Raw genomic sequence first — 144,179 nt, 5'->3', positions numbered from 1 at the left:
TTTAACAAAATCTGAAGAATATTCTGACTGAAACTATATGACCCAGTGAAATTAAATTGCATTAACTCCTGCAGTTCAGTTCAGGTGGGGATTAACAAACAAACTGAATCCACATGCAAGTACTGCTAGTCAAGCATAGATGTGATCTACGGTAAATAAGGCGATTCAACATGTTCTAGATTGGGGTTGCGCTCCCCTTTGGAAGTAGCAGGTATGTGGCTTGGGAGTACTCCTTGATTCATCACTCCCCCTGGATGTCCATGTGATTGCAGTTGTTAGGAGTGCCTTTTATCAGGATTGGCATTTCTTGATGAAGACGGACTTGGTCTCAGTCATTAATGATTTAGTTATTGCTAGACAATGGGATGCCTTAGAAGCCAGTCGGGAAGCTTCCACTAATGCAAAATACAGCAATTGCAGCTTAAGGCATATAACACCTATCTTTATGTCAGCTCCTTTGGTTTCCTTTGTGCTTCTGGTCTCTGTTCAAAATGCTGGTTCTGGCCTTTAATGCTATAGTTGCATTAGGACCAGGTGACCTTAGGGACCACTTGCTTCCCTATAGGCCTACGTAAGAATTGTGTTCAGTGCCATAGGCATTGCTATTCAATTATGGAGATTTGGTGAGCTAGCATGACAGAAAGAGCTTTCACTCGCCACATGCATATTGTTGTTTGAATAGACCTCCGGACACAGAGACATCCATTTGAAACCCCAACTCATAGCTATTATCCAAATATGATTAAAGATTACAGGGTTGTATTCAACTAAATTTTACTCAGGATATACTCATTGAAATTAATGGACCTTGGTCATGCTCATTAATTTAATGGGTCTGCTCTTATGTAAAATTTAGCCAGATAAACCCCCAGTAACCAGATAAGTGTGCATGTGCTCAAATGAAGTTGGTAACCTAGTCTGTCCAGACAACAAGGCTGCCCCTTGCTAATTTAAACTGTGTTAAGCTGTGAGTTGAAAAATGTTATCCACCAAGGAGGATTTATTCTGCACTATATAATAAGACAAGAGTGCCTGGCGTGCTCTGGTCCATGGGGTCACGAAGAGTCGGACACGACTAAACGACTAAACAACAACAACATATAATTTGAACAGTTTACTCATGAAAAGGGACTCAGTCTCTCAAACACCTGTTCAGTCTTGTCCTGCTCCCAGTCCACAGTGGTCTTTAACCCGCCACCAAACCATACACATGGGGAGCCAAGAACTAGCCCATCTGCTTCAGTAGCAATGCGGAAACCAGTATCCAGGTGATCTGGGAGGAGTGCAACACATTAAGTTTCATTGCTGTCTTCCAATCATAAATCTGCATTGGTCAGCACTGCAAACTGAAGTGAATGGACTGACGCTGGAAGGAACAGCTCTGAGTGCTGGAAGAAACATTGCACAGCAGTTTAACCTCAATTGTTGTTTTAACTCTAAAACACCCCATGTGCTAAGGATTGAATATTTCATTCCACTATAAATCAACGTCTCTCTCTGGTGGATTAAGTGACTAAAGATTGCAATTTTTTATGGGATAATCCCAGAATAAAAACAGACTATATTCCAGTTGATTGCAACTAGGTCTGAACAGCTGCAAAGGAACGTGAAATATGATCCACTCTGTTGAACTTTTGATGACCTGCAGTAGAAGCTTGATCTTTGACACTTAGCATTTCTTTTTATGTTCCATTATGTCCCAGTGAGCATATTTTTTCATTATTTAGCAGTGTATTTTTCATTATTTAGCCAAGAACTGTGTGTGTGTGTGTTTGTGCTCTCCCACACTTTTCATCAGTGCACTCACATAAACACAAGGTTTTTGTTTTTGTTTAAAGATAAAGACTTGATGCGACTAAAAATAAGCCTACAATCCCTTTCAGCTTTCTGTATGATTTTCCAAACCTGCAATGGTTGTCAAAGGATTTGTGGGGCCACTTTGGGGTGGCTTGTTATCTTATACTTGTTGTTTAGCATGGAACATTACATGGTGTGAGTAATTCACTCCCAAAGTTGTGGGGAAAACAGTGCCTTTAGATGCATGTCTGCTGTCGTCCGTTGAAACCCTCCTTCAGGTGCTCCCACTACTGGAGGCGAAGTGACCAGTGAAAGGGCTTTAGGGGCTGTAATATCCCACCTGTAGTACTTCCTCCCTAAGGATGCTCACCTCAGCAGCCAACCCACATCATTATCCTTTAGGTACCAGACGGAGACTAAATTTTAGATATTTTAAAGTATTTTACCATGCATGCCTACTCACAAGGAAATCCAGTGAGTTCACTGGCGCTTACTCGTAGGTAAATTTACATATGGTTGCAGCCTTTTGAAGCCTACCTCCTGCAGCTACAATTCTTTCATGCTATTTTTTTTGTTGTTGCACGCTGCCCTGGAAACAATGGTAAAGAGTGGTATACCGTACAGTTTAAAAATAAATGAATAATGCCAGAAGGCCTACTAGTGTGGTAATGAAATTGTCTTCTCAAGTACAGTGGTACCTCAGGTTACAGACGCTTCAGGTTACAGACTCCGCTAACCCAGAAATAGTACCTTGGGTTAAGAACTTTGCTTCAGGATGAGAACAGAAATCGCGCAGTGGCAGCGGGAGGCCCCATTAGCTAAAGTGGTACCTCAGGTTAAGAACAGTTTCAGGTTAAGAACAGACCTCCAGAACGAATTAAGTTCTTAACCCGAGGTACCACTGTAGATTTGTGCCTCAAATAATTAAGTGTTGTTTCTGCTGATGTGTGTGCTAGATTTTTATTCTATTTTTTTAAGGAAAGGGCTGCAAGATTTCTAACGGAACTGGTCACAGTTTCCAGAGTCCACAACTCTCAGAGCTTCCTTCAGAAGCACAGGCTGCATGCATTCTCTCATTTCCTTCCCATTAGACCAGAGAAGCCATGTTCATCGGGGGAAAGAGGTAGACATCACATCAACCACTGCCTGCAATGGATGGAGGAATCTGTCAGTTTTGGTTTCTTTTTTTTTCCAGTCTTAAGGTCAATTCTTAATTTTTTTTACATCAATTTAAAGGAGAAATCCACATGCAAATTCAACTGGATTTTAGTGCAAATCTGAAGCCTGGCTAAATTTCTCCCCCACCTCCAATTTATTTCTCTGTACTCTACCACCTTCCTTTTATAAGCTGTCAGGAAGAGGCTGAAAGCTTGCAGCCTCTCATCACCCCCATATCCACCTGCAGCCTATGCAGGCTGGTTGTCTGGGCTACTCACGCGCAAGCAGCTGATCTAGCAGTTTCTTCCCCACAGGAAGTTTTAAAATATCCATGCCAACAGCCCAAAGAGAAAATGATAACTAGTTTAGCTTATGGTTCTGTAAAAGAAAGCAACAACTGCCCTTTCGGCTCCAATGAGATGGGAATATGCTGTCAATATGTTTGGCCTTGATAGGAGAAAGCTCAAACGCAAATAACCAATAACAGCACAAGCATAGATTCCTCTTTGTCAGTAGCAGTAATACTTGTTTTGCCAAAGGTCAAAGGAGTGCTGTGAGTCTCAGTAACCCTAGAGGTGCCAGATGCCATGAAAGGCAGCTGCATACCCTGCTTCCATGTTCATTTCCTAAGAATCTGAAAACTCTTTTTCAATTCTTTGAAACCTTCTAGCTTTTCAGTAGCATCCCAAAGTACATACCATTCTTCAAGTATAGGTCAGGCTATGTGCCCCATGTGTCCCTTGGACTTAGTACATAGCAGGGTCTTATTTGATTACCCAGCATAACAAACAGCTCTGTAAATAGGAAAGTTTTAACTACTTGACCTATATACTCACCAAGGGAAAACTGGCAAATTGATCCTTCTTTCTTTCACTCTCGTTTCCGCCTAGGAGAGTAAATTTTAATGTGTTGTTTTTGTCATACTCCCTAGATATAAAAGATGTGATTGGCAGAGCTGAATCCAAAGCATTATCAACATCTAGCTTGAGTGGGGAACGAAATCCTCAAATCTCAGGGATCATCAGAAGTTCAAATTGCTGGGATTTCCCTGTTTTGCTGCCTGACTGGGTAGAGTAAAGGCTAAAGCTGCAAGGATTTAGCATTAAACTGCAGAAATTGCTAGCAAAGTGCTAAAATAATGACCCATGTGAATATTTCTCAAAACGAAGGAAAAAAAATATGGTTCTAATAATCAGCTTAATATTTGGTATTGATTTAAACAGAGCTAGACACACAGATCCTTCAGTTTGTAATAGTATATTGATTTCCGTAAAACCAGTGGAATATACCTATGAATGTCACAGCAACAAGGATTTCATCCTATATAGTTTTCCCTTATTTATTATTAGTTTGAAGAAAATGTGAGGTTTGACATTGTACATAGATATCTACAAAATGAATTAAAACAGAGCAATATCATCCTGACTGCAACTTGTTTAAAAATGGTTTAGTATAGATTAACATGGGCCAATAACTGTCTGGAACATAACATGCTCTCTCTTGTTACTGATCATCTGCCTTGTCTAAATTGCACTACCCATCCCCCAATTGGAACCAGAAGAAGAGACAGAATTACGATGGCCAGGGCTATGTCTGCATAACTTGTTACTGTGTTTTTATTCAGGGAAGTGTTCATGCTATATACAGTGCAAATAATATTTATTTGCTTCTTTAAAATATCTTTTTTTTCCCAAAAGTACATATTGATGCCTGTAAACATTAGTGTGAGAAAAATGGGCTGTCCATATAGACTATGTGGAGATTGTTACTGTTATTGTTCTACTCCTCAAGATCTGGCATCATTCACATTGGCTCAGCAAATGAATTTGCAGAGTTATGCAAATGTCCAAAATACGAACAAAAATAAAATGAATTGCCCCAAACATGAAGGGATCAAAGTGGACACGGGGCAGGGAGCTGTCATCATTTCATGTGCATACAACTTGCATCTGCACAAATGACTGAAACACAGTAAGGTGAAACTGAGAATTTTTGTCCATGTGATTATGACCCAATTCACACCATAAATTTACAGCACAATGATACCATTTTAAACAATCATGGCTTCCCCCAAGGCATCATGGGAAGTATAGTTTGTTAAGGGTGCTGAGAATTGTTAGGGGACACCTGTTCCCCTCTCTGAATCTCCTGGGAAGAGAGATTGGCTGTTAAACCATCCTTGGAATTGTAACTCTCTGAGGGGAATAGGGGGGGTCTCCTAACAACTCTCACCACCCTTAACAAACCACAGCTCCCACAATTCTTTAGGGGAAGCCATGGCTGTTTAAAGTGGTATCATAGTGATTTAAATGTATGGTGTGACTTAGGATCAGGTTGATCAGTGCTTCTTTTAGAGAGAGAGAAAGGTGCCAGTACTCACTATGAAGTTGTTACAGTAAGTGCCACACATTTAACATGGGGGGGGGGGGTGAGCACTTGATGTTGACACCAAATCAGATGTGGCAATGCATGCTTCATATCATCAATATATGGTAAAATTCTTCCTAGAACAAAGAGCATAAGTGCATTTGCACCAAGCATGATTCAAATTTCTGAATAATCTATATTCATTGTGGTTGCAAACTCATGAAAGTGAACATTCTGGTACTTGAGTGGAACCTGGGGGAAAGAGCCCAAACAAGCAAAGGGGCAGAACCTGATGGGGTAATGGACACAGGAGAATTAGGGACTGGAGCTCATGATAAATCACCTGTTTATTGAAGGCACATGTCTGTTGTATGTTTGCACAAGTCCTTAGCCATCAAGCAATACATCTATACATGTCATCAGGCAAACATTATTTATCAGTCAGTCAATCAATCAATCAATCAATCAATCACAACAAATCTCATTGGTAGAGATGGAAGAATCTGTCAATTTGGGTCTCTCAGTTTCTCATTTTTTGAATGCTAAATTCAGTTCTCTAAATTTTTGCAGCAATTTGAAAGTTTTCTTTTTTAAAAAAAAATCCTCATGAAAATTCATCAGCATTTTTTCCGTGTGAATTTCTCAAAATGGACATCTTTGTATGGTTTTTTTTAAAAAAAAACAACAACAACTAAAGCACACTTTTTGCAATTTTGCCTAATATATTGCATTATTTTCACAAATAAGTTCTTTTTAATGCAAACCAATATACACATTTTTGTAAACACTGATTGGTCGCAGAACTGCATTACAAATTCAGATAAGTGCAAATTTTAAAAAGGATGGCTATGTTCCAGTTCTCGTATTGTTTTGGAAAGCGTGATTCTGAGAAATTAGGCTTTAAGTGCAAACTGAATCCAATTTCTCCCTCATCTGTACTACTTGGATGTATAAGGCTAACATGTCAAGGAGAAAGCTACCCTAGAATCCACTTTGGTGTGCTGGAGGTATTCCATGAATTGGGGAGAGCTTGTTTTTATGTAAGAGAGTATATAAAAGCATCCCTCTTCTGGAGCAGGGGAAGAAAGAGGGAGCTCATTCCCTTGACTGGTATACTTTACAATGCCTCGTTCCTCCAAATCAAGGTCCTTTCAGAGGGTGCTACTAAAATTTCATGTCAAACTGACCTGTGCCTCAGCCTGATTTGGAAAGCTGTTACCACACTGAAAAGTTGATACTGATAAGCACTGTGTTGGCTTGAGTGCAATGTCATTTTTTTAAACCCTGGGTCTCAGCTTTCATATATTAAAGCTCAATGGGGATATTTTCACACGTGTCCTGGAAAAACCATAGCAGCTGGAGCTGGATCATTTTGTATGTGCAAGGGGAGCCTTTTATACATTACTTCTCAATATGACCGTTTTCTTATAGCCTAGGGTTGTGGCTGGCTCAGTCTCAGCCAGAAGAGAGGACTAGAGCTAGTGAAGATGAATGGAGGGTGATGGGGACCCCAAAAGAAGGATTAGCATAGGGCCAGGAAGACTATGATATTTTACGAACCAGCCACAAGAAGAAAAGTCTAGTGTTCTCTTGTGCAAACACTAGACTAGATCTGCATGCTTACGACGCCAGCGCAGTAATAGGACAGGGAAAATGAACAGTCTGCTGCTGACTTAGAATAGAAAACAGGCATGAAGGCTTGGGGGTGTTATGCACAAATTATAAGTAGTGCTAACAATGAAAAAAAACCAGAACACTGGGCACCCACCCAGCATTTGCTAACTAGCAAAGGTTTGGCTAATGACATGTCATGGGAAAGGAAGGACAGCATCCCAGTTCACCCCTCACATTTCTGTTGAGGAGGGTGACCACAAACAGCTCCATTGTTTTGGCAACAGAAAGCAGACAAATTTCATTATTATTCATTTGGTTTATGTGATTGTAGTTAAGTTTGGGTGTAATTTCTGGGCTTGGACTGAACGAGTGAGTTAAAAATGGCCAATACTGTACTAACCAGAGTACACTATTACAAATTTATAAGCTGTAGTCCTATAACAGTCCACAATCTATTTACATTGAAAGTAAGCTTCCATAGTTCATGTCAAAGGAAATCTTAATAGCAATACCAGTAGTAATAGCCTAAGTACAGCCATTGCCCTAACACATGTTTTAGCATTATAATTATCTTTGCTCACATCTGTCATAGATTCATTCTCAGTTCTTTACAGGCACCTCCAGTCTTGTTGTCTACAACATTCTAAAAGTGGCAAGTCACCCATCCCTGAACGTTCAGTGATTAGAGATAGCTCTGAAGTGTTGTCATAGTTAAATTCTTCCTGATATATTACTTAGCCTGGCTCTCCTTTTTTGGGAACACTCAGGCTTCTGTACTCTCACAAATGGCTTTTCAGCGACAACAGTATATCTTGATGTGGGTGTGGAAGGGACAAGGTATCTAGCCTTGGTGACTGAGAGTGATAATTTTGCAGCAAGGGAATAGCCTTGATATTACCCAACCTCTCAGTCAAAGACAACTGGCTATATGGCATGGGAGCCCACAGATAAAACAATCCCCCCCCCCATCTGAAACTAAAATCAGCAAATTCATAAAATGCTGCAGGTGGTGTAGGTTTGTAACTGCAAAGCTCCAGTTATGGCACATAGCCAGTAGCTACCAATAATACTTGTATAATCACATTCAATACAGCAATTCTATAATTGCAATGTATGTGCTATCTGTGAGGGGGTATTGCACTCCCCTACACACAGACACACACACACACACTGCAGAAATCTCCACTATAGTGCAATCTTGCAGGTGGGCGGAGAAGTTATGGATAGTAGATACAAGAAATGGAAAATAATTTTGCATTGCTCACTATTACTACTACTATTGATAGCAACAATAATAATGATGGATAATAATCATGCATGTCATGTTACAGAGTTTCCTAGGCAAAAAAGAGATGCTCTTGCAGAATCTTACCATCTAAACTTGACAATGGGAAAATCCACACAAAAAGGGGAAGAGACTAGGAAAGAAAGAATGACTGTGGCTAAACACACTTAACACATACTCAAACAGAGGGGCAAATAGGCATGTCAGGAAACTAATTGTATGGGTTGCATTTTGCATATTTGACTTCATGACTGCAGGTTGGATGGATGGAAGAAACTTTAACCTTTACTGCTTCCATGGCCCCGGTCAAGCTCTGAGGCCCCTACAACTGCAATTTGTCCAGGAGAAAATCTGCCATTGGCACAAAGACAGCTACACACAGTTAGAAGTGGACACTAATGGGTCACGGCAAAGTTGGCCAACCCCCCCCCCCCCCAAAAAAAAGCCTATTGCAAAAAGAGGTCCAGAGGACTGTGATCAAGGCTGGCATTAACAGTTGGCATGGTTGGGCACCTGCTGAGGGTCTGCTTCTCTCTTCACTGGTGCAACCTCCTTGATCACCTGTTCCTCACTCTTGACTTTGCAGGGATGAGCAAGAAAGCAAGCAAGCAACAACAGTAGTGAGAAGCAGGAGGAAGAGCTGCCACTGCCTACTTGTTCATTGGCTTTGACTGGCAAACAAGTGGGTGATACTCATGAAACAAGATAAGGCAGAGGAGGTGGAGTCACTAGCAACCATGGCAGCTAGGAGGTAGATTCACTGAGGGAGAGGAGGACCACTGAAAGTGCTTTGCCCAAAGGCCCACCAAAAGCTGGAGTGAGCACTGACTGTCACAGGCAAAACATGGCAGCTTGTTCTTTCCGTGCCAGAGAATATATTTACCAAGCTGTTTTTAAACTTAGCCTGCTCCTTTCATTCTGCTAGCTCTTAAGATTGTCACGGGAATTGTCCTGCTATTTTTGTGCTTTGATTTAATAACATTCAGCTACAAGCATGTACTCTGAAGAAACACCCCTAAGGAATAAATCTGTGAGACTAGAGAGGACAGCTCACTCAGTCCATGATAGCACAAACTCAGTCCACTGGGTAATATAACATCCTTCTTCACGGGCATCCAAATAACTGAGCACATCAAGTTCTTTTAATTATTAATTGGTCTGTCTAAAACTCCTACATGATGCAGAAGATGGATAAATCTTCAAGTGATTTTGAGGGTGGAGAAAAATCTTAAGCACAGGTCACCCAAACCCTGGAGGGGAAAGGTGAGGCAAGGGCGTGGGTGGAAGGAGCATATCCATGTTGCTCAATGAGTGCTCCAGGATGATGGTTACGCAATCTGAGAATGCTTGACCTATACTGATCTTGGCAAGGCACCCACAGGGCACCATGAGAGGAATCAGCAAGGAAAACTCCAAGCAAGCCACTTGCTCTAATGAAGTCTAATAGTGGATTGTGGAGTTTTGTGTTTTCAGGGCCGGATTACTCCTTCCAGGCTCCACCCTGTTGTTGAGAAATGGAAGGCTTTAAAGGGGCAGACCTGTGTTCTGGAACCAGCTCTACTACTGCTTTCTGACATTTCTTCCTATGTACGTTGCTAAGTTGCCATGGGCATGGGTTCATGGTACAGAGGGGAGTGGGTTAGTTTCTCAGGGAGTCAAGGCTCCAAGGACACAGACTCTGAATGTCCCAACTCAGGAGTCCATGGCCAAAGAACCCCTGAGGCTCAGGCCAGGTCAGGAGGCTGTGGTCTGAGATAGTTTCTAGTACCACTGCTTCCGATGGTTGTGGTCTGGTGGATCTTCCTCATATGCATGGGAGTCAAAGTCCAGGCTGCTGCTCTGGATAGGGCTTGTTCTAATAATCAGAGAAACAAATGAGATTGGGGGTTCTTAATACCAGAGAATGAGGAGTTAACTTTGGTACTCAAACAGGAACAAGAACTTAAAGAGAGATGGAAGGCACACACTTGTGGAGGCAAACTACTGCCAACACCTTACTTGTGGGATTTGCACTGACTGTTAATCTACTACCGGGTCAAGTTTAAGATGTTGGCACTAACCTATAAGGCCCTATATAGCTCAGGACCTGGTGAATCGAGAGACTGCCTTATATCTTATGTACCCAGTAGGTCACTGTGGTCTGCAGGAGAGCTTCTCCTGAAAGTTCCAAAGATTTCAGAAGCCCATTTCACAGCAACTTGGAGCAGGGCTTTCAGTGTGGCTGCCCTTTTCTGTGGAACAGAATTCCTGTTGAGATATGGCAGAATTCTGCACATCACCTAGCTCAAGCAGAACAAGGAAATAAAAACAAAGATACCATTTTGGATGTTAGAACAGGAGTGGGAAATCCCTTCTAACTAGCACACCAGATTCAATTGTTGAAAGCCCCTCTAGATCCCAGCTGACACCCCACCCCCCACCCCCACTGCAGAAAGCAGTGAGGCTTGCATCCAGCCAATGCTATTTTTCTAGAAAAAGAGGTCTCAGAACTCACCATGAATGCCTCCCTTGCTCTCTTACAATGGCAATGGCGCTCACCTGAGAGGTGCCGGAACTGAGTTCTGCTGAAGAAAAGCCCTGCATCCAGCACTAATTGAAACAGTTCTGAAAAGGAACAATCAGGAACCTTACATTTGGTGGTGAATACAAGCTGTACTATCTATTCCGGAGCTACTTGTGCTTTCAACAGACACTGGATCCATTTTGGAGCTCCAGAATGGATCAACCCCAGCAGTGTGGCTTGCATTGAGCACCAAATGCAAGCCACACTTTGAAAGGTGCAATCGGGAGGGCACTGAAAGATTTCTGGTGGTTCCTTTGCAGTCACAGCTTCACCTGATAAATACCTGATATCATATGACATCAGGTAAGTGACAGGAGGCATGGCAGGGGGAAAACAGCTTCTCAGGCCAAAGTAGGACCTGCTGGTTTGGTCTGTGAGGCTAGAACATCCCTTTGCCTTTGCCAGAAGGTAGAATTTCTCATCTTCCTTGATGTTCTATCCAATACATAAAATGCAGAGGCCATGGGCTTCCATTCTGACAGGGGTAATCAGAGAAGCATAAAAAGTTTATGTGTATATGAAAAAAGGATAGATTTTTTTTAAAAAAGGACATAAAGAAAAACATATAACAATAATTCACGCTGTCAGTTCACTTTGCAAATACAACAGCCACCAGTATTTTCATATAAAATTAAGCATATAAGTCAATATAAGCCCTCCAGATGTTCAAATAGGTATCTATATGAAATTGGTGTGTATTCAAAAATATGTTCAAATATAGCAAGGGTACCTTGAAGAACAAGTCCCTTGGCAACGAGAAGAGCTCACAATATCTACTTTTGTTGAGACTCATAAAAAGCAACCAAGTCTACAAGGCAGCATGCAGTAATTAGATATTTGGGGTGCAAGGTACAGGACCATATTCAGTTATGCAGAGGCATATCAGCATAGCCATCTGTGCTATTTGTTGCAACCAAAAGCTCAAATGCTGCCTGAAACTAGAACAACCAGATGTCTCAACCCAAAATAAACCTTTTTAAGTTACAGAGGCGTGGCAGTGGCTGTTGTTTTGATCTTCTCCCTTCCCCCAATCTTCTCTCAAGAAGGCTGCAGAATGACGGACAGGGAGTGTGGTCTTATTTTCCCCAAATGTTATGTAACTCATACCCCCAAGAGAATTAACCAGAAATAGTTTTTTGAGAAGATGGTAGCACTTTCTGATTTTTTTTGTTTTGTTATTATTACTATTTTTGGCTTTCTCCCTAAAGGCACAGGCAAGATGATAGCAACTCATGAAATGTCTGTCTGCAAGCAGCCTTACAAAGATTTCGAGATGTATAATTTTTTTCTGAAAATTCTAGGTTGAAAATATTTGTCTCTCCATAATGAAGCAGACCTTTTAATGGTCCAGTATGCAAATCCTCCTGTTTATCATACAATACACATTCGTCAACAATAAATATATAAGCAGGTAATATATACCATAATTAGGAGAGTTCCTAAACTTTTTAAAAAGGTGTGAAGAATCTTCCCCCCCCCCCGACTTGCCACAACTCTGCCAATGTAAATTGCCAGAACAAGTATTCCTAAATATATACGCTTAAAAAAATAATAATACCCGATTACTCTGGGGTACAAATACACACACCCAGGAACCTAGCTCCATACCAAAATGCTTCAGATTCTCCTACCCCAACATCCCAATGCCATGTACACACATTGTGTCTCAGCCCACCTGCCCCTGTCTCCAAGATCTAGCTATAACCCCAATTGACTGCCCACACAATCAACATACAAGCAAAGATAAATTCCTTCTCCCCAGTACATATGCCTATTTTAACATTAACAGGCTTATTGCAGGAAATGTTATGTTTCGTTTTGGTAGGTTGGTGTCTTCCCTCCCTTCCTATCGACAGGAAAGGCTGTTGGGAGTACCACTCAGTAGTAGAGTGGGCAGCGCTGAGGAAGGGAAAGGCTGAAACGGCTGATCAGAGGCGAATTTCTTTCAACAGCAAGGCTCTAACAATTACAACAGCCCCTCTCAGTGTGTGGTCATTGTAAGTGCAGAGAGGGTTATTTATCATTAGAACATTTGAGCCTTACCTAAAGGATAAAGCGGTACTGCCAGCAACAGCTAGATGCATAACATGGAGATGCTGGTTGTGAATATTAAACCCTTGGGCTTCAGTCCTAACTAAACACACATACTAGGGAAAATGACAAAATGGGACATCCAAGCAAACAGGAATAAGTCTGTTCTGTTAAAGACAACAGCTTCAAATTTATTCCTGGATAAAGTATCACTGAAACAAATGGAATACAGTAACTGTACTTAATTGATTCTCACTGCTTAACATCACAACTAATTTTAAGTGGATTTCAGCCTTACCTAAAGGATTCAGTTTATTCTCCAGGAAAAATAACTGGTAATTTTAGTGGACTGGTATCATATCATCAGGAATGTTCTGTGGCTTAGAACAGTTCTACTCAAAGTGGTGGTCCACGGAACTGTGCTGGTCTACAAGCCATCGCCTGCTGGTCCACGGTAGCTCCAACACAGCCCAGATCAGGTGAGACACTTCAGGGACCAGATATGGTACTGGTCCCTGGCACATTAAGGGTGGGAATGCTGGTCTACCACATAAGATAAACTGAGAAGCACTGGCTTAAAAGAGGGGAGGGCAGAAGTTTCACTGGAATCTGAAGGGAGATCTCTGGCTGATTTTAAGTATATCGGCAAGGATTTTGGATTCCCAATTGCTCACCAACAATAACAGCAGGAGTCCCCTTTTACATTATATTGCTCAAAGAAAGTGGGGTTGGGGGAAGGAAATCATGTGTTCTAGTACTCAAAACAACATTCTTGGGCTCAGGATTCTCTATTTGTAAATGTACCGGTATGTCTTTGTACCAGTTCTAGTAAAGAACAAAGTGGATCCCACAGTCCTGAAGTCTGCCCACCCTTGCCTTAGAGCCACACTTGAACATCCCACACTCATAGAATGGGCAGTAAGAACCACTGTGCATACCTGTAGACCAGGTTTCCAAAATGCATCAAAATAACCAAGTGTCTTTCATGGCATCAGAATAGTGATGCCTAGAGTCACCCCTCATGTTGAATACCTGTGAGGACTTTCACAACATGAAACCATGACCGCCTTTTGAGTTTTCTCAATAACTGAAAGTGTGGTTACTAAATATGGCAATAAACAAGCATTAATTACAGAGGGCTAGGACTAGCAGTGCTGCCAAGCTTTTGCAGTTCTTGCAGTGCTCCTTCAAATCTCACTCTCTGTCTCAATCTCTCTCTCTCTTTTTCACACAAACAAACAAACAAACAAACAAACACAGCCTGACCTGAGTCTCCTGCATAATATTGCTCCCATGGGAAAATGAGCAGAGAGGCTGCCCTTGGAACTTCTGGGTTGTAGGAGTCTCTACCTAAGCTTGAAATCTACCCTGCATGTCACAATGGCCATTCTCAAGAGCAATAAGATTCTGGCATGAAGCATAGGCTTAGAATTCAGGTCCCCCTGATCTCCACAGCAGTCCCCAGGCTAAATTAAGCCAGAAGCTGTTGCAGTTGTTGGCTTTGCTCTGCAAGTCCTGCCACCAGAAGACTCAGAGAGGCCACCCAGTCTTGAAAGCAAGTACAGTAACTTACCAGCCTGCCAGCTATTCAAACTATGTGGGGCTGAGACCACCAAATACCCAGATGGGACCAGACCCCTCTTTTCACCATAGTTTCCATGCATGCATACTTAAAAAAATATTTGGGGTCTGCAGGGGCCCAACTTTTGGTATATGGGAGCTTGCAGATTTCCAGCTTTGCAGACCATTGATGCTGGTCTTACAGAGAATAATTTCCTCACAACCCCGGATGTGCATTTTTTAAAATTCAGGCAGAGTGTATTAGATTCCTTTTCAGGTAATAATTTGTATTTTTAATTTAATACTAACTTTTCTTCATTAAACATTCACATAGATTGAGATACCCATTAATTACTCTCCATTATTCAATGCTACCCGTTAAATTTAAAGAATAAACATTTTTAAAAAGTCCATAATCAAAAGGCTAACCTATACCCAGGGCAGCATTCCTATTGGAACACTTGTAATTAATAGCTGGAGCTCTTTGCAAAGCTGTTCAGTTTCATTACTCTCTACGTAGTTGAAAATAACAAATGTTTCCATAATCTGTTCTGCCATCTTGATCTGTGTGTTGTGTCATGCATGCTCCTCAGTGAGACCTAGCGCAGCTGTTGGAGATGGTAACGATGAGGGAATACGGTTGTGGACTTTATATATCATCCTATGTAATCCAAGAAGCCACAGCTGACTTTATAGCAAGCCCTGACATGAACATCATATGCCTCTCTATAAAGCAACATGCAAAATAAGGCTAGTTCTGATAGCTGCGGCAAAGCAGGGGCACAACTGAAGAATCTTGCCTTAGAACAAGATTCCCCGAAACAGGGAAACTGAGCCCCAGGAAGCTAATATGAAGCCTGCTAGCAGCCTGACATGTTGGAAGAAACTGCACGTTCTCACAGCACTAGAAATGTGACATGTAGTGAATGCAGAAAAAAATAAAAATAAAAGTCTAGCAGAGGTCTGCAGAGATCCAGGTTGGGGAGTATGATTCCCACTTCCTTTTTTTCTTTACAGGCTCTCCACTCTCCAGCATGGGGAGAAGGGAAGCTTTCTGGAAGTTGTGGGTATCCAATGCAATCATAGACAAAGCCTTCCTACTTCTAGAAATGCCCCTGAACTGGCGTTTGACTTCACTAAGTGAAGCAACGATGCCAGGCACGAACGTCATCTCTGGGACACCCTAGGCCAATGTTGCCGAATGACTTATCTGCCCACACAGTCACATCTCAGTTCACATTGTTGAGCTTACACATGATACAAATCAACCTTGGAACATTTTATGTTAGGATGCTCCAAAGCCATTTTTGTGATATGTAACACGACCATCTATTAGACTGTGAACCTACAGCACTTAGAAAATGTTATGTGTCTTATAAGTAAGTAAGTAAGTAAGTAAGTAATAATAATAATAATAATAATAATAATAATAATAATAATAATACATAGAGTGTGAGGTTTGGAGCTTACAGCTCCCAGCCCAAAACGTCCAGATAGAGGACTAGGAGCAGGGAGAGCTACAGCCCAAGTAGGGCAGGATCAATAATAAAAGCTCGTACCAAGAACAAACTTAGTTGGTCTCTAAGGTGCTACTGGAAGGAATTTTTTTTATTTTTTATTTTGTTTTTAATAATAATATAGTTAGTAGTATTATTACTGTATTCATAAAATTATTTTCTATCTACAAACTCCAAGTGTTGTACAATAAAAACCAGACTTAAAAGTATCATTTAAAACATCATTAAATGTCACATTCCAACAGGAAAGCCACTAACCAACCTCTGAGAGCGCAGGAAAGTCGTCACAAAGACTGACGTTAATCTGCTTCCTCCCCACAGACTTTAATCTGCTTCTCTCACCAGCAGGTGTCCTCAGACAAACCACTGTTCCCCCAGCTTGCGTGGCAATGACCCGCCCTCCCCGTGGGAAATAAATGACACGTGACACGTAATATAAGGTTAAATGGGCAGAAAAGGCCACAACTTTATTGGTTATAGATGTTGAGCGGTATTGGCTTAGGAATTGGACCCTAACCGACTATATCCAACCCCAGCCTGTGTGCTGGAAGTCTGTGAAGGGTTAGCCACCAGTAAGGAGCCCCCGTGATGCGTATCGACTAGGAACTCCCCCTGGAGCCACCAATAGGGGCGTGCCTTAGGTCCTAACCTCCTTAGACTTTGGACATGGTGACGCCCCAGAGACCTTTAACGGAATACCCTTCGAATTGCGGGGCAGGTGATGGTGCAACCTCCCCTCCACCCTTCTACAGAGATATCCCAATGCCTAACCGCCTAACCGGAAGTTGTGACGAATTGCTATGAGGTAGGAGAAAAACCAAATAGCTGGTGCCAATTTGCCAAATGGAAAAAATTCCTACCAGGCCCCTCAATTGCGACCAACCGAAGTCCATAGCAAGGTCAAGAGAAAACCTAAAGGGCAGGTGGGCAGGAGATCCGATGCAGCTGGGGCGCGGGAACAAAGAGGAATGGTTCCTGGCCGCGTTCCAGCTTAAGCTGTGCTGGCCACACCCCCGGGTCGACCAGATTGGTCGTCCCGGCGGTGACGCGTCCAGGAATCCTCCCATTGCACAGGGTCTGTGAAGTGCTTTGAACACTCAAAAAGAACATTCAACAAGTTAAAACTTTAAAGTGAAGGAAGTTGTGCCACGTTTCATCCGGCTCTGTTTTTGTGGACTTATGCTCCTTTAATATTGTAATGTGCTCCTCACATCCCAAAGTGGTTAAAAGTTTCAAGGGCATCAGCATTGTCCGAGTTTTTGCTTCCTTTGGAAGATCATTGGTGACTTTTGCTGTATTCGAAATATTTGAGCAACAAGTTGAACATAACTGTGAGCATATACCCAGAGATGCAGCAAGCCCCAGCACTTCTTTCTTCTTCAAACTGAACATATTCTATTGCACTGTCCAAACACTTGCCAATATTGGTCTGTTAGCCTATATGAGATAAAAAACATTTCAATACAGTATTCTCCATAAGTAGCTATAGCTCAGTGGTAGAGCACATGCTTTGAGTTGTAGCCAATGCTAGTCCTACTCAGAGTAGACAGATTGAAGTTAATGAACATGATTAATTTAGGCCCATTAACTTAAATGGGTCTACTCTGAATAGGGCTTAGTTGGTTACACTTTTTGTCTGCAGAATATGTCAAGTGCAGCCCCTAATAATTTCTGTTAAAAGGGGGGGGGGGTCTCAGGTTATTTCCAGACAACCTGTTTATTAAGCACTCATTTTGTTCTGGTTTCTGGATAATTAATACAACATTGCATCAAGCATTTTATTCCAATGCATTTTGCTGTTAGTTTCCATAACGGCAAATATTTGGGGGAGGTGGGTTTGTTCTGCAAGAGCACCAAATCCATTTCAATTGCACAAACTGAATTTACTGGTTTGAGATTTAATCCAACTTGTGCAATAGTGACAATCTGGAAGCCCTTTTGGGATCAGGTGAAGGGGGAGACCTCGGAGGGCCACCTGCCAAGCAGAGTAGGCAATACTGAGCTAGATGGATGGATAATCTCAGCCACTTCCTCTGTTACCTAAGAAAGCCAAATGAGATGCTGAAAACCAACTATAAGGATGTTGTTGATGCAATGAGAACTACTCCGAGCTTTCAGAACCCACTGAAGGACCAAGTTGCCTTCTGCACCATTAGGCAAGAGCAATTTTACTATTTATAACAACAGCCAGCAGCAAAGTGCACAGTTGGGTCATAAAAATATGGCACTAAATTTAATACGATCAGTCCACAGCATCACGGTTGATTTAAAAAAGGGAGGTGGAGTTGAAAGGAGGGAAGAGGGAAGGGAAGCCAACCCTGCCCTTGAAACTGAAGAAAGGATTTCGTGTTTAAAATTGTGACCAGGCTTCCCTTTCCCCTCAGTGTGATTAGAACATACTGTACTAGAGAGATCATCAGTGTTGTACACGTCAGCCTGTTTTCCTGGCTCTTTCATGTTACTGTCAGCTACACTCTCTTCACATTCCAACAAGATTTTAGGCTCTTCTCTCATCTCTCCCTGCTCCTCCTCCTCCTCCTCCTGTGACTGTTGTTCCATCTGCTTTTCCCATCGATCATGGGTTCCATCCATCACCATTCTAAGTATCCTGTATTAATTGTTTGGAGATTTGTTTCTAGGTTAAATCTCTGCCAAATTCCCAAGGTAATTGCATATGTCATATGCCGGCCTGAATGTATTTCCATGCTATAATTAGCACATAGGAAGTCACTGACAAGCCTGGTTAAGTGCCCTTTAAAGAATGTGGTACATCAACACTCACTGTTTCCCTTATCTTATTTTATGGTTCTGAATGTCCCCCAGAGTACTTTACTTAACATAATTTTTCCTTGCCAATTAACATTTTCCAGCAGCTTATACAAGCAACCATTTAAATCTGGAGAAGATTCAACATTTCCTAGTCGCTAGCAGTATATGACACATGCGGATTTTACTGTCCAGCAATTTTCTATGCTGTTCCTAAGTACTGAAGCTCAGATTATACCACCCCCCCACACACAAAATCCAGTTGTGTACCAAACATGTAACCAAGAATTTAGTTTTACTCATCGCATGAACAAGGTTTTCAGTTACTCACAACAACATTGGTGAGAAGTAGTCACACGTACGATAGAGAGCAGTTTCCATCAGCGGTCACGTATGAACTACCAAATCTCAGTGTTATAAACCATAGCTCTTTAAAATGTCCATATAAAAATGTAAGTCACATACAAATGTCCTTGAAAATAACTGGCAGACAGAACAGGTGCCACAAAGACCATAACACAGTACTGCACAGTGCCACCTGGCCACATCAGCAGCCCCGGAAAAAGCATGGCAGAAGGTCCTATGTGGGAGTTATAGTTTAGCCAGGCGTTGGCATACCACGCCGCTCTTGTCTAGATAGAATAATTAGAATAATTAATATACAGTGTTGGCATACCACACTAAATTAGGTAAGCTACAGAGCTTCATTTGGCATACCATTTGGCTCTGTGGGCACCAAGTTGGGAAACACATGTTTAGGCAGAGCAGGAGAACAAAGGAATAGGTGGAAAAGTACTGGAGATCATGAGGTGTTTAGAGGAGGGGGTGAGTGATAGAGCTCTAAGCATGCATCAGGTCACGTACTCAATGAAAGGAGGAAAAGGGTGTGTTATTAGGAGGGGCTTTCCATATTTGGTATTGGAAGGCACACCTTTCCTTATTTGGTCTTTGGAGTTCTCTGTGTATGTTAATGGTTAACCTAGCTGTGAGTTTTCAATAAAAGGAGCCCCCTAGAATGCTCTGGGCGGCCTTCCCTTCACATCATCCTGTTCATCGCGTCAGTTAATTTCCCACGATCAACAATATCTAATATTGGCTTTAATATCTAATATTCCATAACAACATCTGGTGACCGGCGACGTGATAAGCTGCACACGCACTCAAAGGCAGGGTACAGCCTTTTGGATCCACAGCTCAAGAGCTCCCGGTGAGTATGCAGACATTAGGAATTCAGGTATAGAAGCATGCATAAAGTTTAGTCATTAAGATTTTTAGTCAGGCAGGAATTCAGGAAGCAGTTCTCATAGCTAAATCTTTTGTTATGGGATGTTTTCATGCAGGGATGTTATTGAGAAGATGGGTCATTCATTCAGTAGATTTCAAGGCACCCCCATCAGATTTCTCACTCCCAGAAAAAGGGGTCTCTCCCCCTTCGCTCTCAAAACTGCAGTTAGAGCCTCAGAGAGATTTTTTGCTCACAGGAGATCGGAAACCTACCCCTCCTCCTGTGCCATTAGTCTCCGAGGCAACAGTTTTGCCAGCTAATTCTCCAGGAGCAATTAGAATGGGTTTTAGGACAGAGCAATTGATAGGGACGCTTACTGCTATGGAATTTGTTTCATGGGTTGTAGATGCCCAGGGGCAAATTCAGTATCAGTGGGCTCCTGTATCTTATCAGGTTTTGAGAGAGCAGAGGACTAGCTTCCTGGAAACAGGCTTGCGTTCTTCATTTACACAGGGAGATTCTCTACTCCCAACAGAAGGGGATGTTAACCCTTCGCTCTCAGATTTGCATGTAATAGCATTTCAGAGAGCTAAGTCATCAGTTTCTTTGCCTCTAAAGGAGTCAATGAGAGCTGAGGCACTGAGATTCAGGAAAGGGTTAAAAGCAGAGCTTCAGTCTTTCCGTGCTATGCAGGTAGGAGTGTCTTGAAAAGGCAAGGAGGAAGCAGGGCAAGCAGACAGCTGGCAGGAATTGTTTAAGGGAATTCTGTTTGTTGGTTTTGATATTATTGTTTTTGTTATTGTTGCTGCTGCCAGAAGCACATGGTAGCCAAACCCCCTTTCTACCTCTGTTTTGTAATACCTGGCCTTTTAAGAAAGTTATTTTGAAAGTCTCTGCTTCAGGCAAGCTTAAAGTAGCTTGGAGTTCTTTTATGCAGAAAGTTTAAACTGGATGCAAGAGAGAGAGGCTGGGTGCCACGTGGGCTCCCCATAAAGGAATTTTATAGGATCATTGAGACAGGAGGAGAACAGGTAATTAGGAAAAAAATAGTCCATCTCAGATTTAGGAAAGGTTTTTGTTGGGCAATGCAAATGAGGGTGACTGAGAAACAAAGGCAGCTTCCCCCTCCCCTCGTGTGAGTGGGGGGGGAGGGCTAGTTTTGAAATGGCATGGTTTGGCTTTTCCCACGTGTTTGAATCTCTTTGTTTGAATTTCTCTTAAATTTCTTTTAGACTTCAAGGTTTTTTGATTGTTGCTATTAACTGAAAGGCACAATCAGAGAAATTTTCATTTTAGGGGACCCTGAGGCAAGGCAGAATAAGGTTTGGGAAACCTTCCTTTAAAGAGATTGCAGGATAGGTGAGAAGGAGCTTATAGGAATGGTAGTGTAGGAATAGAATTAATTAGGAAATAGATTTTCCATGGGGTTGTTATTCTTATGCCATCTCAATTAAAGGGACTCTTGCCAAAACATATTTATTAAATGGCAGGTCTTTTTGAGGTATGCTAATCTCTGCCAAGCAGCGGCCCCCAGATTGGACCACTAAAGACTCAACTTCAGTCTGGGGTATCTGATGGACTCAAAAAGTACATTGCAGTCCTTCCCATTCATGTTAACTTGTGGGGAAGGGACTTAATGAAGCAGTTCAATGAAAAGTTAGTAATAGATGACTAGAGTTTAGTAAAAAGTTATTTATAGATAATTAGAGAACAATCATAGGTCTTTCTAAGCTCACTGCCTACCTATAGTGTGATGTTTTACAGACCCTATTTGAGAAAAACAATTACAGCAATTTACTCAGGAGAAGTAATTAATTCTTAAAGCATTGGCAATTAATCATTTAGCATTTCACTAAATTTTTGTAAATATCAGGCAAGTAAAAAGATTGTTACAATGTGATTTTTCCTAATCCTGATTTTATTACAAGCAAACTTCCAGGTAATTTGAGTATTGTTTTTCACCATTCCATTGTGTAAAAAAGTTTTACCACTAGGCATGCTATGGCACAGGCTTTGAAACGCCACCTAGAGGTTTATCTGGTGCATTACAAGAGTTTTGCACCTGGATGGCTGGAATAAATTTTGAACAATTTGGCTTAATTTTAGATTGCAAATTACTCCTGAAAAAAGTTCAGCTGCAGAAGTCATTCTTATATTTGGCCTATAAACATATTCTCATTCACAGATACTACAAATTAAGGTGGCAGATTCTCTTTTCTTATTTTCAGTTATTCTATTCTTTTGTTTAAAGCTTTGAGATTCAAAAGGAATCCAGCAGAACTGGTTTTTAGCAGACCTTGTTGGTTAACATCAGTACCACAGGCAGTATTTCAAAGGGTTAATGCCAGGATGGCACAGCATTGTCTTTAATCCTCATCTCCATAGCTGGCCAACAACAGGAAATTCAGAAGCACAGGCAGCAAAAGAGAAAAGTTTTTTGCTAATTTAGAATAGATTTCTCTAGTACATATGCTAAGTTTTATTGTTAATATTGTAGTATATTTAAAATTAGAGAGAGTGAGATAAAGTTTTGATATTTAGATTTAGTTGATATAGTGATCCCTCTGCCACTGAGGGAATAGGAGAGAATGGTTTATACAATTGTAAACAGCTTTTAACAGATTATGTGGGGAAAAGATTTCTTATCATATTCTATCAGATCCTCATCTGTTTGCTTTTGATCTAATTAAGTTTATTCTATAATTGCACAGGAACCTTTACAAGATGCTCTTATAATTTTTTATTGATCGAGGTCCAAGGATTAACTGTAGTAACTTTAGCACTTCAAGAATTCCTAATGCAGGATATTAATATTATTTTAGATAGTATATTTGTCAGGTTATTTGCTTTTCTTTCAGGATCTATATCACACCAAGCATAGCAGAAAATCTTTTAAGTTTGTTTCTAACATGGCAACAGTTATTACAAGCATGCAGTTGCCAGTTTTATATTGCTCATGTTAGATGGCATCAGTCCTTTCCTGGACTTTTATCACAAGGCAATGCTAAGGCTCATGTGGCCACAACAGAACAGATTTGTGTTATCACACCATGGGAAGTCATGCTATGTTTCACCAACATGCAAAAAGAGTTGGGAAAAAGTTTCAGCTTCTTTAGAACATGCAACAGCTATCTTAGAGCAGTGTCTTCGGTGTTCTCAGACTGCACCATCATCTTCTACTGGTGTAAATCCCAGAGGGTTTACAAGCAAATGTAATTTGGCAACACAATATTTTTCCTTTGTTTTCGTTTTTTGGACGCATTCTCATTATATTTGGACAACTCCTCAAGAAAGGAGAAGCCACAAGGCAAGTTCTCAAAACCTGCTTACTGTAGTCATAATTTTGCAGAGTTTTGTCAACAATTGGAAATTTATTATTGATTTGGAATGATTATTAAGAGATTTCACAGCACCTTAAAGGCTGCTTTTGTTAAAATTAAAAGGAAAAAAGTGGAAATGGTTTCCCCGCAAATCAGGAATGGTAGCTAAAGTTTCAAAGTTCTAAATTTAAACATCACAAATTTATTTAAACATTACAAATTTATTAATTCAAATTTATTAGCTCCAATTGGAAATCATTTTGGCCAATCCCAAACCACAGGGGAAATGGGCGGGGCTACGTTTTTGTGCTTACTTTTTCAGATTCAGTTTGGTTCCAGTTCACTGCGTAAACAGCCCGCTGCGTGAAACCATGGAAAGATGGATTGGTGTCAGGATACAATGTTCCACCTGACGCCCAACCTAGCATCACTGCAGATCCAGGATCCAAGACTCGCACTCAAACCCGATGCTCAACCTGGCTGCACTACAAATCCATGACCCTCAGAGGGACCAGAATCGCGTGTCGCTACAGCACTCCAGATTCAAGACCCACAGAGAGCCACTACAGCATCATCATGTCACTTGGGGACAAATAAAGGCTCTCTCATCACATCATGGCAGCTTTTACTTGTCTACCACTAACTTGATGCAGACACATGAACATAACAACATTAATGTGTCAACAACACGTTTATAGAAGACACCACCCCTCCATTGAGGAACAAGTTTATTTTGTTGAACTTTTGACACAGACATTAAGATATTGAGCCCTCACTTTCTGAGAGACTAAAAAGTATTCTTATTGCTAATTGTTTCATTGTTTGATGCAAAGTGTACATAGGGTTTTATATAAAGTTTATGTTTGTATAATGTTTCATATGAAAAGGTTTACAAGGTTAATGCAATTGTTGCACAAGTTTTGCCTCATGACATACACATTATGCCCATAAAAGCGGCATTCCTTACCCTCTCACAGAAGTGACTTTCCACGCTTGACACAGATATGCTGACACCCTTGCTCATCTAACTGATTTGGCCTTTTGCATTTAATAAATTAAAAAGGGGGAGATGTGGGAGTTATAGTTTAGCCAGGCGTTGGCATACCACGCCGCTCTTGTCTAGATAGAATAATTAGAATAATTAATATACAGTGTTGGCATACCACACTAAATTAGGTAAGCTACAGAGCTTCATTTGGCATACCATTTGGCTCTGTGGGCACCAAGTTGGGAAACACATGTTTAGGCAGAGCAGGAGAACAAAGGAATAGGTGGAAAAGTACTGGAGATCATGAGGTGTTTAGAGGAGGGGGTGAGTGATAGAGCTCTAAGCATGCATCAGGTCACGTACTCAATGAAAGGAGGAAAAGGGTGTGTTATTAGGAGGGGCTTTCCATATTTGGTATTGGAAGGCACACCTTTCCTTATTTGGTCTTTGGAGTTCTCTGTGTATGTTAATGGTTAACCTAGCTGTGAGTTTTCAATAAAAGGAGCCCCCTAGAATGCTCTGGGCGGCCTTCCCTTCACATCATCCTGTTCATCGCGTCAGTTAATTTCCCACGATCAACAATATCTAATATTGGCTTTAATATCTAATATTCCATAACAACAGTCCTAGAACTTGGGAGCAACACATGGCATATTGCTAGGGCTGTGCAGTGCCCTGCAGTTGTATGTGGCACAACAAAGCTGTTGACTGGATTTATAAATGGGCAAGAAATAGTATTTGCTTACATGACTTTTCAGCTTAATTTATTCTTATTGCCAGACATGGTAGTATAGTATGATACATGTATACTAATTATAAATGAGCAACAAAAATTTCAGATGCTGCTCCCTGTTGTATCCCTGTAATCTACTCTACATTCTTCCCTGAGTTCTGAATAGGCCTGAGGCCTAACTTGCATACTTCCCTATGTTTTAAGGCCTATAAATCCTGCTAGTACTAGCTCCCTCTGTCCCTGGTACCTCAATGTCTCTTATTCTGATGGTGATGGTGATTAACCTTTCTCACATCCATTTGGTTTCTCCTGACAATGCACAGGAAATGCCAGGAACTATGGGACTCTTTTGAGAGAGCATCTCACATAGAGTATGTTGCTTGTTCTGTTTTAACACTGCCTACTCATTGGCTCCAGCGAATCTCACAAAATCAAAGAGCATCTGTACAATATGCATAGATGCAAAGGGGGGAAAGTCTGCATAAACACCCATAAGCAGGATCTGCAATTTAGCCTCAATTACTTTTCTCATGGGAATGGACAGCTTTGGGGGCCTTGGACCATAGGACACAGGTGACCCCCCCTCCCCACCATAATAATTCTGCTACCTGAACAGGGTGGGGCAGCAGTAAAACTAGGACTGTGCGATTGCACTAATAAGAGCACTGGAGTCCCACCTCATCCAGATAAGGACTCCACTGGGCAGAGGACAGCTCCAGCCATCCACATGCACTGCTATTGTTTATCACTGGCCTGGCCTTCAGACATGCAGGCTTTTGCTGGCACCAACAGGTAAGGTCTTCTCAGGTGAAACAGCCACTAATAAAGCCCAAAAGTGGGAGTCTGGATTACTTCCTTGGTAACTAGGGCCTTGTCCACACTTCTGCTTGCCCCATGCCTAGGAAGCATGGGTCTGAGTGGTTTTCCCGTGCTTTCTAGATATGGATCTGAGTGATTTTGTCCTTGCCCCACCATTTTCCCAAGGGGGAATCCGCTCTTTAGTGATAAATTGTAGCAAACATCAAACCAGAGAAAACATGATTGACCTTTGCTCCAATGCTTCCTCTGGGGTGGGATGGACTCAAGCAAGTGGGCCCAGTTCATAATAATTTATTCCAACTGCGGAACTCTGTAGCGCAGCCTGTTCCGCAATTCTTAATAGCTGCCAATTGTATGCCTTGAATATGAGGTCTGAGAGTCAACTGCTTTCGAGCAATCTGTTCCACTAGCATGCATTCAGCTGCTCAGTTCACTACTGCCACACTCACACACACCCCTTTTCCCAATCTCATTTCACTTTATAGAGATATAAAAATATTTCACCAGCTGCTTGACCACCTGGTGCAAAGAGAAGCTTAGGGCAAAAGAACAAGGAAGCTGAAAATAAACTGCAGAAGAAACTGGTGTATGTGTGTGTGGCGGGGAGATCAGAAAGATAGTCCCACCCCAAGCAAAACGCTAGCAAAGAGATGTTATTATGCTGCACTAATACACAGCACAGATGTACCATCTTGAACATCTAAGCCCATGCAGCAGGCATTATGCCTAGCGACAGAAAACTCACATGGTTCTAATGACTGCTGCAGACAGAATGCCCAGCAGTCCTGGCATTCCAGGGCTCAAAATAGAACAGCCATAGCTTGACCCCAAATATACTGATGTCAAGCATAGGTAGTGGCTCCAGACAGAATTCCAGAGCCAGCATTTCCTCCTCCCCACCTTCCTGCCCCCTCCCATTTGCGATTCATCATGATGTTTTAACCCCTTTGATACTGAGAGCAGAAGAGCAAGACACTCTTATCAGGGGGCTTTTGTCTTGCAGAGGAAAGGCAACAGATAGTTAAATAGGCCTGTTAGAACAGGTGAGTCCCACCCACCACACAATGAGCCACCGTGTGGAGGTGGTGGGGTGTAGAGAGGACCACTGCCACCCGCTTTCTGTTGTTCACTAGCAACAACAGGGGACAAAGCTGGCAGGGATAGAGGACATAATATTGTATTTTTCCGTGTATAGGAAACCCCCATGATTAAGACGACTCCTATTTTTTTAACGCAAAATTAAGAAATCAATATTTTAAAATAGGGTTGCCAGTGTGTTAGGGTTGCCATATTTCAAGAGCCCAAGCCCAAACCTGAGCCTGGCCGCCCATGCCAGAGCCAGAGCCCAAACCCCTGTGCATTCACCATCTGCGTACAAGACAACCCCCAATTTTTGACTATTTTTCTAGTAAAAAGCATCGTCTTATACATGAAAAATATGGTATATTGTTGGTGCTTGGCAAACTTAAAAGCAGGCAGGGATTTCTGTAATTAGAAAGTGTTCTAGAACACTGGTTCCTATTCTTTTTGCTGGGCACTGACTAATGCCTTCATTTGGGATCCACTTGTTGGTTGCCATTCCCTGAAGTGGAAATCATCCCAGAATTCACACAGATATTTAACCTGTTATCCTTCATTTATTCAGGGGTACAGGAGGGCTAACCTGTGACCCTCCAGAGACATTATGGGACTCCCAACTCTCTTAATCTCAGACCACTGACTAATGGTAACTCATTCCTGGAGAAAACTGTTGCTTCAGACAGTACTGCAGAACTGTCCTTGCCATGTCAAAAAGTCTGTATGGAACTAGGGGCCAGTTAAGGGTGTTGGTAGAATCTCTTTACAGAACTAAATATATCTGAGTAGAATCCTAACTTGTGGCTATGTATTTGTGGCACAAATCATATGATACGTCTTTAAGCTTTTAAAGTGTGTAAGCAGCTAGGAAGAATGTGATAGGAATAAACCAATGATGTCACATGGAGCTGCCACAGCACCCTTAAAGCTTTGTAAAAAAAATTTTTTTAAAAGTTATGTTGCTTACTCCTGGCTGCAAAAAAAGCAAAAGAAGCCATGTTGGTCCACTGGGAAAATGCTCAAATTTTTAGGTGGCAATATATCTATTGGTATCAACAAAAATGTCACAAAAGAAGGAGAAAGCTTTTGAGTTCTCCATAACTTTTCATTACGTTGGATATTAAGCAAAGGATGTGAGGTATGTGGGAAAACCTGGCTTGATGCTGCAGCCACAAAGTCTGCATTTAGTCACAATCGTAGTATCAAGTGCAGGAAGAGGCAGCAGAGCAAACTTAATTGGATTAAGCTCAGCTACAGGGGTGGGGGATCTGTGGCCCCCCAGATGTTGTTGGACTCCAACTCCTACCAATAAGTGCAATAGGTTCACAATCTGTAAAGACTGACATAGGTTCTGCACCTACAGTTTGGAAACTTCAGCTTTCAGAGATTCATGACCACGTAACAAATTGTACCAGGTTATTGGAGCAGGATAACTTGCCCTCAAGTGGGGTTAACCAAACTGATAGCACATCTCTGCATGGTTTGCCTGTATGCGCCGTTGCTTGTCCTGTAAGTGAGAATGGAAAAGCAGATGGTCCCCCAAGATGTAGCCACTTCTTGTCCTAGTGCTTTCTGGACTATCATATAGGAGCTCAGATGTCAGAATAGATTGCTAAAGCCATTAAATTAAAGGAACCCATTAGCAGCCTGTATGTGATTTATTTGGTGCCATACATCACAACATCTGCCTAATTTTAGTTTCCACATTTGCCACTCAGTAGTGAGCAGAACTTCTTAAATTCCAAACTCATTTGTAAGGTTATAAAATGCTGAGCCTCACTAATTATAGGGGTCTCAAATTATAGAAGTGTAGTATTGTGTCAATCCTGAAGTCTATCTGGTCCAATTCCCTGCTTTAGCTCAGGATCCTCCAGACCCATCATGATCACCAGCCTAAATCAGGTCCTGATTTATACGAGCAAAGGCAAACCTGACCTAGGTGAAAATTTCTTCCTGGCAGAAAATATGGCAATCAGTTTTAGATCCAGAGGCTGAAGGCAAAATTCATTTGCATAAGGAGTTGCAGCTTGTGGTTCAGCATTTGTGTTGTTGAGAGTACTGTGGGCCAGCAAAGCCAAAAGCTATAAAGGATTTGGAACTCTAAATTGAATCACAAAGTGAGCAGCAGTCCAGAAATATGTTTTCAAATATGTGTGAAGCACTCCAGATTTCGCTCTCACTAAAACAATGAATGTATGTGTCCAACAATTTCTGCTCATAGCATTCCACAAAAATTATGGCAAGTAAACCTGAAAAACACATGCAGAATAATTTGGAATATCAACTTGACCACAAAGAGCTTTGGCTCTAATTATGGTGTGGAATGCTCCATACACAACACAAGGCTTCTAAAAGCAGCACTTCCCCACTGCCTGATAACATGCCCACAACATTTGGAACAACTTTGAAGATCCTCCACTGCAGCACAACTCAAGGAGCTCTTCTTGAAAGTTCCACCCACAGTGTGAACAAGTTCTTATACTCAGGATCTAAAAATGCTCCAGATTACAGCACATTACTACGGGAAAGGTTGAAACTCAGAGGTAGAACACATGCTTTGCAAACAAAATGTCCTTCGTTTCTTTTATATTATTCATATATCCAAGGAGCTCAAGGTGGCATATATGGGTCTCCCACATTCTTTCAATAAGTCTGTGAGGTATGTTAGGCTGAGAGCAGTTGACTAGTTCAAATTCACCCAATGAGATTCATAGATGAATGGGGATTTGAACCCTGGTCTCCAAGGCCCTAGTCCAACATTCTAACCACTATATCACACTTAATCACATTTCCAGGTAGGGTTGGGAAAGACTTGTCTGAAATAATGGAGAGCTGCTTCAAGTTGGTACAGCTGATATTGAGGTCAATGGACCAATTTTCTGACTCAGTATAAAGTTATTACAGTACTAGGAAACATTACATTGGAATTCTCACATATAAACACAAGTATTATTTTTTAGTACCTGAAAGGTAAATTCACATATAGATTAATTAATATGGATTTGGGATGGGATTTAGCTAAGTTGTTGCTTGTATGGAGAAAAAAGAAAATGCAAAGTCCTCTCTCAAAAGTAGCTCTTAACCCTTGACGCACACAGAAAGGTGTCCGGCATGGCCAAAATTGGCCCTCCAGATGTTTTGGGACTACAATTCCCATCATCCCTGACCACTGGTCCTGTTAGCTAGGGATGGTGGGAGTTGTAGTCCCAAAACAGTTGGAGGGCCAAGTTTGGCCATGCCTGGGTGGACCCTCAAGCTGTAACCTGGGAGCTTTCCTTTCTTCTCCCACCCTCCCACCCTGTGGGGTCTTCCCTTTCCTGCCTCTCACACAGGGTCTGTCCATTACCTTCATGTGTGTATAATCCCAATAGCGACCCAGAGTAAAGAACACAAAAAACAGAAAAGGGAAAGGAAGAAAGCAGAGAACAATGAAGATAAAAAGAAGAAAAAGAAATAAAATGGACTTCTGATACACCCTCTTTCAGTTTCGTATAAAAATATTATTCAAAGTATTCACTCTGGGAAGACATCCAGCTGTTCTTCCTTCTATTAAGTGATACTTTCCCAATCTATAGACCCAAATGTCTCAAATTCATTCATTTTCCTTTCCACACAAAAAGGTCTAAAAGAGGTATTATTATTATTATTATTATTATTATTATTATTATTATTATTATTATTATTATTAGTAAACAATAGTTTTATTCTATTCCAACATGACAACTTTGCCTCCAGCAGCTTCAACAACCATTCTATGATTCTAAGCAGTGCTGATGGTGGGAGAACCCATGACATCCTAGGTGCCTCTCTTCAAAGCTGAATCATAATTTCTGTTCTCATGAGAAGACAAAAGGCATGCACTCACCTTCAAGGCTTCAGAAATGTTCTGATTTTTATCGCTATACTGTGCGGTACAGTACTAACCCAATGTCTTCCTGACAATGATGAAAAAGGAGCTTGGCTTTTTCTCTGCATGTGCATTTCCTAATGACAGTTTTTATAGTCCCTGTGCCAATACGTTTGCAAAATATAGGCTTTAGGTATTTTCTACAAAGAAAGCCCTCAGAATGGGCCGTAAAACCTGTTGCTCCTAGATACTAAAATCTTTAAACAACCGAGTCTTCAAAATAATGAAAAGTCAGCTAAATTTCTTTCCTTGAAAACAGCCATCTAGGCTTCATGAGCTGCAACCTATTGCTGCTTTCCAAGTATAATTACGATGAGGCCAAGACAGCAATTCCATCCATGTCTCTCAAGTCAAAGGTGATGCATGGTGCTGACTAAGAACCACTATTTGTGACATACACTGATTTAGTGCTGAACCTTTTCCCCTCCTGAACCTTTACTAATGTGAATGGATTTATAAGCACATGTCTGTAAGCAGAGAAGTGCACTATACATGTTTGAATGTTAACCATAAAGAGGAAGAGCACAGTCTTTTAGAGAAGGGTACTTATAATCTAGAAATTGGAGAACAGGCTTCAAGGATTATTCTAGTCACATAATGTCTTTAAAAACACTCTCATACATGGAAGCTATAACTTCCAGGAAATAAATCTGGATTCATGGCCTGTAAAAGGGTTAGTTGGAGCTGTGACCTACTAGGTTATGTAACTGCCTTTGTATGAAGTTGCTTTTCAAGCAACCTGCTAATCTTACTCTTAAAGCATACTGTTTATACAGCTGATATCAAAAGTGCAACAGCAATGTTAATCATTCAGTTATTTGAAAGATTTTGATGAAGGGCTGTACTGAGGACCAGAGAGAATGGAGGTTATTAGCATCCTTCAAAAAGGTTTGGAGTGGATGGGGAGGAAGGTAAATAGTTGTATATATATTTTTATTTATTAAGTATAGAACCATTCAAATCAAAGATGGTTTGAACATTTTGCCTTTTGAAGTGCCATCCAAAGGTTCTTAATGAAGAGAAACCAAGTAACCTTGTAGTAGGGTGCTGTTACTCTTACTGCAAAGTAGAATGATATCCAGATGTTTTCCTTATCCCTGCCTAAGGAAGTCTGTAAATTTCTCCTTAAGACACTTAACCACTCTTTCAATCCAAGAGTTCAAATTAGAAGAAACTGTGAAAATACCAACTTCCCTGTATAGTAACATGTGTTTAAAACAGTGTTTTTCAACCACTGTTCCGCGGCACACTAGTGTGCCGCGAGATGTTGCCTGGTGTGCCGTGGGAAAAATTGAAAAATTCAAGAGAATTACTTTATATATAGTCAATATAGGCACAGAGTTAAATTTTTTAACATTTTCTAATGGTGGTGTGCCTCGTGATTTTTTTCATGAAACAAGTGTGCCTTTGCCCAAAAAAGGTTGAAAAACACTGGTTTAAAAGGTGACGTAACTATTCCAGTTTCAATTAGTTGCTGTTATAGCACAGTCAAAATTAATTAATCCAAATGCAATCATCTGGAATAATATAGAATTATAAGAAAATTCAGACATGGAGAAAGATTTTTTTTTTACCTTCTATTACTTGTTAATAACATTGGGTTAAGATCAACTAGCTTTCACTCAGAGTAGACAGATTGAAATTAATGAACTAACTTAAGTCCACTAATTTCAATGGGTCTACTCTGAGTAAAAAAATACTTGCTGCAGAGCACAGGAGGGGAGAGTGCTGTCCTGCTTGCAGGCTTCCCATAGACATCTGGCTAGTCATTGTGAGAATACGATGCTGGACTAAATGGGCCATTGGCTCGATCCAACAGCTCTTCTTATGTTCTTAAGAATTAATCATACATGTATTGACAGTATATTGTGGATTCATGCAAGATTTTTACAGTGTCATCCTCGTTAAACATGCTATTCCATATATCACAAATATTTAATCCAGATTTACTGTTGCTGGATGGGGGGACATGTATACTTATTAGATTTTTCCATGGAAATGGTAAATCCGTATCAAATAGCAAACTAATACGTGATGGCATTTTGATGAGGCAATGTGTGGATGATGTGCAAAACTTGCACGAATGAGCAACTGGCAAGTCTGCAATAAACTGCCATGAGGAAATGCGATTAAACTCTAGTGATCTCAATGTGACAGATATGCATGCCTAACTTTTTTTGGATTGTGCCCAGTACGTACCATGGCAAACTTGAAGTGTGTCATTCATAGGAGCTCAATTTATCTGCTAGTTAGTTCAACTGCTTAGAAATCACTAGGAGTTTTCTGACACCACGGAACTGCTATGAATTATGAAATTAGAAGCTAATACACTATGGGGAAGTGGTGGTGTTTAGACCAACCTTAACCTGAAGTAGGGGAAATAATTCAACAAGGGGCAGGTTTGCATAGCAAAATGTTCCAGTTTTGTCATTTTTAAAGCACTGCCAGGTGCAATTCAGATGAGACAGAGGAAGAAGAGAATTAAATCACTCAGATCCTAAGGGGATATTTCCAGTCCTGATAGGAATTGCCATGACACTGGTTTAGATTAGCCAGGCAGGCAGAGGACAGTTTGTTTCCGGTTATGATGAAAACAGATTTCTTCAGTCTCTCTGTACACAAATATTTGGGCTTTCAAAATAGAAAAGATGGGTCAGGGATTTTTATACCCTGTCACCGATCTATCAGAAATTACAGGTTATGATCACAGAAATCTAGTATTAGGAATCTACTAAAAACTAATTAGGATCGTTACCAGTACAACTCCTCCTAAATTTAGCTGATTGCTAAAATTGGGGCATTGTTAAAGATCTTTGGCTTGCCCAGGGCCAGGTTGATATATTATAAATTATTAAAATAGCTGTTTTGCTGGCATGGCAAGACTGCTGTTTCAATTAATTTCTCAGGGAGTAATTTATTTGCTTTGTAAAGCCATTTTGTCAAGCAAATACAGGTGGGTTTTTTTAACTCATCAGTATACACTGCTCATTTTCTTCATGAGTTGGGCTAGACTACACACTATGCAGAAGATCCATGACTGGATCTTGACCATCCACCCAGGTTGTTTAAATGCAGGTACTGGAGGAGAAAGGTGGCAGTAGGATAGGGACATTTAACCCTTCTATTGTTGTGCAGTTTTTCCAACCTAAATCACGCACACACATCTTCTGAACCTATTATTAGTAATGTGAGGCCCTGGGACAGGAATGCAAGTATAGGAATGCTAAAGTATATTCACATCTGGGCCCATCTTATCAGATATTTAAAAGGAAGATAGGCAAGGAAAATGGAGCAGATGATAAAATTCAAATCTGGCAAACAAAAGACTCCTTCTATATTATTCTGTAATGGATAAACCCTGCCTTTTAACTAAATGTTGATGTTTCTGGCTTTACTGAAGAAGTGTCAAGGTTGCTATGGTGAACTGACCTTTTAAATACCAAGGAAAGTTCAAAGATTTGGCAGCCAGCCTTGCTATTTCTAGGTGACTGCAGGGCAATTCAATAATGTTGCTACTTTTGTAGATTGGAATCACAGAAATAGTGGCACCAAAAAGATTATCTAGGCCAAGAGCTGACCTTATGGAGGCTCTCATCTACCTCCAGCATCAAATTCTAGCAGAGACTTGCCTAAACTTTCATTGGAAACCTTGAAAAGAAGGAGATCCTTCAACCTCTATGGTTGGTGTGTTGTTAGATAACTGATGCTTAGCTTAAGTATATTTTCCAGTCCTTTAAATCCATTGCTTCTTGTCCTGTGGATAGGTAAATAATTGTTCCGTGCCCTTCCAATGGCTTTAAATATTGAAAGCTTTCCATATACCTTCTTATCTTTCCTTTAAAGCCAAGCACAGTTAGTTCTTTCTGCCCTCCTTTGCACAATTTGTTTTCTGGGTCCATTATCACTGTCTAAAACTTGTCAAACTTGTTTTAAAAAAATATTTATGCTTTTCAGGTTTATACATTTCACTACCATAATTTTACAATCATTTTAACATTTCAAAACTTGACTTCCTTCCCCCTCTTTCTGGGGTTCCTTAAATTTATTTTTAATATCTTTGCATATCCAAATTAACTTAATTTGGTCATTTATTCATCTACTTTAAATATATATACTCTTATGAAACTGCAGGTTATTACAATAAAAATCTTGTCAAACTTGTTGGCATCTTTTTTTTTTTACTTTGAAATTGAAACCCAATACTCCACATGAGGTCTTATACGAAGTTACTAGCTAACTACCGGTATATTGAAACCCAATACTCCACATGAGGTCTTATAACAAAGTTACTGGCTTTTGTTTTTGTTTTCCCTTGCCTGCTATTGACATTCAAAATTGTGTGCCTCATAGCTTTCCTTTACCTCACAGGGTTACCTCATTGTGTCCACTTGATTTTCAACCACACAATGAAAGAGCCTTTAGGAAGAGACTGAAAGTTAAGAAATGGCAGCTGGGAGAACGGTTAAGAACACACTCTCTCTGCTGCTCCTCCAACTCTCCAAACTGCTTTTCTTTTTTCATAAAAGGGTAGTGGTGAGGAGAAGTAATAAGAGGCATAATTGGGTTGCAAGTGCAATATGTACAAAGCTCCAGTCCTCCCCTTAAGTGGTAATATTACTCATGAAATCTTGGAAACTGTTACTCAGTGAAAATATTCCCAAAACAGTATTGACCTCATGTGCCATCATATCACTGTCGAGGCACGACCAGTCTGCTATCCACCAGAGCTACAGATCCTCAGACATAGGGCCATTTGTGGTCATCTAGGCTTCTCTATCTGGTCCTTGGGACTTTCTGCAGGCCATGCCCTCAATGGCCCTCTTTTAAGGCCCTCCACCCTTAAGTGTTTTGCCTGGCTGGAATATGCCCTTGAACTCTGATCATGCCTCTTGCTTGTCTGCATAGGGGATAGAGAGGGGTGTGTTTGGATAGAAACTAGCCTCCTGTTCAAAGATAAGTTTTACATTAACTGATCCATCCACTTTTTCCTCTGATCCCACTCACCACTGGTGCACATCCCCATCCTTGGACTGCAAAAGTTTATCCACCCCACATTAAATGCCCACTATGGGTACAATCTACCAGGAGTGCTCTTACATAGACAGCCCATTCCTTTCACTATAACTTGTATGGCAGCATCTTCAGGACTGTGGCCAGTAAATCTCTCAGACACTAATCACTATCTGCTACTGCTGGTTCTTCTTTCCCCTGCACATCTTGCTCAACCTCATACTGTATACACTCTTATAATTAGGACTGACCTGCAATTTCCAGCTTTCAAAGTGATGCCATATCATCCATGGATGGTGGTAATGTTGGCGTAGTACTTTCTTGGATGAGCGGCAACTTTAAACCAGGTTCTCTCTGTTCAGTATGCCACTCTAATATTAAGGACAACACAAAGCTATCATCAAATACAGAGGCTCATAGTCAGAAATATAACATAGGTAGTCTTTATTAAGTACTGAATGTCCCTCTTTAAATGTAAAAGCCACGCAGTAATGTTATGAGAGCAATTAGTTTTCTTAACCACTTTCCAGAACGGAACTGTGGACAGAATGTAAATAACTCTTAATCCTTTTATCCGCTCCTGGACTGCACTTGAGTTTGGAAAGCACAGGAAAAATGCCCCTATGTGGTGCCCAGAACATAAACACACATACATAAATAGCATGTCCATCATTTACTACTTATTAATGCTTGCCATAAGCATATCCACTCATGAAACACTGCCAAAAATGTAGTATGATTTTGCCCATCGTTAAGAGTGATGGTCCTCTCATGTCATCATAAGGCTTGAATCTATTTGTGTGAGTTCCAGGTTTAATCAGATCTCAGGTTTTCTTCCAAAACTCAAGATCCATATTTAAAACAACAACATTTTTATTCTTTATTTTTGTATTTCTTGTTATATTCAATGTATGTTTCATGACTTTATACAAAAATGAATTTAAAAAACCAATAAATTAAAGAACAGTGTGTGTGTGTGTGTGTATAAATAAAATTTTCAGATGGTCGCCTGACCTAGGTGTTGACCAGGCCTAGACTTGCTACTGCAACATATGCCTTCAGACCATACAAAGAAAATATGAATTAGCTATTGAGTTCTCACAGTGGATATCTATCCCGCATTAGCCTATCCATTATAAGGAAATCATATCCTCCAAGCACAGCTGTCGTTGATTCTTATACACTACATTTTCAGGGTACCTTTACCTTTACCTTTAACTGCTCTTTTAAGTTTCTCAGAAAACGTTTCTTGTTGAGGGATGTGTGAACAACAGTTTTGTGCACTGCATTAATGCCAGCTGCACCTCGTGCTCAGTGTCCATAATATATAATTTCCTTTCCCATACCTATGCTTCCTATTTTTTGCGTATGCTTTGAGTACTGGAGGGCTTTTGAACTGTCCAGAGTATTCTTATGGGTAAAGAGCAAGCTAACACCCACCCCCTGCTTGTATTGCCTCAGTTCTAGAAACCTGGTGAAATTCATTCAGGAAGGGACCTTTGAGGCAGTGGGGTGACTTGAAAAGGCACAAGAGTAGCAAGACTACTTCTCCAAAATCTGGTACTCCATCATCAAGACATAGGCAAGGAGTTCTTCACATACTCTGTGGCAAATCTTTTGGGAAACTGCAGCTCATTTTAATATTTATAGACACATGATTAGCACAACTTGAATTCATTCTGCAGAGTAGTAAATGTCAGGCATGATGGATGGATGGAGCTGAATCTCTTCTGTGATCCCACATGACCCATGAACCGGTGACTGCTTCCTATTTTTGACAATTCATTCCCAACCATCATTTAGCTGGAAATTTAGAAAGTCCTCTTCAGATGTTGTATGTGTATGTTGGATGATAATCTGGGAGGCCAGGGTTGGAATCCCCACTCAACCAGGACCTTGAGCCAGTCACTGCCTAATCTACCTCAAAGGGTTGTTGTGAGGATAAAATGGGGTAGGGAGAACCATGTACAGCATCTTGAGCTCCTTGGAAGAAAAAGGTGGTATATACATGAAATTAATTAATGTATATACCACCTTTAATTAATTAATTAATTAATTTTCTCAGTCATGATAAATTTCTCAAAATTATATGCTAAGATTATAAGATAATCACATTTTGAAAACAGTAGGTGGAAATTTGTCTTCTGGTTTGTGAGCCTGTGTCTGATATATGGCTATTACCCAATCAACAGCTACAGTGGTTAAAGCAGGATTTAATTTTTAAAAGGTCAAATTTCAGCATATAAATTAAGCTTGTAGGCAACACTAAAGTGCTTCAGGGACCAATTTTGCTCATCCTTGTAATAGAGAATTAACATTTAAAGGGTCACAAACAACAGTAGTGACATATAAACAGCTCTATTTAAACAGGGTGGGTGTATTTACTGCATCATAAATCTATTAATTCCAGACACAAAAACCAATTTTTAAAAGGTGTTGAACTGATCACATTAGAACAACACTGACTGTACTGTACAATGGCAAAACGTTTGTTTAGTAGGTTTTCTAATCGTAAGTTTATCTACAGGAATTAATTTAAGCATGCAGATTGATTTGTTCCAACCACAGAAATATAACCAGCACCCCCTAAAAATCCTTATGGGTTTGATGTGCTAAACCAGAGCTTTCCAAACTGTGTGTCATGATACATCAGTGTGTCAGCTGCTGTGTATAGGTGTGTCACATGAATGCTCTCCACACTCCTTCTGGAGCTGGGAAGGGGTTAGTTTAAGCTTCTGGCTTGCTAGTAAAACTGAATTACTATGTCACAAAAGGATGCATGTCTAAGAAGTGTGTCAACAACATGAAAAGTTTGGAAAGCTCTGTGCTAAACCTTCATAGGTAGCAAAACATGAGGTTTTTCAGACACCTGCCATGGTATGGGGTAATGGAGGGAGAGCATGCCCCCAGGAGCTAGAAATGATACATAATAAAGAACTATAATAATAAATAATAATAATTTATTATTTATACCCCGCCCATCTGGTCGGGTCTCCCCAGCCACTCTGGGCGGCCTCCAACAAATATCAAAATACAATACAGAGTCACAAATTAAAAACTTCCCTAAACAGGGCTGCCTTTAGGTGTTTTCTGAATGTCAGGTAGTTGTTTATTCCCTTGACTTCTGACGGGAGGGCGTTCCACAGGGCGGGCGCCACTACCGAGAAGGCCCTCTGCCTGGTTCCCTGTAGTTTTGCTTCTCGCAGTGAGGGAACCGCCAGAAGGCCCTCGGCGCTGGATCTCAGTGTCCGGGCTGAATGATGGGGGTGGAGACGCTCCTTCAGGTATACAGGACCGAGGCCGTTTAGGGCTTTAAAGGTCAACACCAACACTTTGAATTGTGCTCGGAAACGTACTGGGAGCCAATGCAGATCTCTCAGGACCGGTGTTATGTGGTCCCGGCGGCCACTCCCAGTCACCAGTCTAGCTGCTGCATTCTGGATTAATTGCAGTTTCCGGGTCACCTTCAAAGGTAGCCCCACGTAGAGCGCATTGCAGTAGTCCAAGCGGGAGATAACCAGAGCATGCACCACTCTGACAAGACAGTCCGCGGGCAGGTAGGGTCTCAGCCTGCGTACCAGATGGAGCTGGTAGACAGCCGCCCTGGACACAGAATTAACCTGCGCTTCCATGGACAGCTGTGAGTCCAAAATGACTCCCAGGCTGCGCACCTGGTCCTTCAGGGGCACAGTTACCCCATTCAGGACCAGGGAGTCCCCCACACCCGCCCGCCTCCTGTCCCCCAAAAACAGTACTTCTGTCTTGTCAGGATTCAACCTCAATCTGTTAGCCGCCATCCATCCTCCAACAGCCTCCAGGCACTCACACAGGACCTTCACCGCCTTCACTGGTTCTGATTTAAAAGAGAGGTAGAGCTGGGTGTCATCTGCATATTGATGAACACCCAACCCAAACCCCCTGATGATCTCTCCCAGCGGCTTCATATAGATATTAAAAAGCATGGGGGAAGAGGACAGAACCCTGAGGCACCCCACAAGTGAGAGCCCAGGGGTCTGAACACTCATCCCCCACCACCACTTTCTGAACACGGCCAAGGAGGAAAGAGCGGAACCACTGTATAACAGTGCCCCCAGCTCCCAACCCCTCTAGCCGGTCCAGAAGGATGTTATGGTCGATGGTGTCAAAGGCCGCTGAGAGATCCAGCAGAACCAGGAAACAGCTCTCACCTTTGTCCCTAGCCCGCCGGAGATCATCAACCAGCGCGACCAAGGCAGTTTCAGTCCCATGATGAGGCCTGAATCCTGATTGGAAGGGATCCAAATGGTCCGCATCTTCCAGGCGTGCTTGGAGTTGTTCAGCAACCACCCGCTCAATCACCTTGCCCAAGAATGGTAAATTTGAGACTGGGCGATAGTTGGCCATATTGGCCGGGTCTAGAGATGTTTTTTTAAGAAGCGGTTTAATGACCGCCTCTTTCAGCGGGTCTGGAAAGATTCCCTCGCAGAGGGAAGCATTCACCACCGCGCAGAGCCCATCGCCCAGCCCTTCCCGGCTAGCTTTTATAAGCCAGGATGGGCAAGGATCTAGGAGACAGGTGGTCGGTTTCACTCGTCCAAGCAGCCTGTCCACATCCTCGGAGGTAACAGATTGGAATTGATCCCATGAAACATGACTAGACAGGGCTCTAGCACTCTCCCACCCCGGCCCTGCTCCCACGGTGGAGTCTACCTCCTTCTGAATCTGAGCGACTTTATCTGCAAAAAACTTTGCAAAAGCATTGCAGGAGATCTTGGGGTCCCTACCAGACCCCGGTGACAAAGGTGGTTCTGCTAGGTTGCGAACCACCTGGAAGAGTCTCCTGCTGCTGTTTTCTGCAGATGCAATAGAAACAGCGAAGAAGGTCCTCTTCGCTGTCGCCATTGCCACTTGGTAGGCTCGAAGTTGAGCTCTAGCCCGTGTCCGGTCTGATTCAGAATGAGTTTTCCGCCACCGGCGCTCTAGCCGTCTCAGCGACTGTTTCATCGCCCTCAGCTCCGGGGAAAACCACGGAGCTGTCCGGGCTCCATGCAATCGGAGAGGACGCTTCGGAGCCAGACAGTCAATAGCCCTGGTTAACTCCGCATTCCAGCGGGCCACCAGGGAATCAACTGAAAGGCCATCAACATGGGATAATGCATCCCCTACCACTCTCTGGAAGCCAATTGGATCCATTAAGTAGCGGGGGCGGACGATCTGAATCGGTCCCACCTCCCTGCAGAGGGGAAGGGTCGCAGAGAAGTCCAGTTGCACCAGGAAGTGATCTGACCATGGCACTTCTTTTGTTTCACTTTTACTTAGTGTCAGATCACCAACATCCATAGAGGTAAACACCAGGTCTAAGGCATGTCCGCGGCTATGAGTTGGACCAGACTTATTCAGGGACAGCCCCATGGAGGCCATGCTTTCCACGAAGTCCCGAGCGGCCCCTTGTAAGGTCGTGTCGGCATGGATGTTAAAATCCCCTAAGACAACCAAACTAGGTGTCTCCAGGAGCATATCCGCCACGACCTGAAGCAGCTCGGGCAGGGAATCCTTGGTGCAGCGGGGAGGTCGGTACACCAAAAGGAATCCTGTACTGCCCCTATTGCCCAACTTCCAGAACATGCACTCAGAAAACTGGGTCTTCCCAATAGGACGCCTGGTGCAAACTAATGACTTCCTAAAAATCACTGCAACCCCCCCTCCCCGCCCAGATGGCCTGGGTTGCTGTGCGTAAGAGAAACCTGGTGGACAAGCAGCGGCAAGGACAGGCCCATCTGCTTCATCCAACCAAGTCTCTGTTACACATGCCAGGTCAAATCCTCCATCCACAATCAAGTCGTGGATGGCAGTGGTTTTGTTAATCATTGACCTGGCATTACACAGCAACACTTTCAGGTCATGTGGGTATCTCCTGCTGATTCCAGTATCCATCCGGTCAGGACCAGACCTGGAGGCAGGGATAGTCTTCAGACAACGACTAAACCTGCCTCCTCGGTAATGACATGGTCTGGTCTTAGCGTGACTCCTCCTCCTGCCCATGATCACTGAGATCGGGTGTCTTTCCAAGACTACCCCCCCTGTGGAACCTGCCCCAGCCATCCTGTTGGCTGAGGCCCAATCCCAGGCAGCCCTACCCCTATCCCCTTAAAAAACAAATAAAGACCATACACTAAATTAACAAAATAATACAAATAAAAAACAGAGAACAACGCTAAAATTAAACTAAACATTTGCCCCACCCCAAACAAAAAATAATAAAATGATATAAAAACCATTAAAACAAATTAAAAGTGCAGCAGTGAGTGCAGGCCACGCCCCCCAAGCCAGTTGGAATTGGCAGGAGAAGGGAGTGGCCTTCCAAACACTCACAAAGCAAGCGGCAGCAGCAATGTCCCAGGCCTCTCTGCAGGCTTTTAAGCTGTAAAGGTGAGTGCAGGCCCCGCCCCCTCAGCCAGGTGGAATTAGCAGGAAGGGAGCGGCCTTCCAAACACTCACAAGCAAGCGGCAGCAGCAATGTCCCAGGCCTCTCTGCAGGCTTTTAAGCTGTAAAGGTGAGTGCAGAGGTCCCAGAACTAGAGGTCCTGGCTGCTGTAAGTCCCATTATGACCACCTTTGATGGCCTAAAGCTGCAATCCTATCCACACTTCTGCTTGTCCCGTGCTTTCTAGACAAAGGTCCAAGGGGTTATTCTTTTCCCCACAGCTTTCCCTGGGGAAACTTGCTGTTTACCACTGAATCAGAGCAAATGTCAATCTGCAGAAAACTTGATTTGACTGATGTTTGTTGTGATTTAGCGGTAAACAGCCAGTTTTCCTGGGGAAAGTGGCGGTGGAAACAAAAAAACCTTTTGAACTCATGCCTAAAAAGTACGAGACAAGTATGGATTAGTACTTGTAATGTGCATTGTGGGACTTTATTCCAAATAAACATTCATAGATAGGATTGCTTGGTAGGAAAAATCCCTTGAAAAATCCCTGCTATCTTCTCCACATCTATAAATTTTTCTCTGATTGTGACAGAAAAGGGGCTCACCTTATTTTGCAAAAAGATGGCCACTTTGGTATAAGAAAAATGAAGGCAGGTGAGGGAATCTCTAGTTCTGTTCCTATTTTCTCTGAACACATGAAGGAAGGAAAGGATCACACCTGCTAGCCCTGTGCCCAGCCTCCACAGGGGTACAATAATACCTTCCTGGGTTTCTGTAACCATGGTTGTGAGAGAGAGGGCAGGGTTGAGACTAACAGACTGTGAGGGGAAAACACACTTTGCGGTTTCTCACTAAGCCCCCAAGCTCTGTCCCTTCCCCTACCTCATACATGAGGTAACTATGAGAAACTAGCTCCCAACCATGTACGCACCTGAAGCCATCCTTGCAAATACTGTACAAAAAAACGCCTCTAAGTAAAGAACCTTTTTTCTTTACCTGTGGGAACTCTGTGTGTTTTATTTACCTTTATAAACCAATGCTAGTAATGTGTGAATGAGGCATAACAGGTGGTGGGAAGACTAGGTGGATTCAGCTTCCAGGCTATTAACTCTGCTACATAAACCAACCAACATGAGTGTAGCCGGGGCAGGGGGTTAGCTGCCCCCCAATCAATAAAATTCAGTACAAATATGAAGTTCTGCCTCCCCTAACAAAAATCCTAGCCACGCTCCTGCCAATCCATTTTATTTTTTTTAACACAATGATTCCTTGAGGTGTTCAGGATTTTGTATTTTGCCCTGAGAGAATTTAAAGTAAAAAAACAAACAAACCCCACGCTCTCTAGTATAGCAACTCCATTTTAACTGGAATAAGGACCATCTAAATCCCCCATAAATGGATGACAGTCGTTTTCTGAAAGATGCTTGGGTAGAGACTATATTACAAGCTAGCTAATCCAAATTTTAATTGGTTTCATGCAAAGTATAATTTGCCCTTTTGTCTCATGATTTTTGCATTATCTCCTATGACAAAGAGCTCTGCTTTCTGTATCATTAGCATGCATGCACACATGAGTTGCTTAATAACCCACAGAGACTTTCTCTTCCAACTGCCCCTTCTCTTTTTTAATGGATTGAGTTACTTTCAATACAGCTTTGTGCTTCAACACCACCAGAGGGATTTTCTAAGGAACAGTCACAATAGATTTATGCATCTCCTCCATTGACCTCATATGTAAACTGAAAATATGCAAGGCCATGAATGAAACTATCATGATTTCCCTGTGAGGAAAGGCTACAACATTTGGACTTTTTAGATTTTAAGAAAAGCTACATGATAGAGGTTTAGGAAATTACAGAGGACATGAAGAATAGTACTGGAACCTGGAGCCATCCCATGAGGTTGTATGGAAGTAGATCTGGGAAAGACAGAGAAGTACTTCTTCACACACCACACATTTAAAGCATGTGAAGTCCCCAAAGAATCACAGGAACTGTGGTTTCTCTCTTACAGAGCTACATTTCTTAGCACCCTTAACAAACTACAGGTCCCAGGATTCTCTGAGGGCATGTGCCTTAAATGTATGATGTGGATCTGCTCAATGAGTTTATAGAACTTGCTGCCTGAATATGTTTAGATTAATTTAGGTAATTTTAAAGGGGGATTAGAGATGTTTGTGATGGATAAGGCTCCAGGACCAGAGGCGGCATGCGTCTGAATAGCATTTGCCCGGGGAACAATAAGAGGAAAGGGCCATTGCTTTCCTGTTGTGCTTGTGGATCTTCCTATAGGCAACAGGTTGAGCAATGTGGGACACTGGGTGTTGGGACATGATGGATCTAGTCCAGCAGAGCTCCTTTTAGGTTCTTCTTATTAACCCACTTATTTCTGCATTTGGTTGCCGGAAGCAGGGATAACAGATGCATTCATTCACTAAAACTAATTTCATGTGTGTAGTACTATCAACCACATCTTTATGGCACCAGCAAGGTTACTTTCCACCCCCAACACTGCAGCAATGCCCTGCCTTTGCATAAACTATGTTATATATATAAATAAAATTGAGTTTTATTTGGTTCTTTGAAAGAGCATTTCCAATGCAATAGGTAAAGGTAAAAGGCCCCTGACAGTTGAGTCCAGTCGCAGATGACTCTGGGGTTGCAGTGCTCATCTTGCTTTACAGGCTGAGGGAGCCGGCGTTTGTCCGCAGACAGTTTTTCTGGGTCATGTGGCAAGCATGACTAAGCTGCTTCTGGTGCAACAGAACACTGAAACCAGAGCAGAAACACCGTTTACCTTCGCAACGGAGCGGTACCTATTTATCTACTTGCACTTTTTTGGCGTGCTTTTGAACTGCTAGGTTGGCAGGAGCAGGGACTGAGCAATGGGAGCTCACCCCGTTGCAGGGATTCAAACCGCCAACCTTCTGATCGGCAAGCCCAAGAGGCTCAGTGGTTTAGACCACAGCACCACCCGCATCCCATTTCCAATGCAATAGTATGTATCCAATCCTATTTATAACAGAAGAGAAAAAAAACCAGCAATGTCTTTCGCCCACCTCTCCCCATCCACAACCATACTGTACATTATTTGGATATTGTACTGTTAGGGACTTGCAAAGACAAAGGCCCAAAAAATGTATTTAGAGGATCCACTCACTGCTCATCTGGGTAAGTCCTCACTCTTTCACCCATTTAACAACCACTGGGCTGCTGATTCTGCATTCTCTCAGCATGAGCTCCTGGCCTTTGAACACTGAAAGGTAGAAGTGAAAAGCAGATGTGGAGTCTGGGAATCCGGCCAGCGAATTAAAATCTGAGATTACACTTTTTACACTTTTTCTAGAGCTGCCACTTTTAGCATAGACCCCTTTTTGTCTACAAATAGTCACTGGCAGAACGGGGCAAGTTCCAACCAAGAAAAAGGCAAAACTGCCAGCAATTGCTATGTTCCACTTGCTCTGGAGAGCCACATACCTTTCAGCATAGAAAATACCTACAGGTGCAGAACTTCTTAACGTTTTATTATTTTATGGCCTGAAATGGAGAATGAAAAAAACAAACAAACCACCTCTTACCATCAGTGTTGAACTATCTATATATCCCTTTGGTTGAGTCTAAATCCTGTAAACATTATTCCAACAGGTTTTTTTTTTAATTAAAATAAAAATAGTTTCAGAAGAAGAGTGGATTCTCAACTCTTTCCCTACTAGCTGTTTTCCCACTCAAAATCACACACACACACACGGCTCGGCTCTGGTGGCCAGGGCTGAGCTGGCGTGCAGGCTCTGTGAACCCTCTGCACCCCATAAGCGCATGCCTGGCCTGGCCTAGGTAGGTTTTCTGACCTCGGGTGCCAGAAAAGGATACAACGCCACTGCTTGCAAAGCCTCTTCTCCCCAGTAGGCTGGGGTGGGAGGAGGATCTCCTTAAGGAGGAGCCCTTTCCGAATCTCCCTTCCCACCCAGCAGCAAAGCTGGACAGTATAACACGGGTAGGCAACCTAAGGCTCGGGGGCTGGATGTGGCTCAATCGCCTTCTCAATCCGGCTCGCCGACGGTCCGGGAATTAGCGTGTTTTTACGAGTAGAATGTGTTCTTTTATTTAAAATGCATCTCTGGGTTATTTGTGGGGCATAGGAATTTGTTCATATTTTTTTTCAAAATATAGTCTGGCCCACCACATGGTCTGCGGGACGGTCGACCAGCCCATGGCTGAAAAAGGTTGCTGACCCCTGCTATAACACCTTCCCTTGCCATCTTAGCAGGAGGGGAGGCGTTCTGCAGGGCTTTGCCTCTGGTCCCCAGGGGCAGGGGAGGCCAATGGCAGACCACTCTGCCACCGCTGAAACCTCCCATACCTGTGTTGCTTCAGTGGTGGCAACAGGGTGGGCAGCCAGTTGTGGGGGGCACCACCTCTTGTGTTTCTGCCATCTGGGGTGGCTGCTTCACCCCACCTCATGGGTGGGCCAGCCCTGCTTGGAAGAATAGTTTTGTGGAGCTGAAAGGACTTCTAACCCTTTAATAGAATCACAGTTCCTAGAGTTTCGTAGCTGAGACCCACAAGAGTTAAATGGTTTTTTTAAATGAATAGCATGAGCAGGCTGTTGTGTTCTCTGGCTAATCTTTTCCTCTCTGGAAAACATAGGGGGGCTGGATGGTTCCAGGTCAGGGATAAGGTACTTATGCTTCTGCAAATAATATTGGACTCCAACTCCCGTCAGGCCCACTCAGCATGGCCAATGATCATGTGTGGTGAGAGTTGTATTCCAGCAACATCCAGAGGACATCAGATTCCCTCTCTCTGTTTGAGGTAGAGATCCAGGGACTGTTTGTTTCCTGGACCACATGGGGTGTGGGTGGGTGGGTGGGAGTAGGGATGCACCCTACCTACAGAATTATTGTAATTGACCAAACAAATTTTAATTGATAATTAAATTTGCTGCCCAATTAATTACCAATGGTTTTTTCTCTTGATTAAAAATACTAATAAACTAATCAAGCATAGTACTTTGGAAATTTTGCACAGCATTACTCTCACTAACTCCTGCTTTATATGAGGACAGGATATGGCACTGTAAGTGGCAGTTCAGGCCTGCAATTATGTTCTTACTTTGGGGGAGGGGGAGGGAACAACTTTTTTTTTGTTTGCTTTTTAAAACAAATGTGCAAAAAATGAAATGAAAGTATGTGAAATGCACATTTTTAATAGTTTATAACAAGCATCCCTTATTTCTGACATTTTTGGCTCTTTGCATGTCGTATGGTGAAAAGCACATTCATGAGATGCCAAAATTGAACAGCCAGCCTATTGACAGCAAGTGTAACAAGAGGGCCCCAGATATACATTTTGCTGCCATAGGTCTAACAGCCAGGTAAGCTTAGGGAGACCACCTGTTCCCTCTTTCAAGTGTTACGTGAAGGGGGAATGATACAATGATAAGCTTATGCTTCTCCTGGAGTGGTTGTTCTTGGACCACACCATAGGCACGCTTGGGTCCTGCTCATTGGCTAAACAAATATGCAGTATGTTCCAAGTTCGGGATGGCAACCACTCAAGCGCAGACAAGGCTGTATAAGCTTGTGCCTGACTACAGATGAATAAGAATGGCACTGCTGGATCAGACGAACTATCCATCTATTCAGTCTGTTCCAAGATCAGACAGACAGATAAGCTCTGAGCACACACAAGCAGGGCACAAAGATGATAGCCTTCCCTATTGTTTATTGTCAGCACCTGCTACTCAGAAATATGCCGTCTCTACACACCGAGGTTCCATTTAGCTGCCATGATTAACATACCATTGAGAGACACCATTCCTTGTGCTTTTGTCTAATCTCTTTATTAAAAAATAAAGTAAGCTGGGAGGCTGGTCCATTTGAGCACATGAGGCATTGCCCAACCAACATCAGCCAACCCAAACTTGCCTGCCTTCTTATATATAACTAGTGCAGAGGGTGGCACTCAGTGTTGCCTGCAAGGAAGTGGATGGGGACAAAACTAGAATGAGTTGGCATTGTCCGTCATTGGCTCTGGCTGCAGCTACCGTTGGTTTTCCCACCTTCTGCCTACCAGTCACAATGCACACCAGCCACCATGAGCCATAATCACATTTTGAGGTAGTAAATTCCAGAAGTTAAAGTTCTAGTACTGCAAGAGAGAGATTCCATCTCCTTCCATCATTCATAATTTTACAAACTTCCACACAAAGTCCCTTGCGTAATCTTTTGGGATTAGGAACTATTGACTTTTCAGACTCCCATCATTCCTATGACTATTGTCCTTGATGGCTGGGGCTGATGGGAGCTGGAATCCAACAATATCTGCAGTGCCACAGGTTCATCATCCCTGTAAAACTAAAAAGGCCAGAACATTTAATTTGCCCAATAGAGAATGCACTCAGGAAGTTCTTGCTACTTCCTGAGCAGCCAAATCATCCTCAAATGTTTCAGGGGAAGAAATAGGAAAGAACAAGCAGCCTTTATACATGTATCTCTTATGTCATACCACTAATTATCAGTTTGGATACACAGAGCCATTCCCTCCCTCAAATGAAATGACATAGGAAACCACAGCAGCCTTCAGGAACATGGGAACTATATATGTACACAAAGAAGGCTTGAGGTTGCATACCAGGACACTGTGTGTTGTAACATACTATGCTCTTATGTAATAACGTTGTGTTTTGATTTTTCCATAATGGATAAGAGGATTGCTCCAGATAATTGAAAGAGGCAGAGTTTCAAAATAAGTGTCCTTTTAATTACTGACAGTCCCTTTATTGCTTTTGCCATTCATGCATACCGGTTTTATTTAGAATAAGTGATTCAGCTAAAAGATAAACATGTTTATTTCAGCCTCTCACCACTGTGTTATTTCCAGGCATGGTGTAAACCAATGTATATATTCATGTCTTTTCAAACTGGAATGAAGAAAGAGAACATGAATTAGGAAGATTAGCAGAGCAGTAAATGAATATTGAATGTTATATAGGAAAATGCAAGAGTGCCATCTTGTGTTCAGCAGGAATGACAATGATTGCAGCAGTCTACGTCTTCAAAATGTATTTTAGGCAGATGGAATCTTCACCTATTTTATGACTGCTGATCTTTGTAGCCAAGGCTCCCCTTGCTAGTAGTTTGATAAATGCGTTTGAACATAGTTTCTAAAAATATATATTCCTAGATCCGTAAGACTGGAACGTGTTTATGTGTCTGAGTCCCTTGATTTTTTTTCTTTTATATGCTCTTACATGTTTTTCTACTGCTGTTTTATTGGTTTACGCTGTATTTGTTTTGTTTTTCTATTGTATACCACTTGGAGGTGTTTTAAATATTAAGCAGTTTATTAATGGTTCTAAATAAATAACGTTCACAAGGTTAATAATTTAATAAAGCCAGGATTACTTGATCTTGGTAGATGCCTCAGAAATACCTCAGAACTCTCCCCCTCTGCACTCCCTAAACATGCTCCGGGGAATTTGGGGAACACTCAGAGCAGGTTTAGGGGGTGCAAGGGGGGGAAAGTCCAGTTTTGTGAGCAGACCTCATTGCCCCCCTAGTGCTACATTGAATTCTACCCATGGCCTCTTGAGTGTCAATTGTTTAATAGTTTTAGCCTCCCCCTCAACCTAAACACTTTCATTGGATTACAATTCCAATACAAAACAACAACAACAGCAATTCGAGTTTTCTTGTGATAAAGCTCACATAAATTGTGTGAAATCTCCTCAAACCTGCCTGTGTTGTGGTTTGCGAGCAGCCCGAGAAAAAGTGAGCTGCTTTCAGTAATAGTATAAATGAGCCAGATTTGGGGGTGGGGGGCAGGAGTGCCAATTGACATGGGCCTATGATTTTGAAGGGGCCTACTCCAAGACTCCCTGGCATACCCTCCAACTTTTCTCCAATGGAAATAGGGACATCCCATTCCATAATGATAGTTTTACTATTTATACCCCACACATCTTACTGGGTTGCCCCAACCACTCTAGGCAGCTTCCAACATATATAAAAGCATAATAAAACATTAAACATTAAAAAAACCTTCCCTATACAGGATTGCCTTCAGGCGGCTCAGGGGTTAAAACAACTCCCTCCCCTCCAACTTTCTCATATGAAAATAGGGACATCCTAAGGAAAAGTGGGACATTCTGGGATCAAATCAGAAACTGGGACGGCTTCTCTAAATCAGGGACGCCCCTGGAAAATAGGGACACTTGGAGGTTCTGCCCTAGTAGATGCAAAGGGGAAATCATTGGTAAAGATTATTGAAATGGGGCCTACATTCCCCATCTGGCCTGGGCCTATTACAAGGTTTTCATGGTCTTGAGTATAAAGAACCTACTTACCTGTTCTCAATAGTCCAGTAGTCAACATGAATGGCATTTACAGATATGCCAAATAAGAGTCCATAACAATTTCTTTGCACATGTATCCATTTGACAACAAGCTGGTGCACGGATAGGATTTTGCAGTCACAAATCCTAAAGAACGGAATATGACGTGTCTATGTAGGCCTACTCAGTCTAATTCCTCCCACCCATGTCTTGTTCCATGTCTCCCAAAACCTCCACTCACTCATCCTGCCTACTTTATCTCCTCACAGTAGCCTATCTACAAAAGCCATTTCAAAACTATCTGGCTGCGAGAGATCTCCTTCCTACATCCTCGGCTTCTTTACAAATGAAGCCTCTCCTTCAACAATATTTATGTATTTAACAAAATGTATATACCGCTTGGCTGTAAGAACATCTAAGCAGTTTATAAAAAATGGCCTGTTTTAGCAGCCTGTGTAACCAAATGGTGGAAGCTACCACACTTTCTTCTTGTTTCACTGATCAGTGCCAAGAGTCAAAATACTCCTGCCATAATCTTCTGTTCCACCCACTCCGAAACAGTAACAGGACTGGCTTGCCAAACATGCTGTATTTTTATTACATAACCACAGCTACAATTCAGGTAGAAATCAAACAGCTAAAACCTATCCCAAGAGAAGCTTCACATGGATTTCAGCTTGTTATACAGATGTCACAGAACATTTAGCCACAAAATGGTGGCAACTCTTGGTATTAAAATCCACTCATTCTCCATCCTGCAAACAGCTCTGGAAATAAGTTGCATACACTTAACAGAGCAGTCCAGTTTCTCAGGACAAACCTAGCTTATTTACCAAAAATTGTGGCTGTTCAGGACGTTTTCTAGAGCAACTTAGTCGTTGGTAGTAAAAATGAGTGAAATTGGCAAGAACTAGAAGCAAAATTTTGGACTAATCCTTAAGAGGAGAGAGTCTCCCAAAGCTACCCATTTATTTTAGAAGGCACTGTGGTAAAGACTGTGCACTTTTGTGGGCGAGGCTGAAGGGCTTTGACTTTTAAAATACTTCAGAAATCAGTTTATGGCCCTGGCCTGGTTCCAGGTCTGTTCCTCAACTTTGAACATCCTGACACCTTTCTCAAAAAGCAACTTTAAAGTATTTCTGTTCTTACCTTCCTACTCTTTTACCTCAAGTCAGAAAGCTCTGCCTGCTCCTGGAAGAGCTGCTCCTGTTTGTCCCACACGGTCTCCTTTAACAACTATCTTAGAAGCAGTGGCAGCTGAATCTTGTCACTCAACCTCAAACAGGTTGTATCTGTTAAATAATCAAGACCTGTGGGCACAGAGGAACCTGAGACTAGGGTATTTCCCCCTCTCCCTCTTCAGGCTCTCTAGTTCCCAATCCTCCCCGCCCCCCCCCGCCCCCCCCGGTGTCTTTTATTTAAAATATGCAACTCTCTTTTGGTGGGGGGTATGTGTCCCTACGTCATTTAGAAAAGTTATTTTAAAAAAATACAGTAAATAAATGCTACAATGTTTCACAAACAGGCTAGGCTGTACTCTGAGGCAGATGAGATAGTACCAAACTTCTTAATCTGCAGCCTGAGGTAACTGATGCTGCAGCAGCCATAGACTCATGGCTCCATTCCTCCCTACAACCCATGTTGACTGTTTCCGAGGCATATTACCAATAAGATATACAATGCTGTTTAGGTCCCTTCCGCCACTCCAACTCGTGTCTCAGATTACAATAGCACCCATAAGGGGCTGGAGAGAGCTGCTTTGCAATGTGAGAAACGCCAACAACCTATCAGGCTGTCCGCCATAGGAGGGAGAACACCACTTAGATGGGTGAAGAGTCATGCTCAAACCACAAATAACTTGCCACTGCTTCCTGATTTGTTCAAGGGCAAGCCAAGATAAGGAGTGACAGAGGTACATTGGGTTTATCTTTCAACTTTATTTTTAAACCAAAAGCAGCACGGGGGAAGCCTGAGCTTGAACAGAGAAATGGGGGTGGGAAGGAGAGAAAAGACTCTTTAACCCTTTTATCTTAAGCCATTTTTTTCTGGCCAAAATAATCCTTTGGTTGTTTTTTATCCTGTGAAGGGGAAAATATATAGAGGTGTGTGTGTGTGTGTGTGTGTGTGTGTGTGTGTGTGTGTGTGTGTGTGTGTGTGTGTGTTACTGCAGGCAGAAAAGCAGTTGAGAAGAGTGAGAGGGATCTTAAATGGAAATAATGAGGGAAAGGATTAAGCAGCCACCTCTCTGTCTGTTCCCTTCCTCTGCTTTTTTTAATGTGTTTTATTAAAGATTTTCTTGGTTTACAAGAGTATGTGCAATGTCTCTCCTTTTTTCAAGTAACATTTTTTTACAGATCAGTTTCATTTGTTGAGACATTAGAAAGAAAAGGGGGAAAGAGGTGGAGGGGGGAGAGGTGAGTGGGGGTCAGGTCGGGTGGCAATGTTTCTATTTTACTTAATATATGTGGGGTTTTGTGTCGGCGTCGCTTGTGCAGGTTCTCTGCTATTCACTTGTGTTCCTTTGGTTGTGAGAGGTTGGGGTTGGCCTAGGGTTTTTGTTTGTGATTGGCTGTGGTGATCTTTGTTTTCATGCGTGAGTGGGGTGGGTAGGTGTTTTGGATCAGGTTAGCCATATTGATTCGTATGCTGTTGGTGAATTTTTTGTCATTGTCTTGTCGGGCTGTGTATGTGATAAAGGGGAGCCATACCGGGGTGAAGGCGTCTTCTTCTATTTGTCCCCGTGTCACTTTCAGTTTATTGGTTAATTTTCCTAGTAAGGCTGTTTCCCATACTATTTGGTACTATTGGTCCATGCTTACTCCCGACAGGTCTCTCCAGTGTCTGGTTATGATGTTTCTGGCTGCTGAAAGTAGGTGGGTTATGTGTGGTGTAAATGGGCATTATTGTCTTGGAAGATGTTTAGTAGAGCCAATTCTGGGGTGATTTCTAATACTTGCTTAGTTATTTTACAGTTCCCTTCCTCTGTTCAAACTCACAGCTTCCAGAGACTACTTTGGTTTAAAAATAGAGGCATATGACTGCATGTCCCATTAAGTCCAGCCCTCTATCTTCACACCTCTGCATCCCTTTTTGGGGGCCACTAAGGTACTGCAAGCCCAAAGAAACAGAAACATCTGGTTTGCAGGAAATGACTTATTTTCCTTATAACCTTCCAGAAAGTATATATTTCAATGTCCAACATTTTAACTGCTTGTAAAAATCAAAATAAAGCTCTTGTGTAACAGGTGATGCCAAACAGAGCAGCAGAAACTTTTACTTTTGTAAAGAGACTTTGGTATAAGAGGCAAATCAGCCCTCATTCATAGTCTCACATTCTCCTCTTGACCTTAATAAGTTGATTTATATTTTCACTTCAGAGACTCCAACAGCCCATCATGCAAACTGGCTTAACTGCCAAGTCGAGCAGTTTGGCAACATGGACAGAAAAAAGTAATGCTCAACTCCAACTTTTCCATCCCAGCTGGAGTCATGAGGGAAATCCTACTCATGCTTAGACTATGATTCATCAGCTAATTTTTGGCATATGAGGGCCATCTATTTAATGAAGAGAAATGATGTTGGGGGGGGGGGGGAACAAAGATAATGAATGGTGGAACTGAGTTTTTAAAACTGCAAACTGGATTTCTCTGACATAAGTGCCCATGTAACAAACTCAGGGAATTTCCACCAGATATGGAAATACTTTGCTGGGAACTGACAAAACCTAATTTGAACTTTGGAAGTTAACACTTAAAAAAAATTACTACTACAAACACAAATTTTCATTGGGAGGGGAAAGTTTAACCTTTGGTAATTTGAACACAAAGTATTCTGCTGGGAATCCTATTCTCAAATGCTGACACTCAAAAGACTGATCTACAACCCAGTGGCCAATCACTACTTTTGGACATCACTGGGGCAAAGCATGGGGTGCCATAAATTTATGGTATCACCTCAGAATAGAGTATGATCTGTAGTATATGCATATTTTTCTAATGAAGTGATGGCCGAACAGCACCACAATCGTCTTCAGATTAATCTTTGTAATGGTTACACCACAGAGCACTTCCTAGCACCCAAAAGGATGGTGAACTCTGGTTTTGAAGTACGATACTCCTTTTACCTGTCAGTTGACTAATTATCATCCACAGATCACTAGACCAGAATGCTGGGACCCCATATATATTCCTCTTGTTGTATCTCTCTCAAAATATGAGGAAAGTAAATCCAGGGTTTTAAATTGCAAGTATAAGAGATAATAAGACTGAGCTTGGTTTGCACACCTACATTTTTACCACATACCTGCTGATCTTAACCACTTTGCTCCTTCCCACTAGTTGCAGAAAGTAATTCCTGGCTTAGCACTATGTCTGATCCAAAGCTATGGTTTGTTTGCTTCCCCAAAATCTATAATCTTTGGTTCAGACATAATGTTAAATCAGGGATCGCTGTTTCTTTTGTGCATCTAGTGCGGAGAATCAAGAGAGCCCAGATTGGTGTATTCATGGTAAACCAGTGTGTGTAAACTGGGATAGTTGTTAAGACTTGGACTATAAAGAACTGGTTTCACATCTCTGCTCAGCTACAAAATTCACCAGGGCAAATCACTCTCTCTCTCAGCTTTGCCTATGCAATAAGGTGGGTAGAAATCCTTGAGGGAAAGATGGTAAATGTAAGAAAAAATAAAAATGGCTGATACAGTACAATTGTTATCTAAGAGAATCCTATGAGATAAGAGATTGATATATAAGGCTTTTAGGTTAGCCACATGATATCCTCATTACATACAGTTAATGGGGGTGCAAGGTGCCTGCTAGAAAGCACAAAACTCCAAAGGGTGCATTGAATCCTCCTTTCTCCATGCATCTCTTCTACCCAATAATGACATGCAGACCCTACATACTTCAACAATATGAATCAATGGGTGCTTACAAAATGACATTTGGAGTTTTGTCTTTTCATTATTGTTGTTAAGTGGCTTTTACCATGGCCAATTTGGTCAGGTAAAGTATGGGGTCGCATAGATATACATTTCCTTAACCACACAAATCCATGTTGAATACATGACAGCATAAAAATCAATCTGTGGTCATCTTTGCATTGCTCTTGCAAAAAGCTATTTCTGGCAAGATGGAATAAATCCTTAATTATTATAACCTGCACTCATCACAGGGGTGTAAGAAAGACACTAAAGCAAGGGTGCGTTTCATATACATATTTATATATATTTCATGTACAAAGTTACATTCTGAACCCCCAAGGATTCAATAATAAATACTGAAATAACTTCACTGCTATATGAGCTTTCTGGCTCACAGAAAGAAGCCTCAAGTTTTAAACAGACAGCAATTTTAATGCTGCAGTATCCATCTCAAGGTTACAGAGGCAATTAAAATTCAGCATAAAGTGTCTAGACAACATTTTCAGAAAAATTAAAGACCATAAAATGTGTTAAAACATGTTTAAAAGATTGAGAAATGTGCAGCAAAGAAATTGTTACGAGGGAAGGAAAAATATTTAGTGGATAGAACAAAGTTTTGAGGTGCAACATAGGTTGTTACAATATGGCATAACCCTGTTAGGAAAATAAAGTTAGCATCCACAAAGAAATGTGTTGGTTTTTTCACTCTGTGTCATTTTTACAAATTTAGGATCTTTATAAGATCCTTTATGCACAGGGTCAACTGCAAGAGTGCCAAGTCAGTTTCAGTCCTTTGGTAACTTTCATAATACTCACATGGAAATAAATATTCAGTTACACATTATCTTCAAGACACCATGTTCATTAGAACAGTTAGCATATTAGAAGATTATAAAAACATTTTGTAGTTACTAAGGCAGCCTATGATAAAGTGTCTACACTCTGCCAGCTCTAACTGATCCAACGCAGGAAGACCTTACAAAGAAATGAACAGTATGGCAGGATATATAAATTTCATTTTACCTTTTACCATGCAAGACACATCTATTCAGACAAATCATGTGCTGCATATTTTTGTGCTTGAAATGCTCTCTCAAACTATTAACAAACTGTTAACTATCAAGAGATTCATTCCAACTCCTGATTTTAGAACTATGAGTACGTGATACATAAGACATTCTCAAAACAGATTATTCTTTTAGGCAATCATTTGATGCATGAAATTTAGCGAGCTTTACCACCTATCATTTAAAAAGTGCGCTGGAACAGGGAGTGTTTAAATCTTAGTGAATGGTGGTGATGCCACCATCTAAACCTGCTATTCCTTAGGACAAGGGATACATTTAAAAATAAACAAGGGAAAGTGAACATGTGCCAATCTCTCACTTGCACTGAAAAATAGTGCTGAAGTCTCTGCTGGACCATTGGCTCCTCTGCTGTGAATAGCAGTTGACTCGATGAGAACAGAATGGCTCAGTTTACTCACTACAACTGGCAAGCTATTAAAAATGCTACCCAGGTGCATCTATTGTCTGACAGCAGTGAAGCACTTCAGAGAAATAGCTCATTAAATTTTATTTTTTTAAAAAGGAAAGCACCACACTAAAATGGAAAAAGTATGTTTTTCCAAGAATGTGAATGTAGCGATTCAGCCACCCATAAAAGATCTGGAGAATACTTTCCAAGAAATCATACCATGAAAGGATTACAGAGGTGCCCACAAGTGCTGGATTTAAAGTTGATGGGCTCATGAAACTGTGAAGAATTAGTGAGCATTTCATTTGGACACACAATATTACATGCTGTACATACAGCTAGGAGTGGTTAGTATAAAAGCCAAAATGTGTGTCTTGATACAGTTCTCTGTGCCAAGTTAGGCACATGCAGCAAAAGGCCTCCCCCCACCCCCCACCCTGAACATCCTCTCCAAATTGAATTGTATTCTCTCCAGTGTTGGATAAGTGTTTGGATTTGCAACACAAATGAGTGTGGTGTATTTATGCATGTGAGAGCATTTTGGAAAACAAAGAAGAGAAAAAGCTACATGCTTTTCTGGATCTTCCATAGGGTTTTTAGATCAGGGTTCTTTTTCTCAAATTTTCTAAACACAGTTTAGCCATTTGAAAATGTTGAGTAAATTGTGATCACTTATCGCTTTTGGCATATTGGAGGAAAAAATTCTATTACCAAAGACATTAGACATTCAATAAATTTTAACCACACATTTCATGGTCTAAATACATACCAGAACTTATCTGTTGTGTACAAAATATGGTGCTTAAAAAGTATTTATACATATAAATCTATAACCAATAGACCTGAATGTTGTTTTACTAATTTTTTTTAATCAGGTAAGACACTCATTTCTTTTTTTAAAAAGCTGCCTAAATAAATATTTACACAATAGATCTCAGCTTAACATGATTTTAAAAAAATTAATGTGTGTGTGTGTGTATATATATATTATATATAAATACATGTTTCCTTGATAGATCACAAACTGCTCCTATTGCATAAAAATGTTTAGGCAGTTTTTCAAGACTGTTCCTTTTTTGTTATTTGAAACACTTTTGAAATTCTTCTATTCTGTCACTAAAATCTGCTCCCATCTAATGGGAATAGCCACAGTCTCTTGGCAGGTACCAGGTGAACATTAATATTTTAATTCATACTTTCCAAGAAATGAAATATTAGGAAGCTGCTACACCTTTTAAGGAATTAAAAGGATAGCATTCAATTGGGGAAATCTGTAGCAAAGGAGATCACTCTATCCAAAGCTTGTAGTAAAACAGAATGAGTTGGATGCAGTTATTTTTGTTTCCTCAGACTCGGGGGTAGACTCCCAGACCATTTACAGTGATTCTGTCCCATTAGTGTAAGTGACCACACCAATGCAAGTGATCGGCAACTCTCTGCATACAATTTCACATACACAGTTAAACGGACTATGAACAACAATGCATCTGGAACCAATTTAGGGGCGATTTCAAAAGCTCTCAGCTAATTTGCTCCCTGTTTGAGTCTGTTTACGTCACGTATCATGAACCAGCTGGGATCCAAGATGATAGGTGTGCAAAGGTGACCTATCCTCTGCCCAAGGAGCATACAATCAGGCTGCAAATAATTCTAAGAATGTCCTTTGAGATTAATCAAGGTGGGAACAGCTTGATTACGTCCCTATGTCCCAAGTACATAGGGAAACTAGGAAAGGATTCTCCCCATAAAATACCACAATTCTCATTATTAAGGGCAGTACTTTTCATCTTTAGTGCTACTGGCAATTAAACAAGAAAATTTATGTTATCAGCCCATGGATCTTGATATGAGCAAAGCACATTCAATACATCAGGGCAAACAAGATTGGTAGGATTTAGAAGTGGAAAAAATAAAGAACTTACATCTTGTTTTAATCCTCACCGAATGCACAGAATGACACTTGGATATAATTCATCTGATATTTTTGAAACAGTACACGGGAAATAACTTTGCTGTTTTACTCAAATGTGCAGATGAATTCAAGATGCTTAAAATAAATTTGTAGTAAAAAGTGACACCATAAAATAAATTGAATTCTATTGCAGTGGGGCATTTGGGAGACCTAATTGCTGTACAGCTTTTGTCTGGGGAAACCAATTTGTTCTTGCTACGTAACACTGATGCAGTAAAACAGCACAAGCTGATTTCTTGTATTGTTAAGGTTTGAGAGGTATGTGATATAAAGTCAAATGGCAAAGAAATGCTCAAATGTAGTGAAACGGGTTCCACAGAAACAAAATGAAAACAAAAGACATGCAAAAGCTTTTTCAGTCTCAAGCCGCTTTCCGAGCTTATTCACTGCCGCACATAACCTGCCACACTATCAGGTGGCTCCTCTCAGCTTTGGCTACAGAAGGCTCTAGTTGTAGTGCCTCTCCAAGGATTTCTGATTCACCAACTTCATCACCTGAGAAGGAAAGCAGAGCATTTTAGGTGAACAGGCGATTCCAGGGGATACAAAGAAAAGCTGCAGTAGCCCATTAGAAATTTGAGTCCAAAGAAAAAACAGCCGTTGCCTGAACTGAATGAAAACAGAAATACTACTAAAATACACCATGTTGCAGGTTATGTATGTATGTATGCACGTAATAGCACACATATAACCCATTGCCATCTGCTACCCTCTATGTCTGCAATGGTACTGCTCAAGTTTAAGAACCAGAGAGCTCTTAAAGAATGTAACAGTAGCCTGCCCCTAACACAAATGGGTTTCTGTTCTCATTATTATTTATTAAACTGGCTAGACACATTTGAGAAGCAACTCAAAGCGGCTCCCAACAATAAACAAACAACACATACATTAAAAAACCAGCATAAAACAGTGACAGAAAAAAATCTAAACTCTTTTGCAGTCTCTTGGCAGTAATCTGCAACAAGGGCTTCTGGAAAGAGCGTACCAGAATTACTAGGAACAAAATTTGAATAATTTGTATAATTCTGTACAATCTGATTTATGAAAAGGGGGAGGGGAAATCAAATGTTCTGAATAAATGGGATTTTAAAAAAAAGGGGTTTACTAGCTATAAACTATGGAAAGGGATGGCAACTATAGGGAACACAGTGCATCAGGTTCATACCTTCATCGCCACATTGCTATCAAAACTAGGAACCCAGAGTGGGATTAAGTGGAAAATAGGGGAGGCACAGTGATGAGATTAGTTATCAATGGCTTCCATGGAGTTTTATGGGACACAGTGAACTGACTGCAATTTGAGGCACAGCCAGAGGTGAAGTGAGTAGTACCTGCCGCTTGTTGAGGATGTTTGATGACCCATCAGGCCAGAAGAAGATTTTTCATTTCCAATCCATTGATATGGATAACCCAGCCTGTCTAAATTGTCACTGATACATGTTCATCAACAATACAGAAATGTTGTTTAGGGAGCTTTGGGAAACCTTCTGAAATCAAACCATCCTCAAATCTACTTATAGTTCAAGGGGGAAAGAAGTGATCATATCTTCTAGCATTTTATTGAATTGTTCTGAGTTAATTAAAGGTTCTTACCCATCCTGAAGTCAATGTACCCTTCTCCTCCACTTATCACCAACATGGATTTTAAGGGAACCTGGCTGTTGGATTCCTGTGCAGATAGGGCAGCTTTATCACTGGGTGGCTCTGGGCCTCCTCCTGTCTGTGGACAAATAACCTGACCTAATGTTGGGGGGAAAGCATCAACAACATTATGATTTATGGAGTACTGTAGTTTGACAAACAAGTTTCCTGAAGTGATTAAGCAGATGCTGGCAAACAGCCCCCCCCCCCGAAAGAAAAACCCTTCTTGTTGTATTACAAAAAAACCTTAATGACTGTCACTCCCTCCTTCACTACTAAGTGTGTTTGACCTTCTTGCTTAGATAATCTTAAACACCTTTGCTAAACTATTGTCATCTCTCATGAAGCATGAAGAGATATTGGAAACATTGGGACAGCATAAATTAAGGTAGCATTCAGTTTCGCGTGGACAGGCGGAGTCCCCCAAACCCCAGGCGACCCCTGAGCGGAATAATGACACAAGACAACGTGCTATGGGATTAAAATTGGCCACAACTTTATTAAGATTCAGATGTAGGGAGACCTTGGCTCAGGCATTGGGTGTTTATCCTTCCCAGCCCCCAGCTGGGAATATTTGGGGATTGGGCTGGCTCTGGAGAACATATGTTCAAGCAGAGAGCCTGCCCCCCCATTCGCCGCCACTGGTGGGGGAGAGCAATAACAACCTCTCGGCGTATGGCCAATGCTTTCCCCAAATACCCCTTTAATGGGAACTCTGATATCACCACCACTCTGGGGGCATGGGGTCACTGCCCCACGCCCCCCCCCCCCATTTAGGAAGATGACTAAAGGATTCCGCCCAAGGCCTGAAACCGCCAAAGTTGTGATGTTTTGCTACGGAAAAGGCAAAACCTCCTGCCAATGCAGGGAAATTCCTTTCCGGCCCTTCAACAGTGGCCTTGACATAGCAGCGCCTGCGTACCTGTGGAGAAGAGGTTAACCTGCAAAATTAAGAGTTAATTCAGGGAGTGGAGGGTGGGAGAAGCTCTGGAGCCCGACTGCCGTTTCCCCAGGTAAGATACGCCTATTGTGTGGCTGGGTAGTCCCTCCCCTTACCTGGCCAATCCCCTGGCAACACCTCCCCCAGGCAGGATTGGGCGCTGGCTGAGGTAGGCAGAGACCTCAGGTATCCAGCCTGGGGAAGGCGAAGCCAGCACCGAACTAACAGGAGCTGCTCTGGGATCCAAGGGGGCTGTGTGTGACCACGCAAACATCGCCCATTTGATGTGTGGAGTGGTCATTATGACGACTTTTAATGGTTTTACTCTCTGTATGGTTTATTTTTATGCACACTGCTTAGAAATGCTAGTGATTAAGTGCCTTTCATAAATATATATTTCTGAGTAGTGACACGTTACTTAACGTTCGCACTGTATAGGTAACCCGCTTAAAATTAAAACTATGGCATTCTTGTGAAAATTGAGAGATGCAGCAAAGCTGGTATCTCTTTCCCTGAATATTAACAATATTGAGGGTAGTATTGATGGCTGGGATTCAACGAGGCCTTTGAATTGCACCTTGCTGGTACAATTGGTTCAGCAGTCTGGCTCTTTTGTTGAAGCAACTAACTATACTTTTTCCTCCTGCATGAGATGATGGAACTGAAAAGCTTGCCAATGAAGCTCTAGTCAGTTCTTGTCTAGACTCTGGTAATCATCTCCTTGCTGGTCTTTCCATCCATTCACCAGCCCGTTTGCACAACAGACTTTCATTGTCCTCAATGAGACTTCCCCTTCCTTTCTTCCCCCCATGCCAAAACCTGCTCCAGATGTTTGGAAGTTCCTCTGGAGCAGATTAAGAGTGCCATGGGGAGCTACAAGAGGGAGGAGCAGAAGGGAGAATTGTGTTTTATCTGCTAGTACCATGTGGAATATCATCCATGACTGTCACACTCAGCACTTTAACTGTAAAAAAACTGAAAACTGAATGGAGGAGTCCCACACAAAACTTACCAGGTACTGCAACGAAGAATTTAACAGCATCACGATGCCCATGGAAACAAAGTTGTGCATGTGCCATTGAACAATATGGTATAAAGGTCCCAGGTGTCACTTTATCACTGTTTTCATCACCATATACACGTATTACGCTGCCTGGACGGTTGCCAGAACCTGCTGCTGCTTTGTTCGCTAGGAAGAGAGAAAGGAAATATTTCTCACTTGAAAGGGACAGCTGCAAATATGGCAAAGTTTGGTTTCATCACGAAACCGCATGGTTACCAGTCTAGAAGCTAAAGCCAACTTAAATAAATAAAACAAAAGGGCAAGAAGATGCCGTTTCAAGACAGAGCTGGAAAGGAATAAGACAGCATGCTTAGTTATTTGAAATACCTCAGGGAAGAAAGGGAGTAGTTTGCTAGTCTAGCATAAATTGTACATTTTTGCAAAACAAACAAAACAAAACTTATATTCACAAAAAGTATGCATGTCAGATTTTTCCACAGGGGATCCACGGACTGGGCTTATCAATGAAATACAGACTTCTAACATAGGTAAATGATGCTCAAGAAGGGAATTCCAGAGGATAGTTTTGTTAGTCTGCTGTAACCAACACTCCAAAGTTCTCTGGCACCTTAAAAACAAACACATTTATTGTGACACTGGCTTCAATGGACATGTCCACAAAGGCTTTTCCCCAATAAATTTAGCCTGCCTTTAAACTGCCACAGCATTCTCTTTTTAAAGAAAGTATTTCTTGGCAATCATGATTCTTAGATCTCTTAAAGCCAAGAGTTGGGAAGGAGAGAGAGGCAATGAATGGGGTGTATTTTAAGTCCTTAGTTTCAGTTCCACAAAGTGATTTTGCATGCTAGACACACAAAACTATCTCCACACATAATAGTATCAGAAAAGGGAAAGAAATGTGATTTGTAACGAGAGAAGTATGATGTGGATTAATGACACTTATAAGGTTATGATATTACAAATGGTGCTGGAAGAAAAACAAGAAGCCGGCATGAAAAGTTCAGCTGCAACAAAAGATGAAGACACTAAACTGCTCAGCGGGTTTGGTGGTCATTTAGCAAACATAAAAACTGCAATGCAGGTAACCTCAAGTGGAAAAACGGTTTAGGAACATACAAGGGGGGGGGGGTAAATTTTAGAGAAATGGGAAACAGCCTCAGAGTGGCTATTAGAGAAGCCTGAGAAAACAGAACTGTTTTTGTTTGGGATCAGCACTTACCCCTCAGCCCCAGTAAACGTCCCTGGTGGAGGATTACAGCTAAAGTAAGAAAGGAGGAAAGGGGAAAATGGATAGGTGTGACAGCAGAGGAGAAGGATTAATGAGAACCCACCACTTGTGTTCTGGTATTTGATAAGAGCTTTATATATTAAGCTCCTAACTACAGAAGGTACAATCAGAAGAAGATAAATGAACGTATTTCTTTCAGTTTCAGTGGCCAAAGGAAGTAGCAGGACCTTTAATATTCTGACACATTGGCAAACTGTGTTTCCCCTTTCTCTCTTTTCTTCAAGAACGGACACCTTCAAATTTGACAGGAATAAGACTGCCATCTCCTCCTCCAGGAAAGGGGGGGGGGAGAGATCCACCAGCTCTATTTCTCACATTTTAGTTTGTGTGCCAACAAGCAGTGGACGTTGTCTTAGGTAAGGGGGAGTAGCTGTCACCCGACATTTTGTCCCTTCTCCACCTCCATACTTACCTATTCCTCTGATGCTCCACTGATGCTCTCTAGGTGGTAAGGATAATGTCACAAACATTATCGCCACAATCGTTAGAACACCTTATATGGAGTTGGGAGCACCTGTTGCTAAAACAACTGGTGGTGGTAAGGATATCTGTCCAGCTCAGCAATCTCTACATATTCTTGCCTATTTAGTCCTAGAAGCATATATAAAAAAACACACCAATTCCTCTTTTCTATCCTCTAAAAAAAGGTAACTGCATTTTATAAGAAAATTGCCTAGGGTGAATGTAGCTGATTTTCGGGAATATTTTCACCATTTTAAAAACTGTTACAATTTGAAGTATTTGTTTTTAATTGAATGCACATAATTGCAATGCAAAACCGGACATTTAATGGATGATCAATGTAATGGTACAGCATGGAAAACAATGCATGTGGTGTTCAAAGCAACTGATATGAAAGAATTCATCATTAGCAAAATATACTATGACAACCCACAACAGTCCACCCCAGCATTACACCAATATTATACTAGAAAAGTATGCATTTTCAGCACAGTGAGAGAAAAATCTGTAGTTATTCAAACATGATTAAATAAGTATTCAAAAATGGGAGCCCCAAGCAGAGAGTTTTTGGGCAAGGATTTATGGAATGAAGTGGGCTGGGTATTAAACAAAATTTTATAACAGTTTCCTTAATTGCATGTACATTTTAGGCAGATCCAGAAAATAGTTAGAAATTGAATCAAGTTGTCCCTAGCATTTACAAAGCTCAGAACAGAAGCAGTTCCCTCTCTATGTCTGTTTTTCTAGCTACGGGCTGGGATTGTGGCAGCCAGAGAAGAGAAAGTAATCACCTGCAGAATCTATCAGGAATTCCAGAGCAAAAAGGGCAGAAGGACGAAAGCGGCAGGATTACAATTGGGTGGGGTCTATTGAAGAGGGAGGAGTGGTTGACGCAGTGGGAAGATGACGAGGCACAAAGTTGTTAGATAAGCCCCTCATTTGCTATTAAATTAAAAAAAAAACTGATGTGTTTTCCAAGGACTTACATCTAGTTTGCCCACCTCCATCTGCTTGCATTTGTGAATACAGAGGAGTACCATCAAATCTCTGAGAAGGTTTGCTATTTTTTAGTATATGAAACTGCCAGTCCCTGAGAATCCCTGTGAAAACTACAGAATCGGACCAGACTGAAATCAGAAAATTTACCAAAGTTGCTGGAGAACACCAGACATGGGCCAGCACAAGAGTTTATCTGGTCTGAAATATTGACACTCTTGTTTAATCTACTTTTCTTATTGCACTTACTTTCTGTTAATGGAATGGAGATAATGACGCCATTGCCTGTCCCAACCCACAACCGATTGCAGGATACCATAAGAGCTGTGATTCTCACAAATGAAAATCCTAGTTTTCCAGTACCTGAAACAAACACAGCAGCACTCATTAGAAACCAAAAGATACATATCTGCAAAAACTGTCCCCTTTTAAACCTAACTTTACTCCACGTTTTATAAACAAAAAGAGAAGTTCTGGAAACTATTTGTTCTTTTAATGACTGGGGTTCTTTAAATCTCCAAACAGTTCCTTAGCTCCATGGATGTCCCCATGTAGTTCAATGGCAGATACAATGCTCTGCATGCAAAATATCTCAGGTTCAATCCCCACATCTCCAAGTGGTGATGGGAAAAGAACTTTACTGAAAAACCTGGAGAGCTGCAGCCAGTGTCAACAACAGTGTCAACAAAACAAGCTAGCTGGAGCTTTTAAAGATTGAAATAAAGATATGAAGAGGAAACTCCCAAAGTTCAAAGTATAGTAAAGTTCAACTATGAAAAATGGCGCCTAACATTTCCTATTCTTCTCTTTTCCCAAGGAGACTGTTTCCTCATTTCGAAGGAAAAAATAAAGGACTTAGAGTGTGAAGTCCTTTATTTTGTAGTCAATGGTCTTCTTAGTGCCTCCCCGTTATGCCCTTGAAGGCCCCACATCTCATGTTTTCCTTAGAGGAAATCACACAAAAGACCTTACTACTATTTGTAGTACAATAGTACTACATGCCATCATTATGCAGTAATTTGTAGGGTGTTCAGCCAGCAACATAATTTGTCCATGTCTTTTCATTTGTACAAGAAGGTGACTTGTCTGATTCAAGCCAATGACTTACCTAGCATTTTGCTTACATAGGGTTCGATGTCGACATCTTGTAGATGCTGGTAAGTGTGAGCGTGATAAAGGCGGAGTGTGGAATCTAAACGGATTGACACCCACACTCCATCTCCCACCCAGGCCAGCTGTCTCACTTGGCTCTCCTTCCTTGGGTGTGCATCAAATGATTTCTGAAATGAATTATAGTTTAATTAAGGAATGCATAATAAAATACTTATCCAGTGCCTCCAGTTTACACATTACTAAGATAAAATAAGATCACATCTTTTCCCTCTCTCTCAGTAATACTGTTAAGAGAGGATCAGCAATGGATTTTTTGTTTAGTATGAATCAATGCAATAAAGTCTGCTTTAAAAAAAAAAATGACCCTGTGAGCCCCATCTCCTCCAGCTGTCCTTCAACAGACCAAAGGTAAATCTACTGAATTAGCAAGATTTACTAATGGCTATCTTCTGACAGTGATTTTCCACATATTCATGGTCATGTATTGTCGGAATACACTTCGTGGATCCGTTAAAGATCCGCGGTTATTTGTTTATTTTAATGGTTATTAAGAACTACTTTTCGTATCCTTCCACTTAAAAGTGAAAGTGGAAGTAAGAATGAAGAAACATTTTGCCATTAGGATTACTCCGCCTTTAATTTGTAGTTCCAGTGGTTTTTCAAAATTATCAATGGACGTTTATCCTGCTTCCCGCCTTTTTGGAGGGCAGCAACAGTGGTTTTATTGGTTGAAATATTGATCGTGATGTCATACCTGTTCCTAAATAAAAGGCTGAGGCTCCCCGCTTAGGCACGTTCTTTTACGTTTTTTCAGTTGAAGCTTAGTTCAGTCAAGTTTAGTTTAAGGGTTTTGGGAGCGGGCTGGACGGGCTGGATGGGTTTCTTTTAGTTAGGTTTAGTTTGCGGAAGATCTTTCGGTGAGGTTTTAGTTAGGCTCTTAGGTTTAGCTCAGGGCTAGATTTGCGGAAGATTTATCGGTCTAGTTTTATTTAGTTAGCATCGCGGAAGAATTGGCGCACAGGGACTGAGAGTTTAGGGAAACTTAGCTTAGGGCTAGAAAACGAGCCTATGCGGGTTTGGCCAAAGCCACAAAAGAAAGATTCGGTGTCTGTCGTCAATTGGGGAAAAGGGTAAAGGTTTCAGGATTTTTTAATTTCTTATCTCATGCTTAGACAATATCCTTGGTTTGGTTTCCTTTTTTACTAAATGATAGTGCAGGAGGTTACAAGTAGTTCCAGTTCAGATTCGAGGCATCCATTAGTTTTTGAGGCATTTATTTAGTTTTGAGGCATCCACTTACTCACGCACCTTTGGAGTCATTTTCCGTCTTACTCAGCAACCTTCAGATAGTGAGACTTGGCCGGCGCCCGTGCCCATACGCACGCGGAACGCTGGCCGCTTTTCCCCGGCAACTGGTACCTCGTGCGTGGGTAGCTTAGACTCACGCACGGGGAGCTCCAGCACCGAACCCCGGCAATGTATAACATGATCCTGCTTGCTTGGCCTTCATAGATGTTCTCTTTATGCCATATAATCTCATTTCCTACTTAACCTACTTTCTTCTAAATGAGTTTTCCCTGATTATTCACCAATTTTAAATGGTTGCTTTAACTTGCCTCTATTTTCATGGCTTTGGGCTGAACCACATAAATTTTGTTTCTGTAGCCGCACCAGACTTTATCGTGTACCACAGTCATACACCGGATTGAATGGTGAGGTCGGCCCAAATCTAGAAGGTGATAGTTTGTCAAGTCCCATTGCCCATCTTTAAAAGAAGAAGAAGAAATTAAGAGGTTGAGCAAACCTTGTCTGCAAATGTTAATTTGTCTACATGACTAAAATATGTATACTACTACATTTCTATTCACTTATTTTCCATTATTCAAATACATAACTTTATAGGGAACAGATAAAATCCATAATGGCATAAAGAAGCCTCTGTCAACCTGCCCTTAAGATGTTTCAGATCACAACTTCCATCAATTCTGACCGCTGGCCATGCTGGCTGTGGCAGATAGAAGTTGTAGTGCAAAAACATCTGGGTAGCACCGAACGCAGACATATCCAGACACATATGCCTTACATTGAGTCCCATCAGAGAAAAGGGTGGGGTATAAATAAATAAACTGATGGTGATGATGGTATAATAAAATAATGATGATGATGATGATGATGATGATGAAGGACTTCATTTTTTTGGTCAATATTATCCCAAGAATTACAAGATTTCCCACTGAGCAGATGATCTATAAAGGTCTGCAATGTATCCACATTTTAGAAGTAGACCAGACATATAAATATGTGGCAGTTCTAGGGTGTATAAATAGAAGACTTACCTACTCCTCTGTGAAATATTGCTAAAGTTCCATCTGCTAGTGCAACTAATACTATTCCTTTTACGTGTCTAGAAAAGAAAGAAAGGCAAAATGTATATTGTGAGGGCACTCTGACCATAGTAATAGATAGTTGTGCTCACTAAGCCCTGTCAACACTACACAGAAAAACACAAACACAAACACATCCTATGTTGGCACCCTCTCCCACCCCTAACAGGCGACCAGTGCATGCCATCTGTCTAAACTTCAGATATAAATGAGACTCAACTGAAATTTTTATGTTAATTAGCATACGAAGAAATGGTCCTAATACTGTATTAAATTTATTCATGGTCTTTTAAGCAATTGTTTTATCTCTTAACCAAGCCCCAAAGAACCTCAGTCAACTATTTCAGAGCAGGAGAAGTTTTATTGAGTGTCCTATTTTGTAAGACAATATGCTTGGCCACTACAAAAGCGCCTTCCTCCCCAAGCTTACACTATGGCACAAACCACTGAAGGAGATCAACAAATAGACAAAAACCAAACCACATACCCCAGAACAGGTATTGGGGGGGGGGTCACTCCCACAGCAACATTTTGTGCTTGTGATGTGGGAAGATAGATTTTTGTGAATCTAAATCTGCTCACAGACTGTCCTGCTAAACCAGCAATATTACTTAAAGATTGTGGGAAAATTTACTTGCACAATTTTCCCTCCTAGCTTTCAGTCGGTATGACATCCCAGCTACAAACATCCCTAGAAGGATCCTCAATGACAGCTTTATGATTGCCAACAAATACATCACTTTCTATTTTCTTGCTGACAATCCCAAGGTGCCATTGTCTTCTCCAAACCCCCCTAAAAAAAATCAAAAAACCTTTTCTGAACCAGCATTTCACAGAAGCTATTTTTAGTATAATTATTTTCTACTCAGCTAACTCCATTTTAAATTACAGAAATGTGAATGTCATTATGGAAAAAAAATTAATTTTATAGCAACTTACACTATACTGAGTATAGAATCTTTAAGTTTAATTGCATGAACACATTTTCTCCACTGAGCCACTGAAGAATGAACATATAAGCTGCAACGATAAAGTCAAATTAATTAAAAATCCAATATTCCAAAATCCATGTTAGCGTTTAAAAATGGCAGTATTGTTTATAGCTGTTAGCTTAAAAAATAAATAAATCACAAGTTGGCTTAAACATTACTGCTTTGCCCAGCCTGAATTAGGTTTTTTCAGTAGCTTAATTCTGTTCAGCTTTGCTGATGCCCTTTTCAGGAATCTAAACTTGCTGTCAGGAGCTAACGGATCATTTAATTCAAAATGCTAGTGCTTACCTTTAAAGACCTTTACTGAGGCCACAAACCCTTTTGGCGTAGTGGGCACATTTGGGAACTTGATAAATTGTTGTGGACACCACATGCGCGTTAGCCCCTGCCACCAGCAATTAGGGCTGGGCAAAAATGCTTTAGCTTTTTTCATGCCTAACAGGATGGAAGTGGTGTGATCTTCCTGAAAGATCTCTCTCTCCCACCCTCCCTCTCACATTAACTCCCTCTCACACTACAATTAGACTTGAACAAAGCCTTTAATTGGAATCAATTTCCGAGTCTAACTACAGCAAGGAATGGGACAAAGTGCCAAGAAGAAGGTTTATTTCTAGTCTACTTGTGGCAGGGACATTTTCAACAGGGGGTGGCGGCAGGGGGTGTGTATCACAGCTAGCTAGGGGAGAGCTAACCTCCAAAACCACCCTATCCCTGTTGCAATTAGACAAAGCCTTCTATCCTAGGCTTTTGGAGGGAGGGAGGGATGTGACAGGCAACAGTAAATATCCACCATGCTTTAAGACTGTTGTTGGAGGCCCTTCTCCGAGTGCTTCCTGTCAAAAGTTATACAGGTGGCAACCCAAGAAAATTGCCTTTTTGACAATTTTGACAGTGGTGCTCTAATTTACTGAATGCTCTCCTCAGGCAGGTCCACTGGACTCCTTTGTGGGGAATGGTGGGACAGAAATGTAAATAATATAGTGGAGGACTGTTTTTTAAGCTCCCCCTGCCTTCTTTTACCAGAAATTGGTTTTAGCTGCTGCTCTGCTTTTAAACCCTCTGTATAACTATTGTTGTTGTTTTTTATTGTTAGCTGACCCAATAGTACTCTTGCTTAAGGGCGGGCTATAAAACTTTACTTATTAAAACAAAGGTGCAATACTGTAACAGCAGAACCACTTATCTAACCTCCCACTTCTGAGTGCCAGCTTTAAGTTACTTGGCTGGGTCTCACATCACTGACTGAATATGCAGATGACTGGGTGACAAGATTAATTGGGGCTTAGTCAATCATCGGTGTTAATTGTTTAAAAATCTCACCTGAATCTGTAATTCAGAGCAAATTTCAAGGTTGAGGTTTCATTTTATTTTTTAAAGAAAGATTATTTACCAGCCTCAGAAAAGGAAAAAACTGAACTGATCACTACACAAATTTCCATTAGTAAAATAGTTTGGAATTAAGGTTCTTGCTTTACCATCCATTCTGGGCTCCAAGCCACATTGTTGGCAAAAGGCTGCTCATTTTCTGTGCTTCTTCTCTTACGAGATCCTGCTCATTTGGCAACACAGCAACATCCTTATACAAATCTGACTCGTTGCTGAGAGAAAGGGGAAAGTCAAATGGTTAAAATATGAAAAGGTTGTTCAAAGTACACTAGGCTTGTTTCAATACTCTTTTACTTAGTCTGCACACTCTAGCAATTCCAGTTTAAATTTAGGAGCTCAGTACCACAAGATGTGAACACATTTGCCATTAGAAATGCAGTATAATCTCTTTCTGCCTTTACTACTCCTTTTCTGTCCATGCAAAAGTGGGCGTACCTAGGCTGAAATGCTGGAGAACCCTCTACGGTATCCTGAACTCCCAAAGGATCTGTGAAGACATGTTCTGTGTAGACTCCAGTCTGTGCAATATCTGCAACTTCTTCTCCTGAGCCAGCATTGACTTCTGTCGCCTCGGTTGCTTCCTCTGCTGTCTGAATGTTCTCATCCACTGCATCATTCTCAGCTGAAACGTCTAAGGTACATTTTTCAGTTATAGGTCACTCAGTTCCCTACTACAAGAAAGCATGCGTAAAAATGTGTGCCCCACTGAGTCACTCCTTTGGTTCTTTCTACGTTCCTTTTTGTTTTTTATACAGAAAAGACATATCTAAACTGAGAAGATAAGGTGATGTATGTAGAATGGGCCAAGTGGCAGAATTAGTCTGTGTCAAGTCTGTTTGCTAAGTGGCATCATTATATTATGTATGCTCCATCCCTGCTACAGAGAACACACTTTCTTCTGTAACAAATCAGCATGTTGCATTAATAAGCTCAAATGGTCGACAAGCATGTTGTCTGCTACTAATGATATACTTTTACATCTCCTGGATGGAGGCTCAATTATAATTAACCCTGTGATTATCACTTAGAAGTACAAGGCTTCTCCTTCAGACAAACAGGCCATGTTTGGACGCAACACTAAACTATACGATAAAAGCATTACGTGAAAGATCACTTGGTCACTCTCCCTCTGGTAAACCATCTTTCCTCCCTGCAAGGAGATCTGAAAGTTTTTGCTTCCATTTTAAAATGTGATAACTCAACAACTTTCCATGCTGCAACAAACTACATTTTGAATAAAAATTGTGAATGTTTTCATACCTGGCTGTTTATTTGTCTCAGGGGAGGCACCATTGGCACTGTGGGCAGCAGAAGGCCCTGTAATACCCTCTGCCGTACAACCAACTACTGTGATTCCTCCTAAAAGACTGTCTGTTTCTGCTGAGCAGTTGCTATTCATACTGCCAGACAAGGATGATTTGTCCACCAGACCAGAGTCCAGTTCTTGTGACCCTTCTTCTCCTGTAGGATAGTCAGTTTCGCGGGCTCCTGAAATAAAATTATAAGGTTTCATTCAGTACCTTGGATAGTTAACTTTTCAGTACCCTTTGCGGGTTGGTGGTCTTCATAAAATACTTGCAATTTGCTGTTATGTGTATCATAACACAACATCTATCGAAGCTAATGCATGCCTTCACATAGCTTACCCACCAGATTTCAGTGAAATTTAAGAATGAGTCAGAATTAGATTTGAAAACAGGCATTAAGAAGAGGGAATTGTTACATGTATGGCTGCTAGGATGTAAAAGGTACAAACAAAGCAATTAATTCTTAGTGTTCAGAAATAAAAGGGAGAGTTCCTTAAAACATACTTGTTGAACTTGTCTAGTTACTAGGATTCTACTTGTTTTAGAGTAAAACAGCCAAAACAAAGTAGCATTTCTGACAGCAAAGGTTTTACTTGTTGGTGCAGCGATGACATATCAATGACTAACTTAACTTTTCATATTAGCATCTTAGGAAGAATTTACAACATTGCTTTAATGGAGTTAGGGCTTCAGACACAGGTACAGATAAAAGACTCTGTATAGAACACAATGTAATAGCACCACCAAAAACCCCAAAATAAATAATGTAAATGAAGTATATATTTGTCTATCCTATAGCAGCAATTATTAGCTTCTTTTAAAAATACAGGGCAGGATTGATTGCTTATTTTTATGCATTTTGTATTATTTATATGATGTTAGCCGCTCTGAGCCCGGCTCCGGCTGGGGAGGACGGGGTACAAATAAAAAGTATTATTATTATTATTATTATTATTATTATTAAGCTATGCTATAAGGATTTCCACTTACGCAACCGGACTCCCCCCCCCACCCTCCCCAAATCTGCTCCTGAGGGTTGGGGGAACCCTAAAACTGGTTTGGGGGGATAGGGGAGAATGCTCCATTTCACAAGCAGAAATTCTTGTGCTGACAGAACACAGGACTGAGCACTATTGTTATATTCCACCCTCAGACATTAAATGGAGGGTTTTCACACTTTACATAGCAAGTTACACCTTGGTTGTGCTTGCAGGTAATGCACATTTGTTTGTTTTAACCATAGTTTGTTAAAGAAACCAGGCTTAACCTTATGGATTATAGCAAAGTCGTTGCAGCTTGTTTTGTCTGATGTACAAAAAAAGTGGGTATGGATGTACAAAAAAGGTTGAAAGTTAAACAAATCATGGCTTAGCCACATTTTGAACGAATCAGGTTGTTCAGTAACAATCCATAGCAAAAGCTGAATTGACTTGGAGATTACTGGCCAATTTACACACATTATGACTACCTAAAAAAGGCTTACTGAATTTCAACAGCAGTTCCAAAACAGGCAGAAGCAAACCCATGTTGACTCAAGTAATTGCCCCCCTCACCTGAGTCTCTTACCTGGTACACTAGCTATACAAAGCACATGAGAATTACAAACAATGAAACTGTCGAGGATGTTTCCTGGCTGGTTAGCATCTACAATGATGACTTTTGTAGCAGAGTGGGTGCTAGTACAGATCCACACAAGGCTTGACAATTCTTCCTGGTTTCTCAGCTCTTTCTGCTGGTCCTGTGTAGGGGGAAACCAAGACCAACCAATGTAAACGTTACACAATATGCAGACCTAGTTTGCATATAACACTAACCTAAATGATGTATTAGTGTGAATGAGCAAATGTGTGGGTTCCCAGAAAGAAGATTAAGACTACCAAACTCTTCCCCTGGTTTTACTGCGCTACCCAGAGCTATGCCATGATCCTGCCAAGGTTATGTCCAAACCCCGGCTGACAAATGCTTTCCATCAAACAAACTGCCCACAACCAAGAACAAACCTCAGTTACAGTTTGTAGTTTGTCTGAAGTGAGACAACTTACTAGCCTTGCAATGAGCAAAACAATCCCTGGTTTAGCCCTGGGAAGCAAGACACCAGCAGGATGGCAGGAGGAGCACTCCAGCCACAATATTCTCTGCTGGTAAACCCTCATGTTTGCCTGATCATCTGAAGCCATCACTGGGCTTAGCCAACTGGGTCACAGTGTTATTTTAGAGTTTACTAGTTCAACCTCATTTTTATTTGGTGGGGGGTGGGAGAGAACCACACTGTGAATTGCTAGGTGCATTTTCTACAAATGCAGACGAATAAGCAACCAGAATTACTAAATACCAGGAGCGTTGCAGGTAGTTTTACACACAAACTCCCCCACATTATTTTCATAGCTATGCAAAAGACACTTCCATGAACTAAACCGAACAGGCAAGTTTTCTGTCACACCATAATCATGTTGGTCTTGTGGAACTAGATTTCTTCTTCTTCTCCAAATGCTCCACCTGGCCACTATAAAAGCTTTGGAACCAAGAAGCATCTAATGGAACCTAGACCTAGACGGACGGATACAATGCAAAATGCGTTGTAAAAGCAAATGAATGATTTTCCATGGAAATCTGGGGTCTAATGAAGACTAGCAAACTAGCAAGCAAACACTGGTTCTTGTTCATGAGCGTGCACCAAAATGTTTTTGAACCAATCATCCCATAATTATTGAATTATGAACACAATATTGAAGTTTTCTATTTTCTTGAAGTGTTAATAGATTTGCAAACAGTTTCACATTTTGATTATACCTCTGACCTTACCTTGAGTTCTTGATCTAATCTATCCAAGCTACTCTGTGATGCGCTCCTCTGTTTGTTGCTCTCTGCATCTAGAGTCGTCACATCATTGTAGAACACACTGGCACCAACCACTGAACCGCCATCTCTTGTCTTCCCTCCAGACAAATTAACTCCTACAGCACACCAAAGCTACAAAACAGCAAGTAAACTTTATAAAACCCACTGGGAAAACCTGGTTATCATTTCTTGTTATAAGATGTAGAAAGACAGCAAACATTTGTTGCACCCTATCATATATTGTGCTTTTAGGGAAATAACAATATAACAATATATAAATAACCAGAGTTTCTCAAAAGTATTTACTAAGCACCTACAATTTAAATTAAACTAGGCATTGCTCAGAACCTAACAAGGATATAACTTCCTCATGCAGAATTAGGCCTGATCTAAAAATCACTACTGGGGCATTCTTTATATTAAAAGAGGGAACTGGAGAAAAGGGAAGACAGGTGTACCTTCATGGATGTATCCTTTTCATCGAGTGGCCTTAGGTAAACAGGCACAGGTAAGTTCTTCATTTTGTTATCACCCTGGCCACCACCATTTACAACCTAAAAAGTGAGAAAGAAATATTTACTTTGCTTCAAAATGTTTCTGGCATCTTACAGACCAGCTTGTCACAAGCCCATATCAGTATGTGATAGGTTTGCCAAGATGACCAGAATATTAGACTTTCTGGGAAGAACATTCATAGATCCACTCATTTTAAAGTCATATGCTAGAGAGATCAAAGCCAGAGGGGGGCAGTATTGTAATTTTAAAAGTCTATATTGCCAGATTAGCCAAGAGGCCTTCTCAGCAAAAAGAGTGTGTGTGTGTGTGTGTGTGTGTGTGTATAAAATATACAAAGCCTTATGCACAAAGACTGGGATGGGGTTAAAGGTATACTTATCTATGCAGATCATAGTTTTAAGACCTTGAAACATTTCCCATAAAAATATGCAAGGTAGCACACATGTTCTCAAACTTCAGAAAAATGTGCAGTAACATTCCATTACAAAGAGGTTTGAACACAAAGCCATCCCACTCTTCCCGAAGCTCAGTGACCTTTTATTGCTAGTTGTTGTTCTTTCTGAACAGCAGCATTTGTGTTTAAAATGGGAAAATTGTGCCTTTTAATAAGAAGGATAAAGAAAGCCTAACTTCCCAGTTTAAACTATTTCCAGATTTCATGTTTACAAGTAAACAGGATAGCTCCACAGATCACCAACGCCTTGTGACCACCACAAAGGAAGTGCCTTCAACTATTAACCAGAAATCCTTTGTGCAACATGCAGTTTCCTGGGTTCAGATGGGTCCCTGCTTAGAGTTCCCTTGTTTCAGGTCTCATTTCAGCAGCAGCCCTGGAATTTCAAAATGCAGGGCTAAACTGCTTTGCTCGGTCCCATACCTGCACTATGTTAATCCTGCCTTCATTTTGCTAGGCTTTTAAAACCCTTTCTAACCCTTTCAATGATGCTTTAGTTCTCTGTGGAGCTGTAAGATGGTTTTAAAGGAAGACTGCTATGGGAAATTGATGAGAGGTTCAATGCTATCAGCTTGTGGAGATAAACGATTTTTATCACTCTGCATTTGTTACTTGGCTTACCAATACCAGGATGCCTGTGTTTTTAACATCTTTTTTATTTTTATGAATGGCCACTCTTAACATTATTGCCACCCACAAAAGCTTGTGCCACAATAAAGTTGCTAGTCTTTAAAGTGCCCCAGACTATGCTGTTTTAAATTGTTGATTTTGCTTTAGCTTAGTCAGTGTATTATTCTCGTGTGGTGCCTTCATTACATGTATTTAGGCATCAGGCAAAAACATTCCTCTTCTCTCAGGCCTTTGGCTAATTAGACAATCTATGGCCTTTAAAACTGGGGTGTGTGTGTATTGTTTTTCTTTCTTTCTATAGTATGCATTTTTGTGTTTTTTATACTGTAAACTGTCCTGTGATCCTCAGATGAAGTGTGGTATAGAAATTTAATTAATTATAATGATTCTATATAGCAATTTGTAGGTATGATGATCTCTGCACAGGTATTTAAATAGCTCCATGTTTTGGCTGAGGTTGATGGGATCTGGAGGGTTACAGGTTTCCAACCTTGCTGAAAATGAAAATGCCTTTGGTGACCTGCCACCACAATATCCCCAAACTAAAACAAATGAACAGTTGATAACACAATACCTGTTTATATTTCTGAGGAAGGCTCCAACCAAAAGCTTGCACTCTACCATCTTCCTTCTGAACATGGGCTTTCACTTGGCGGTACTGTTCTCTCTTCTGCTCTCTACGTGAGGCAAGACTGGCCTCAGACCTTGGCAAAAGGAGGAGACACATTTTTTATTATTATTTCAACTTCCTCTATACCTTCCAATCCCCATTAGCCCAAATAAAACTTTTCAAAGTTATGTAGGGGGTGGCAGAAGAGGTTCTTCAAAGTTAATACGCAAATGAAATCTGTATTACTCCCTGGACATTATACTTCCTTCAAGGTAGTCGTACTTTGGTTGTCGAATGGCCTGGTACTTGGACTTTTTGACTCCTGAATGCCACAGACCCGGAAGTGAGTGTTCCAGTTTGCAAACGCTTTTTGGAAGCTGAACATCTGACACAGCTTCCGACTGAGTGCAGGAAGCTCCTGCAGCCAATCGGAAGTCATGGCTTGGTTTTCGAACCGTTCTGGGAGTTGAACGGACTCCCAGAATGGATTAAGTTCAACAACCAAGGTACCACTGTACTTCTATAAACTACTTTTGTATTTTTTTTCTCAGTGAGAAACTGTCAGCACAATGCATCTAAGGTTTTTAGGAGAACAAGCAAGATTCTGGCATGGCATGCTAACTAGTTATGCATGGCATGCTAACTAGTTATGCAGCCCCCAAGCATAATAATATAGTAAGTTGAATAAATTGTTGTAATTGTTATGCAACAGAGGCTACCACATTTATGCAAGCAGTCTTCTTTTTGTCCATAAAAATCCAACAGCTACCACCTGTTATTCCAATACTTCAAGGTTTACTCAACCTGAACCCTGTTTTGATATTTCTACTACAATACATGCTGGCATTGCTGACATATTCAAATAATTCTATACTGCCGGCATAATTTTAGTTTATAAACAAAGCAAGTCTTACTCTTCGCTGAGGAAATCGAAGGCTTTTGATTTGTCACTGGGTAACTGGGATAAAGTGCTGCTTCTTTTCTTGACTGATGGAGTAATGTGGGAGGTTGGAGCATTGTACTTAACATTAACTGGTGGTTCTGGTTTCTTAGCAGTATTGCCTGATGAGCTGAATAGTCTGCTAAAACTGGAGACCACAAAAAAGTAGAAGCATGTGAGTACATAGATACACCCAAAAGCCAAACTGGCTTCAAATGTACACAGCCAAAGCAATGAGTAAGGAAACTTAGTAAGAAAGGAATGGGCCCAAACACAGCAGCCATTAACTGTCCCACACAGCTCACACCATCAGAACAGCAGCATTACGCTTGCAACACTCATAATAACTATTCCATGCACATCCGAGCCAAGAATGAAGATAAAGACTTGGCATTTACGCAGGGGCTAGAGAATGCTCTGGTGTCTGAAAATGTGGTATTAAAACAGCTTTCTATATACATTCAGGACTGGTACCAAAAAAATGTTTCTGGCTCCTGTTTTTATTTATTTACTTTTATTTCTATCTATTTATTGTCTGCCCTTCATCCTGAGGTCCCAGGGTGGGTTGGACTCCTGCACCTGAAAATTTGAAATGTTTCTCTATCTGTATAGCAAATTTCTAGACCCGAGACAGTTAAGGCCACCATAGGCAACGCCACTCAGTAATTACGGCTCTGAAGCACTGATATTATATAAACAGCACAGTTTCCCCAAAACTTATAGGCACACAAGCAGTTTGATCATTATCTGAGTTGATGTGCCATAGTGATTAAAAGCATGAGCTTTGCTCCGTAAGTCACACAGCTCATCATGTAGCTTGGTAAATGTTCCTTAGGCAGGATGCTGCCTCCATCTCACCATTATTTATAACATGGAGATAAACCTGGCATATTCTACAAGATTGTTGTAAGGATTACAGATGGTTTGCCCAAAGCATTTCACATAACCTAAATATCATTGTGTATATCATGCGTATGCCACCGAGTACAAGTTTATTAGACTACAAGACTATGAGTTCAGATATAGAGGATCCATAACTTCAATGTATTCTGTTTCCCCACAGCAAAAGGCAGGGATCGACAAGATTGGTTTCAGTTCAGAATATGAACTACAATAAAATTAAAAGAAACACAATCCCACAAGAATCCAAATCTAAGTAATCCAGCACCTTCACAGCCAAGTCCTGCAGAATCACTACTATTTAGACAGGAGCCCAAAGATTTCTATTAAATCTTAAACCACAAAAAAGTATTAAATTAAATAAATTCTGGGATACACAAGATTTTAATATTTAATCACACAATAATTAATCTCTCACAATTTTAGTACTCTCTCACATTTGGCTTCAGTAATTACGTTTACAACATGGAACATTAATTAGCACTTCGCAAATTCTCACACAAAGTTCTGCGGTACTTGAAATTATATGCAAACCACACCAAAAGCTACCCAAACCTCAGTTGACTTTCATATTCATAGAACAGCTGCTAACAAAACTCTGCACTCTTGTGTCAGAATTCTGGTTTCTTTTTTTTTTAATGCCACAATTAGATTAAGGCAATTATGTTTCTCGGCCAAGTGCATAACCCAACATTGCAAGATGCATCTTACAATCTGTCTTTAAGGTCAGTCTTACCCAGTTGGCATTCTAGATGGCAAAGAGAAAATAGGTTTGTTGTTATTGGTTCCTTTTGCAGTAAAGAAACAAAAAAGGCTTTGTGCATAATACCAGCATCTGATTGCGTTTCAGTACTTACAACTGCCAAAGGCTTGATCTTTTCTTCTCTTGCATGGCTGGATTTTCTCGTGATGCCCTAAAGAAAAAAAAATCAAAAGCTAATTAGTTGAGCAATAGGATGACCTAGAATGCTCTGCACGACACATCAAATTAGAAAATGGCTCATGTCTGATTGCAAGATACAATACTATTAAATTGATGAGGTGGGTGGGGAGGGATTGCTGAATAAACAGGGTGCAATTTAACATAGTGCTAAGTGGGCCATGTGTGTGCAGAACAAGGCCTGTCTGAGCAGCAAGACATTTCCATTCTTCACTTCCCCCTGTGCATCTGCCACATGCCCTCTAAACTTGTTCTGGGTTTAGTTGTACATGAAGTTAGATTACTGTTCAACAAAACTAGTATCTGGATATTCTAAAAATTCAAGTTACTATTTTGACCGCTCATCCCCTAAAAACACACACACTTATTAGTATAACCGGTGAAAGGTAAACAGTATAAGAGCATCATGCGCATTTCAATCTGTTTTTTTGTTCACTGCCGATTTTACAGAATGTTAAGTTCCTGATAAGATCACCCACCGCTTGATTACGATTTTGTCCACCTCATGCATGCATTAGGAAAGCATTTCCAAACAGTCAAGTGTACAAAACAATTTCATCAGAGGAAGTACCAAGCATTACGGCTGCAAAAGCTGCATGTGCAAGGAATACGGGGACTGCTCCATGGTAGAATGTGGCTCATGCAAAACAAGTCAACTTAGTCACAAAGAGGTCTAAATATCTTTCCGTAGTAAAACTAAACTGTAGCAATCACATCTAACCATTAGGTGGCAGCCAAATGAGATGTTAAAAGTACAGGAGTGCCTAGGGAAGAAGTTCAAAGTGAGAGGTGCAGTACACCCCTCCTACCGCTGCAGATCATCTCCTTGGAGTCTGTCTGCCAAGCACCATCTCTTTATTCAGAGATATGATACTAAATGTGTACCCAGCTTTTTTTTTGGGGGGGGGCGCAGGAATGCCAAGAGCTAAGCAATGGGTGGGGAGGGTAGGAAGCTGCCTGGTCCATCTAGCTCAGTGTTTCTCAAACTTGGGGCCCCGGCTGTTGCCAGACTACAACTGCCATCATCTCTAGCTAGCAGGACCAGAGGTCAGGGATGATACAAGTTGTAGTCCAAAAACAGCTGGATACACAAGCTTGAGAAACACTGGCTCGTTATTTTCTGCCCTGTCTGACAGCAACTCTCTAGGGTTTCAGGCAGGACTCTCTCTCAGCCCTACTTGGGAAGTTAACCTGGGATGTTCTACATGCAAAGTATGTAGTAGGGCTACAGCCCTCCCCTTTTAATAGTCCTGCCCCCTTTACTGTTAAAAATAATCTACTTTCCACAATGCAATACACTAGTAGCAGCAGTTTCACAGAATCACAGATTGGTAGAGTTGGAAGGGACCACAGGGGTTATTTAGTCCAACCCACTGCAATTATGAGAGAGAGAGAGAGAGAGAGAGAGAGAGAGAGAGAGAGAGAGCGCTATATGGCATTGCAACCGTAAAATACTATGAACAAGCATAAGAAAACTGCACTTGCCGTATCATTTCAGTCCATCGCACTGCTTCTTGGAGCTCCATTAGCCGCTCTTTATACTGATTTCTTTCCATGAGGACACGGGCCATTTCAACCCGAGTGAATCGCTTTCTCTGAGCAGTAGGAATATCACTCTGCACATGGGGGTGGGGGTGGGGGGAAAGAGAACCAAGTATGCTTAACGTAGCAAATTATGTACAATTTAAGGAGGAGTTACTTTCTCTTCCATCACCAATGAACTGCACTAAGGGCCTAAGACAGTCGTTTCAAAATAATTTACAGGTGTTTATGGCTATATATAAAGTGCAGTAATGGACAGGAAGAAACAGTGCCAACAATGGAAGCAGCCCCTCACAGCCCCTTGGTGTCCAAAGGAGGGGTGGGGTGGAGGAAGCAGACTAATTCAGCATCTCCCAGATGTCATAATCCACTCTACAACTGCAAGAGGAGTTGCAGCACAAAAAGAAAGGACAAGTACACACTTCTTTTCAAAAACTCTTTCAAAAGGTGAGGGTATTTAGCCCACTTTAAGAGCAACATTACACAAATAAGAAAAGGGATTAGATAAAAAGCTGCCAATGCAATTACATACATCATCGTCTTCCTTTGCTTTTTGCCTTGCTTCTTCTGCTTCTGCGCGGGCTCTAAACAAGATGCAAGAGTTATCAATGAAGTTAGTTGCAGAATCCCTGGTAAGATCTTCTCTGCTGTACATGAAACAAGCGTATTACACTCACTTTCTAAGTTCTTCTTCCAATTCCTTGTTCTTCTCTTCAAGCTTTTGTTTGGCCAGTTTTACAGCTTCCAGCTCTCCTTTCAGCACATCCTTCTCACAGGTGAGCTCATCTACTTTTGCTATTAAGTCATTCTTCACCACATTCAAGGCATTTCTAAAGACAATACCTGTAATTAGGTCATTTCTACCAATATCACAGACATTGGTCTATTTATTTTTACTGCCGTTATTTCAATCCTATCATAGGAATTCAAGCGACAAAGAGTTAGATACCCCCCCCCACACACACACAAAAATAGCTTTGGGTAGTATTAAACTAATGAGTCCCACTAGCAGAAGCCTGCACTATGATTTCCACCAGGAGAATCTCCAGAGAAATATTGGGAGAGTGCATCACCACATCTGGCAAGCTGAAATGTTTGCACTGATGGAACAACTGCCGCAGCACTATGTTGGCACTGGCTGCCCCAGATTCATATTTTGTGTCCCATTTCTATTCACAGCGACAGTTTCAACAGCTTGTACAAAACTTAGTTTACAACATTTGTTTTATTTGGCAAAAAGTATAATATGCCATATTGGACTAGCTCAGGGTTGTCTAACCCTCAGTTTGGGGGGGGTCTAATATTGACCCCCAGGACCCCTCTAAATTTGACAGCAGCAAAAATGATTAAGTGAACACAGTACTGGGCAATAACCCTCCTCCTTATCTGATCTGTACACCTGGGGGGGGGGCAGTATGCCTGTGAATGTCTGTACACATGTGAGAGTACTGAGTGGCCACACCCTCTTTTGGCCATATCCACAACTGTGTGTGGCCCCAGAGGGTTGGTGAACCCTGCGCCCCAAAAATGTTAGCCTCACCTAAACTACTCTAGCATTGCAACATCTAAGCAGATCCTCTTGGACAGTGCTTTTTCTGGGGGTACGCAGGGGTACCCCTAAACATTTTGTGAATCTAAGTTTGGCCTCATTGAGGGGCAGTATTTCAAGTAGGAAAATGAGAGTGCCCCATAACACTTTTAAAGGAAAAAAAAGCACTGCTCTTGAGAACAAAAAATTAGTGAATGAGGGAGAATTGCTTCTGATTATCCTGAAGCTATTGCTGGTTAGCTACACTTTAGAAACCCAAGCTCTAGTGTTCTGAGATTCCCTGTGCTTTTCATAATCTTGTACCTTTCATGAACTAAAGGAATATGTAAGGTAAAAGGTAAAGGACCTCTGGACAGTTAAGTCCAGCCAAAGGAGACTATGGGGCTGCGGCGCTCATCTCACTTTAGGCCAAGGGAGCTGGCGATTGTCCACAGACAGCTTTCTGGGTCATGTGGCCAGCATGACTAGACAGCCTATTATATTAATTATATTAACCATTAGAGATCAAAATAGTGCAAACACCTAAAGCATCAACTAACCTACACCTGTCACCTAGATATATGGAACAAGGGCCTTGGGCATGATTGATTATATCCTTTATGAACCAGCAACCTTAGTCTCACGATCAATTTTAAAACAAGTTTAGCAGAAGCAATTCTATGTTCAACAGCTGAAAAAGTTACTCACTTGGTTTCTAGCAGTTGTGTATTTTCTAAGATAAGGTTTTCAACTTCACGACCCATTCCTTTCAAAGACAGAACAGAGTAAACAGCTTAAAAACATTAAAATTACTAGTGCTAGTTCTCAAACTTATGTACCCTGATACAGAGTTTAGTGTATGCTGCTCCGAGGTTCATGTGGGGCTACTATGTAAGTGGGAAGCCACTACCCTGTTTGCACACAGATTAGCTTCCTCCACTGAAATGTATTCAATTATTTATTTAATAGAGTTGCATACTGCTTCAAAATGAACATTTTCAAAATGGTTTACAAGCCACCTGTCAAACATTCAATAAAATATAAAAACGGAAGAACAACCTATGCAGGTAGGATGGTTCTTGCAGTCTATCGAAGCACCTGATTCCTTAATAGCTGAAACAACAGTTTTCAAAACTAAATCTTGTGCTGGACTTTTAAAGTGTTCAATAGGTAGGCTCTCTGAAGCCCAGAAGAACAATGCAAAATATTTTCAGTCCAAGAATCCAATGTTTAACTGCTCTTGCAGAAAATAAATTGGATTAAAACAACAAGTGTTGAAAATTGATTAAAGTTTACGCCACAAATTTAAATTACGTATATTTGATGCTGAAAGCTGTGTCACAACACAGAGAAGAGATGCAGAACGTGAAAAAGCTAAAAGACAATGCAAAGCCCTTGCAAATGTTCCCCAAATGAGATGATACCTTACCAAAGAAATTATGGTCTTTAAAGCCCATGAATCCCATGAAGAGCAAGAAGAAGAAGAAATATTTTATGTAAGGAGAGCAGTATGAGTGAGGTACAGCACAATACTAGAGATATGAGTGATTTCAAAGCAAAGTCAGCAGTAAATGCCTGAAGCCAAATTATGTTCTGATTTAAAAATGACTCATATAGTAAGACAGAAACAGTTAAAAGAGAGTAGTGTCAAAACGTGTGGTCAAGATCTAGGAGAAGCCTCAGTGGACCAAGCATTGCTCTAGTCCGGCATCCCGTCTCTAACAATGGAACCTCCAAGAAACGCATAAAGAGGCTATGAAAGCAACAGCCTTTCTTCTTTAGTTTGTCCCCAGGAATCTAAATTCCGAAAGGTAACACTGCTGAAAATAGGGGTTCCGTTTAGCCAGGGAGGTTGTAGAAAGACCTACACACTTCAAGACTGACTAATCCCCACCTCCTGCCACCTGGCCCATGGACATCACCACATTTTAAAATAGGGAATTTAATCAGTTAATTATGGGTTGCATGTCAGCCACACACGTCTTTCTTTGGTTCGTTTTGAATTACTTTCCTTGGTTCTTTTTGATGAAGGGGTGTGTGTGTGTGTGTGTGTGTGTGTGTGTGTGTGCCCACTCTATTGAAATGAACAGGTAAGTACCTGCACAAGGAGGGAAGCTCTGTGCACCCACCGGAGTAATGTACAAAGTTACTAGAACAAGGCCAATAACTTGCTCCTCAATTCCTTAAGCATACTGAATGTACTTTTTTGAGAAATAAGGATCATATTCTCTAAAACACATGGAATGCTGACTGATGCCAGGGAAACAATGTCTCTCACTTTTATGTGACCACTCTCACAGTGTCTGAAGTGCTGACACAGATGCACAAATCAAAACCCACCTGCATGAAGTCTCATTGTTGGGAGAGGGGCTGCAGCTCAGTGGCAGAGCATCTACTTTGCACGCAGGTGGTCTCAAGAAGGTTCAATCTCCAGGTAGGGATGGGAGAGAACTCCGCCTGAAACCCCGAGGAGCTGCTGCCAATCAGTGCTACCAATGCTGAGCTAGGTGGACCTGTGGTCTGAATCAGTATAAGGCAGCTTCCTATGTATTGCACTCGCTGTGCAGGAGAAAGGAACTCTGCCCTCATTCTGCCAGGATAGCAGCTTCACAATGCATTCTTCATGCCCTCCAACTAGCCAGCTCTTCAATTTACATCCGACAATACGTTTGACATGTGCTTGTGTTTTAAATACATAAAAAGTGGACCCTGTACTCAGTGATCAGCAAACAGTCATGATGGTTTCAGAAGGTTTGTTTGTTTGTTTACACTGCCCTTCATCCCAAGATCCCAGGGAGGATACAAAATGAGAATACAAAATACTTCAAACCCTGTTCTTATTTCCAACTGCTTCTCCATGTTTGGGTGGTTTCACAAGACAGAACTTGGGCCAGTATCTGACTATATCTGTAGAAAATAATGGGTCTTTTCTTCAACAGTGGCTGAAGTTTGAGTTTTTAGAGGATTTCAAAAAGTACTGTTCGTAGAGATAAACTTGAGTTATTTGCACTACACTTTTAACTGCTGGTGTCCCTAACAGAGAAACGATTATCAAACAAAATGGTTGGAGGGGGGAAGATACCAAGCAGGATAAAAACCAAAATAACAACATATATTATGATAGCAGCCAAGAATATTGAATTTCAAAACAATCACTTTCAAAAATATAAAAAACATACACACCAGAATATTCCCCTGGGTATGCAGCCCAAGAGAAAGAAAATTGGAGAATCCCATGTAAACTAACATTGTGGGACCATGCTCCATAAGTCAAACAGCAGATATATTGCACATCACGCTACAAAACAAGGCATTTCATACAAAATGCACACTTACTTCAAATTGAGTCCCACTGAACTCAGTAGGACTTCTGTATAAACACATTAGGATTATTGTGCCGCATTTAGTCGTTTCCCTTCAAAACCTAGAAGATCTGGGATCCTCCTACCCTTCAAATGTTGGATTCTATTCCCATCCAGCCATGATGGCCAAAGGTCAGGTGTGATGGAAACTGTGTTCCACCAACAGCAAAAGGGTAGCAGGTTCCTCATCCCTAATCCCGGCTATGCGAGTTGTGTTTGCAATCCTCTCTTAAAACAGACATCAAGAGCTTTAAAAGCAACTCATTAATAAACCTACTAAAAGGACATCAGTAGAGTCAATACTCTCCATTTCACTAGTTAATGCTGTCCATTGTATATTCATTCAAATCAGCCAACTTAATTTCAGAAGACAATGAATGGAGAAGACTGATGCTATTCATCAAGCTACATGTGTGACCCCACCCCCTATTCGAAAGCCAAATACTTGTAATGGTTTTTTTTAAAAAAAATTTAAATAAAGTCAAATCATAAATGCTGTTTGAAATAGATGAATGAAATTTATATTACCCACTACAAACAAAATAAAATGTACTTGAGTATCTGCACCACAATCTGTTGAAATGCATAATTCTAGCCGAGGCTATATGTAGAGTTTTGTAACTAGGGTTATAGGCGCCTGGGCTATGCCAGGAACGGGGAATGTTTCCTGCTCAACTCCAGAAAGAGCAGAACTACTACTGAAACCTTTATTTTCATTCCTGTGACTGCAGCGGTGCCTGGCATATACCGTGCTGTGCTGAATATAGCATAGAAATGAAGGTGCGCATAGGGAAGCAGACAAAAGAGCAATCCCACTAGCCACAGCTGCCAAGTGATATTGGCCTACCTCAATTGCTCAACAGAACCTGGAGTGTGTGGTATTGAGAAGGCACACATATGTGCTCTATCAGGTGGAGCATGGCTGCTGAGCTCATCCACCTGGCCCTTTAATGTCTGTGCTTGGCTTACACAGTTCAGGCATGTACACTAAAAGGAAGTGAGGATTCTGGCTAACCTGAACAATTCTAGCTGTAACCAGCCCAACTTTCTGACATTTTCACACAAAGTCATGGCAACCATCCCAGAGATGTGACACAACTGGGTAGTTGTCTATTTTTCTTCCTGATCAGCTGGAAACACTCCCTTGTCAACATTGTTTCCTTCTGTAAGTACTTATAGACTACCATTCCATTTGCTGAATTTAATCTGCATTCGAGGTCTCGCTTGTAGCTCTGCAAATATGACATTTTGCAAACTTGGCCTACAGCTGATTTTGGGCAGTTCCCTCTTCCCACCGCAGCCCATCACTCCTCATCACATGCTCTTCAGAAGGGGCCACTGACCCTCTAGAGACTTTTCTGGAAGCAGGCGAATCCCATTCAGCTTGAGTTCTTCCACTCAGTAACTAAGCCCTCAGCTTTTATTGTGCCGACAGGTAGCTAGGATCTGAGGCTCACTGTACAAAATAATATTTAGCAATACAGAATTTTTATTCTCATTTTAAATGGGCCTCCAGTCTTTGGTCTTCTTTGAGACCAAAAGTAGAAAATCTTCTGCTTGGGGAAATAGTGTACATTACAAAAGTTGTCCCTCTTACAGAGGAGCATAGGGCTGCTACAGAGGCACCTGTCTTACTGATTCCATATGATGCCAATGTTTGACACTGCTGACATCTGCTGACAGCCTGCAAAAACCAGCCCACCAAACTGCTATTGGGCCTTGATTTGTACCAAATTGGAATTGACAAGTTTAAGCAGTGCTAGGTTTATTTACGCAGTGCTAGGTTTATTTACGTAGGTTTAGCAATCCTTCTAATGGGGATTTTCTCATGTTCTTTAACAGAACTGACTGTGGAACTGGGCTCATCTCCTTTAACTATAGCTGGTGGAGAAGTTCCAATCTGGAAAAACCATGTAGGCTGAAATGGATCTGGATGGGGGTCCTTAGAAAGGGTATCTAGAGGGACCTCTGCATTATGAAAGAATGGAGGGTGACCGTATTTCAGAAATGAGGCCCCTCCTGTCCTTGTATGCTGATGACCGAAAGAGACAGCAGCAGCCAATGAGGGCTCTATTTTCAGCTTGCTGTTTACCAAATTAAACTGGTTATTTCACCAGTCCTTAAAATCTCAGAGCAAATGCTAGATTTGCTTAATATTTGGGTAGTCTTATGCCTCTGCATATAATAATATGCACAGGCTGATGGTTCTAAGGGTTGTTTCATATATTCTCCCCATGTCACATGACTTCCTTCTCACCTGGTGAGTAGCTACTACACCTGCCCTGAAACCTTACCCAAACCTATCAGGGTCTCAATGGAACTTACTTCTGAGTGCAACCTAGGACTGCAGTATAACAGAGATCTGAATAAATCAAAAGACTCCCTTCTGTAAAATTTGAGACCTCATGCTAGGAGGCTGAATGTTTTCAACTTCACCATTTATCTATTTTTAATTAATAAGCATTTTATGCATAGAAGAAACTTAGTTAAAACTAAGTACTGAACATGAATACTTTTCTCAACAACTTCATTCCTCAACTCTCACAGAACAATTACCTTCACAGTTCTTAAGCTGAAGAAATGGATGGAAATCAACAGGATTTTTATTTTTTTATTTTAGAATACCCACTTACCCAGTAGGTCTGCTCCTTCATCCACATCCCCTATCAGACCAGTGCCAGCAGAAGATAGTTCTTCGAACAGTGATTCTGTATTACGATCAAATGCTTTGTTCTCTATGCCTTTGGTAGGTGTGCTGCAAAACACAATTGGAATTTAAAAGTCAGGAGAATAAAAGTTTTAAAAATATGTAAATGTGCACACACAAATGAGTGTCAATGTGTGCGGGCACATGGTCTTCTAAATCACTTCATGCGTCTGAAAACGTGGGTTCTAGCCCATAAAAGCTAACGCCACAATAAGCAGCAGTAGCCAATGTGTTGTCCTCCAGATTTTGTTGGACTACAACATACATCACCCTCAGTTGCACGGCCAACAATTCAGGATGATGGGAGTTGCAGTCCAACAACATCTGGAGGGCACCACATTGGCAACTGCCAATATAAGGCATTACAGTCATGTGTGGCTCTAGAATTATGTGCTAGAAACCTACCAGTGGGTGCTCTTAACTGTCAATGGGCAGAGACATAAGGCACACATGTCAAGGTAATGCTTCCTCCCCACTTCCCCCAAATGCACAGCTAGTCACCTGGGTTACTCCTCCTCTCATCCACTTGACTGGCCCACCTCCCCATGGCACCAGTAGGAGCTCAGTCCTCCTTAACTTCTCACTCCAAGAGTCCTCTGCCCTGGCATTCTAGAGCACTTAGGCAGATCAGAAGCAGCACAAGACTGTCTCACACTGGCGGAGGAATGGGGGTGCGGAGGGCGCGGACTGCCCTCAGCACCACTATTCCAGTAGGGTGCCATCACGCCCACCCCACTATTCCAGTAGGGTGCTGCACCCCACCCCACCCCACCCCCGCATGCTGGGCGCCACACCTCCAGAACACACATCACACCCCACGCCCCCGCCTGCTCTCCGCCCCCCATAGCGGAGCATGCAGCTTCGCCACTGCTCTCTCACACACTGTCCTTAGCTCTCCTGGAAGACCCTGAGTAAAAGGGCAATGACTGCTGCATAACACACTGCTCTGATCTTCTCGGCTGATCAGGACCCTTTGCACTGGGCAGGCAGGCAGGCAGGCAAAAGCAGAACAGCAGCACAGTGGACAACTGTATTGCTTCAGACATTCCCAAGCGTCCTAAGCAACATGGGCCACTTATGGGTCCTCCGGATCCTGGCACTTGCCCACCAAGACTGTTGGAGCTTATAGGTGGAATTCAACATACAGTAGCATTAAGTGGGGTATGCATGCAGGCAACAAGGTCTGCTGCGCAATGGGACTTCCTCCCACCCCCGCCTTCACTTAACCCTGTTCTGGAGGGTTCCCCCAGCCATGCAGAGCAGGCCTAGGGGGTACGGGGTGCACAGGAGGATGGGGGAAAGGCCCATTGTATGAATAGACCTCTTCCACACATGCAACAACTTAGCTGAACCCTCCCCTTTACATTATCCCACCCCAAGTTCTTTACTGATGAGAAGTGTTCAGCAAAATACCTTGAACCTTTATATCCACTAAGGTCTTTATCCATATCCAGCTCTGGAGTGGATTCGATGATTGCCTGAACTTCAGATTTGTCTTCATTTTCATTAGAACCTGGGGAACAGAGCAGAAGTAACTATTTATTCCCATTTCTTTTTCATCCTATCCCAAGAGCTTAAGGGAACTACTATGTATTGTATTTTAATTTCACAGCAACCCAATGAAGCAATGGCTAAATTATGCCAAAGACCAGAGAGATTCATGGCTGAACTATAAAATTACACTGGCAACAAGTTAAATGGCCACTCCATTGCCCCTTAAAAGTTACAATAATTTTTTACCGCAAGGGTGACTTCACAAAGACACTTTCTGCACAAAACACATTTCCATAAAAGAAATACCAGTAGTATTTTTCCCAGTTTCTAGATCTTTAACATTTTATTAATTTGTTCTAAATACATTTTATTAACTTATTTTAAGTACATAAAGGAGGCATGAATATTTATACTTCATAGATCATACAATGGATTTGGAAGCCACAAACAATTTTGTCCCCACCCCCAGTGTGATAACCACACCAAAACATACTTGTACCTGATCACACAAGAACACCACATTTCCTAAATATTAATCAAGAACATCACGCGTTCCTCTAATATTTAGAGGAATAACTATTCTTCTGGAACTTAGTACGCACACATATTTACACGTAAGACAGAAAAAAATTCAGCTTTAAACTGCGCATAGTATTGGCTCCAGCCACACAATCCATTCTAGGAACTTACCAATAGACACACTTCTTGTTTCTTGGGCTACTTGCACTTCAATGTTCTTGTTCCCTATATCGGAGTCCTTCTCAAGCCCTTCCTTGTGTTCTTTCGAGGGAGATTCAGCAGGCGCAAGCACATCTGAAGCAGCAGTTAAGACTGGCGTAGTACATTTGGAACCTGCTTGGCTAACATCAGAAAGTTCATCCTAAAGTATAGAGAAATTCAAAGTAATTACAGAATTTATATGATAACATTCCCAGTCACCGAATGGATACTAGACTGGTTGGAGCCAGTTCTCCTCCTAGACATGTCTGCATAACACCATCTTAGTTATCTTTCAGAAGTGAGGAAAAATCAGTCCTATTCTCCCACGGTTGTAATAGTATTCAATATCTCCTTTTTAAAAATTTGATACTGTTTATACTGGCTCTGCTGTTTCTATACTTGTGATTTAAATGCTTTTTGACAATGAATTTTAGTCTGATTTATTTGTTTTTATTATTGTTGTTGTTGCAAGGTGTTTTGTTCTATATGTTAGGTAAACAAATAATGGTCAACACAGAAATTGTACTGCTTCTTCTTAGTATTCAATTGAGCAAACTGTGCCATGGAAAGTTCCAAGATCATTCTCAATGGCTCAGAAAACGTATTTTTTCCAGGAACTAATGTAAGAACTAAATGTACTACAAGCAGAAAACATAGCTGAATTTAAGAGACATTTTGCCTACACAAGTCCTTGTGATCCTCTTTCATACTGCAAAATAACGGGTTACAACTATATTGTTGAAACAGACTGAAACTACAAACGCAACACTGGGCAATCCAGCATTAAATTTCAAAGCTTTACAGAACACTTGCTTAGCATTTGCATAAAGAAGTACATCAGAGTGGTATTTCAGCAGATCCATTTATAGTGGCACATGACAAAAAGAGAAAATCTCAATTTCAATGTTATGTCAAGAATCCTCTCACGACACTTCTCCAAGGTCAGATACGTGAAAGGTGAAGGGTCAAGCAACTCCTTGCCTATTCCCCTTTTGAGATTTAAATTGTATCCCCTGCTTTACATATGAATGGGACAGACTCTTGCTTAAAGCACTAGTTTTCTGTATCATTATATATAGTATGGTCCCAACTTCAGATGATAAAATACCGGTACTTAGCAAATTGACATAATTCTGATCCAAGCTTGGGTGTCTGCCAAGAAACTGATAAGAGGGAAGAACATCAGTGGTAGCACATTCCTCTGAGACAAAGATACTAAATATGGCAGATGCAAATATCAGTGCCTCACCTTGAATAAAAATCCTGTACAATGAAGCACTTTTGCCAGCAGCAATCTTGAAGCATCAGGGCAATTCTGGGACCTGGTGAACAATTCTACCATAGCTCTTTGGCCTTGCCCAGAAGTACCAGATTCACCAACACCTAACCTAGGTCCTATCCAAGCATTCTGCTTCACTCTTCCATCATTGCAACCACCATCATAGGTTGTTCTCTGAATCACACCTGTTTTTCCCCTTGCTCCTGCCAGCAGACTGCCTTTCTTTCTCCAACCCCCACCCCCCATTTCCTTGGCACTTGACCTGCCCTCTTAACACTTCTTTCAGCTTCCAGATTCGGGCCACGTGAATTCTGTCCCTTTAGCAAAGTGTTTTTGCCCACAGCATAACTATCCTTCTAGCTTAAGCTTGACAATTCCGAGACTGCAGACATCTTTGGGTTTATATCCTTCTAGTTTTGTCATAAAGTATCTTCCCTGGTCCAGCCTGTAATAAACCCACTCAAGGAGAAGCTTGTACTTCCATGCCTTTGTGGAAGGAGGCAACATTTCTTGCAAAATTGCTTACGAGGAGACAAAATCGATGGTTGACAGTACAACCTTGTGTGTACAGTGGTACCTCGGGTTAAGAACTTAATTCATTCTGGAGGTCCGTTCTTAACATGAAACTGTTCTTAACCTGAGGTACCACTTTAGCTAAAGGGGGCTCCTGCCACCGCCGCACGATATCTGTTCTCATCCTGAGGTAAAGTTCTTAACCCAAGGTACTACATCCGGGTTAGCGGAATCTGTAACCTGAAGCACCTGTAACCTGAGGTACCACTATACTCAGAAGTCAGTCCCACTATGTTAAATTGAGCTTACGCTCTAGTAAGTGCATTTTGGTAGTAAGCACATCAGTATGAAGCAGAGATACTTAAAGACCACTTTAATCATTAAACCTTAATAAATACTACCTCCTGGGGGAAATGTAGTGAATTGATAGCAGCATGTATTTATATGGATGGATTTTCCATCCTATTTCAAGGAAATTATCTAAACCATATTAAAGACCAAACTCAAGTGATTAAATGTTAAAATAAAATGAGAGCTCTAAATATAAACTATATATGCATTGCCACAATGTCTCACTCTGAACTGGCTGAGAAAATTACTAGGTTCTGGTCTAGGACTGCAACCACTCAGCCCCGAGCCAGTGCTCCTCACTCTCTCCTGCAGATCAGATAACTCCATGCTGGAAACTGATGAGCATCTCCATCATGTTGTGCCTCCCAGTCCAGGGCATACCAAATGATAATGGTCAAGCCTAGTAACATGCCTTCACAGCCTGCCCCAGCCAGAAACTCGTAGAACATTTTTAAATACTGTACACTATTTAAGACAACTGCCCTTCTCCTCTCCTAATTTCTCGGATCTCACCCACTCTTCCAAAAAAAGCCACACAGTTCCAACACTCCTCAATAATTTAGCCTAATCACTCATGGAGAGGAAACTGCAGTCGTAACCAAGTGCATCCACAAAGCTCCGCACTCAAGCGGAATAAAAACTTGACTTTTGTTTAAACGTTTCCCAACGTCTGTATTCCAGCTGCATCCAGGAAAGAATGCAGCACACAGACCACTGACCTTAGCAGACAAAAAGCTCACAACAAATGGCCCAACTGCCAACAGAAGGGGGCAAAGGAAAACCTCAGAGCTTAGTTTGAATAGTTTAACAGAGAAACAGATTAGCCCAGTTTCATAATTAGAATTCTACTGATCTACTGCAACTGCTGCATTTCTGCTCCTGCACTTGAATTATCCAACTGTCTGGGCAAACATTAGCTAATGCTTCATCCAAAACTGACTGCGGGTGTTAATTTATTTTTCCTTACTTTCTCATTATGATTTTAAGTGTTGTAACATCTATTCTGGCCTCAAAAATCCTGTGTTCTCCTCCTCCCCTCCCCTTCCTCTATTCATCTGAGGCAGGAGGCACAGTCATAGGCAAACAGCGGGTATATCAGCAAATAGGGGCTGACATTCAACCAAGATTTACTTAGACTCATTGATATTAATTGATATGGCTAAGCTAGGTTCATTAATATCAGTTGGTCTACCCAGAGTATACCTTAGTTGACTACCACCAAGAATATCAAACTTAGAATAGTGAAAAATCTGGGTTCAAATCCCGACTTGGTAGCGAAGCTCACTGGACTAGCCAAGGGACTTGAGCACATAATGCAAAACCATTGCCTATTTAGCCAAAGTGTGAACACTAACCATTTTTGTTTTCTGGCAACAAGCCACAATGTGATGCTATGGTTTGCTGTTTGCTTACAAAGTGTGGTTCATTTTAATTACAGTTTGGTGTTATGTCTGAACCTGGCATTCTTGCTTAACCATGGTTTATTTGGCCACCCCACCTCAGAAATATGTCCAGCTATAAAGGTATGAGGCAAGAGCACAAGGAAAAACAAATCAAGCTTGGGAGAAACAAGCTGTAGTTTATTTGCTTCTATGATTCATGGTATATTCAACAAACCATGGTTAAAATTAACTATAACTTGGCATTATGTGTTTACACCGTAATCATTTTTCACCCTAACCAATCTCAGGCAGGGCAAGAAGCAGGAAGACGACCCTGGTGTCTTTCAGGAAAGAGCAGGGCAAAAAAACAAACAGAATGGAGTATAGTGTAGAATAGACAAATAACTTAGCAAGTTTTGCTCTTCCCGAGAACTGGTTTTGCTAATTGGTTAGGACGGAGTCCCCCCAAGCAAGTAATTTAGCCTGAAGTGTTTACAAAGCGGGTTACAAGAGTTTTGTCTTCTGTAATCCAACCGTATACCCTGTACATTCTTGACAACTGCCTTTCAGTATCTATCCCACATTAAATGTGCAATATTCTTTGCGGGTAGCGCTGTGGTCTAAACTACTGAGTCTCTTGGGCTTGCCGATCAGAAGGTTGGTGGTTTGAATCCCTGCAATGGGGTGAGCTCCCGTTGCTAGCTCCTGCCAACCTAGCAATTCAAAAGCACGCCAGTGCAAGTAGATAAATAGGTACCGCTGTGGTGGAAAGATGAACGGTGTTTCCGTGCGCTTTGGTTTCCGTCACAGTGTTCCGCAGCACCAGAAGCGGTTTAGTCATCCTGGCCACATGACACGGAAAACTGTCTGTAGACAAACGCTGGCTCCCTCTGCCTGAAAGCAACCCCATAGTCGCCTTTGACAGACTTAGCCATCCAGGAGTCCTTTACCTTTACCTATTCTTAGCCATGTGGTTCAAAGTTACCTTCCACACTCACGTGTACAATCCACTTTACAACTGTGAAAGGATAGGGACACACTCTATATGGATGCAACTCATCTAAGGCCTCCTATGGGCTTCATACATAGGATCTAAGAGAGATGTACTGGCACAAATCATGGCGCAAGTAGGGCAGGGGTCAGCAACCTTTTTCAGCTGTGGGCCGGTCGACCGTCCCTCAGACCATGTGGTGGGCCAGACTATATATATATATATTTGGGGCGGGGGGGTGAACGAATTCCTATGCCCTACAAATAACCCAGAGATGCATTTTAAATAAAAGGACACATTCTACTCATGTAAAAACACGCTGATTCCCGGACCGTCCGCAGGCTGGATTCAGAAGGTGATTGGACCGCATCCGGCCCATGGGCCTTAGGTTGCCCACCCCTGAACTAGGGGCTTTAGAGCTGTGTCAAAGGGCACACATGATGAAATAATAAGCATCAGGCACAAGTTCAGAGACATTGTTTTTCTCAGTTTACTTTATAGTACTTTAGTTTCACTGCATTTCAGAATACAGTTTCACAGTGTCCCAAGAGTGCAAAAAATGTCCCTTAACCAGACAATTTGACTTGTACATAATCCACCTAGCTGTACTGAGACATGGAAGAATGATCAAGGAACATCACATTATGGTTGCTGGATAATCAACCCCAGGATGTAACAACTGATTAAAGATTTCGATATTGAACTGCCTAAAGAATTTTAAGGAACTTAAATGGAAATGACTTCCAACTTGTACTCAGTGGATTTTAGTAAACCACTTCAGAGCTTAACAAATGCCTGCTAGGTGGATACTGTACAATCCAGGATATCTTAAATACTTCTAAAGATTACAGACATTGTGCAAAGTTATCTGAACAGTATAGTGTAGTTGAAAAAACCTAACACATAACCCCAACCCATCTAAAAGAAAACTGTAGCTTGAAATATTAGTTAATTCAGAGAGACAAGAAATGGAGGAGTTAGAAAAGGCACTCTACCCAACTAGAAAACTGATGAAAAGGGGTGTGGTGTATCTGGAAAACCAGAATTGAGATCCTGGTCTTCCCCCATAGTCCAGTGCAACCTGAGACCCATTCATCAAAACATACAACAGGAAAAAAAGACTCACCTTCAACTCACCTGGAAAGACTCTCATTTTAAGAAGATTAAGAACTAAAGAAAGATAGTTTGGGGTTTAGGTTTCAACCAGGCACAATGCATCATAGGAAACATATTATTAAAACCTCACCAGATGGGAAAAATAAAAGCACTAGGTCACCTTTAAACTGGTGCGGGAGCGAGGCTGACTTAGTTCACGGAACTTCCAATTATCTGACCCAGGAGTTTCCACTGTTCCTCTGTGATTATCAGGTGTGAGAAGTGCATCTCCTGGAGGCAGCGGGAAGATGCCCAATGATATGGGAGGTTCCTTTCTGCTGGGAAGGAAAAACCAAGTTACTGTATTTGCTTTCGTTTCTTACACTGAACAGACCTTTGAATCTCAGCAGAAGTAGTGAAAGCTACTGGTTACTGTAACCAGGCCTTCACAATATTAATTTCTCTTTTTAACCAACTGCTATCTATTGATGTTTTATTGACTTTTTAATTATGCTAAATGGATATTTATGGAGTGGTTTTATTATATTTTGTATGTTGTAAGCCACTTCGATACTTTATGAAACTGAAGATTAGAAATAAAAGAGTTAAGAATAATTAACAATTTCAAAGTACATTTCAGATAACTGTTCTCTCACAAGTTTCTACATGTAAGTATTAGATTATAGTCACTCATTTTGCAGGGTGCTGTTTGTAATGATTTTTTACTATAATTAAATTGACTGTCAGTAGCTATGACAACAAAGCTTTAGCTTACACCAGTGCTGTGGAGGTGGGGCTTAAAATTTGCAAGCATCCGCAAAACAATGTGGGCAAAGACATACTTCAAATGTATGGCAGCATGTAGAAGAGCCCGACATCGGATTTGAAAACAGCAGATTTTGAAAGATAACAGAATAAAAGCATTCGGGTCTGATTAACAAGATAATGCAAAATACCTGGGTCTCAAACAGATTCAGCTTAGACTGGGATAATGAACTGGGGACAGAAAACTCCCAGAAGGAAAACAAAAATGAAACTGAACAAGTGATTAAATATGAACCATGTACACTATCATCCATATATAAACAGCAAGAGTGCAGGTTTCTATCCAATGCTGTTTTGTTAGGAGAGTGTTAAAACTTCTAAAAAGTGTCTAGTTAGGCAGAGTAATCCAAGAAGAAGAAAATATCTGGTCTTTCAACCAATGCAGGAACAATTAAGGGCTCTTTTTGGACACAAATTTCCAAAAGTGGAAATCCCCAGTGCTAAACTGAAGCAACACTCCTTATTTCAATACTGGTTTGTACATATGATCCAAGGGTTTACTTTGACAGTACAAACATCTTCCCGTCTTATAATACAAGGGGTCTCTTCATATTCCTCCCCAGTGGAAAAATCTATCCCTAGCATGATGCAGTTCACCCTCCTCTATACAACTCACACAGAATTGGTGCTATGGAGAAGCAATACCTATTTAGCATCATTACTAAGCTTGGCAATGAAGAAATGATAAAACACATCTTGGTTAACTGGCCAATAGAAGCTTTTATTTAAACTTTAATTTACTGGAACAGAAACAAAGGAGAGATAATTAGGGAAATTCTTGTTTATGTGACTTTACTGTCTGCCAATCTGTCCAATTTTGTAACTGTGCAAGCTATCATAAGAGGGTTTTGGTTGAGTGACGGGTTTATTTTTCTACTATGTATGGATGAATTACTGAAGCAGGTATCAAATCACCACAGCAGTAAAGGTCACTGCACTGCAAAGCCTGTCAATGTAACTATTCTGTAGGAATTGTGGCACAACTGACCAGACTTTTTGCTATGAGTGTTAGAAATCATTTGGAGTCCATTCAAGTAGCTTATTTAGTATTCTTACATTTGTAAAAAGCACATGAGTGAGGGGAAGAAGCTCCACTTAACCCTGTGTTATTGATGCCTTCTTCAAATTATTTTGATAAAGTTTCACTACGCTCCATTTTAGGGTCAAAAATGGGTGACCACAGATTTCTGGATGAGGAGGTGGGAATTCTCCCTCCTTCTGGGTTCAGAATGAAGTCAACTCGTTTACACACAGGGAGTGTTAGAATGCCAATTGCTGCCATGCATTTTTTACTTTTTTTTTAAGTGGGCTCTTAAAAAAAAAGGGACCAGAACACATACATTTGAGATTATTGATCATGCTAACCAATTATCTTCTTATTGTGCATGTCAAAAATTTTTTTTAAAAATTAAAAGAAGCTCTGAGGTCAGGGAACTTTTCAACTACTTTTAACATTAATTTTCATGTTTTTCAAAGAGAGAAAAGATTCAAGATGCAAAGACTAGCATCTGCTAAAGATGTAGAAACCAGAATGACCTTGTAAAGACTTGCCTGTTGTACCATGCTACAAAACTAACTACTTCCCAAAACTAATTACTCTTGATGTTTTCTACTGCAGTATAAATATTGTTTTATAAATATTTGAATTCTACAAACCAAATATTGTAATAAAAATACTCAAAATAAGCAAGTATACTAAGGACTTCTTAAATGCTATCTCCCACACAGCATTTTCCTATATACACATGCCATGCCATGAAAGAACATCAAGAGCTCTTTTTATTCTGTAAATGCCATTATCTAAAAACATACCATTGATTCAATACAAAGTCACACATTCATTGTTAATCCACTAAACCAAGTAAAGGTTAGCGGTCAGCTACTGAAAATTACAGCTATGAGGGATTGCAGCCAAATTCTCTATAGTTCTAGGCAAACTTAACATGATCTGAATTTTCTATTTACTACAAAACCTTTAAAAAGTACTTGCAGATAAGCCATATTCAACAACAGGAAAAATATTGAACACACAAACACACATGGCTGGTTTGGATGTAATGCTAAACCATAGTTTAGAATTACAAGAATGAGCCTAACCTTTCCCTGGGTTTGCAAGCTCCCTTCTTTCCCCTCCTCCTACAGTGAAGAGTCTAGAAACTTTTGCATCTTTTTAATTATCTGCAGCTTGCCATGTTGTCTGAACCTGAACAAATTGTGGTTAATCTTAGCTATGTTTAGCAGAAGCAAACCAACAATTCTACGATTCAATGACCATCACGCCATAGTTAATGAAGTTGGTTTAATTCTAGTGTGCACAGAAAATATTAACTACACTTTAGGGTTTGAATGATATTTCAAACTCCATAATCTAAAAACCTGGTTTAGCATTATGTCTAAACATATGCATTCAAAGTATTAAAAGGTTACTAGAAGATAACACACCAAGAGAACCACACAGATCCTTGTGAATAAATCTTTACATTTTCTTCTACTGCCAATGTGAAATTAACTCCAATGAGATTGGATTATTGCATTCCCTTGGTGGTGTTCCACCTCATCATTCCTTCCTGCACTTAGAATCATAGAACTGTTGAGTTGGAAGGGACCACAAAAGTCACTTAGTCCAACCCCTGCACTTTTGGGGTAACATGAAATATGTGGGACCACCAAGAAACAGCCTACACTGTGACTCCTCCCCAGCAGAATCTAAAAATCCAGAGGCAAAGCAATGTATATAGTACATGCCTATTTGGTCACAATGCTGTTTTAAAGACATGGATGAAGCTCACTTTACATAACAACATTGTTTTTACGTAACAACAAAGGTAAAATTATCCACAATAGGTTGTATGGATGCTCCTAATTATATTGGCCATAAGAAAGTTAGAAACAATGTTTGCTAAATTGTAAAAAGTTGTACTTTGATTTTTACTTTTGCTTACTGAGCATAATCAAATTCTGCCCTGATACATCCAAGTATTGGATTGCATACTTTTAAATACGTAACCGAAGTTTTCAGAAAGCCGTATTAGTGGTCAAATTGCAATCTGCTATGAAAAGAGTTTTGCTATTGCTCTTTTAATTAAAGATATTTAAACCCCATTTCTTCACTCTACACCTTAGCTTGTCAGCATTCAAATTACAAAAGGAGGCAAAGATGCTATTACAGTATAATAGTTTCACAGACTATCCGCTAGCAGATTCTGCAGAATTCTCTGGAGTAAAACACAGACCGAATAAATGAAAGGCCTGAACGACCACAGAAGCAAGGCTGCCCAGCATTAGTCAAGCACCTGACAATACAGTGAATACAAGCTTTGTCCACAATGTATTCACATAGCACTTTTATGCCATTTACAGGATTCAGCAATAAAAAGAGAAAGGCTAATAGCCTTCAAGAACACAACTGACTTTGTAGTCTCAAAGAAAGCACAATGAAGCCAATTTTTACATTTTAAAACAGGCATTTTATGATTTTTTTTGTACAGCCTATAGACACCAAGACTAAATTCTGCCTGAAACAGACACTTATGAGATTAGCATCATCCCACCATCTCCTTCCTGCCTCCCCTTCCCAAGAGAAGAGAACAAAGAATACAACGAAAATGACAGAGGGCTCCATAGTTCAGGGTACCTGAGAATCCTTGGTAAGTTCTGCGTCAGAGCTGGCACGCCAGTGGATATAGAAAAGTGCACAAGCAGCAAAACAGAGAGAGAGACTAAAATAGCTGAATTAATGACCACCGCCCCGCCAACGAAGCCAAACACCAATAGCAGCATGCATCCAGGACTCATGGCGCTGCGCTGGCATGGTGAATTGCAAGAACCAAGGCTACGCAGGGGACAAGGGAGTATCTTTGTAGTGAGTGTCTGTCATTCACTTGCTGCCACAAAAACAATGCCATCGGCAGCAGCTTTCCACTCTCTTCCGCAGCCGCTCCAAAGCAAAATGACATCACCTCACTCTCCTCCCCCACCTAACCGGGAGAAAAAACCACCATGGAGCTGCTTCTCTTCTCCCCAGCATCTATGCAGCAACCTAAAGATACAAGCAAGCTTGCTCGCCTCTTTCTCCTCCCCACTACTTCAAACCACTGCTGCTCAGCTCCAGTTCATTGGATGGGAGGCTCCGACATCTACATAATGTAGTCCCAAAGCTTCCACCAGAGACGCCCTCTCACAGAAATGTGCATGAAGGTACACACCAGACAATCGCGATTCAATTATTTCAAAACCTTTAATTGCTAATCTTTTTGTTGCTGCTTCAGTCTTGTTTTGAAAACGAAAAGGAGGGACAGCTTGCCATACCAGATCTATGTGTACAAGCTTAAACCTAAAATATTAGCAGACAGCCAATCCAGGCCTTGAAGTGTCCCAACAGCAAAAGCATTATTCGCCCCTTCCCATAACCCCTCATATACTGCAATAATGAATAATTCCACCCCATCATTCAGCCTAATGTTTGAAGACAAAGAACAAAGTCGTTAAGATAAAATAAAGTAAAAAATATTAAAAAAATCCATTCCAGTAGCACCTTAGAGACCAACTAAGTTTGTTCTTGGTATGTGTTTTGACTATGGCAGACCAACACGGCTACCTACCTGTTTAAAATAAAATATAATAATTATCTTCAGCCAAAGATCAGTAAAGCTTACCTAGTTCTACTGTGCATGATGGGTTCTAGTTGATCACCCCCAGTCAGTTGATGAAGTTTGGCTCTTTCCAAGTGCTCCATGTAATTATGAATCATCTGTTATTAAGAAGGAGGGGGGGTTACTTTAGAAAACTATTCATATCTTTTTAAGCAGAATGGAAATAAAATATATGCCTCCGCCACCTGCCCCAAAGAATAAACCTTCTCTTAAGCTACTATGAGTATTTTGTTTTTTGGATCAGAAACTTAATTCCGTTTATAAAGTAACCCAAGTATCAAAACATTTTACCATTAAATATCTTCTTTACAGCAATGTTATTTTTCCCTCCCAGTATGCACAGAAATTTCACCTTGACAACACACCTTGAGAAGGCTATTCGTTGATCTTTTACACTGTCTTGATTATTCCAAGGTCCCCATTCCAGCATATGCAAACAGCAATCTGAGCAGCACAATACAAATACACACCAATAGTTTTTCACCCAGGTGCAAATTAACAGAATAGACAGGAGCCCAGTGAGTGGAAGAGATGCAAGAGTAAACTGAGAAAACACACAGCACACATATTTTTCATGTATTTTGCAAAATGCACAGGTTTCTGCAGAGTCAAGCACGACTCCTATGCTTTCTTTCATGTACAAAGGGCAGAGCAGGGCAGATATGAAACCTGCTCCATACCGAAGTGGGGCCCCTAGATGCATCACATCTTAAACCAATAAGGAAGGAGTAAAATGTCAAATAGTTTCTGATTTTATTCCCCTTGAACTTGCCATGTTATCCTCCATCACATCTCGTCCAAAATCTGTTGGTTTTGTGTGGCTCCATAATCCGTCACACTAGGCTGATTCCAGACCCAGTTCACGCAGTTGTACTCTTTAAAGTTTTCAGCACAAGGAAATGTACTTCAAAGCATCCTAGAATGCTAGCAACCACATGGACTTCTTTTTAATCTGAGAATTAAAGGCACTAACTACCATTCCACAAGGGTCTGAAATTGTGCCCTACCTGTCCAAATTCCAAGGTAAGGTAACTTAATTCAAGAGGTTTGTTAAGCTTTTTTAAAATCTCCTCTCCGAAGATGTGTTCTAAACGTGTTGTTTCCCCTAAGTGGCTAAGAAGGGGTGAACAAGGGAAACATTGAACATTTCTGGCCATGATGGAGGACAAGAAGATGCAGAGAAAAAAAGTTACATGTCCACAGATTCAGATGCACCTTTACAAGAGGTACCTAAAGTATCTCTGAGATTAAAACATACAGAAAAAAATTCTCTCAGTCTCTCTGAAGGAACATATGACCTTAACATGAAAATACAATTTTTTCAATAGGCAACATTTTAATACAATTCCCTCCACAGCAGAACTAATAACCAGCGCAAACGAATCCTTCTGGGTTTCAACTATTTACAGCTGAACAAACCATCACATCAAATAATATCACACTGTGGTCACTCAATATGCCACATGATTGTTTTTTCCAGCCTTCGGGGCCATTTTAGATTAAGCTCTAAGCTGCAAGCTGTTAGTTCTGCATTACTAGTGCCCAAATAATGAAGCAGAAGAAATAATGTTTACCATTAATAACTACCAATGGAATGCTTTAAAAAATGTTAACATTGTTATACTGATGATAATTGTGAGGTCTTGTTTGCACCGTCAGCCAATTTGAATGTCTAAGTGTTTTGTGAATACTCTGCACCTCAAACACATGGGACACAGCTGGCCACTCTTTCTTTTTAAAACACAGTTGGAAATATAATGACAATTAAAAATTTATCACTTATATTCCACCTTTAAAATAAAAAACTATTTCCAACATGACTTACAAACAATCAATAAATAAACCAACTTCAAAACATTAAAATACTATTTATTTACACTAAGGACAATATCCAAACCTGTTTCCCTTCCTCTTACTGCATGTCACCAAAATCTACACTGGAATAAAATGGCTGCACTGGATACAACATTATTTTTCCCATTAAGGACTGGCAAGTATACAAATGATTAATTTATTCATTTTCTTCATGTTCCACTTTTCTGCTAAATATTCCCACAAGATTGCTTCCAATAAAAAATAATTATATCACAATTGAAACTATGTGTACCACCTTCTTAAATATCTGATTTAAAAAATGTATTGAGTCAATTTGTTACTGGGTCTAAAAAAAATTCAGGTACTTAACATTCTTCAGCTTACAAATTGATTTACTTGTGGCCCATAAAGCATGTAAGAGAGTTCAACCGGATGCACAGTTAAAAGGAATTATAAATAAAATTTCAATGTGGAAGGGGTTAATTAGCTAACCTATATATATTCACCTGAATGTATTGTTAGTCCAGTGAATGTATTAAGTATAAAAGAACTTCTTAAGGTTTTCTGTATGAAACTGCTCTGTAAAGCTGTGAACTTTGATCTGCATTATACTTCTCTCTGGCAAGCTTTGCCTTACTAAGTGTCTGGAGATAAGAACAGTAGACCTTACACAGAGAGTACTGTAGCTGTCCTTGCAGAGAGGAACTGTTGCCTAGGTCAAGAGATAGGGTGGCCTTGCTGGAGTGCGCATGAACCAACTCTGCCTAAATGTTCTTTTGCCTTATATGTCCTTTTGCCTTATATGTATAACAGGAAATGTACAACAGGAAATGTTCCTTATATGGACAAGAGGAAGTTTTCTGGGGTGGGAAGAGAGCCAGAGAACTGTCTATAAGAACTGTCTGAAATTTGAGTAGTTTTGTACTTGCTTGGATGTCTGAACACCGCAAGTACCTCTGCATGCAGAAAAAAAAATCTTTCTCTCTCTGAAGCCAGAAGCCTCAGGTGTTTTCTGCTTCCATGTTTTCTCACCGGGCGCAACAATGGGAACCCGTAGGGGCAAATAAGGCTCCAAATGTATGCCATTTTATATCAGATTTTAGAAGACACAGCCAACCATATCAGAATAGAGTCATATATTACAATTCAGATTTATGGAGGCATAAAGATTACTTTCATTATTCCTCAAAAACTGCATCTCTTCCTGCCCCAACCCATGTAACCACATATGACTACAAAGCTGAACACCCTCAAACTATTTCTTCTTTACTCCAAAATTGCTGGTACGTGTTAACTCGTCCCTGACATTCGTATCGCTCCAGTACATCTGTCAACACTCCAACTTCAATCATCTCAATTGTATCTGGGAGACCGACACCTTCATAACGAATACTCAGATGGTGCTTCTCCTGGATCTTGAATGGGGTTCCCAATTCCCTGAAGGAGCTTCTGCTGAAACCCTATACAGTGACAGATTTTCTTTAGTAGGGAGAAATCATGCTTTCTACACAGCAGGAAGTTAGTCTTCTCAAGTTGCAGTGGCTCCTGGTTGGAACCCTGCTTATTTGCTACCCCCATACTATGAACCATTAAACTCATTCAGTATTACAGATAACCATTTTCAGCTGACAAGTGTTGGAAGAGTAGCAAGACTTTTTCCAGACAATAGACAAGCGGCACAAGCTACATACGCTTAGTAAGGCAGAGCCGTGTAAGAACAGTTACAATGGCTTCCACTTGCTCTTTTTCTTCCATTGTCTTTTCAGCACTAAGAACAGGAAAAGTAATGACGCTATTGTTGACTTTTGCTTTGCCAGTACCAATAACGTAATGGCTTCAATTAAGTTAACCTCACTGGGATATTTGCAATTGTTGCCCAAACATTTTAATGCTGAAATGCACACTATTAAAGAGCAATAATTTGTAACCCACTCGTCATTCAAAAACAATCCAACAGAAGATAAAGTTTACAAAACAAATACACAATTATCCTTCTACTTCCCAGGTATTATTACAAGCCACCCTTCCATGCCCCCCAAATTAAGAATACATCAGCCTTCCCCAACCCAGTGCCCTCCAGATGGTGTTGTACTAGCAATTCCACCATCCCTGGACCCTGGCCATAGCGACTGGGGCTGACAGCCCAAGATTTTGAAGAGCAGCAGATCCTGCATCCTTGTAGTACAAGATATTCAATACACCTCATTCAATATATTGGGGAGAAAGGTCTGTGTAACTTGCAAAGAATCTTTTCCTACCAGGATCTGGAAGGAAATTCCACTTCAAAAATGTGTTTATCCTTTTTTCATTAACATGGTGGTTCTGTTGAAAATCAAATTGTTTTACACATGTTCAAAAGGTGTGATGGGACAGGTATCAAACTTGGTTTTTCTAAGATGAAGTTGAAGCATTAACCACATTTGCTCATAAATAATCAAGTTATGTGTTTCCCTGGCTAATAAACCAGGAATAAAAGTTGATTTAGCTTACTGTTCACCAAAGTCAAAATATTATCAAAAGTAGCACATGACTGCCATGCAGCCAAAACAGCCAAACATGATCATTAACACAGAAATAATTTTGCTAGTTCTGTTCTTAGACAATCTGTTTCTCTCCCAAAGACATATATATGTCAGTGTAAATTTATCACCTTCTTGACCTGAAGTAATCTATGACTCAAGCAACAAGGGTGGGTGGCCATAAAAATTCAAAACACAGAGCTTTGGTCAACAGTCACAAAAAGGCAGAGATGGATCAATGTGAACCACTGGACAGTGGTACACAATTACCCCCCCCCAATATAAGTGCTTCCAATCATATCTTAAAAACGAATGCTTCAATTTTACCAGCATTCATTCATGTGCTTGCGACCAATTATTCTATTCATACTTGGCTGCTCTCCAGTAAGGAAATCTATGACAAGTAGCCTAGAGATGAGTCCTTGTAATCCTTGTAATTACTCAATATCTGTTAAAATGGCAGGTTTTGCACTGCTGCATCTGTTGAAGGAAGATCTGAATCAAATCAGCACATGTAACCAGACATGTCAAACAAACAGCATACCTAAAAAAATAGTAGAGATGTTAGTTTTCATTATTGAGATCAAATGTGATCTTTCAATATTCTAATCCTATTCATATCTTGAAACTGTAGAATTGCTGCTCTTTTCCTTTATATGAAGTCTTGATCATTTAAGTTTTCCAATTACACTTGCCCGGCTGGACTACATTAATGAATGATATCCAACTAAGCCATACTTGGAATAGGCACATTGAAATCAATAAACTACAATAACTTGTCCATTGATTTCAGTGGGTCTACCCAAAGTATGACTTAGCTGGCTCACACCTTAAGTCCTCATAAATCACAACTGGTTTAATGTCATTTTTTTGGTTTAGAAATTTCTATTCTCTCTTTTGCTCCTAAAAGGAGCAGAAAGCAACATCCAAATTACAGTTTTCATTGCCTGAATCAGCTGAATCAACTTGGAGTACTTCTACTAGGATGTCATATGCAATACCTAATCAGTGTCAACAAGACTACTCTTTGTTTTGCATGAATGATTTACAGAATCAGGATGAGAATTATGGAGGATATTGATACAAACTGATTTGACAAGATAACCAAGTGATCCAAGGCGGCTTTTTCATGTGTGCAGTTCTCCCATCATTACAACCATTTCTTTCAGCCCGTTCTTGGCTGGTTGTACAGAAGCTACCACAATGGCTTTCCAATACTGTTGTTGATTACAAGCTAGCAAAGATATCACTCCATATCTGAATGTTTCCTTCTTATAAAATGCAACATAGCTTAGAGCAGACAACTCTGAAAAATGGGGCACTTTCCCAAATACTTTCCAACATGTGTCCCTGGATGCCACAATGTCCCAGCCAGTTGGGCCACAAAGATGGCTAATGGTCTAATTAACTCACTGGGCACTAGTGAATCCAAGAAACAATGCTCTGTACTTGACGTGTATGAAAAGTGAAGGTATCACCTGTGGCTAATTCTTACTGGGACATGCAAATACACCTCGAAGATTGAAGAAGGGCAGAAAGTTCTGTTTGTCTATTGCTGGTGGGATTGCTTCTACCATAAAGTGATTCTTTTTGAAGAACTTGTTCTGCCACTTATGGTCCACAATAATGATAAATTCTCCATTCCAAAGGCTTCTCTTTTGCTTGTTTATGGTAAGCCATAGTTTGCTACTAACTATAACTCACAGTTAACGTGCAAACAGGGCCATGAGTCATATTGCATAGTGGGAGGTTAAGCTACTCAGCTTTCAAGACCCTCTAAAAAACAAATTTAAAAATCAGAGAAAGGCAGGATAAGAGACTGTGTGCGTGCGTCCTGCAAGAAATGAGAGTAGACAGCATTCGAATCTGCCCTTTCTGCCTTGTCCTCACTAAATCATGACATAAAGAAGACTTAGCTGTGAATACATCAGTAAGGATTTTTTGTTTTTTGTTTTAAATCAGCACACAATCCTGACTCTGAATGGCTGGGTTCACCTCCTTCTCTGACACTGTATCCATCATCTTCCCAGTGAGCCGAAGCCATAGATGCTTTCTGACTTTGGTGGGGATAGAGTTTGTTGTCCACCAAGCCCTGGATCAGATTGCCTTACAGTCTCTAGGTTCCTAAGTACTAAGTGCAAGTGAATGAGACATATCAAGTGTCAGGGTGGGAGTCAGACACAAGTCAGAGTGAAAGACGCAGGGCTCTGTTGTCAGTGAAGTTAACTCTTTATTCCAGGAAATGGCATACAACTCAGCAACACTTCCCAGCAGGTCCTGCCCCTATGGAGCAGTTGCCAGGAAGAGAAGGTCCCTGCCTTCCACCCTTACTAAGGCTCCTCCTTTCCTGGATGTTTTCCTCTGGACTCTGTTCTGCCCTCCTCATTATCCTGTGCTTGTTGCATCAGGAGAGAGAGACTCTCTGGGTTCTTCAGAAGTCTCTTGACCTCCTGCTCTGCTGCAGCTTTGGAGTCTGAACTGCTCCCTGTCACAGGCTCTTCCTGCTCACTAAACCCTCATTTTCATTTATGTTCAAGCGCCAGCTACCAGCACTGTATAGAATTATTAACATATCCCAGAGTGACTCACAACTGATGTCTGAAAAAATGAATTAAAAATAAATAAGGTCCTGCACAATATTCCTGAAGAAGCCAAACGTGCATTGCTATCTTAATCACATGAAGTGAAAAACCTATAGATCTTCATCCTTGTTTATCAAGCTGAATATTTATCTTCTACTACTGTGTACTTTTCTCTATGTCCACTCACATAATTTCAAGATCTGTCAACGGGCGACTCAACATATAAGCTACTTAAGTAGTTGTGTGGAAGGAAAGGGTTTTGCTGGTTGCAATCAACACCAACAGTACATGCATTTTCCTTTCACAGCCTTTTTCATGGCCAAGGGTTTTGCTAACAACCAGGACCTAGGCTGCAGCATTGGCAACAATACTATTCTGAAAGACTGCTTTCGCTCTTTAAAGCAAAAAATATAAAGCTGTTGTACCCTGCATTTTTTCTACTTGTTATGAAGTTCCAGCTGACAACACCAGGCACACAAAACATCTAGAGTTGGCTTGAGGAATTCAATCAATCTGCATTCAAATGTACGTACTGGAACATGGTCAGCCTTCAGGTTTTTAATTTTTAAATAAATAAATGAATCACTTCCTTTATGCAAGGATCACAGGGTGGTTTACAATATAAAAACATTAAAAATACATAAAACAGTAACAAACAAAAACAGTAACACACACAGTTTAAAAGGCCTTAGACTGTTTGATTAGCCATAGGTCTTGGGAGAAGAGAAATGTTTTTGCCTGGCGCCTAAGGATATGTAATGAAGGTGCCAGGAAAGCCTCCAAAGGGAGAGCGCATTCCACAAGCAGGAAGCCACTGAAGAAAAGGCCTGTTCTCATGTTGCCGCCCTCTGGATCTCTCGCAGAGGTGGCACACGAAGAAGGGCCTCAACTGATGATCACAGGTTCCAGGTCAGTTCATATGGAGAGAGGTGGTCTGTGAGTTATTGTGGTCCTGAGCTGTTTAAGGCTTTGAAGGTCAAAACCAGCACTTTGAATTGGGCCCAGAAATTTATTGGTTACCAGTGCAGTTGGGCCAGGATTGGCATGACATGCTCAAATTGTCTTGTCCTAGTGAGAAACCTGGTCACTGAACCAGCTGAAGTTTCCAAGCTGAGAGGGCGAGGAGAATTAACAAGGACACATTTCCCCTGTCCCTCACCCGACACAGATCATATAGGGCAATCAAAGCAGTTTCTGTGCCAAAAACCAGGCCTAAACCCCCGATTGAAATGGATCTAGAAAATCAGGTTTCCTCAAAGAGCTCCTGGATCTAATTTTTCAAGCTTTTTGAATACTGACACTGTTATGAAGTTCTCCAAATTCTGCCTTTTCTATTTTTCTTCTTCCCTCACAGGTAATAGCTACTCTAAGCAGCTAAAAATTGTACCTGCTACAACAGCACACATTGAAAATGGAGCTGCAAATTACAACATGCTAACTCTGCCAAGGAGACTGTACAGGAAAATACATGGCTACCTGTACAGAACCACATGGGCAGCCATTTTATTCTGAATAGCCCTAGAGGGACTTAGTGCAGGGCAGGGAGATGGACCAGCCGCCTCAGAATTCCTCATCCTCCAATTTGCCAATTAAGTGACATCTGTTACTGAGCAAGAGGTGTTGGAGCAAACACTGAGGACTGGTGTAACTCCCACTTGTCTTTGTCTAGAAATGCCTCAAGCAAGTCAGAAGGCCTTATAATGAAACATGCCTTAGCCAACAAAATTATACATGTTTGCTAATGAATACTGGTCACAAAATTTAGTTTTTTCTACTGGTTTCCATGTGACAGAGAGGGTTTTTTTCTAATACAAGTTTACATCAACTTGACCATAATTACACTGGCCAAATTGTTCTTGCAAACAAGCAGTTCAATTTATCAATATTTTGAACAAAGAATATTTGTAGTAAGTTCAAAATGTGTAATATAATAGAGAAGCTGCAGGGGGGAAATAAAATGAAATAAAAGTAAGTTATACTCCCCAAGGAGGGTCTTTGCATACCTCAAGAAATTTGACTGCTAATCATCAGGTCTTTCTCTAAGTCACGTGAAACATAATGGATGACATGAATATCTAAGGTGACAGAGTACCTTTTCAAGCAAAGAAAGAGTTGAAACAAACTACTCTAATAAGGTATGGAATAATGTGACACCCTGGCTAGCTTCAGCTATTAAGAGGGAACTCTGGTTTCCTGCTATGCTAATAAGCCTGCATCCCACCCCTGCTCCTCAATTCAGTCATCTCAGCAAACATCAGGTTAGGATCATGCATGCTGCTAATAACAATCTGGCTCCGCCCTACAATTTAATATAAAGGATTCCAATGAAGACACTGAAAACCTTCCAAAAGCTCACAGCAAAAGCTTTAGAGAGCCCTCGGCAAACACTGGTGCAGTAGAAGCTGCCTTGATGCCCTTCCCACCAAGTCACTGAGGCACAGTTGCTCTCTCAAAGCACAGCTCCAAGGAGTATCTCATTACCTACCTCTGTATGTCTTGAATGAAGAGAATTGTATTCTTTCTTCAGTTCTGCTTCCCTCTCTTCCAGTCTGGTAACTGAAAAAGATAATTAATTCACTCAGAAACAGACATTGACAGCCACAGTAACAGAGTCTACTGACATCATCTCCAGTTTCCACAATTCAAAGCTATTCATACAGAAACCAACTCTGCTCTGTTTTTTTGTTTTTTGAAATTTGTGCTCCTGCTTTTCTTCTTCTTCCAAATGCTCTCTCAGGAGAGCATTGAGCAGGTCAGGCTGCAGCCCAGGGCATTTGGAGGGAACACCAAACCTAGTCCCAGAATCAGGGCCTAATCCAATCTCCACTGTTCTTGAAGAAGTCCAAGATGCCCAACAAGAATCAAGGAACTGTGCTCACTAAAGCTCTCTAGTCAAGGACCTGATTGACACGGAAGAAGCATCCTGCCCCTTCACCTTTAACAAGGAGGCTAGCTGCTCTTCAACAAATGGACAGAGCTATGCCGGACTACTCAACCACCAGGGTTCTTGTAATGCTAAAAGTGCACTCCCAGTACTAAAAATTATTAAGGGACCCAAGACGTACTATAAAGGCAATCAAATCAATAGGTTACCAAAAACATACCATTGTCAGTCCACATATACTATCAAGAGAAAGTAAGAAATTAAGAGAAACTGAGATGGAGTGAACACGTTTGCCTGACACAACAGTACCCACCATCACCTAGTATTCCAAATTTTCAAGTGTTTCCCCACCAGCTGGAGTCCTGTTTTGCCAAGTCAAATGAGATACCAATTTGGATTGCAAGTGTTATGGCATATTTAGGAAATACAGCGGTACCTTGGTTCTCGAACGGCTTGGCTCCCGAACAAATTGGCCCCTGAACGCCACAAATCCGGAAGTAAGTATTTCGGTTTGCGAACGCTTTTCGGAAGCCAAATGTCCGACACGGCTTCCACTTGGGTGCAGGAAGCTCCTGCAGCCAATTGGAAGCCATGCCTTGGTTTTCGAACAGTTTTGGGAGTCAAACGGACTCCCAGAACAGATTAAGTTTGAGAACCAAGGTACTGTATTTAGATGTATTGTGCCTAGGCTCCTAGGTCCCTATGCAGGATTCAGGAAATAATTTACTAAACCCATCTCTTTTATAACCACCATTATATATTAAGATGCCACGTGACACTTTTTTCTAGAAAGTGCTATTCATTTTTTTTTAAAATATACATATTAAGAACTCATAACAGACCTATAGCTTATATGGGACCTTAACAACACCCAGAGTACATTTACAACTATTAATGCATGTCCATTTCAAGCCATTCTCCCCACTTGGCAGCTACAAAACACAAGAACCAAGCAGGCAGATCTTTCCCATTCATTTCATTTTAGTCCACAGCTGCAAAATGTAACCATTCCTGTTTACTGAGCCATCCAACAACTATAGCTTCTGCTCCATCTAGTGGACTACTAATTTGCCAACATGTAGAGACACCTGCAGAGTAAAAGGTGTCAATAACTGGAGTATATAGTCAACAACAGATAACTTTGCCTTATAAGCAGGGCTGGTGTTCTTTAGATATCTATATAGTGTTAGTCAATTTACATCTAGTTGCATAACAGGCACCAATTTCCTGAACATTAGGTGATATTTGTTGCCCACTCACATAAGCACAAGAATCACCAGTGCTGTTCAAAATCAATACTTTGTCTTCCACAGGCCCAGTTCACACATCACATAAAACAAAACCATAGTTGTTGTTGTTGTTGGTTTGTTTGTTTGTTTGTTTGTTTTAAATGGTTTATTGTGAACAAGTACCTCATTTTCAGCTCGCCATTTGTGCTTTCTTTGGACAGAAACAAAGCACAAGCCTCAGTTCAGACAACATGACAAGCCAGACCATGGCTTGCTTCATGGCAGTGTAGCAGCAAGAGGAGTGGGAGAGGAGGGAAGCACCTGCAATTTCAGCAGTGTGCACCAGCAGACTACTTGTCCACCTTAAGCCAGTTTATTTTAGCAACAGTTTAGTGTGTCATGCAAACCAAACCATAGTCAAAATTGAAAAATCAACAGCAGTACCAGCTAACAACAGGTGAGGTCAGCATGAATAAATTGGGGGAGAAAATTAAAATACATGGACACAATCCCTGGAGTATTTTGCCTCATGATCCAATAGGACTAGAGCAGAGGTCACTAGAGCAGTGGCCTCCCAGATTTTTTATTTTGTATTTCACATCTGTGGTGAAAAGCAGGCTACACAGTTTATTAAAAATTAATAATAAGTAAAAATTCCATCATGATCTTTGGCCATGCTTGCTGGGGCTGATGGGAGCTGGAATCCAACAACACCTAGAGAGTCACAGGTTGGCTAACTGAGGTCTTGAGTATAACACTTCCTTGCTAACAAGATAGCAATCAGAACATCTGCTGGTCCACTGAAAGCAGATACTGGAGAAGAAACAAAGCCCTGCTATTCTAAAGTCAGAAACAGATGGGCAAGTCTAACTTAGCACCCTGCTAAATTGGCTCTGTTGCCAGGACAGATTCACCAGGTACTTCAGCCAGTTAAAGCTTTCCCTAAAATGAAACTGCTCAGAGGAACTAACAGAAGTGTGGAACAAAACTGAAACAACCTATTGCTTCCACTTTCTTCCACCTGTCTGAAGCAGAGGAAATGAGCCTTTTCACTGCTGCCTTCTAAAAAATGGTATCTGCACATGTGAATGCAACAATGAACGGCATGCTGAGTCTCTTTTTTTCATGTACTCATGAAGGCCACAACACACACTTATAAGATCCACTTAATCTAGTCCAATCCCTTCTCATCCAAACTAAGACAGGTATCCACAGCTAAAGCATCCCCCCATACTTCTCAAAAGCCTTCCATGACCCCCAAGGTTTCCATATCCCCTAAATAGTGTTTTATTAGTGGCTTAAAAGTAACCACCCTCCAAATTAGACAGTTGTCCCATTCTTAGTAGGGTAAACAACCTTTCTTTCTCCTAAGAGTCCTTAAAATATTTCATGATTGTCAGCAGGGTTCAAAATTAGCAGGGTACCAGGCACATTTTCGCCTAAAGATTCTCCATTTGCGACCACTTCAAGAAGTCTGGGTGTCATTTTTTTGCGCATGGCTGACACTCAAGGATTACTGCAATGTATGCGCTTTGAAGCCTCGGAGTTTATGTTAAGAATAGACAACATGTTAAGGAGTTTAACAATAAAGAGCAGAGTGTTTTGAAAACCAAAGTATGGTACCAATATATTTATTGTAAACACCAAATTAAATATGCATTAACAATTTCTGTGATATTAACAATATGTCACTTATGTTAATTGCATATTAATTCATACTTATTAAAATAATAAATAAGAAATGTTGCCAGCAGACTCGCCCCCCCCCCACCAGTGGCAACTAGACATTCTGTTTTGGCATCCACAACCCAGATCCCAGAAGCCCTTTGGCTCCCAGATTTTCTATCCCAGTTTCTAACACTGATTGTCAGCACATACAAGCAGGTATGTATGCCTCTGTATAAGAGTACCTTTGCTGTTTGGGCAAAGGTAAGTTGCATATTTTTTGAATAATCCACTGGCCAAATCATCATCATCATTATCATCCACTGGCTGCCATGACCTGAAAGCTACAGAATATACAAGATCACCTTTGTTCTTGCCCAGGTACAGGACCTTGAGCAGCTGCTCTGACTCTGCTCACCCTGGTAACCCACCAGTACAATTCCACCTTAGCCAAAAAGTGATGGGGGGGTTTGCTTCCAGGCAATTCTATTTGAAAGCAATGTGGGAGAAAGATGCATTTCATTTCATTTAGTAACGTTGCATCGTTTCTTTTTGAACACCCCATAAATCAGGAGATATTCAAATGCAACTGGAAAACTGGAATGTCATTCTCTGGAGGCCTTCACAGAGAATCAAACAAAGGTAGCAAGAGAGTTAACCGAGAGCAGCAGCAGCACACAGAAATCTCCTGGGAATGTTCAGGATAATATGAAGAGTTTCAAAGCACTCGTTTAGAGCAGAAACCCCTCATTCACATTATGATGCATTATTTATTGACGAAGCATCTTGCAATTTCTGAGAGAGGGAGAGTAAACATTTTCTAAATAAATTATTTAGCATGGTCTCAACAGAGGTTCCCTGTGTTTAAATACAGCAATAAAATTTAAAAGTGAGAGATCCAAATAGATGAAGGTCATGTTTACATTCACAGGGCCATTTCCTATTTCAACTGTTCATACTCACATTTGGGAAAACAGGGATAGAGTAGGTTTAATATGTGCCCCTAGGTAAAGGTAAAGGTACCCCTGACTGTTAGGTCCAGTTGCAGACAACTCTGGGGTTGCGCGCTCATCTCACTTTATTGGCCGAGGAAGCCGGCGTACAGCTTCCTGGTCATGTGCCCAGGATGACTAAGCCACTTCTGGGGAACCAGAGCAGCACAGGGAAATGCCGTTTACCTTCCCACCAGAGTGGTACCTATTTATCTACTTGCACTTTGACGTGCTTTCGAACTGCTAGGTGGGCAGGAGCTGGGACCAAACAATGGGAGCTCACCCCGTCGCGGGGATTCAAACCGCCGACCTTCCGATCGGCAAGCCCTAGGCTCAGTGGTTTAGACCACAGTGCCACCCGCGTCCCTGTGAGCAGGCCTACTGGCACATAAAAATTGCAGGTGTCATAAAAGGGCAAAACCTACACAGTTCCTAGAACTAATTCCACAAGCACAACAGAACTTCTCTTAAAGCTATAGACCGTGAGAACCAAAGTAGGCAAGTTTAACTGATGTGATTGCTTTCTCAAAGTATTAATTGTCTCTAAACCTAAACCAAATGGATTAACAGCATAAGCAATGATGAAAGTCCAGTTTTATAATAAGGTACACCCATGCAATATTCCAAAGTAAATTTCATAGCTCAAAACTAACACTGCAAACAGGCATTTAAGATCAACCGGAACAGTTATCTGCTATGGTATCAATGTGCTATTGAGGATATTCTGTATTGTTTGTGTCCTAGACAGTTTGATAAACCCAAGGCCCTCCATGGCATATAGGTCTCCATTTCCCCCTTGTGTTTACCATGTATTTGCTGTGAGATCTGAAATGCATCCAAATATTTAAAAACCTGCTGGGCAGCTGCAATGAACAGTGGACCATTTATTTACGTTTTCATGACAAATATGTTTCTTTTTCCCTGTAGATGACCGTGAGAAACGGCTCTCAGCATTACAGTTTTCGGGCTATAGTTCAAAGCTCTCCAAATTTTAGAAATTCTTAAAGCATTAGTTCATCACCTTACTTATAACCTTGCAAAACAAGTAATGCAAGCCCAAAAGATATCCCAAGTGGTATTTTGAGGTAATACAGTGCATAAATTCATAGCAAGAGAAGCTTTCAAAAAGCCTTGGGCAATGTCTCAAAAAGAACTGTTGACTTCTCAGCATGAAGATGAAGCAGCAAGCAGCTTCACAATCCTGTGTTCCCTTTGCTATTACAGCATGACGACAAACTCTGTAGAGAGGATTCTTCTTTATTGGTTAAAACAAGAATGAGACAAGATGCGAGAGGAGATTTTATTTTCTCTAATGGGATTTGGTGATCAAGCCCCTTAAGGTACACTGCAGCAGTTGGATTCATGATTAGTGCCAGTTACAGCTGGTTCTTAAATAAGGCAGCTGTACATCAGTGGCTGACTCCCTCCTGTGCCCAGTCTCATCACAACCCCATCCATGCAACCACAACACAATCATGCTGGTGGAGGCAGAAAAAGGGGGCAAAGGTGGGTTGCAACTGGCAACTAAGGGTTAAAGGCTGTGGCTAGTTTTTCCATCCCCTTTATTCATTTTTAAAAGCAGGGACTGCACATTCTGGATTCGTGTGACTGGGCCATTCTATTACAATGTTTTACACTTTACAGGCAACTTCCCATTCACTTGGGGGTTGCATTCCGGGTCACTGTTTTGGGGGCCTGCAGACTTATTTCAGCACCAACATTAACCACTGTTAGCACTAACCAGAGTTCCCTCTTATAGAAGATTTTTAATTGAGTTTGAAGCTGATTAGTAATTCTAGCAAACCCTGGTTAGCATTAAAACAGCAGCCATATTTAAAGCTGCCAGGAATTCACATGGAAAAACCAGGAGAAGGATGGGATACAATCTTATCATATGCTCCGTTGACCATGGATAAGAATGTTACATCTGACTATCTCCCAGAATTACTTTGAGGCTAATAAACCACTCCAGTGTCCTTAGAGAGCAATTATAACCTTGCCAATTGTGTAGCAGCAAAATATTCACTACTGGTTAAATTAAAAACAAAAACACACTTGAGCAGCATCCAAGGAACTATGAAACAAGTTCCATCAGCTGACAAGATTTCAGACTTTAGCAATAGCCTCATCCCCCACCTCCTTTTGCCACAAGGTAAACTGCTTTGAAAGGGGTTTCAAAAGCAGTTTGTGATATGATAAAGTCAGCTATACAAATAAGAAATCCTATAGGGCTAGCTAACCCAAGGCCCTTCTATCAGCTTAAGAAACTCTGAGCCATAGCTAACATTAAATGAACAGGATTCCTAGCCACTTTTGCATTCTAAGATCAGTAGAATCAAGGTTGCTTTGAAATTTCTGGACTTAGAATGACAGAATAATAGAATTGTAGAATTGGAATTGGAAGGGACCGCAAGATTCTGAGACCTGCGGGTATAGGGCGGTATATAAATTCAATAAATAATAACAATAATAATAATAATCTAGTCCTGCACAATGCAGGAATCTTCTGCTCTAAACAGAAGATATTCCATTTGCACGAGTTGAAGTCTATTGTGCAAGTGGGGCTCTATAGTTGGATATCACCCACTGTTGTTCTGGTGAGAAAAGAAGCTGAAACTATGCTTCAAGAAAGTCTAAATAAAGTTAGGCCGAAGATGAGCTTGGACATCAGTTAACAAAAAACAAAACTTAAATCACACATACATACATGAAAAGGCAAACACTCCCGCTAGTGAATTATACTGGTGCAGTCATTTTATGTTCTTTTATATTAGAAGATAAGAGTGAAAATGTCACGCAAACCATGCAATGGTTATAATTAGTTATAATCCACTGATATAGTCCCACTTACTTTGATCAGCATAGTTTTTTGCTTTCAGTTCAAGCTGCCGGGTTTGCGACTCTAAGGCTTCCACTCTTATCTGCAGATCCTTTTTTTCTTGTTCTTGAGAATCTTCAAATTCAATAAATTTCTTCAAAAAAGAAACAAAATATTCATGTGCATATGCATTTTATTTGTTGCTTAAAATATTTTTAGGCCTCTTTGGGGGGCAAATGCCCATCCAAAGCAGCTTACTTGAACAATGAAATAACAAAAGTAAAAATTATATATCCCACACACCCACACACCTCAGAAAGAACATAATTCAATCAGAACATCACCCAACTAATAAACATTAAGCCTGGGAGGTCAAGTGGGATGGAGGGGGAGATCTTCAGGCCTTTCTGAAAAGCCTAGAATGCAGAAGTTTAATGTAGGTCCATTGGAAAGGAAATACATAGTCAAGGGGCCACCATAGGGAAGAAACTTTCCCTTGTGGAAATCAGCCTTGAAAACATAAGAAGCATCCTGCTTTCACAGTGGCCAACCAGATGCCTATGGGAAACCTGCAAGTACAACAGCATTCTTCTCACTTGTCATTCAAAGCAACTGGTATTTAGAGGCATGCATAGTCTCTAACAATGGAGGTAGAACTTGGCCATCATGCCAAGTAGCCGCTGATAGCTTCAGCCTAATGTAATGTCAATCTGTCTAGTCATATTTTAAAGCCATTTAAGTTACTGGCCAGCAATGGCTCCTGTGGAAGCAAGTTCCATACCTTAACTATCCACCATGTGAAGAAGTACCGGTACTTTGTTTGGTCTGCCCAAAATCTTCCAACATTCAGCTTCAGCAGCTGCCTCCCAAGTTCAGGCTTCCTCAAATTCGGCCCTCCAGATGTTTTTAGCCTACAACTCCCATGATCCCTAGCTAGCAGGAGCAGTGGTCAGGGATGGTGGGAATTGTAGTCTCAAAACATCTGGAGGGCCGAGTTTGAGGAAGCCTGCCCAAGTTCTAGTATTATGAGAGAGAGGAAGGAAAACCTATCTCTAGCCACTTTCTCCACACCATACATGATTGCATACATTTCTATCATGTTGCCTCTTTCTTGCCTTTTCTCGAAAACTAAAAAGCCTCCAAAAGCTGTAACCTTTCCTCAAAGGGGAGCTTCTCCATCCCTTGATCAGTTCTGTTGCCCTTTCCTAAACCTTCTCCAGCTCTACAATAGCTTTTTTGAGGTAAGGCGGCCAGAATTGTACACATTACTCCAAGTGCAGCTGCACTGTAGATTTGCATAATGGCATTGTGACATTGCCAGTTTTATTTTCAATCCCTTTCCAAATGATTCCTAGCATGGCATTCACCTTTTTCTCAGCTGCTGCACACTGGGCTGACATCTTCCTTGAGCTATCCTCTATGACGCCAAAGTCTTATTGTTGCCAGTTCAGACCCCAAGAGTCGGTGAAATTTAGATTTTTTTGTGGATCATTTTGCACTTGCTTATAGCAACTTGCATTTACTCAGTCCGGAGAGATTCTTTTAGAGCTCTTCACAAACCTCAACAACTTTGAACTGAACCCCCCCCCCAAGGGGTAGATCACTGCCATTTTTTTCCTGTGAGTAGATTGCAGTCTCTTGGGAGTTGGACATCCCTGCTCGCTACCAGTCAGGCATAATATATGAAAGGGTCATTCAACATAATATTTAGATACAGGATTACTCCTAAAATGTATTCCAAATAGAAGACAGGCAGAACTCATTCATTTATTTAGAATTCTGTATCCCTGAATCACCATATGAACAATTCATACAATATAGCTGTATACATAAGACACTAAGAGTACTCTTAGCACATGTCTGCTTGACTTGTTTTGGGCTAGCGACTGAATAATTGGTCATAAAGAACTATTTGCAAGGCAAACCAGGAAGGTAGTTCTACACTACTTGAAAGTCTTCATTATCTTTCATCGAAACTCTTATCACATCACCTACTTCCCTCTGACCCTGTCATTATCACACTCTATACCAATAAAAGCAATAGATCCTACACTTCCTTAGTGCTGCATAACTTCAGGTCACAATACAATTACCTGAAGCTACAAGTAAGAACTACCACGAAAGGTACAAGCTGAAACTGAATGATAATTGCTAACCTGAAAAAAAAGTTTTTATTTAGAAGTAAGCTGGACTGTTCTCCCTTAGCTATCCCTTACTCATTTTACATCGAGTCTTTAATACTGTGAACCATTCTGGCATGAGCCTATCTTAATTCTTCATACATATTAGTTGTACAAAGGAATGCCATTGTTAAGGCATACAGTATTTACTTTCCTAAGAGCACTTCATTTTTGGTATTGCAGAGTAAACAACTCTCAGTTCAAGTGTTCTTCTGAAATTAAGAAATTTAACAGAATAAATGAGCTCTTGCCTCCACCTCCTTTAAATACTATTTGTATTAACATACTACTCCATTATTGCCAAGCTGGTAGCCATTCAAGTCTCTCTCCTATGAAAACAGCAGAACAGTTAGGAAAACTGTCATAATTCAAGGATGTACTAAACCAATAAGGCCCCCCAAAACTTGTAAAATATACACCAAATAACTATTCAGGCAACCTTGTGACAAAACCATTGCACAATTACTTTACCAGACAACTGTGTGCAAAAGTGGTTTATGAGGGTTGTTTACCAACAAACCACAGGCAGAGAAGGAGGACTTCACTTGCAATAGAATAGTTGTTCCATGCAGGCCCATGCCACTCTGAGACATCCATAACAAGCTTCTGATTTATATTTTCCTGAACTGATCAACATCTCAGAGCCTCTCCAAGCGCAATGTTATGATGGCTCAATACTGAACTTGCTTAAAAATAAATAGGCATGTTCTCTGGTTTGGGGCCTCAATTCAAGGATTCACATAAAGTCCCTGCACCCACCCCTTTCTGAAAGCAGGGAAACAAATCAGGAAGCCACAGTGAACCACAGCTTCCCATTACATTGGGAGTGAAAAACTATGCTTAATCATGGAGCAAGACAGAATATTAAGCCATGGCTTCAAAAGCTTCCTGGCTTGCTTTCCTGCTCACCCAAAAGAGGAAGTGAAGGAGGTGCTTGTGGGTGCAGAAGGTGCATTTATATCTTGGCTTCTAAAGCCAAGATTTGATCCTCCAAATGCAGACACTGTCAATTGCCAGAAGTGGTAGAGGCTTGTCATTTCTTTGTAGTCCGCCTTCTCTCACTCCCCCTCTTTCATATCAAGTTCAGTTCAAGAAGCAAGGAATGTCTGTGGGGGATCCTTCACAGATTGCACAAAACACGCAATTCTCAGGAGATTTAAAGAGAGGAAGGAGACGAGGAGCAAGGCTAACTCTATCACACACCCCGTTCATCCCTAGAGACCCCTTAAAATAACCAAACATTTGAAGATAAACAGGAGTGTCTAATACAGGATCACTGGATGGAACAAATGGTCAGATGATTCATAAGCAATGCAAACCACCACTCAAAAAGTAGCAAAGAAACCTGCAGGGCACAGGAAACACAGAAGGAAGAGCATCTAGATATTTTCTTTTCTTTTTTGGAACATCTTCAATATAAAGATCCCTTTTCAACTGAAGTTATTTTTCAGAATGCTCATTGTGGAAAAACAACATCATTACTTAGCAGTCACATGCAAACCTCTGGCTGCTCATTTGATTCTTCCATTTCCTGAAACTTTCTAGTATACCAAGATTATTCCTGACTCTCTGAAAACTCTTATCAGTTTTGAGAAATCACCACATGCATTAAAGGAACACTGAACAAAAGCAAATACCATCATGACTGATACTTTGGCATCACTATTTAAAAAGAAGCCACACGTGTATTTATACCGGTATTTGCTCACACTTCTACAGACATACAGCATTCAAAGAGGGAAAATTCAGATGCTTTAATCTGAATTCATTGCAGAAATAAAAACCCTACAGGAGAAAATGTGGTGTTAAGTGACAGCAGCAATCAGAGTCATCAACAAGAACATGCATGAACATACGAAGCTACTTCATATCAAGGCAGTTCTTTGGACTATCTAACCTGGGTCTGCTATTCCTGCATTCATCATGACCTGGACAGTGTTAGAAACTGAGGTATGAAAACTAGGAGCTAAATGGCACCTTAAACCTAGGTTCTGGGCACAACAACAGAATGTCTAGGCATGCTTTTTATAACAGGGATACAAAGCTGAAAATGAATGAACTGCAGTTAAAATATTACATTCATTTTTCACACACCCCTTCAGATGTCAAGGAAATAAACAACTGTCTGACTTTTAGAAGACATCTGAAGCAGCCCTGTTTAGGGAAGTTTTTAATGTTTGATGTTTTAGTATGTTCTGATATATGCTGTGAGCCGCCCAGAGTGGCTGGGGAAACCCAGCCAGATGGGCAGGGTATAAATATTATTATGGTGGCAGTCAAGTAGCGGAATGCCCTCTCTCTAAGAGGGCTTTCTTGGCACCTATGCTCTGATCTTTTTCAGCGGCAGGTAAGCATTATATTTTTATTTTCTCTGGATTTTAATATTAATAACATATTTAATGATCTATAGAGCTGGTAAGATATAGTTTAAAATCTGAAACTTTAGATGCTGCTATGCATTTGCTTTTATTTCTGTTTCTGATTTATATCCTATATTTAAACACTTTATGATTGTGGTATTATAATTCTGTGTAATTTTTATCTTGTTAAGCTCCCCAAAGACTGTTTTTGTCATTGGGAAGGATAAAAAATTATTCATTCATAACAGTTCTAATGTCTCAAGCAGTCATTTTTTCCAGGCCTGCTATTCAACATCCATTTTACTGTACTTGAAAATGCCTGAAGTGTATTTAGGAGCCTTGCCACATGCAAAACATATACTTGGATTAGTCCTATGGGTAAGCAACAAATCACCAGTATTTTACAGCAAAATATTTAACTATAATCAACTAAGTCTCACAAGTTGCAAAATTTTACTCAGAGGAGCCAATCCTGGGCATTTGTTTATGACATCTACAAATATATTAACTTTCTACATTAGGACCACATTTTTAAATTTTGGCTTAACATAACAGGAAAACACAAGTTCATTTTTTCATTTGCACCTGCAGTACAGTCAGCCAACCATGTGCAAGCAAGGTATAAATAGATTTTGCTGCTTTCCAAGCTACATGAACAAGCATAGCATGCATCTACAGTGACCCATTCACTTTATGGAGAGCAATACATAATGGCTTAACAACTAGCTTCTACATGTTTACTAAAGGGTACATACATAACACAAAAGTACTGTAACAAAATAGTGAAAACACTAGTACAGCAACAGCATGTACAACAGGAGGCAAAGTGCTGTTGCTACTTTGCCTCCTGGTGTACATTCGGATGTTTGACACACTAGCAGTGACGAGTAAAATCTAAGTGAGAGGATCCTTACTTAAAGCAAGTCAATAAATATATGCAATTAATAGTTGCCACTGAAATTTCTATTTAAATCACAATTTATGCTCCACACAGCATCTTTGTTTATGAACCTGGTTTGCCACACTTAAAAAAAAACATATCAGGCAGGGCCAGGAATTTTATTCTCATCTCCTAATCCTAAAGGACTGACCACTTAGTAAGATGTTACAGTATTTGCTAATTAAAAGGTAGAACCTGAGGTGTACATATACTATTATATGTACAAAAAGCATACTAAAAATGTGTGTAGCCTACCTAACTTGATCCCATTACATTGTAGCATCATATTGATTGCCATGGCATTCAATTTATTTTTCAATTCAAAGCCACACACTGCACTAGAAAAATATTTCTTGTCCCTAGGCACCAGTATTAAACAGAATAACCAGGTGCTTGGTACACACTGCAGAGATTTTTTTTCTAAATTGAAAGCAACACCAGTGATACCCAAGATTACTTCTGCTTGCAATAGTATAAACTGCTACTCTAAGTAAACAGAGCACATGCGAACAGCATATCAGCTGTGCAGGGTCACAGTCCAGCTGGTATTTTAAACTAGGTGTTGTAGGGATTGAACCTGGCACTTATCACCTGCCAGCAACCACTACACCAGGCTGCTGTAGAGAGGAGAAAAGATGCAAGGCCACTATCTGTCCTGCTAAGAAGCCAGGCTCTTCCCTCCATCAATTTCTACCTAGCAACAGTATTTACATCAGGTTGCAGCAGAGGATGAAAGAGAAGGGATGCAGGATTGCTCCACTGGCCCAGCTGCAAGACCTGCAATTTAAGTGCTTCCTCTCCTTGGACTTTTCCATTCCTATAGGTTATTAGATCTTTATGTCAGAACTTGAACCTGACTTTGCTTATTTCTTCCTCCCTCCCGATTTTCCTTTTGTTGTGTCTTATTAGACTGTGCGTTTGAGGCCAGGGACAGTATTTTTCAAGATATGTAAAGCTGTTCTGGGAGCCTTTTTTGGCTGGAGAGTAAGAGAAAAAAAATACTTAAATAAATAAACTCAATGCATTCAAAGCATCAAAGGGCCAACCTGCACATGATGCTCAGTTGTGTGATTCTTCCCCTTGAAGTTTGGCTTTGTTGTTGTTTCAATGAAAAGCAGCCTTGAAGATTGTGAACAGAAGAGATGTGTGTGGTGCTCTGCTTAACCATTTCACTTCTTGTTCTATGTCCAGTCAAAATCTGCCTTCCTAGCTGCTTTCCCAATGCAGAGGAAAGATACCAAGCATGGGCTATACGGTATTGCTTTTATCACTGATCACACTATGCTTGTTCTTCTCAGCTTTTCTAGAAACTGGGTAGATACCACTGTACACGCTCTTCAAAAATCAGCAATATTATGAACGGTGGTACCCATTTTCTAAAAAGGGCACAGTGAGATAAGTAACAAAGGCAATAACATGATACGGTAGCAACAAAGTCTAAAATGTGATATAAATAATGTGGCACTCACCACTGATGTTTAAGATGCTGACTTTTCAGTGTAGGACTATTTGGTTACACCACCTGTTGCTTTAACTGAGATTTTCATCCATCAGTCCTGAAGACAATCACTGCCCCATTCCAGGCAGTACAGACTATCCACATCTTAGGCAAGTATACATTTATCTAGGCTTCATGTTGCATGATTAACATGTGACAGCTACCCACCAGGGAAGTCAGCATGCTGCCCCAGGGAAGGGGAGTGTTGAAAACAATACAAGGAACCTTTCAGAAGTCCAGGCACTACTGCAGCATAAGAATCAACTTGGCCAGAATTCTAGAGTTTAACAGCAGCCCAACCAATTCCCTGAGGAAGCTCCCAGGCAAGATATTAAAGCCCTGCCACATCACCCTCTGCTCAACACACAACAGCATTTATCCTCTGAGTTATGGGACACACCAGGCTCTCCTGCAGGTCCCGCCCTGGCAGCTTCACACCACTGTCACTGTGTCAGCCTGCTCCCTCAGCATTTTCCTTCCTTTATGTCCACTTCCTTCCACCCCACTTGCATTGACATAAGCCACTTCCATGGGGGCTCAATGCTGCTACTTCTTTGTGCCCCCCAAGTGCCACACCCAGACCTGCACCAGCGAAGTTGCCTCATCTCCCTCCCCAAAACTTTCATCCTCCCATCCCGCCAACATCCCCGGATGCCACTCCTCCAAAACACATACACCTCCTCCTCCTCCTCCTTTCTTCTTCTTCTTCTCTCTCACGTGCGGAAGCGGACCCCCTCCCCTTGGGACCCTTCCTGGCGGCCCTGCAGCAGCAGCAGAAGCAGCCCCCCCCGCTCCTTCCCGCCTCCTCCTCACTCACCTCCTCGGCCTGCTTCCGCAGCGCCTTCTCCCGCTCGTACTGGGTGAGGAGCTGCTCGTTGTCGTCCCGCAGCAGCTCCAGCTCCACGCTGGTCTCCTGGCTGTGCGCGCAGACCGAGTCCAGGTTCTCCAGCACGGCCACCACCAGCGGCATCAGCTCGGCCACCACCTCCTCGTCGTAGCGCCCGATGAGCCGCTCGAACTCGCGGTAGATGGAGCCCGCCAGACCCGACACCCGTTCCGACATCATGGCCGGGCCGGGGCCGCCCGGGTCCTCCTGGTACACCACGCCGTCCGCCAGCTCCATGGCCTCGGAGCGCAGGGCAGCACGGGCCGGCCGAAGAGGAGGCGAAAAGCCCCTTGCAGGAGCAGCAGGAGAAAGAAGAGGAGGAGGAGCAGCACCGCCCGCCTGCCTCCCTCCCTCTGCAGCGGGGCCTTGATTACAGCTCAGCGCGAACAGGAGGGAAGCTTGGGTGACAGGCGCGCGGCACTGACCTCACCCACGGCGCCGGAGTGGAGGGAGGGGACGCGGGGCAGTGACGTGTGTCGGTGGGCGGGGGCACCGGAGCCCCTGAGTATTCGAAGAATTGGGGCGAGGGGCGGGGCTAAGGCTGACTGACGTGTTGTGAGCGTGGGACTGGGCGAGGCCCCGCGGACCCGGGCGTGGCTGTGGCGCTGTCAGTGAGTCGGGAGAGGGAAAATAGGGCAACGTGGGAGGCTAGGCCTCCTCCGACATCTTCAGGTGCAGCCGGTGGGTCTTTCTTCAGGCGCAAGCGCCATAGGGATTCAAAGAGGTTTGCATCCACATAAAGAGTCACAAGAGCGTCGTGGCACCGTGAGGACTGCTTTAGGATGGTGACACGACAGCCCAACTTCCTCAGATACGATCCTAAGCATGCTTCTTCGTATATAATGAAAACCTATTTATACTGGCTTTTGACCCCTTGCAAGGTGATCGCAAGAAGAAAACAAAATAGGATTTTTTTTCAAATTGTGTATGTGTTGTGTTGTTGTGTATGTTAATATATTTATTGCAGTAGACTAAGAAAATAAGAGATATTAAAGTATGAAAACATTTCGGCTTCTGCTTTCTTTGGTTGCTCCAATGGGAATTAAAGGGCACTGGCAAAACGAAAACACAAAGAATCGTGGAATTGGAAGGGACCCCGAGGATCATCCAGTCCAACCCCTTTTCAGTGGAGGTGGTCTGTAGGGGGATTGAACCCACAACCTTGGCATAATCAGCACCACACTCTTAACAAACTGAGCTAAATGGAATGAGTAAATTAAAAACCATTAAAAGTCCAGCAGAATAAAAAAGGTTTTTTGTTGCCTGCCTAAATGTAATCAGGTAGAGGTCTCATGCCTTTGTAAATGGTATCACCGAGTTTAATTATGCCAAGGTAAATGTGTCTAGGTTTGCAGGTTTACCCTCACAATGTGTGTTTAGCCCATGTTGTTTATACATCATCATGCATATAACACACTACAGAATGTTTTAAAAAGAAAGGTCTCAGCCCCCAGGTGCTTGCAATATATGTTTTGACACTGGGGATGAGGAAGGTAGAGAAACAAAGATAATACAGAATGAATGTGCGCAAAATTTGGTTGGGGTTCTCTGGGCTCCTTTTAGTTGGGGTTAAGGGGTTAAAACAATAGATTCAAGAGAAAGTGGGATGATGCAAGAAACAATTAAAATCTAGTGTGCTCTAAAATCTCAGAGGGCAAAAGAAAAAGGTACTAAAATACAGTTTACAGGATTTTGTAAAATATAAACAGCCAAGAACAGAAATGAGCATAGCCCGTAACTTGTTAAAAACATTTACAACTGTTATCTGTGACGAAAAGGAAAGTTGCTGAACAGAGTGGAGAAGAGTAGGGGGTGGTGGTTCTTTTGGGCTTCTGGGGAAAAGAACAACAGCAAGAAGAAGAGGTGGCTGTCATTTTTTTATTATTATTCAGAAGCAGCAGAGTGGCAACATTAGAGGATGGAAAATGATGGGTGTGTCCAAACTTAAGTCTTGTGATGTTCTGAATGCATTCCAGCCACTAGTGTCAAGTCTGTCGCATGGGCGTGAAGCAGAGATTATATATGTGGCAATTTAGCATTGTTGTCAGATTCTGCTTCCTTATTGCCTCTGCTGGCAACTTCCTGTGAAAACAACACTCAGAAGTGGCAAAGGTATTATAGCCAAAACAAATTATGGTACTGATGCTGCAGAGAATACTTTTGGGTAACTGGCGAGCTCAAATAATTTGTTTTTGTTTGTTTCCTTGAATGTTGAAATCTCATTCTCTAACTCTCTTAAGTTTGCTTAAGCCTTTTAAACTTTAAAGTAACCAACGGACTTTCTGACAGCTAGGATTGACTTTGTCTATATTAATGCTTGTGGCAAGCAACATTTATTATATTAACAGTTCACATGTGTTAGTGATTTGAGCTCCCTCTACTGGTCCTGCCAGAGCACTGGATATTCATATTTTTGCTTTTCATTCAATACAGTATATGTTTTTCATCACTGAATAGTTACACTTTCAAGGGAATATCTGTAGAGCATGAAAGGGAACCTAATAAGAGAAAATGGCAACTACCTGGCTTTCATTAAATGCCACAAACTGACCAGAAGGATATGAGTGGAGTGGGGTAGGCAGTTAAAAAAAAAAAGGTGCAGGGAACCCAATTTGATGCTACTACTACAGGCCCATTTATGTTTAGGCTTTAACTCATTTAAAGTAAAGCATCACTTAATAAAGCTGCCCCAAGCTCTTTCAGTGTAAGTGTAAAGCAAGCATTACAGTTCCCCAAGAAGACATGACATTAAAAATCAAAGAGGCCAAGTGACTGGGTGATATCCAATATTGCCTTCACAGACCTGCCCTTCCTCTCTAACTCTCCCTGCAACCCCAAATTATTTTCTCTAGACTGTCCCCCAACCTCCCAAAGCAGATTTGCAGGGCATGTGTGGTGCTGCAGTGGGGAGGAGAGGAAAGAGAAGTTATTGTAGAGACAGACATACTTGGATATCACCCTTTGCCTGCAACAACCCCAGCCTGCACACTCACGTGGAACAAAGTCCTATTGAGTTCAGTAGGGATTACTTCTGAGTAAATATGTATAGGAATGTGTTGTCAACTTTTTGACTCAGGAGTGGTTTTTTGGCATCATTGGCACTCAGTTCATGCCAATTTTAGCATAGTTTTATTATTTAATAGTGAAGCACTTAAAAAAGCTCAGAATACATAAACATTGCTCATGGCTTATATTCTATCTAATCAAAAAGTGTGGCTTTTTCAATCATCAGCAAAGGACTCTAGTTTCACTTGCATCATGAATCAAGGCTAGAAAACAGGAAGCTCTAGGTCAGGAGGTAGAAAATGGAATATGTCAAAGACTGCTACACTAAACATGCCTACTCAGAAGAAAGTCCCTTTGAATTCCCAGGTAACATGAACAAAGATTTCCAAAATGTTGTATATTTTATCCTGGATTTTCATTTGTGATTCAGCATTAAGGGGAATTACTTATTTAACAAAAATTTATATACAACTTGATTGTAAGTAGGCATCTAAGTGGTTTACAAAAATATAAAAACAATTTAATTATTTGTAATAAAGTTAAAAACAGATATTTTCCACAGTGGCTTCAAAAGCTACTTCTACATCTCTGGATAGTCTTGCCTAAACAAAAATGTTTTACGCAGGCACTGAAACAGATACAGTGCAGCTGCCTGCTTGGTATCAGGGGTACAGTTAGACAACTGTAGCTGTAGTACATCTTACTCTCAAGCAATGAAGCTGCTGGTTGCAAAAGCTAAATATGAGTTGCAGTGGTATCAATGGCCTCAAGTGCATGTTCAGCAGAGTTTTCTGCTCACAGTATTGCTGTTTGACAAGGCTTAAAAAACCAGCAGGGAAGTGAGGAATGGAGAACAACCTTGTACATATTTCTGCAGAAGCAGCAGCTGGAAAAGGGGATTTTGGAAGCACCAATGTGCTCACACAATAATCTGGGGGTACGCATGAATTACCTTTGATTCTTGCCTTTATTTCATGTATATAGGGAAACAACTATCATAGCAGAGGGAGGTTGTACTGTAAAAGCCATATTGCATTTTCCACTAGAGAGCAGCAAAGACTCACAAATTATTTACAGCACCATCCTATGTATGTTTACTCAGAAATAACACTGTGTTCAGTGAGCTTACTCCTAGGTAAATGGGTATAGGATGGAAGTATTATTGACTGACTGACTGACTGACTGATTGCATGTAATATCACCTTTTTATCCAAACTGTTCAAGGTGATGTGGTGCTCCCCATTCCTCATTTAATATGCACAACAAGCCTTTGAGATAGGTTAGGCTGAGAGGTAGTGACTGGCCCAGTGTGCTTCATGGCCGAGTCGGAATTTGAATCTTTGTCTCCAACATCCTAGTCCAACACTCTAACCACTACACCACACCAAAAAGGCTGACTATGTAGAAGAATCCACAGGAGGTTGGACTAGAAGAGCCTTGGGGTCCCTTCCAGCTCTATGATTCTATGTCACCTCCAGTACCAATCCATGCCCAGTGACAGCATGGATGTCACATGAAGATGTTGCAGAACCCACTCCTCCCCACGTACAGTGCACAAGCACAATCCCTCCCACTAACAGACAACAGTGCCTCCCTCTCCAATGCCTATGGTCACCCAAAACTCAATAGGCTTCTGTGTAGAAATCAGAGGCTCCTCTGCCAGCAGCATGAGTGCCAGCTTGGCCCCGTGACTGTGGGTACCCGGGGCCGTGCATGGCCCTGGCTCTGAAATTTGTGGGTGCCCAACCCCTTCATGGGGAATTTTGTGGGTGCTCGGACACCCAGGGCCCCAGACAGCTGGCACCTATGGCCAGCAAAGGGTTTGAAATGTGTTGGGGTGCTTCCACGTAGATAATGCTAATAACATTGCATATAGCTTGTCTGCTCCAATTCAGCAGTAAAGAGCAGGGGCAAAAAAATAAAAAAAAATAAAAAATGCTCAGACAGGGAGCTTTAAAGCACAGACCTGTGCCTAGAAATGCAGTATGAAAGCAAGTCTGGATGACCCTAGATCAGGGGCAGGTCATGCTTTAATCCAATAATAGGTCATGCTGCCAGAATAAGCAGCAGGTGGCTTTCAGATAGGAGCTAATAGCCCTTCACTCACTGCAGTAAAGGAAAGAGCAGAAAAAATAAACAATGATTTCATTATGGTTGAAATGAAATGAGTGAAAAAACATCCCTCTCCAAAAGTGACATGAAGGGTCTGTTAACTCACAAGCCAGCTACCAAATGGACTGTGTACACACTATTACATTTAAAGGACATTCTTTCCTTCAAATAATTCTGGGCACTGTACGTTGAGGGTTGCTGGGAATTGTAATTCTGTGAAGGGTAAACTACAGTGCCCATGATTCTTTGAGGGAAATATTGTGTTCCAAATGTGCTTTACAGGTATCATGTGTACGCAGCTTCTGACTCGTACCTCTGTCACTTAGAAATAATTATAAAGGGTTGTATCCACTGCTTCCGTTTCCTCTCCTCTCCCTCTCCCTCACCCCACCCCACAACATCTTCCAGAATCTGCTCCAGAGGATCCCCAAGCCTGATTTTGGGGAATGGGGAGCTGGAGGGTACATGAGAGGAAGAAATGAAGCACTGGATAGGGCCCTCAGTTGCAGGCTCTTGGGTCTGAAGAGTGTTAAACTGCACAGTCTGCAATGGAAGACTGAATTTTGATCTGACTGGAAAAGAGGAGCCTCCTCCAAATTGTTATTATGTTTTTAGTGGTGCTGTGGGTTAAACCACAGAGCCTAGGGCCTGCTGATCAGAAGGTTGGCAGTTCGAATCCCCGCAACGGCGTGAGCTCCCTTTGCTCGGTCCTAGCTCCTGCTCACCTAGCAGTTCAAAAGCACGTCAAAGTACAAGTAGATAAATAGGTACAGCTCCGGCAGGAAAGTAAACGGTATTTCCATGCGCTGCTCTGGTTCGCCAGAAGTGGCTTTGTTATGCTGGCCACATGACCCAGAAGCTGTATGCCGGCTCCCTCGGCCAGTAACGCGAAATGAGCGCTGCAACCCCAGAGTGAGACACGACTGGACCTAACGGTCAGGAGTCCCTTTACCTTTACCTTTAAGCTGCCCAGAGTGGCTAGGGAAACCCGGCCAGATGGGTGAAGTATAAATAATAAAATTGTTTATTATTATTATTATTATTATTATTATTATTCCTTCAAATCAACCCGAGTTGAGGGACAGCTAAGGACCTCTATTGTACCATTGGAAATCTGTGAATACCATAAGATATCAGGATTTGGTTGCACTCTCCGCATAAATAGGATTTATTTCTAAAAGGGTGCTTTATTACTTGGTGCCAATGGCAGCTTCAGTGGGGCATGGGGTTTCATCAGGACCACAGTGTGTAGGTGGAAATGGTTAATCCCCACCTCCAGAGCAACTGGAAAAAATGCATGATACAACTATGGTAAGCAAAAGCAATAAGGACTCTTTTTACAGTTCTGGGTGAAAAATACTGACAGATTATTAGAAATAAAAAGTCTGCATTTAGGAAAATCTGCCATTTTAGGTTTTTCTCTCTGTTAAAATGATAGGAAGGAAATATATACACTGGGTATACAGAGAGAGAGAGAGAGAGAGAGAGAGAGAGAGAGAGAGAGAGAGAGATGGTGGTGACATTACTTTTATTAGTAGGAAAAGCCACACTGAAATGCTGGTACTCGTGTATCTGGAATCACAGCCTGGGTGTTAAAGGGCAGAGGATAAAAGGATCGAGGGCACCCACAGGAAGGAGAAAAAAAGACCAAGGATCAATCCAATTATTGGATTAAAAGACAAATGGCAAAAGGCTGAAGTACAGTACAAATAAAGAAGCAAGCAGCGAAAGGATAAATGAGGTGAAGATACTAAAATTATATCAATACTATGCAATGTGGAAGGGTGACAACAAACAGCTTGTGAGGATGCTAAAGAGGGAATAGAATCCTGGTGATTCAGGGTGCTTCCAGGCTGCTAGTTTTGGGTGGGATTCAAGAACATGCCAGCAAATTAAAGTTAATATGGTGCCTTTGCTCAACAAATCTGCTTCCCTCCAAAACATTATTATTATTATTTTGCAATAAGGAAAGTGATGGGGAAATGCACTGAAAGTATGAAATAACAGTTGCTTGACATGATGTTTTATTGTAAGTTGCTCTGGGTTGCACTGGGAAAATAAAGTAAATGACAACTTAATTAATTAATTAATCAATTAATGGCATATAACCTCCCTGCAAATGCATCAGATTGCATGCTCAATAAATGGCTGAAGTTTTCTAGTCTCTTCACAAACTTTGTGCGGGGCAGGTGGGAATCAGGATGAAAATACTCCCACTCTCTAGTAGGATTGACAAAGCCTTGGGGCCAACCTGAGGTTTGCCTGGCTGCTCCCCCTCCTGGGTAACAGTGGGAAGGCTTGAATCTCCAGGTGGGCGAGAATGCCTTTAACGTATCATTATTGTTATTGTTATTGTTATTCCTTCTATGTGCTGTAGAGGGAAGTGAGGGGAAGATGGGGCTGTTGGCCCATCCAGTAAAAGGAAAACTCTGATCCTAGACCTCCGCTGCCTTGCAGGATATCTTTGGGAGAAGAAAATGCTAAGGAGTAAAGCCTACACAAATCCAGGGTGGAGTCCCTAAGATGGTTGGATGGTGCCTTGTACACCTCCTGCTGCAAATCCTACAGCCAACTAGTGCCAAGCATATTGCTCTGCTTTACTTTGGACCATATCAGCGAGGCCAGCAGGGGTGGCCTTGTCATCTGGGCAGCCCAGGACCTCCATACACACTTTCCAGCCTTGCGCCCTGGGGAGATTGTTGCAGTGCTGCTAACTTCACCCCCAAGGCTCACTCAATTGTCTCTCTCAAGACAGATAGATGACAGCAATCCAACAATCCAGTCTGAGAAACCTGTGGAGCAGTTTTTGAAGCCGGCGGCAGATGGCGCCCAAAGCGCCAGGAAGTTGGCCCTGCTTTGCCAATAAGCTAATGGGTATGGTGAGAAGGGAATGTACCTGAAGGAGTCCCACTGTGAGGCTGGGCAGTAGCCAGGCTGGGGGCTGTAGTAGCGACAGTGTTACCGCAGCCACCAGCACAAGCGGATCCACAACGGCAGGCAGGCAGGTATGGGGGCACAACTGGATGGGAGGGATGGCTCACGGAGCCCCGGGATGCTGGGGGAAGAGACAGAGGTTTCTCAGAGGTCATAAGGTGTGGCAGAAGCAGCAGTGCTGCAGAAGCTGTAAGAAAAGGGATGTGGATGACAGCGTGAGATGAAGGCAGGAGAAGGCTTATGGAATTAGTGTACTTAAGAGGGCAGTGTGTAGGCATTTGAGGCAGGCAGCGAGGGGTGTCTAGCAAGCACATGGGCATTTGAGAAGTCTCTGGGGAAACGAAGTTCACCTTCGAGATCACCATGCCCCATATAGGCCTGCTCAATCACTTCAGTCTGCAGAACTAGCACTGTTACGGGTGACACACTTCAGAACTCTGCCCATTGACCACAGGTAGGTGCCTTAACTGTGCTCTTTTTGGCACATGCTAAAACCGTATGTTTAGGCAAGCCTATCCAGATATGTAGAATGTTGACAAATGTTTAAATCTTGTTTTTAGCTTACTGTTGATTCTAATTTTTTTAATGCTTTAAATGTTTTCAGCTGTTTTTACTGAAAATTTAATTTTCTCATTCTTTTTGGAAACTACTTCCAAGAGATTTTTTTTTACAGTCAAGCAGTATCTATTTTTTGTGAAACGAGTAAATAATACAATGCAGTGCAATAATAATATCTATAGGAAACTCTTGCTATTGAAGCTGTAGCAGGGATAGGGAATCTCTCATCAGACTCAGCCAACATAGTCAGTGGTCACAGGGGATGATGGAATTTGGAGTCCACCAACCAATGAAGGGCCAAAGGTTCTGTATCCCTGATATATATAGGGACTGGAATGGCCATCTGTGAGGGAAGTTATAATAGAGTATTTCCTGCATACGGGTGTTGAACTAGATGGCCTTTGAGGTGCATATTTCTCTAGTCTATGAAAATGCACTTTTCTGATAAGCTCTTTGAAGTTTAACATAATAAAGATAATTTAGTAAGTATATCAAAAACATGAAGCCTATAAATACTTGAAGGTTTCATATTGTTTACAGTAAAATGACTGTTATCAATCAATCAAGTGTACAAAAACTTGATCTGTAACTGCTCTGATCCTAAACACACCAAACTGAAAACAAGGTTTCTATTAGTTCCAGTTGGTATGAACAGTGAAATACATAATCCTCATTCATGCATTAGGTCTTGTATGAAATATGGCCCCTCTGTGTTACTTGTAAAGTGCAATTGCCATGTTTCAAGTTGAACAATTGTAGTTAGTACGTTGGGCCTTGTGGGGGGATAACTTCCACATTTATCTGCTCAGTGACGTAATTTTGTTATGAGAACATATGGATATGCCTGTCAAACTAGATAAAAAAGTTATGAACCAGGCTATATCCATTTTCTTTGTGCCAAATCTCAGTTGCTGTGTAACTTGGAATATACCTGTAATATAACTCCTTTCTAACTGACTGTAATGTTTCTATATTCTTCAGTGCTAAACTGACTGTATATGCAGCTATTTGGCACATTTGTGCGACCACTGCTGTGCTGGTTATCCTCTGATGTAAGATGAATAGTGTGTATACTAATCCACTTAACTGATGGGTTGTCCTCAGTCTAATACTGCATAATGCTGGAACAGACTGAGACTTTTTATACTCTCCAGACTTCTGCCATAGCAGGATTTAGATCTTGATATATCGCTGCTTTCCTATTGCAGTAGGACAATGGCTTCAGTTGCTGAGCGGACTTTCATCGCCATCAAGCCTGATGGAGTACAGCGGGGCTTGGTGGGAGAAATTATCAAGCGATTTGAACAGAAGGGATTCAAACTGGTAGCCATGAAATTCATGCATGTAAGTTTCTGTCGAGGTATTGCCAAGCATTGTTTCTCTGTTGCAGAATTGCCATGCGTTGTTTATCAGTCTGTTGTGTGCCTCTCAAAGTGGACTCTGAACAGAAATAAATTTGAAGTAGTCAGTTCTGAACTGCAGCACATTGCAGCCTCGGTAGCTACGACCCCAAGGAGAGTCCACAAATATAGTACATAGCATAATATCCAGTTCACTGCATACAGTGTGCATTGTGGTACATCGTGTAATGCCTAGAGCCCTGGCAAAGGGTGGTGTAGTGGTTAGCATGTTGGAGAGACCTGGGTTCAGACCCCCAATGAGACATTTGTAGTGATTCATTTGCATAGTTACCTGGGGGAAATCTCCATTGAACTCAGTGCTGCTTACTTCCGACAGCATAGGTTCAACTTCTAAAACTCATTGAACTGTAACTTTAATTAGGAATGCAAACAGTTTTGCAAATAAATGTTTCCACTGAAATTGCTGGCATGAAGTAGGCACCCCTCCAAGGAAGAAGTACCCCACCCCCAAAAAAGCAAGAAGAATCTGCTTGATTCTCAGACTTCCTCTATATTAATCCTTATTCACTGACTTCCTCTACATTAATACTGGTATGTCACAAACTGTAGTAAAATTCAAAAGTCTCATTATCACCTCATTCACTTGCCAAAGGGTCTGTCCTGGAATTTTGGCAGGTAATTGTAATGATTCTTGCTCTGAAAGAAATGTTCTGGAACTGTGCAGTAGCCCTATTTCTTTCCTGCTCCACTACACCACTGATCCATTATTTTACAATATAACTTAGTATTTTGGATTCTTTCCAATATCTAGCAGAAGGTAAAGCCATGCTGAGTACTCTAATTTTAGTAAGCAGCTGTCCTTAGTCAGAAAGGTGTGTCCTTAGAGGTACCGGTATATTTTAAAGTCAATGCTTCAGATTTCCTTGGAGGTGCAAATACGTTGTTCGGTTAACTTGAGTGGAAAACATCTTGCTGAACGAACCAAAATAAATATTGTTTAAAATCTGTACTAGCCAGCTAAACCAATATTGTAATAAAGTGCTAGGGCCAATATTTGACAAGCAAGCGTGCAATTTAAGGATTAATACTACTCTTGTAGTTAATTTTATTTGACATAAGATGCTCTTAAGTTCTTATGCTAAGTATTTTATTCCTGTAGGCCTCTGAAGATCTTCTCAGTGAACACTACAGTGACCTGAAGGATAGGCCATTCTTTGCTGGGCTAGTTAAATATATGCACTCTGGACCTGTTGTAGCCATGGTAAGTCTTCAGCAAATAACCTTGATTTCTTTAAAAAGCAAATGAACTTTATGCAGCAAGCTCTGAGAAAAGAGATGCAGTTTGGTTGCATCTTCAGAATATATGCTATATGTATTCTTGTGGAAGGAAACAAAATAATATGATTGTTCTAAACTAATAATAATAATAATAATAATAATAATAATAATAATAATAATTAACAAACCTCTGATACTAATAATGGACAAGGCCACAAAATCACTAGGAGTCTAACCTCTGCATTTTATGTGGAAGTGCTTCCATTCCTTAAATAGAATAAAAAGAGATTACTGTACTTTAAAGAACTCCCAGATTCAAAATAGGATTAACAAATGTAACACAATGTGACTGCCTAAATAAAAAGTAAAGTTTTAAGAAAAGACTGGCATTTTAATATATTTTCAAATGGAGAATTTCAGGGTTAGCAATATTAATACTACTACTAATAATAATTAATTAAATTTGTATATCGTCCTTCAGCTGAAGATCGCAGGGCAGTTCATGACACAAAAAAACAAAATGAGAACACAAAATGCATAATGAAAACAAAAACCAACCAACAACGCCCTCCCACAAACACATTTTAAAGGGCATGGAATGTTAATCAGCCAAAGGCCAATTAATTGATCTAATTGTAACCCCAGATTTTTGAAAGGTTGGCAAACTATGGCCCCATTTAGATAACCACTATTAGAATCCTATCCTCACAATAGCAATGAAATAAAAGTAAGCAGTGATCATAGCAACTGCACAGGTTACATGTACAAAACTGCACTGTTGCCTTGGGATAACTCCCATCATCCCATAGCAATTGCTCGTTAAAAGTTGCAACTGTGCAGCAACATTATGAGTGTAAAAAACAACAACCCTCTCCCTTCTTCTAGATGAGCAAGGCCTGCGAGAATTACAAAAATAGCTGCCTACCCTTCAGTGCTTTGCCCAAGCTCTGATGCTGTCGTTGTCACAGCATCTTGCTACCCGAGAGATGAAAACTGCATCTTATGCCCAGACCATTCTAGGCTCTGCCATCTCTCAGTTCTAACAGTCTGTCCATACTTGATAATTCACAATGGATGCAGGCATCCGAATTATGACTGTGGGTGGGCAAGGTGAAGAGGTGGAGAGGCTCAAGGATATAGAAATCAGACCCAGCCACAGTTTATGTGCTTCTGTATAAGTCAAAGCGTACACCTGGAGTTAGTGGCCTGCTTGAATTAAGAGTTTTTGAATGGAAATAGGAGGCAGTAGATCTGTAAATGTACTCTGGAATTTGCAATGTAAGCCTCTTACGTCTACATGTTCAAATTAACCCTAATCGTTTGGTCCAGATTCTACAAAATTGCACTGCCACTGTACAGTTCAATTCCTTATTCCCCCTCCCTTCCTTTGTTGTGAAAGTGGATAAGCACCCATCAGCAACAAAAACTGCTGACAGCTTTGAGCAACATGTCTTGTTAATTGTGAAACTATCTATCTGCTGAACACTTGTAACACTATACTGGGATGGATAAAGCAATGAGTTTGAAAAGTGTTACAAGCAATGGGGGTTGAAAACAATGTCAAACATTTTTTCCTCTTTAGCACTGTACTTGCATTGGCCCATAATATACCGGTAGTATTTTGCCTACATGTACTAGTTTAGAGAAAACGGGTGGTTTACTGTCTGAGAAGAGGGGGAACAAACTCCCTTCAGACAAAACGCACAAAATGAAAGGTTCACAAGATAGCAGAGCTTTTCTGACACGATGGTTTGTTTACTTTCCACACACACATTATTTAAGGGACTACATGAGCACGTTATTTCTGTTTGAGTGGTAATTAGAGAAAAATCTAAAATGTGTGTCTGACTTGTTAGCCCTCTGTTGGTGCAATGAGGAAAACATTTTGCTGCTTTGAGATTCTAAACTATGCCCACATTATGTTCAGAGGAGAGATGCAATGGAATACCTGTACAGTCGTACCGTTGTTGACAAACGCCTTGTTTGACGAACTCAGGCGTTTTGGACCCTGAATGCCGCAAACCTGAAAGTAAGTGTTCAGGTTTGCGAACGTTCTTTGGAACCCGAACGTCCGTTTTGGCTGTCGGCATTGTTTCCGGGGCCAATCAGCCAATTGGAGGCCGCGCCTTGGTTTGCGAATGTTTTGGAAGTTGAACAGACTTCCGGAACAGATTCCGCTTGTCAACCAATGTACGACTGTAAATGTTTTGTTTATGCATCTGTGGCCAGAGAGAGAGAAACGGAAGATGTTGTTCGCTATGGATCATTGTCAAATTTGTCACCTACTGGTTAGTAGTGTTAATATGTTACACATAAGGCATCATGTTTTCTCTAGCAGTCCAACAGATGAGATAGAAAAATTATCACAAAAGTTGAGGTCCAATGTGTTGGGGATCGCCTCTGTTAAAATGTATCCCTCTACATGAAAATTTGCATTTTTTGTGATGGCTATTGGTTTTTAGCAAATAAATTTGACTGGCTGACTCACCAACGTACACATTGTGGCAGCACTCAACTACAAAAGCAGAAAGGGGATCCCCACCCCACCCGGGGCTACCGAATGAAACAGAAAAGCTCACAGTTAGAGTAAACTGTACTGGATGGAACAGATGGACCAGTGGTCTTGCTAAGTAAGAGCCAGCTTCATATGTTCCTGTGAGCAACACATGCATTCTGGCCATTTAAGTCCCATAAAAATCAGTGGGATTCTGGTCACGGTCCATGCAGGCCCAAGGAAAGCTTCAAAGCTTAATTAGTTACAAACAAATTCTATTAATTACAGCTGAGTCAAAATTTCTCATAAGACATTTTCTGATAAATCTTCTTTCTTCCTTTTTCTCACCCTAGAAGAAGGCCACTTAATATCATTTCCCCAAATTTCCTCAAGCATTTTATAATGGCAGTTTTTAGTTTGTTTCACAATGTCCCAGAACTATGAATAGCTAATCCAGGGAATGATGGAGGGTGTAAAATGGTGACCAGGCTACCAAGCCAGGGGAAAAAAATATTTAGGTTAAAATATTGAAACTGTGCTAGTGCCACTGCTAGTGGGAAGCCACACCCTCAAGCAAACATTGGAGAATTTTTTGAAATGGTCCCCTGCTTTTCCCTCTGTCCACAGATGGGGTAAATTCCGAGAGGCCGTTTGCACACTGCTGTTGGTGAGAATCATGTGATATACTGACTTTTACTGCAACAATCATTTTTAATCTCAGTTCTTTGGTTGTTGAAGGTATGGGAAGGCCTCAATGTAGTTAAGACCGGAAGAGTCATGCTGGGAGAAACTAATCCTGCAGATTCCAAACCTGGCACAATTCGTGGTGACTTCTGCGTGCAAGTTGGCAGGTAAATTCCGAATTGTCCTCTTACAAAATGAAATTGCTAACTGGTTCTAGTCTACATGCAGTTAGGATACAAATATTATATCTGTGCATTATTATTATTATTATTATTATTATTATTATTACTACCATACTTTTCTGCGTATTAGACGAGGATTTTTTTCGATAAAGTAATGTATAAAAATAGGGGTCATCTTATACATGGATAGTTCAGAGCAGGGGACGGGGGATTGGTTGCTGCCGCGAGTAGGAGATTGTCAGCGGCGGTAGTGCGCGGGATAGGTGTCTGTGTCAAGGGCTTTTATTGATTGGGCGGGCAACAGGTGGCCTCTGGGGGCGAGCAGTCAGACGTTTGTTGGCTTCTGCGTTGTGTGCGATAGGAAGTGTTTAGGCGGGTGAGTGAGCAACCCCCCCCAAAAAAAAACAACAACCCTGGGCAATCCTTCCCCCAAAATGCTCAACAACTTTGTGCACTTTCCCATTTTATTAATTTTGAGTCCCACAAAATAGGGGGTATCTTATACACAGGGGCGTGTTATACACAGGAAAAATATGGTACTACTACTATAGTCGTAGCTTGCTTTTCGAACAGCTTAGTTCTCAAACATTTTGGCTCCCAAACACTGTAAACCCGGAATTGACTGTTCTGGTTTGCGAACTATTTTTGGAAGCCGAACATCCGATGGAGCTTCCATGCAGTGGCAGAGCTTCATTCTCTGGCACTGGGGGGGGGGCAGGGAGTAGGTGGTGGTGGGGCTGGCACGCGTCCTGGGGGCGAGGCGTGCGTCCTGGGGGTGGTGCATGCCACCTGCAGGGGCGTGGCACCCACTATAATGAATCCAGCACAGGTGGGGGGGGCCAGCCGCGATGGCACCCCACTGGGATCACACTTCCAGGGGCAGTGCACTCCCCCCGCACTCCTCTTCCTCCACCAGTGCTTCCATGGCTTCTAATTGGCTGCAGGACCTTCCTGCAGCCAATCAGAAGCCGAGCTTTGGTTTCCAAACGTTTTGGAAGTCGAAAGGACCTCCGGAACGGATTCCATTCAACTTCCAACGTACGACTGTATTTTTTAAAAAGACATGTGGATTGTAAATTAATAGTTATGACCTGAACAGCTGATGCTTCTCATAGTGGCTCTCCAACAACATTACAGCAAGCCTAACAAGCCCCTGCTTCTTTTGCCTTTTTCATTGTCTCAGTGCCTTTATTTGCCATAGTTCCTCCTGCCACATTTCCTTATGCTACTGCATGTTATGGCCTTGGGGTAGCACAGATTATGGAGAGAGGCTGGCCTTCTAAAAACATCAAACACCGCTGCTGTAGCACCTCAAAGTTCCTTTACAAAGAATACATTGTGCGATATTGCTTTTCCCTTTGAGTGCCACAGCCTTGTCTAACAAGTAGCATTATAAAAACTGTGGGCTGTGGTTTAAATTTAAGACTTTGAAACTTTGCACACAGTTTAATATGCCCCTGTAGGAAATAAACACTTTGTCTTAGGAGGGTGCAAAGGAGTGGAAAAGAAATAGCTTGTTATAGTGCAAAGAATTACTGAAACACAAGGGTTTCACGCCACATCCAGCAAAGACTCTTCTCGGTTGCACTATATGCACAATTAATATGAGGTTATTGTCCATTTGTCAAAACAGCCAATAAAACTATTATTTCTATGTTTTTCTGTTTGATTACCATAATGATTGAATTCTTTTCAACTTTATTGCCCTTTTAGAAATATAATTCATGGCAGTGACTCTGTAGAAAATGCTGAGATTGAAATCAACCTATGGTTCACACCAGAAGAAATTGTTGACTACACAAGCTGTGAGCACCCATGGATCTATGATTAAAGCCTAATGTATTACTTGTGTATTCCTTTGTTCTGTTTATCTGGAAACAGTTCCTACCTCCAATATCCTCTAAAATTGTTTCCCCTTCCCTCTCCCCAAGCTCCTTTCATGTACATTTGTGGGGAAATGCCCTATGTGATTTATAAATGTTAATTGTATTTGTTGTGCTGAGTGAAGGTTTTATTTAACAAAACTGGAATATACTTTTATTCATTAGAAAAGGAAATGGGGTGAGGGCTGTTGAAGAAGAGAACACACTTTTGCTCTCCTTCAGCAGTTATCAAACACACATGCTTAATTTTATTATATTTACTGTACTCAGTGGAGTCAACCATTACTTTAGGTTGTTCATATTTATGAAGAAGAAGAGTTTGGATTTGATATCCCGCTTTTCACTACCCGAAGGAGTCTCAAAGCGGCTAACATTCTCCTTTCCCTTCCTCCCCCACAACAAACACTCTGTGAGGTGAGTGGGGCTGAGAGACTTCAGAGAAGTGTGACTAGCCCAAGGTCACCCAGCAGCTGCATGTGGAGGAGTGCAGACACGAACCCGGTTCCCCAGATTACGAGTCTGCCGCTCTTAACCACTACACCAAACTGGCTATGAGTTTGCAAGATGAGGACTGTTTAGGGCAGCCCTGTTTAGGGAAGCTTTTAATGTTTAACAGACTATTCTATTTTAGTATTTTGTTGGAAGCTGCCCAGAGTGACTGAGGAAAC

The 144,179-nt window shown here is 41.3% G+C and overlaps 2 protein-coding genes across 22 annotated transcripts; one reads left to right on the top strand and one right to left on the bottom strand.

Annotated features, from left to right (window-relative positions):
• Positions 1-55,680: 55,680 nt before the first annotated feature.
• Positions 55,681-127,445, bottom strand: SPAG9 (sperm associated antigen 9). Of its 18 annotated transcripts, none has more exons than XM_033139160.1 (32): positions 126,951-127,445; positions 119,189-119,309; positions 112,053-112,123; positions 102,655-102,749; positions 97,356-97,512; positions 91,534-91,723; positions 90,763-90,862; positions 89,276-89,397; positions 86,464-86,475; positions 83,989-84,046; positions 82,430-82,582; positions 82,285-82,336; positions 81,696-81,826; positions 80,128-80,184; positions 80,007-80,018; positions 78,345-78,518; positions 77,395-77,524; positions 75,679-75,774; positions 75,185-75,352; positions 73,949-74,120; positions 72,336-72,563; positions 71,511-71,706; positions 71,165-71,287; positions 69,637-69,717; positions 68,650-68,717; positions 67,930-68,078; positions 66,309-66,480; positions 65,450-65,563; positions 63,674-63,712; positions 62,443-62,619; positions 60,443-60,589; positions 55,681-59,344 (listed from the first exon to the last, which is right to left on the bottom strand). In XM_033139160.1, exons 1-32 carry the CDS (start codon positions 127,254-127,256, stop codon positions 59,229-59,231), a joined length of 3,987 nt encoding a protein of 1,328 aa, XP_032995051.1. In that variant the 5' UTR covers positions 127,257-127,445; the 3' UTR covers positions 55,681-59,228. The 18 variants fall into 18 exon arrangements, with proteins under 18 accessions (XP_032995051.1, XP_032995052.1, XP_032995058.1 ...); XM_033139161.1 differs by having other exon boundaries at positions 97,356-97,509; positions 126,951-127,444; XM_033139167.1 differs by lacking the exon at positions 63,674-63,712 and having other exon boundaries at positions 126,951-127,444.
• Positions 127,446-130,372: 2,927 nt separating this feature from the next.
• On the top strand, positions 130,373-143,553 carry NME1 (NME/NM23 nucleoside diphosphate kinase 1). 4 transcript variants are annotated; one of them, XM_033139156.1, is made up of 5 exons: positions 130,373-130,391; positions 136,838-136,973; positions 138,150-138,251; positions 141,501-141,613; positions 143,342-143,553. In XM_033139156.1, exons 2-5 carry the CDS (start codon positions 136,845-136,847, stop codon positions 143,457-143,459), a joined length of 462 nt encoding a protein of 153 aa, XP_032995047.1. In that variant the 5' UTR covers positions 130,373-130,391; positions 136,838-136,844; the 3' UTR covers positions 143,460-143,553. The 4 variants fall into 4 exon arrangements, with proteins under 4 accessions (XP_032995047.1, XP_032995044.1, XP_032995045.1 ...); XM_033139153.1 differs by lacking the exon at positions 130,373-130,391 and adding an exon at positions 133,719-133,878; XM_033139154.1 differs by lacking the exon at positions 130,373-130,391 and adding an exon at positions 134,928-135,142.
• The last annotated feature ends 626 nt before the right edge of the window (positions 143,554-144,179 follow it).

Source organism: Lacerta agilis, chromosome 2 (genome assembly GCF_009819535.1).
Source record: "Lacerta agilis isolate rLacAgi1 chromosome 2, rLacAgi1.pri, whole genome shotgun sequence".
Taxonomy (NCBI): domain Eukaryota; kingdom Metazoa; phylum Chordata; class Lepidosauria; order Squamata; family Lacertidae; genus Lacerta; species Lacerta agilis.
Note: the sequence above shows the minus strand (reverse complement) of the source record. Positions and strands in the feature narration are given on the sequence as shown.

What these genes read in the sequence shown, in the direction of transcription:
- NME1 (XM_033139153.1), top strand. An exon ending in CTGGACCTGTTGTAGCCATG is followed by an intron (nt 138,252 to 141,500) that starts GTAAGTCTTCAG and finishes TGGTTGTTGAAG; the next exon opens with GTATGGGAAGGCCTCAATGT. An exon ending in TTCTGCGTGCAAGTTGGCAG is followed by an intron (nt 141,614 to 143,341) that starts GTAAATTCCGAA and finishes TTGCCCTTTTAG; the next exon opens with AAATATAATTCATGGCAGTG.
- SPAG9 (XM_033139160.1), bottom strand. Translation starts at nt 127,256, where the DNA reads ATGGAGCTGGCGGACGGCGTGGTGTACCAGGAGGACCCGGGCGGCCCC. An exon ending in GATTAGATCAAGAACTCAAG is followed by an intron (nt 74,121 to 75,184) that starts GTAAGGTCAGAG and finishes CCCCCTACACAG; the next exon opens with GACCAGCAGAAAGAGCTGAG. An exon ending in CCAAAGCCATGAAAATAGAG is followed by an intron (nt 66,481 to 67,929) that starts GCAAGTTAAAGC and finishes AATTCATTTCAG; the next exon opens with AAATCATTTGATGCACACCC.